Genomic DNA, 144,179 nt, shown 5'->3' with positions numbered 1-144,179 from the left:
CTCTGGCTTCTATTTCATACCTACTTACTTGCGTAAAGTGATAGAAATATCAGTATAATTTATTTAATTGTTCCTTTTTTTTTTCTTTTTCTCAAAGTTGTGATTGCAGGCACATACGATCATCTCTCTCTGAACTTCTGCCATGGCCTACTCAGATCTAGGACGCAACCCCACAGTCATCTCGCACAATGTTAGGGGTTTGAACATCCCTGAGAAACGAACTACTCTTCTCAGAGAATTAAAAAAAGGTAGGTTTTTATTAAAAAAGAAAAACTAAAATATCACATGGTCCTAAGTATTCAGATCCTTTGCTCAGTATTTAGTAGAAACACCCTTTTGATCTAATACAGCCATGAGTCTTTTTGGGAAAGATGCAACAAGTTTTTCACACCTGGATTTAGGGATCCTCTGCCATTCCTCCTTGCAGATTTTTTTTTTCACAAAGAGTGAAAAATTTAAGGGGGTCTGAATACTTTCCGTTCCCACTGTATATATACAACACCTGGGATGCATATATATACTAAATACACTGACTGCAGCTAACTGACTCACCTGCCTGCTCTATCTAACTCAGATGAAATGACACTGTCTCTCTCTATCTCTCAGCACACCAGGACACACTACACAAGACAAACTTCCAGGTGGCCTTATATAGTGTGGGGCGTGTACTAAATCCCCTGAGGCATAATTGGCCAAAGCCACCCTGCTTTTGCCAATTATGGCTCTCCGTTCTTACCGCGCTGTGATTGGCCAAATCATGCGGGTCATAGTGCATGCTTGGCCAATCATCAGCCAGCAATGCACTGCGATCCCGCAGTGAATTATGGGCCATGACGCGCCACTCGAATTTGGCGTGAATGGCCCATAATGTTCGTAATTCGACGAACAATCGAATGGCCGATGTTCAAGTTGAACTTACATTAGACTCAAACTCGAAGCTCATCCCTAATAGTGATATAAAGTCCATAAAATGATTCCACAGAATAAAGTGACTAGAGCAAAGTAAATCCTTGTAAACAGGTTATCTGTAGATAATCCGCCACCAATGAAGAGAGAGGCTTACCAGATGGGTTGAACCCAACTAGGCATATGCCTAATGAGTCAACTGAGCTTTTGTGTAACACACCCAGGGGAAATGTCAGCATACACGGCTTCCAATGTAGACTGATCAAAGGTATAAGGTATAATGACCAAGGATCAAAAACGGTTCATTTGAGGTGTAAAAAGGAGTTGAGTAAAATCAAATAGTGCAGAGGCATCAGCAGAGCCCGTGTTGACGCATTTCGTCTTAATAAGACATCATCTGGGGTGCTGGTGCTGGTCCACTGCGGCCACTGCGTATTTATAGAGTAAGAGGGTCACCCCTAATTAGAGCCAGCTCCATGGCCGCCGAAAATCAAAAACCCATAACTTACGGTTTCAAAGATGGCGCCTTGGCTTGCGGTGCAAGCCTCACTTTGATGTCAGAATCTGGCCTCAATTTGGATATAGCTGGAAGTACTAACTCCTACTTATTCTCAATTGGACATAAATAAATACGAAATGTCCACAATTACAAAAATGTACCATCTAGAGAAGGGAGAGAAACAATGGGGTGAAAAAATGGGGCCGTTCGCTTGCAACGTCGGGCGTCGACAAAATGGCACTCAAAACGGGAAGCTTAATCCTCTATTGACCGTCACAGCAAATATGGCGCCTGAACAAAAAATGCTATTCAAATCTAATTCTGAAAAGTGTGGCTGAGTTCCGGGAATGAGAATTTACCCAGAAATACCAGTGCACAAGGATCACCATACTTGAACGGTGTCACAAGCATAGAAAACTGTAATGAAGCCGAAAAAAACGGCTGAAAAATAAAATAGGATAAAAACATGTAAAAGGGGGGCGTGGCTTGGCGCGCGATGAGGATGACAGCTTAGCTGAAGAGCTCCGTCAGACACACGGCCCGAGCACGTCTTTACTGCACCTATTTTCAGAGGATGAGTAGACAAAACAGACACCCTCATCATACTCACTCTCGTCGCTCTATGGCTGCTAGCGCTGGGAGAAATATCTCTGACATATTCAGGAATCAAGCTGCTGTTTTGAGAGACACGGCGGGAGGCAAGATGGCAAGAAATATCAGTATAATTTATTTAATTGTTTCTTTTTTTTTTCTTTTTCTCGAAGTTGTGATTGCAGGCACATACGATCATCTCTCTCTGAACTTCTGCCATGGCCTACTCAGATCTAGGACGCAACCCCACAGTCATCTCGCACAATGTTAGGGGTTTGAACATCCCTGAGAAACGAACTACTCTTCTCAGAGAATTAAAAAAAGGTAGGCCAAGCCTTGTTTCCCTTCAGGAAACACACTTTAGGACGAATCATATCCCAAGACTTACTGATCATTACTTCACAGAGGCATATCATGCTACAAATAACACTTCCAAGTCCAAAGGGGTTTCAATTCTGGTCAGTAAAGATGCAAAATTCGAATTAACTGATAAATTAGTAGACCCAGAGCGTAGATTTATCTTCATGAAAGGGTCATGTCACGGGACCACTCTAACTCTGGCCAATGTTTATTTCCCAAATACTGAGCAATTTTCGTTTTGTCAAAAAATGATTACAGAATTACCAAGTTTTCATAAAGGTCGTTTGATCCTAGGAGGGGACTTTAATGTCCCTCTTAACCCCTTGGAGGACACATCCTCAGGAAAAACATACCTTATATACAGAACCCTTAAAAAAATCAAAAATCTTTTACACTCATTATTCCTGATTTACACGTGGCGTTTCCTACACCTGGATGATCGGGATTATACCTTGTACTCGATCCCACATAACCGTCATGCGAGAATAGATTTTTTATTTATCTCACAGAGGTATCTACACACATTATCCGGTGCAAACATAGGACTGCAGACTATCTCAGATCACGCCCCAATCTCCATAGTTCTTAACCTCTTGGAGCCCATAGCTAGATCTAATACCTAGAGATTGAATTCTTCCCTGTTGACAGACCCAATTTTGCTACCCAAACTAACATCAGCACTGACTGAATATTTCACACATAACATTTTCCCTGATGCAGACCCTTTAATGGTATGGGAGGCACACAAGTGCTATATTAGAGGGGAATTGATCCAAATGGGAACACGGAGAAAAAAAGAAATGGATAAAGAAATAGTCAAATTAACCAATAAAATTTGTGAATTAGAGACCCTCCATAAAACATCACTCACAACCCAATCAGCGGTGTTATTATTAGAGTCCAGGAAAACCCTTAAACAAATTCTAGAAACCAAGTCTAGGAGATTTCTCTTCTTTAAAAAGAAGATATATTATGAACACGGGGACAAAACTGGCAAAATTTTGGCAAGGGCATTGAGAGGTCAGGTAGCCCAACACACTATCTTAGGCATCCAAAACAAATCGGGTAAAATTGACAGAGCGATGGACAAAATTGCAAACCACTTCCACGAGTACTATACTGCTCTGTATAATCTCCCGCCCCAACAGAAACCGACAGACATTTCAAAAGACAAGATTTGTGCCATTGAAGATTATCTGAAAGAATCCAAACTCCCATCCCTTACAGCTGACAACGTTTCCCAGTTAGAAAACCACATAGAAGCCTCAGAAATTCAAAGGGCCATTAAATATTTGAAAACTGGCAAGAGCCCAGGCCCAGACGGCTTTAGCATCATCTATTATAAAACATTTACTAACATTTTGACCTCTCCCCTAAAAGATGCACTGAACTCTTTATCTAAACGGAGAAATATACCACCCAATTTCTTGTCAGCACACATAACAGTGCTACCCAAACCAGGCAAGGACCCAACACATTGCGCTAGTTATAGACCGATCTCTCTCTTAAATCTAGATGTAAAACTCATGGCTAAGATCATTGCTAACAGGCTGTGACCCCTACTACATGACTTAATTGGACCAGACCAGGCAGGATTTGTTCCAACTAGGGAAGCCAGAGACAATGTCACGAAATCTTTGGACCTGATTTATGCGGCACGTCAGCGAAAGATCGAGGGCTTTCTCCTGTCCACCGACGCGGAGAAGGCCTTCGATCGAGTATCATGGGACTATATGTTGAAGACCTGTGAACATGTGGGCCTGGGACCACGTATGCTGACCTGGATTTCAGCTTTTTATCAAAACCCCTCAGCTAAGCCTAAAATAAATGGTACGCTGTCAGATAGTGTCAGCATAAAAAATGGGACTAGACAGGGCTGCCCACTATCCCCCTTACTCTTCATTATTTCACTGGAACCGTTTATCAGGCACATCCTCTCGAATGGATCTATAAGTGGATTCCAGATGACTGGAAGGGAATTCAAGGTAGCAGCATACGCGTATGATCTTTTATTTTTTTTTGACAGACCCACATATATCCATTCCCTCGCTCATGAAAGAGTTTTCCCTCTATGGTTACATCTCCAACCTTAAAATAAATTTTTCAAAGTCTGAAGTGATGAACATCACTTCGCCCGATGACAAGTTGACTAAAGCACATAGCAATAGCCCCTTCACTTGGGTAAAATCGGCCATAAAATACCTGGGGACCTGGTTGACCCCTAGAATCTCCTCGATCTTTGAGCGCAATTTCCCCCCACTCCTTATAACTATCGAAAAAGACCTGCAAGACTGGCACACTTCATATTTTTCTTGGTTTGGCAGGGCGGCCATATGCAAGATAACGGTCTTGCCAAAAATGTTATATTTACTGCGTACTCTGCCTATAAAAATACCCCAAAACTTTTTTAAAAAACTGCACACACTGCAAATGAAATTCATTTGGGCCCACAGACCACCCCGTATAAAAGATTCTCTCCTCACTAGACCCAAGGGACTGGGTGGATTGGGTATACCTGATTTCAAAGAATATTATTATGCCACACATATTGCATGTATTGTTGATTGGCATTGCCATTCAAAGATCAAAGATTGGGTTACCATTGAAAACGACATGAGCGCAATCCCACTTCAATTCTCTCCATGGATACCCAAAATGAAATACCTCCTTTCTGTGAAAACACATCATCTCATAGGTACCTCTTTGGACATTTTCCATAATCTCGCAAAACGTTCCAAATTCTCCACACCCCTGAGCCCTCTTGCCGCGCTACAAGATAATCCAGATTTCCCACGGGGTTAGGTAATCACCTATTGGCATCAACCGACACAAAGACGTCTCTCCTTGCATTGCATTGCTTTACGAATAAGACAATGAAAGACTTTTTCCAATTCAAAATGGAGAACAAAACGCCCCACATGCCCATGTGGTCGTACTTCCAAGTATGCAGCTATGTTAAAAGCCGCGCCCGCAGGAATCATTTTACAAGAGATCTCACAGAATTTGAACAGACGTGCTTTAATGGGGAACAAGTAGCGAAATCTACTTCTACTTCCTATGCATGGTTGCAAAATTTGAGGACAAATATCATGGACAGATTCAGAGAGAGATGGTCAAGGGAACTGGGAATACAGTTCACTGATAAACAATGGGAAACAGCCTGTGTATTGTCCCATAAAGGCTCAATCAGCACACGAATGCAGGAAACAGCTTATAAGATCTTGACCCATTGGTACGCCACTCCAGAAAAACTGCATAAGTGGTACCCTCAGACATCTGACTTATGCTGGAGATGTAACAAGGCCAGAGGCACATTGCTTCACATTTGGTGGCACTGTGATTTGATACAAGCATTTTGGTTTGGTGTCAGGGAGGTTATTCAACAAATCACGGAGACCAAACTAAAACTTGATGCTGCCTGTTGTTTGCTTCATGTGACAAATTTCTCTTACAGGAAATATAAAGCTTCTCTCTCCTAGCATTTGATAAATGCAGCCAATTCACTTATTCCGCTTTACTGGAAATCCGCACAAACCCCCACATTAAAAGAATGGCTGCATAAGGTCTCGCACATCTGTGAGATGGAAGACACAGCGGCTCAGTCCTCTGAGATCATTGATCGCTACCACAAAACTTGGTCTCCTTGGTTTGTCTTCAAACACTCCCAGGCTTATGAAAAGTTAATGTCTTAGATAAGATCCCAGAAACTTATGATAGTGTGCTGATCTGCAGGTTCACTGATGTGTCTTTAGTAAATTAGATACTATGAAATATCACTTTGGTTTTTTCCAATTACCTATATATACCAACATGTCATGTTATATACAATAGGTTTAACCTTCAAACCATAGATCAAATTTTCTAAACTTTCCTAGTAATGCAACTTCACTTATCACCTCCTCTTACCTCTTTTTTTTCTCTTTATCTTTCTAATCTTGACCCTTACTTTCCACTTCAATATCTATAATAAATGAAATGCTCAATGGTAATAATGGTGGACCACATCCCCATTTAAAGCATTTCAAAATATTGGTAAGACCCTTTCATTCATGTTATTTCTATGATGGTCCTGCTGTAACCTCCACCATTTACTACACTGGAAGACTTGGATTTAATACATGCTTGTTAGTTTCTTTATACTACATGTCGCATTCCAAATGTACATCATTGTAGTTTTCATTTCATTCTTTTCATGTATGTAACCTATTTTATTCTTTAATAAACTTTAATGATAAAAAAAAACATGTAAAAGTGTATGTGTACATAAACAGCCAAAACCTGCCATGAATGAAAGTGTGCATAAAATATTTGAATGGTAATGCAAAAATCGCATGTATATTAACAACACACAATTGGCCTAGACTTTGCAGGTGACAGGGAGCTGGCCCTCACAAAAGAAGTCATGACACTAAAATTGTCATAAATAAACATATAAAGGCATCAACCCTATCACAAAATTGGTAAAACTAAGAACTGTATATAAAAACATGAGCATTAAAAATTAAAAAATTAGATGCACGAATACATATAATCATAAAATATAGCAAAACCGAGATTGTCATAAACCAAGATCACATAATGCCCCCAATTGTAGTGTAGTGATCATATAGAAAGGGGCTAAGCTTTATCCAAAAATGAATTTATGTCCCACTCAACATTAATGCCCCACAGTTTGTAAGATTGAAGCTCATAAATCCAGTACGTTTCGAGTTGCGAAATGCCTCTAGTCATTGCCCCACCTCTCCATGGAGGAATGTAACTATCGATCACCAAAAAACTAGTACCTTCAGGATTACAATTACGGTGTTCCCTGTAGTGTCTTGGAACCATATATTTGGTATCTCCACTCTTTATTTTGGTAATATGTTCTCCTACTCTGATTGAAAAGGTGCTGTAGTACGTCCAATGTATTGCTTGACACATGGACACGTTATCAAATAGAGGACATATCTTGCGGTGCACATGTGGAACCCTTTTATCAGATATACAGGGTTGGTGACAGTAGAACTGAACTCCAAAGTTTTGGACCTTCCATTTATTTTATGGGAACATACAACACATTTTTTACAAGGATAATATCCCTTCAGGTTATGAAAAAAAGAGGGGCAAACACGTGGATTAATTATGTTTGGAGCGATTTTACTTTGTAATGAAGGTGCTCCCCTTAATGTGACTTTAGCATGTTCCGGTATCAGGGGATGTAAAACCTTATCCATTCGAAGGACATTCCAATGTTTGTTCAATATAGTTTTAATGTCCTTGTGTTGCACTGGGTATGAGGTTAGGATTGCCCACTTGTAAGAGTTATCTTGCACTCTTGGAGGGCGCTCTGACAGCAAGGAACCTCTATCTATCTTCAAAGTCTCTTGATATTGTGAGTGTACAGATATTGGGTCATATCCCTTATCTAAAAATTTTTTTGTCAAGGTGGAGGCCTGTTTTTTAAAAATCTCTGTATCCATACAGTTCCTGCGGAGTCTTAGAAACTGGCTTCGCTTTAAGCCAGGATTGGTGGTGACAGCTGTCTACAGGGATGAAACCATTTCTGTCTGTTGGCTTGAAAAAAGTTTGGCACTTAAATTGCCTTGAGTTAATCTCAATTTCCAAGTCCAGAAAATGTACCTTAGTGAAACTAAACTCATAGGTCAAGGAAATACCTTGGTCATTTGAATTTAGTGTAGATAAAAAGGATCTCAGAGATTCAGGACTACCATCTCAAAAGAGGAGGATGTCATCTATATACCTGGACCATAAGACCAGGGAGGAGCCACCCTCATGATAGACATCCTTCTCCCATTTGGCCATGAACAAATTGGCGAGGCTGAGGGCAAACTTAGCATACAAAAAAACATTCCTGGGAATTAGCACCAGAGTGGGTAACCCAGGGATAGGGATGAGCCAAACACCCCCCGGTTCGGTTTGCACCAGAACCTGCGAACGGACCAAAAATTTGCACGAACGTTAGAACCCCATTGACGTCTATGGGACTTGAACGTTCGAAATCAAAAGTGCTCATTTTAAAGGCTAATTTGCATGGTATTGTCCTAAAAAGGGTTTGGGGACCCGGGTCCTACCCCAGGGGACATGTATCAATGCAAAAAAAACTTTTAAAAACGGCCGTTTTTTCGGGAGCAGTGATTTTAATGATGCTTAAAGTAAAAAAAAAAAAAAGTGAAATATTCCTTTAAATATCATACCTGAGGTGTGTCTATAGTATGCCTGTAAAGTGGCGCGTGTTCCCCATGTTTAGAACAATCCCTGCACCAAATGTCATTTTTAAAGGAAAAAATCTCATTTAAAACTGCTTGCGGGTTTAATGTAATGTCGGGTCCTGGCAATATGGATGAAAATCAGTGAGACAAACGGCATGGGTACCCCCCAGTCCATTACCAGGCCCTTTGGGTCTTGTATGGATATTAAGGGGAACCCCGCACCCAAATTAAGATAAGGAAAGGTGTGGGGCCACCAGGCCCTTTATACTCTGAACAGAAGTATACAGGTGGTGCAAACAAGACAGGGACTGTAGGTTTGTTGTTAAGTAGAATCTGTTTGTAATTTTTAACGGGTACAATTTTAACGTGTTTAGCTCCAGCCAAAAAATCTTTTTTAAGCTTTTTGGAAAACATAGGGAAGGGTTATCACCCCTGTGACATTTGTTTTGCTGTCTTTCCTCCTCTTCAGAAGATTTCACCTCACTTTTTGTCCCAATGACAAATGTTTTTTGAAAATTTGGAGTTTTTTGTGGAACAAGGATTGGAAAGCATCAGTGGAAAGGAGAAATGTTTTTCCCATATTAACTCTTACAGGAGAGAATTTCCCTTCCCAGGGGTAGATTTCATTTCACTTCCTGTTGTCTCCTTCCGTTTGCAAGTAGGAGTCGTTTGTAAGTTAGATGTTTGAAAGTAGGGGCTTGCCCTATATACTCAGCAGAAATTTGGGCCTTAGGTGTTGTTGTGGCCACAAAACTGTAAGCCCTCACAGGGCCCTGCTGTGAAATATTAGATCAAGAATTGTATTTACATGCACCTGTTGAACAAGGGCAGAAAAATTGGGCCTTTAGTGGTGGTGGTGCTGGTGCCACAACACTGTAAGTCCTCACTCGCTCTTGGTGGGTGCAGAAATGGGCCCCGCTGTGAAATATTAGATCAAGAATTGTAATTACATGCCCCTGTTGAACAAGGGCAGAAAAATTGGGCCTTTGGTGGTGGTGGTGGTGGTGCCACAACACTGTAAGTCCTCACTCGCTCTTGGTGGGTGCAGAAATGGGCCCTACTGTGAAATATTAGATCAAGAATTGTAATTACATGCCCCTGTTGAACAAGGGCAGAAAAATTGGGTCTTTGGTGGTGGTGGTGCTGGTGCCACAACACTGTAAGTCCTCACTCGCTCTTGGTGGGTGCAGAAATGGGCCCTGCTGTGAAATATTAGATCAAGAATTGTAATTACATGCCCCTGTTCAACAGGGGCTGAAAAATTAGGCCTTAGGCACTGGTGCTGGTGCCACAACACTGCAACCCCTCACAGATACTCTAGTTGGAATGCAGAAATGAGCCCTGCTGCAAAGTATTGCATCAAAAATTGTAATAACACGTCCCTGTTAAACAGGGGCTGAAAAATTGGGCCTTAGGCACTGGTGCTGGTGCCACAACACTGCAACCCCTCACAGATACTCTAGTTGTAACGCAGAAACGAGCCCTGCTGCAAAGTATTGCATCAAAAATTGTAATTACACGCCCCTGTTAAACAGGGGCTGAAAAATTGGGCCTTAGGCACTGGTGGTGGCGCCCAGAACCAAAAATGTTCTTACAAGCTATCAGCGTGATGATTGAGGAGGAAGAGGATAATTACTCAGGGATAGTCACTCAGCATCAGCATAGGCAGTCTTTGAAGGGATCTGAGATTTCAAAAAAATTATTCGGTTACATCAGCATCAGGTGCTTGGTAGCTGGTGGTGATCCAAGACTGATTCATTTTTATGAAGGTCAGTCGATCGACCGAGTCGGTGGACAGACGCACCCTGTGATCGGTTACAAAGCCTCCAGCAGCACTGAATGTGCGTTCCGAAAGAACGCTGGATGCTGGACAGGCCAGTAGCTCAATTGCATACTGTGCAAGCTCTGGCCAGTGATCCATCCTCAAGACCCAGTAACCCAGAGGATTTTCTGTGGGAAAGGTGTCCAAGTCAGATCTTGCCCCTAGGTATTCCTGCACCATGTAAAACAGACACTGGTGATGGTTGCTGGAACCGATCATACCTTGGGGCTGCGGACCAAAAAATTGTCTGAACGCATCGGTCAGACAGCCACCTTCTCCACCGCTCCTTGTTTGACTGACCGAAGCCTCAGCAACACGTTGTCCAGAAACAGGAGTTTGCAACCTCCCAGGCTCTGGGAACGCGTTGCACAGACCTTTCTGCAAGGCCTCCCGAAGATGTTTCATCCTCTGCTCCCTCTGCGATGGCAAGATAAGGTCCACAACCTTACCCTTGTAACGTGGATCAAGGAGGGTTGCCAGCCAGTATTGGTCCTTCTCCTTGATTCCACGAATACGAGGATCCTTCCGCAGGCTTTGCAGAATCAGGGAGGCCATGCAGCGTAGGTTTGCTGAGGCATTTGGTCCGGTGGCCTCTGGGTCACTAAGGACGACATGGTCCGCAGCCACCTCCTCCCAGCCACGTACAAGTCCATGTGTTTCTTGGGACTGATCCCTTAAAGACTGCTGCTGATGCTGAGTGCCAGACTCCACCTCCATACTGACACAATCTTCCTCCTCCTCCTCCTCCTCTTCCTGTGTGATCGGCGGGCACCCAGGAACACTGTCTGGATAAAGGGGGCCTTGAGAGCTAAGGAAGTCCTCCTCTTCCTGCCTCTGTTCTGCCTCAAGTGCCCTGTCCATTATTCCACGCAGCGTGTGCTCCAACAGGTCACTGATGCATGCACTGTCACTGCTCACCATCCTCGTGGCCTCCTCAAATGGTGACAGAACAGTGCATGCATCCCTGATCATGGCCCACTGGCGTGGGGAAAAAAAAACAAGCTCCCCTGACCCTGTCCTGGTGCCATAGTCGCACAGGTACTCATTGATGGCTCTCTGCTGTGTGTGCAGCCGCTGCAGCATGGCCAACGTTGAGTTCCACCTGGTGGGCATGTCACAGATTAGGCGGTTCTTGGGCAGGTTAAACTCCTTTTGGAGGTCCGTCAGCCGAGCACTGGCATTATATGACCGGCGGAAATGCACACAGACTTTCCTGGTCTGCCTCAGGACATCCTGTAAGCCCGGGTACCTGCCCAAGAACCGCTGCACCACCAAGTTAAGGACGTGAGCCAAACAGGGCACATGGGTCATTTGTCCCTGTCGGAGGGCAGAGTGGAGGTTGGTGCCATTGTCGCAAACCACCATTCTTGCCTTAAGTTGGCGTGGCGTCAACCACCTCTGAACCTGCCCCTGCAGAGCTGACAGAACCTCTGCCTCAGTGTGGCTCCTGTCCCCCAAGCACACCAGCTCAAGCACCGCATGGCATCTTTTGGCCTGCGTACTTGCGTAGCCCCTTGAACGGCTACGGAGCACCGCTGGTTCCGAGGACAAAGCACAGGAAGAGGCCATGGAGGAAGAAGAAGAGGAGGGGGTGGAGGAGAGAGGTGTGTCACAATCATTAGTATTTTGGAGGCGTGGTGGCGGAACAACCTCCAACACTACTGCACCTTGTCCTGCATCCTTCCCAGCTGCCAGCAGAGTCACCCAATGCGGGGTGAAACTTAGGTAACGTCCCTGTCCATGCCTGCTGGACCATCAGTCAGCGGTAATATGCACCTTACCGCTGACCGCCCTGTCCAGCGAGGCCAAGACATTGCCTTCCACATGCCGGTAGAGAGCCGGAATCGCTTTCCGTGAGAAAAAGTGGCGTTTGGGTACCTGCCACTGAGGAACCGCACATTCCACAAACTCACGGAAGGGGGCAGAGTCTACCAACTGAAAAGGCAGCAGTTGAAGTGCTAGCAATTTTGCCAAGCTAGCATTCAACCTCTGGGCATGTGGATGGCTGGGAGCAAACTTCTTTCGGTGGTGCAGCAGCTGGGGCAGGGAAATTTGCCTGGTACAATCTGACATCGGTGTACCAAAAGCAGATTGCCCACAAGTACTTGGCTGTGACACACCTAATTCTACACCTTCATTCCTCTCAGTGCAGGTCTCAGAGAGGACTGAAGGTATAGTGGGGTTGGAGATCTCAGCTGATGAGGAGCAAGGAGAGGTCCTCTTTGTTCTTTGGTGTGGGTCTTTTAGATACGCTTGCCAACGAACTGCATGGCAGGTCAACATATGTCTGGTCAAGCATGTGGTACCCAAGCGGGAGATGTTTTGGCCACGCGAGATACGCTTGAGACATATGTTGCAAATAGCAGCGGTGCGATCTGATGCACTCGTCTCAAAAAATGCCCACACCAAAGAACTTTTTGAATAACGCGCAGAGACTGCAGCGCCCTGCACATGTGGAGCTTTGGGATGTGATGCAGTCAAGGTGCTGCCCTTAGGCTGGCCCCTGGAGGGCATCCTGCCTCGTTGGTGATGTGCCGCCTCCTCCTCCTCCTCTCTCCTATCAGGCACCCACATTGAGTCAGTGACCTCATCATCCCCTCCCTCCTCATCACTGGAGCAAACCTGGCAGTATGCTGCAGCAGAGGAAGCATGACTGCCAGATTGCTGTCCTTCGTGGGCACTCCCTCTGTCCGTACCCAACACTGTGGTCAAATAGTACGAGGGACTCCTCAGGAGGACATGGTGGGGCTAGGGAAGGAGTCACTGATGACATTGAGCCAAGGGAAGAGACCGCTGCTTTGCCAGACAAAGTACCCTGGGCATGGGTGAGAGAGGATGAGGAGGATGAGGATGGCTTGGTCATCCACTCGACCAAGTCTTCCGCATGTTGCGGCTCAACACGGCCAGCTGCCGAAAAAAAGGCCACGTGCTGATGAGGATGCACTGTCTCCACGACCAGCACTAAACACAGAGCCTGCTTGCCCTCTCTTATTGGCTTGTGACTGTCTGCCTCTCCTTCTTGGCCTTCCAGACATACTAATGGCCTGTAGCTGAACTAAGCTGGGATATATATATATATATATATATATATATATATATATATATATATACATACTGATACTGCAGCTAGCAAAATCAACTGCCTGCCTGTAGTATGAAAACACCACCAACCTTCTACAGGTAGCTTTAGCTGAACACTGTGCAGAGCTCGCAAAAAACTAACTTGTAGCTTTTTTTAGCTGCCTGCAGTAGTGATAGGATCAGGAAAACACCACCAACCTTCTACAGGTAGCTTTAGCTGAACACTGTGCAGAGCTCACAAAAAAATAACTTGTAGTTTTAGCTGGACACTGTGAGGAGGACGCACCACACTAACTTGTAGTTTTAGCTGAACACTATGAGCAGGACGCACCGCACTAACTTGTAGTTTTAGCTGAACACTGTGAGCAGGACGCACAGCACTAACTTGTAGTTTTAGCTGAACACTGTGAGGAGGACGCACTGCACTATCTGTAAATAGTCTAGCTGCCTGACTGTGGTACTAATAGGATCAAAAAGAACACCAGCAATTTTCTTCCGGTAGCTGTAAATACTGTAACAAGACAAGCCTGCCTGTCAGTAAGAAGATAACAAGAATGGATCTAGCTGAACATTGTGAGCAGGACGCACTGCACTAACTTGTAGCTTTAGATGAACACTGTGCAGAGGTCTCACCCCACTAACTTGTAGTTTTAGCTGAACACTGTGAGCAGGACGCACCGCACTAACTTCTAGGTTTAGCTGAACACTGTGAGGTGGACGCACCACACTAACTTGTAGTTTTAGCTGAACACTGTGAGCAGGACGCACTGCACTAACTTGTAGCTTTAGATGAACACTGTGCAGAGGTCTCACTACACTAACTTGTAGGTTTAGCCGAACACTGTGAGCAGGACACACAGCACTAACTTGTAGTTTTAGCTGAACACTGTGAGCAGGACGCACCGCACTAACTTCTAGGTTTAGCTGAACACTGTGAGGTGGACGCACCACACTAACTTGTAGTTTTAGCTGAACACTGTGAGTAGGATGCACCGCACTAACTTGTAGGTTTAGCCGAACACTGTGAGGTGGACGCACCACACAGACTTGTAGGTTTAGCTGAACACTGTGAGCAGGACGCACCACACTAACTTGTAGGTTTAGCTGAACACTGTGAGCAGGGCGCACCCCACTAACTTGTAGTTTTAGCTGAACACTGTGAGCAGGACACACCGCACTAACTTCTAGGTTTAGCTGAACACTGTGAGGTGGACGCACCGCACTAACTTGTAGTTTTAGCTGAACACTGTGAGCAGGACACACCGCACTAACTTGTAGGTTTAGCTGAACACTGTGAGGTGGACGCACCCCACTAACTTGTAGGTTTAGCTGAACACTGTGAGGAGGACGCACTGCACTAACTGTAAATAGTCTAGCTGCCTGACTGTGGTACTAATAGGATCAAAAAGAACACCAGCAATTTTCTTCAGGTAGCTGTAAATACTGTAACAAGACAAGCCTGCCTGTCAGTAAGAAGATAACAGGAACGGATCTAGCTGAACACTGTGAGCAGGACGCACTGCACTAACTTGTAGCTTTAGATGAACACTGTGCAGAGGTCTCACTACACTAACTTGTAGGTTTAGCTGAACACTGTGAGCAGGACACACAGCACTAACTTGTAGTTTTAGCTGAACACTGTGAGCAGGACGCACCGCACTAACTTCTAGGTTTAGCTGAACACTGTGAGGTGGACGCACCGCACTAACTTGTAGTTTTAGCTGAACACTGTGAGTAGAACGCACCGCACTAACTTGTAAGTTTAGCTGAACACTGTGAGGTGGACGCACTGCACTAACTTGTAGTTTTAGCTGAACACTGTGAGCAGGACGCACCGCACTAACTTCTAGGTTTAGCTGAACACTGTGAGGTGGACGCACCACACTAACTTGTAGTTTTAGCTGAACACTGTGAGCAGGACGCGTTCCACTAACTTGTAGCTTTAGATGAACACTGTGAGCAGGACGCACCGCACTAACTTCTAGGTTTAGCTGAACACTGTGAGGTGGACGCACCGCACTAACTTGTAGTTTTAGCTGAACACTGTGAGCAGGACGCACCGCACTAACTTCTAGGTTTAGCTGAACACTGTGAGGTGGACGCACCACACTAACTTGTAGTTTTAGCTGAACACTGTGAGCAGGACGCACCGCACTAACTTCTAGGTTTAGCTGAACACTGTGAGGTGGACGCACCGCACTAACTTGTAGTTTTAGCTGAACACTGTGAGCAGGACGCACTGCACTAACTTGTAGGTTTAGCTGAACACTGTGAGGTGGACGCACCACACAGACTTGTAGGTTTAGCTGAACACTGTGAGCAGAACGCACCCCACTAACTTGTAATTTTAGCTGAACACTGTGAGCAGGACACACTGCACTAACTGTAAATAGTCTAGCTGCCTGACTGTGGTACTAATAGGATCAAAAAGAACACCAGCAATTTTCTTCAGGTAGCTGTAAATACTGTAACAAGACAAGCCTGCCTGTCAGTAAGAAGATAACAAGAATGGATCTAGCTGAACACTGTGAGCAGGATGCACTGCACTAACTTGTAGCTTTAGATGAACACTGTGCAGAGGTCTCACTACGCTAACTTGTAGGTTTAGCTGAACACTGTGAGGAGGACGCACAGCACTAACTTGTAGTTTTAGCTGAACACTGTGAGCAGGACGCACCGCACTAACTTGTAGGTTTAGCTGAGCACTGTGAGGTGGACGCACCGCACTAACTTGTAGTTTTAGCTGAACACTGTGAGCAGGATACACCGCACTAACTTGTAGGTTTAGCTGAACACTGTGAGGTGGACGCACCGCACTAACTTGTAGTTTTAGCTGAACACTGTGAGCAGGACGCACCGCACTAACTTCTAGGTTTAGCTGAACACTGTGAGGTGGACGCACCACACTAACTTGTAGTTTTAGCTGAACACTGTGAGCAGGACGCGCTCCACTAACTTGTAGCTTTAGATGAACACTGTGAGCAGGACGCACCGCACTAACTTCTAGGTTTAGCTGAACACTGTGAGGTGGACGCACCGCACTAATTTGTAGTTTTAACTGAACACTGTGAGCAGGACGCACCGCACTAACTTCTAGGTTTAGCTGAACACTGTGAGGTGGACGCACCACACTAACTTGTAGTTTTAGCTGAACACTGTGAGCAGGACGCACTCCACTAACTTCTAGGTTTAGCTGAACACTGTGAGGTGGACGCACCACACTAACTTGTAGTTTTAGCTGAACACTGTGAGCAGGACGCACCGCACTAACTTCTAGGTTTAGCTGAACACTGTGAGGTGGACGCACCGCACTAACTTGTAGTTTTAGCTGAACACTGTGAGCAGGACGCACCGCACTAACTTCTAGGTTTAGCTGAACACTGTGAGGTGGACGCACCACACTAACTTGTAGTTTTAGCTGAACACTGTGAGCAGGACGCGTTCCACTAACTTGTAGCTTTAGATGAACACTGTGAGCAGGACGCACCGCACTAACTTCTAGGTTTAGCTGAACACTGTGAGGTGGACGCACCGCACTAACTTGTAGTTTTAGCTGAACACTGTGAGCAGGACGCACCACACTAACTTCTAGGTTTAGCTGAACACTGTGAGGTGGACGCACCACACTAACTTGTAGTTTTAGCTGAACACTGTGAGCAGGACGCGCTCCACTAACTTGTAGCTTTAGATGAACACTGTGAGCAGGACGCACCGCACTAACTTCTAGGTTTAGCTGAACACTGTGAGGTGGACGCACCGCACTAATTTGTAGTTTTAACTGAACACTGTGAGCAGGACGCACCGCACTAACTTCTAGGTTTAGCTGAACACTGTGAGGTGGACGCACCACACTAACTTGTAGTTTTAGCTGAACACTGTGAGCAGGACGCACTCCACTAACTTCTAGGTTTAGCTGAACACTGTGAGGTGGACGCACCACACTAACTTGTAGTTTTAGCTGAACACTGTGAGCAGGACGCACCGCACTAACTTCTAGGTTTAGCTGAACACTGTGAGGTGGACGCACCGCACTAACTTGTAGTTTTAGCTGAACACTGTGAGCAGGACGCACCGCACTAACTTCTAGGTTTAGCTGAACACTGTGAGGTGGACGCACCACACTAACTTGTAGTTTTAGCTGAACACTGTGAGCAGGACGCGTTCCACTAACTTGTAGCTTTAGATGAACACTGTGAGCAGGACGCACCGCACTAACTTCTAGGTTTAGCTGAACACTGTGAGGTGGACGCACCGCACTAACTTGTAGTTTTAGCTGAACACTGTGAGCAGGACGCACCACACTAACTTCTAGGTTTAGCTGAACACTGTGAGGTGGACGCACCACACTAACTTGTAGTTTTAGCTGAACACTGTGAGCAGGACGCGCTCCACTAACTTGTAGCTTTAGATGAACACTGTGAGCAGGACGCACCGCACTAACTTCTGGGTTTAGCTGAACACTGTGAGGTGGACGCACCGCACTAATTTGTAGTTTTAACTGAACACTGTGAGCAGGACGCACCGCACTAACTTCTAGGTTTAGCTGAACACTGTGAGGTGGACGCACCACACTAACTTGTAGTTTTAGCTGAACACTGTGAGCAGGACGCACTCCACTAACTTCTAGGTTTAGCTGAACACTGTGAGGTGGACGCACCACACTAACTTGTAGTTTTAGCTGAACACTGTGAGCAGGACGCACCGCACTAACTTCTAGGTTTAGCTGAACACTGTGAGGTGGACGCACCGCACTAACTTGTAGTTTTAGCTGAACACTGTGAGCAGGACGCACCGCACTAACTTCTAGGTTTAGCTGAACACTGTGAGGTGGACGCACCACACTAACTTGTAGTTTTAGCTGAACACTGTGAGCAGGACGCGTTCCACTAACTTGTAGCTTTAGATGAACACTGTGAGCAGGACGCACCGCACTAACTTCTAGGTTTAGCTGAACACTGTGAGGTGGACGCACCGCACTAACTTGTAGTTTTAGCTGAACACTGTGAGCAGGACGCACCACACTAACTTCTAGGTTTAGCTGAACACTGTGAGGTGGACGCACCACACTAACTTGTAGTTTTAGCTGAACACTGTGAGCAGGATGCACTGCACTAACTTGTAGTTTTAGCTGAACACTGTAAGCAGGACGCACCGCACTAACTTCTAGGTTTAGCTGAACACTGTGAGGTGGACGCACCGCACTAACTTGTAGTTTTAGCTGAACACTGTGAGCAGGACGCACCGCACTAACTTGTAGGTTTAGCTGAACACTGTGAGGTGGACGCACCACACAGACTTGTAGGTTTAGCTGAACACTGTGAGCAGGACGCACCCCACTAACTTGTAGGTTTAGCTGAACACTGTGAGCAGGACGCACCCCACTAACTTGTAATTTTAGCTGAACACTGTGAGCAGGACACACTGCACTATCTGTAAATAGTCTAGCTGCCTGACTGTGGTACTAATAGGATCAAAAAGAACACCAGCAATTTTCTTCAGGTAGCTGTAAATACTGTAACAAGACAAGCCTGCCTGTCAGTAAGAAGATAACAAGAATGGATCTAGCTGAACACTGTGAGCAGGATGCACTGCACTAACTTGTAGCTTTAGATGAACACTGTGCAGAGGTCTCACTACGCTAACTTGTAGGTTTAGCTGAACACTGTGAGAAGGACGCACAGCACTAACTTGTAGTTTTAGCTGAACACTGTGATCAGGACGCACCGCACTAACTTGTAGGTTTAGCTGAACACTGTGAGGTGGACGCACCGCACTAACTTGTAGTTTTAGCTGAACACTGTGAGCAGGACGCACCGCACTAACTTGTAGGTTTAGCTGAACACTGTGAGGTGGACGCACCGCACTAACTTGTAGTTTTAGCTGAACACTGTGAGCAGGACGCACCGCACTAACTTCTAGGTTTAGCTGAACACTGTGAGGTGGACGCACCACACTAACTTGTAGTTTTAGCTGAACACTGTGAGCAGGACGCGCTCCACTAACTTGTAGCTTTAGATGAACACTGTGAGCAGGACGCACCGCACTAACTTCTAGGTTTAGCTGAACACTGTGAGGTGGACGCACCGCACTAACTTGTAGTTTTAGCTGAACACTGTGAGCAGAACGCACCGCACTAACTTCTAGGTTTAGCTGAACATTGTGAGGTGGACGCACCACACTAACTTGTAGTTTTAGCTGAACACTGTGAGCAGGATGCACTGCACTAACTTGTAGTTTTAGCTGAACACTGTGAGCAGGACGCACCGCACTAACTTCTAGGTTTAGCTGAACACTGTGAGGTGGACGCACCGCACTAACTTGTAGTTTTAGCTGAACACTGTGAGCAGGACGCACCGCACTAACTTGTAGATTTAGCTGAACACTGTGAGCAGGACGCACCCCACTAACTTGTAGGTTTAGCTGAACACTGTGAGCAGGACGCACTGCACTAACTGTAAATAGTCTAGCTGCCTGACTGTGGTACTAATAGGATCAAAAAGAACACCAGCAATTTTCTTCAGGTAGCTGTAAATACTGTAACAAGACAAGCCTGCCTGTCAGTAAGAAGATAACAAGAATTGATCTAGCTGAACACTGTGAGCAGGACGCACTGCACTAACTTGTAGCTTTAGATGAACACTGTGCAGAGGTCTCACTACACTAACTTGTAGGTTTAGCTGAACACTGTGAGCAGGACACACAGCACTAACTTGTAGTTTTAGCTGAACACTGTGAGCAGGACGCACCGCACTAACTTGTAGGTTTAGCTGAACACTGTGAGGTGGACGCACCACACTAACTTGTAGTTTTAGCTGAACACTGTGAGCAGGACGCACTGCACTAACTTCTAGGTTTAGCTGAACACTGTGAGGTGGACGCACCACACTAACTTGTAGTTTTAGCTGAACACTGTGAGCAGGACGCACTGCACTAACTTGTAGCTTTAGATGAACACTGTGCAGAGGTCTCACTACACTAACTTGTAGGTTTAGCCGAACACTGTGAGCAGGATGCACAGCACTACTTGTAGTTTTAGCTGAACACTGTGAGCAGGACGCACCGCACTAACTTCTAGGTTTAGCTGAACACTGTGAGGTGGACGCACCACACTAACTTGTAGTTTTAGCTGAACACTGTGAGCAGGACGCACCGCACTAACTTCTAGGTTTAGCTGAACACTGTGAGGTGGACGCACCACACTAACTTGTAGTTTTAGCTGAACACTGTGAGCAGGATGCACTGCACTAACTTGTAGGTTTAGCTGAACACTGTGAGCAGGACGCACCGCACTAACTTCTAGGTTTAGCTGAACACTGTGAGGTGGACGCACCGCACTAACTTGTAGTTTTAGCTGAACACTGTGAGCAGGACGCACCGCACTAACTTGTAGGTTTAGCTGAACACTGTGAGGTGGACGCACCACACAGACTTGTAGGTTTAGCTGAACACTGTGAGCAGGACGCACCCCACTAACTTGTAGGTTTAGCTGAACACTGTGAGCAGGACGCACTCCACTAACTTGTAATTTTAGCTGAACACTGTGAGCAGGACACACTGCACTAACTGTAAATAGTCTAGCTGCCTGACTGTGGTACTAATAGGATCAAAAGAACACCAGCAATTTTCTTCAGGTAGCTGTAAATACTGTAACAAGACAAGCCTGCCTGTCAGTAAGAAGATAACAGGAACGGATCTAGCTGAACACTGTGAGCAGGACGCACTGCACTAACTTGTAGCTTTAGATGAACACTGTGCAGAGGTCTCACTACACTAACTTGTAGGTTTAGCTGAACACTGTGAGCAGGACGCACAGCACTAACTTGTAGTTTTAACTGAACACTGTGAGCAGGACACACTGCACTAACTTCTAGGTTTAGCTGAACACTGTGAGGTGGACGCACCGCACTAACTTGTAGTTTTAGCTGAACATTGTGAGCAGGACGCACCACACTAACTTGTAGGTTTAGCTGAACACTGTGAGGTGGACGCACCACACTAACTTCTAGGTTTAGCTGAACACTGTGAGCAGGACGCACTGCACTAACTTGTAGGTTTAGCTGAACACTGTGAGCAGGACGCACCCCACTAACTTGTAGTTTTAGCTGAACACTGTGAGCAGGACACACTGCACTAACTGTAAATAGTCTAGCTGCCTGACTGTGGTACTAATAGGATCAAAAGAACACCAGCAATTTTCTTCAGGTAGCTGTAAATACTGTAACAAGACAAGCCTGCCTGTCAGTAAGAAGATAACAGGAACGGATCTAGCTAAACTGAATACAGTGTATATATATATATATATATATATATATATATATATATATATGCAACACCTGGGATGCATATATATACAAAATACACTGTAAGTGCAGCTAACTGACTGACTGTTCTGCCTAATCTATCTAACTCAAATCAAATGACACTGTCTGTCTCTCTCTCTTTCTATCTATGAACGCCGGAACACACACTACACAGGGCCGCCGTGCAGGCGGCCTTATATAGTGTGGGGCGTGTACTAATTCCCCTGAGCCATAATTGGCCAAAGCCTCCTTGGCTTTGGCCAATTACGGCTCTCTGTTCAGACGGCGCTGTGATTGGCCAAGCATGCGGGTCATAGTGCATGCTTGGCCAATCATCAGCCAGCAATGCACTGCGATGCCGCAGTGAATTATGGGCCGTGACGCGCCACATGAATTTGGCGCGAATGGCCCATATCGTTCGCAGTTCAGCGAACGGGCGAACAGACGATGTTCGAGTCGAACATGGGTTCGACTCGAACACGAAGCTCATCCCTACCCAGGGATACAGATAGCTACTGTTGGTCAGAGAGGGCAATAAAAGAAGATTGGGTAAAAAACAATACCAAATTTTATTTATTTACCAAAACCACATGTTAAGTAAAAGCGTGTTGCTTCTCAATGGAAGCCAAAAACATCAACGGTCCCCCATCACCAACCATGCGGTGGTACACCAGAAGGGAAAAAAAAAACCCACAGGTGGTGCACCGATAAAACAGACAGACTAACAAGGACTAACAAGCAGACCAAACACAGTGAATGACACAAGATAAACATACAGTGCAGGTGCCTGCAGTGATCCACATACACATGGTGACCCCTACGGCAAAATGCCAAATAGTCACAGTAAAACAATAAAAGTACAAACATATACAAGGGTGACCATGTGTGTGTGGTCCCCGGGGGGATGGGAAGGGGGTGAGCAATGAAGCTGAATCTGACTAGTGTAATAACATCATGTGAGATAGGGTCAGATGGATTAAATAATAATGAAATAACTACTATGACTATCTGCAGGTCTATTCAATATGTGCTCTGGTTATAGAAAGTCATCAAAATTGTATGTTGGAAATGCACATCCTAGGAATAGAAAGTTCAAACATAGGCTCCTATTTGCTGTGATGTCCATATAACCATTGTCATGGGTCTAGTCAGTAATTAAGCAGGCTGTGCCAGGATGACAGTGATTGTTGGACTGGTTAATTATACCACAAAGGGTAAAAATGGTATCATGCCGTGTCACTTTTCAGCCATCATCACCATCAAATGTACCCTAATTGCATGGCCAACAGAACAAACTGTCACAGGACCTACTTCGATCCCCGAGGCATTCAGTTATTTGCTAGTAACCTTCCTATGTGAGAATGCAGAGAAGTATACATCAGTGCTGCCATATAACGTTACCGCCTTCCTTGCAGGTATACGAGCTGGCTTTTCGGGATTGTAACAGGCTTCTCACACTCCCGTCCGTCTGTTGGAAGTGGATGGGTTGATGCCAATGGATGTTAAGGTCCTAGATATCTACCCGCTGCCTATACGAGAGTCAGCCATGCCGTAGTAAAGTCCAGCGGCTGCTGGTAGCTTTGCTCGTAGCAGCTTCATCGGTGTGGGTGGAGACTTTAATGGAAGGTTCTCCGCTTCGCTGCTTCCTAGATTGTATGGGGAATCACTGAGACGGCGTCCAAGCACCGCAGTTACGTCGACGCGTTTCGCAATGTACCGTCACATAGCTTCAACTGGACGTTTAAGAGGTGAGCATACACCTCTCCCTTATAGTGCCTCGTGGTGTGCTCGCCCCTCCTCTTGTTTGAGGGCAAACTTGGCCCCCATAGCCACGCCCTTCTGTTGAATAAAAAATTTACGGTCAAACCAAAAAATGTTCTGTTGCAAATTCAAACAATTCGATAATGTAATTGTATTGTATTTGTGTAATGGAGACATCTTTGTTCAGGAAATATTTGATAGCTGAGGAATACAGGTGTATAATAAGGCCACGTCGACCGTGGCCAGTATGTAATCACCCTGTAAGTCAATATTTTCTAGTAATTTAATAGTGTTGCCAGTGTCTCTAAGGTACGAAGGAACACGTTTCACTAGCGGCTATAAAAAGAAGTCAATATAGCGGCCTATTTTTGACGTGACCGAATCTATACCGCTTATAATGGGGAGGCCCGGGGGATGAATGGGGTCTTTGTTTATCTTGGGTAAAAAGTACATGGTGGGAATTCGCGGTGCTAAAGGTACTAGGTACTGCGCTATTTGATTTTACTCTACGGTTTTTTATACCCTCTTAAGTCAACCGTTTTTGATCCTTGGTCATTATACCTTTGGTGGATACTCATTGATGCTAAAACATTGTGACGGACCTCCGCTTGATCGGTTTAGATTGGAAGCCGTGTATGCTGACATTTCCCCTGGGTGTGTTACACCAAAAGCTCAGTTGACTCATTAGGCGTATGCCTAGTTGGGCTCAACCCATCTGGCAAGCCTCTCTCTTCATTGGTGGTGGATTATCTACAGACAACCTGTTCACAAGGATTTACTTTGCACTAGTCACTTTATTCATTGGAATCACCTTATGGACTTTATATCACTATGCACTTGCACTGTTGTTTTATGCAAATGTATTAATATTCCTCACATATTGGTTATATATTGAATGTATTCATTTACATTTTATACACACAAGTAACTCTTTGCTATCAGCTTAGGTCTGGGTAGTAGGAGTGACTTGTATCACTATATTCAGGGCTGCACTATACCATTTTTTTCACTTTTATGCAGATTTTTTGTTGTGCTGGAAGCTATTATTTACCACTTTAAGACAGCAAATTTTTTTCTTTTTTCCCATATACTGTTTTGACTTTTAAAACGGCAGCAGTCTTTTTTCTATACTCAAGAGCCGCATCTTTGATATGGATGTTTTTGAGAATAGAGCTACCCGCACGGTCAATACCGATGGTATTTGCACGGTCATTAATAGTGACTAGGGATGAGCCGAACACCCCCCTGTTCGGTTTGCACCAGAACTTGCGAACAGGCAAAAAAAATGTTTGAACACATGAACACCGTTAAAGTCTATGGGACACAAACATGAATAATCAAAAGTGCAAATTTTAAAGGCTTATATGCAAGTTATTGTCATAAAAAGTGTTTGGAGACCTGGGTCCTGCCCCAGGGGACATGGATCAATGCAAAAAAAGTTTTAAAAACGGATGTTTTTTCGGGAGCAGTGATTTTAATAATGCTTAAAGTGAAACAATAAAAGTGTAATATCCCTTTAAATTTTGTACCTGGGGGGTGTCTATAGTATGCCTGTAAAGAGGCGCATGTTTCCGGTGTTTAGAACAGTCTGACAGCAAAATGACTACTTGCGGCTATTAATGAATTGCCGGTCCGACAATACACATAAAAGTTCATTGATAAAAACGGAATGGGAATTCCCTACAGGGGAACCCTGAACCAAAATTAAAAAAAAAATGACCTGGGAGTCCCCCTGAATTCCATACCAGGCCCTACAGGTCTGGTATGGAAATTAAGGGGAACCCTGGCCAAAATTTTTTTTAAAAATGGCGTGGGGTCCCCCTCAAAATCTATACCAGACCCTTCAGGTCTGGTATGAATTTTAGGGGAACCCCGTTCCAAAATAAAAAAAAATGGCGTGGGGTCCCCCCAAAAATCAATTCCAGACCCTTATCTGAGCACCAACCTGGCAGGTCACAGGAAAAGAGGGGGGATGAGAGAGCGCCCCCCCCTCCTGAACCATACCAGGCCACATGCCCTCAACATTGGGAGGGTGCTTTGGGGTAGCCCCCCAAAACACCTTGTCCCCATGTTGATGAGGACAAGGGCCTCATCCCCACAACCCTTTCCCGGTGGTTGGGGGGGTCTGCGGGTGGGGGGCTTATCGGAATCTGGAAGCCCCCTTTAACAAGGGGACTCCCAGATCCCGGCCCTCCCCCTGTGTGAAATGGTAAGGGGATACAAAAGTACACCTACCATTTCACAAAAAAACTGTCAAAAAAATAAAAATGACAAGAGACAGTTTTTGACAATTTCTTTATTTAAATGCTTCTTCTTTCTTCTATCTTCTGTCTTCTTTCTTCTATCTTCTATCTTCTATCTTCCTTCGGTTTCTTCCTCCATCTTCTTCTTCTTCTGGTTCTTCTGGTTCTTCCTCCGGTGTCCTCGTCCAGCATCTTCCTCCGCGGCGGGGTCTTCTTCCCTTCTTCTCCTTGGGCCGCTCCACATACATGATGGCATGATGGGAGGCTCCCGCTGTGTGACGCTTCTCCTCTTCTGATGGTTCTTAAATAACGGATGACTCGAAATCGAAGCTCATCCCTATAGCTCTGATGTCATGAAATTCTTTTTTTTTTTTTTTTTGATTTTTAAAATGTTTATTGAGGCAAAATGTTAAACATCAACAGTTCTTTTCCCACGCAGGGGAGAAAAGCAGGTATAAAATTTTGAACATGTTGATACATTTATAAGCGTATTTCACAATCTCTGCACAGTAGTGATTGACATCTGGAATTTCAATGTAGAAATAATAAAATAAAGATTTTAAATGATCCAGTTGAGTATTAGTAGCAAGAAGCCGACTGCCCCAGTGACCAGACACCCCGAAACGGGATCATGCTGTGTCTGGGCACCACGGGCCCCAGTCCTCTGCTAAAAGGTAGTTTCTCAACGGTTAGTGAACAATGGTGCAATGTCAAATGTTTAAGTTCTTGAAAATTATACTATAGTTTAAGATTCGAGATCTCAGCGTTAGTATCTTATTCTGATATATATTTTTTTTTTTTTTTTTAAACTTATACAAGCTTGTGTGAAAACTAACATCTTTAAAGTAATAACCTAAAAGAACATAATCGACGTATGTATAGTCTTATATCTTCAATTTCACGTCCCACCATTCTGATTCGGTGGGAGAGAAAGCACCAAGAAAAATTTTATTTTACTAATAAAAAAAATAAAAAGTAAAAGGGAAAAAGAGAAAAGAGAGATATAGTATGAAAGAGAGAGAGAGAGAGATGAGAGGATTGAGTGGGGGGGTTGCCAGGTCCTTCGAGGAGAGCCGTATTAGAGTATCAGGTAGCCGGGCAGGGAAACTTATTTAGCATACTGAGAAACGGGTTTAGGGATCAGAGGGTCACTCCTATATGATGAGCCCATGGGTCCCATATACGTTTGAATTTCTCAGTCTTGTCAAGAATGATGTTGGAGATTTTCTCCTGGTACATGATCCAGGAGATTTTCTGTTTGGCTATAGGGAACGAAACTTTAGGAAGTTTCCATGCTCGGGCTATTGTAATTTTGGCCCCGATAAGAATATAGTGGATTAGGATCTGGTCATATTTAGGAATTTTAGGAATTTTTTGATTTAATAGGGCTACAGTTGGAGTTTGCGGGATCGCCAAGTCAGTGACTTTGCGAATTAGGTTGAATATTTTGTTCCAGTATCCTCTGATACGTGGGCATTCCCAAAAAATATGTAAGAGGGTGCCCAAGTGTCCACATCCCCTAAAACATGTAGGGGAGGATTGTGGGTAGAACTTAGCTAGCCTAGTGGGGACTAGGTACCATCGCGTTATGATTTTGAGATCTGCTTCAGTAAGAGAGACATTTAGGATCCCCTTAAACGCAGACGCTACATTGGAATGCCATGTATCGAGATCCCATTCAAATCCGATATCACGTTCCCAGGTTATCATATAGGCAGCTTTCTCTTGAGGATCAGCTAGTGCTGAGTATATGAGCAAAATTCCTCCTTTCATGTCCATGGCTGAGGAGCACCACTGTTCATAGGGAGTGGTATGAAGTGGAAGCTGTTCCTGGGATAGGGTGGAGAGTAGGAAATGTCTCAGTTGGTGTAAGCGAAATTTTTCTGATTGGGGCATTTTGAGTTTCGATGTGCATTGTGCCAAGGTGAGGGGACCACCAGAGTTACAGAAATGACCTATTCTGTACATTCCCTTATCAAGCCACCATTGGAACGCTCTTGTGTTTGTGCCTGGAGGGAAGAGGGGATTATTAAAGATATGTGCTAAGGGTTTCCATGAAGATGTTAGATTGTGTAGTTTGTGCATTTTGTCACATAATGTGAATGAATGTGAGAGGGAGGGGGAGAGGATCGACGGTCTAGTCTTATGGGGGCGCCATAAAAGGTAATCTATAGTGAATTTGGGTATAGCTTGCCTTTCCATCTCTATCCATTCAGGTTTGGGGCCTCTGTAGTAGATGGCTGAAATCTGACTAAGATGTGCTGCCTGGTAGTACCACCAGAGATTGGGCAGTCCAAGGCCTCCCTTTTTCCTTGGTCTATAAAGAGTTTTTTTAGGGAGCCTGTGGTTTGATTTATTCCAAATAAATTGGATGATCGAGGATTGTAATTTGGAGATATGAAATTTGGGGACAGGGATGGGGAGGGAGCGGAACAAATATAAGATTTGCGGCAGTAGCGTCATTTTGACCGCATTTAATCTTCCTAGCCATGATAATTTGTGTAGTGACCATTGATCAAGATCAGAGTTAAGTTTTTTGAATATAGGGGGATAGTTAAAGCGATATAGTTGCTCTATTAGGGGGGTTAACTGAATACCTAAGTATGTGATGGAGTTTGAGCTCCAAACAAAAGGGAAGTGTTCCTTTAGGCTTTCCACAGTGCGTGATGGAGTGGATATGTTAAGTGCTATGGATTTGGACATATTCACTTGTAGACCCGAGATCCGTCCGAATTTGTTTAGAAGGGAGAAGATATTGGGGGTAGAGACGAGGGGGGAAGTGATGAAGAGTAGGACATCGTCCGCGAAAAGGGCGCATTTGTGAGTTGACTGGCCACAGTTAACGCCATGTATGTCCGGATGGTTCCTTATTGCAATAGCTAAATTTTCTATGCCAATGGCAAAGAGTAGGGGTGATAAAGGGCACCCTTGTCTAGTTCCTTTGGTTATGGGGAAGGGTTCAGATAAATGGCCTTGGATCCTAATCTGGGCTCTGGGGTGGGAATAGAGAGCTGCAAGGAGATTTAAGAAGTGGGAGCCAAAACCCCATCGCTCTAATGTTCCGAAAAGGTAAGGCCATGTAATGGAGTCAAAGGCTTTTTGGAGGTCTATAGACAGGAGGTACCCCTCCTGGGATGGATTACCATCCCATTTTGACTGCAGTATAGATATGACATCTATAGCTCTCCTTATCTGGTCCGGGCCCTGCCTCCCTGGTATAAAACCCACTTGATCCCTATGAACATATGCTCCTATAAAGGAGCCTAGTCTGTTGGAAAGGATTTTGGTCATTATTTTAAGGTCATTGTTCATGAGGGATATAGGTCTGTAGTTGCTGACCAAGCTTTGATCTTTTCCCGGTTTGGGTATGACTGAGATATAGGCTAGATTTGTCGCTGGGTCTACGGGTGAATCTCTGTTAAGAGAATTAAGGAACCGGACCAGATAAGGAGCCAAGGGAGTTCCAAATTTTTTATAGTACAGTGACGAGAACCCGTCAGGGCCAGGGGCTGAGCCCGTTTTAGTTTCTTTTATGACTTCCAAGACCTCCTCTATAGAAATAGGGGCTTCCATTAGGGAGCGATGCAAATCAGATATTTTGGGGAGGGGGATACTATCAAAAAATTTGTTGAGTTTCTGGTCCTTCTCTTGTCTAGGGTAGGAGTATAGCTTGGAATAAAATGAGTGGAATGTTTCTAGTATTTTTTGGGGGTTTTGTGTTAATGAACCCGAAATAGATTTAATTTTGGGTAGAGCTTGGTATCTATGTCTGGGGGAAAGTTTTGAGGCCAAATGGGGGCCAAACTTATCCGTATTAAGATAAAATCTTCCACTGACCCAATTGAGGTGTTTTTCTGCAGAAGATGTTAGAGTGGTGTTTAATGCAATCTTAGAGGCATCCATTTTAGCCAATGACGTGGGAGTGGGGTTTTGCTTGTGCTGTTTACAAATGAGTTGGAATTCTTTTTGCAATTTTTTAATGTCAATTTGTTTTTCTCTTTTTAGTTTCGCTGCAAGTTGTATAAGGTTACCCCTTATTACTGTTTTATGAGCTCCCCATAAAGATCCTGGGGAAATCTCCGGTGTGTCATTAAGGCGGAAGTATTCTAGGATGTCTTTTTCTATCATGGTGCAGTGTACAGGGTTGGATAGGAGAGCTTCATTGAGGCGCCATTGTGGTGGGCTTCTGGTGTGTAGGAACCCGCTTAGCTTGGTGGACACCAATGAATGGTCGGACCAGGGGACTTCGTTAATTATTGCCCGAGATGCTAGGTGAATGTCAGTAGTGTGTATAAAAATATGATCTATACGAGCATATGTTCTGTGGGGGGCTGAGTAGTGAGTATAGTCTTTGGCGCTAGGGTTCAACTCTCTCCATACATCAATCAGACCCAAAGAGTGTAGAAGTTGAGCAATACGAAGGCTCTGATTGGGGGGCCTTTTGAGCCTTGAATGGCTTTTTGTTGATTTGTCAAGCATATGATCGAAAGCAATATTAGAGTCCCCTCCCATGATCACCTTGCCCTCCAAATGTGGGGAGAGCGAATTGAGCATAGAAGAGAAGAAAGAGGCCTGTCCCCTGTTAGGGGCATAGTACGATACTATGGAGAGAGTTGCGCCGTTTATTTGACCCTTCACAAGTATGTATCTCCCCTCCTCGTCCTTAATGGTTTTGGTCAAAGAGAATGGTGTGCGTTTGGAAATAAGTACAGCTACTCCTCTTTTTTTGTCATCTGCATTGGCCAAATAAAAGGTGGGATAGTTACGGTGTAGGAAAGATGGATTGAAAGATTTCGGGAAGTGGGTTTCTTGGATGAGTATAACGTCTAACCCTCTGGAGTGGTAGTTATGAAAAGCTTTGCGCCTTTTTACTGGGGAGTTTAGTCCCTGAGCGTTGTGGGTTGCTATTTTAAGAGATGACAGTGGGGTAGGTTCGTCAGCCATGGACATTGTGTGAGGTATTCGACATTAAAATAGGGGTTCTTACCCAATCCAGGGTTGGGGCACCATCTGTCTCTGGATCGTGATCTTGGCTGTAGAATTTCGGATAGTTTGCTTGTTCCGCTCCCCTCAAAGGCGCCTGGGTGGGAGGAAGAAAGGGTGGGAAAAAGAGCAGGACAGAAAATAACGGAAGAAAAGAATAGAACCAACTGAAAGAGAAGGAATCCAGTGTGTAAAAAGGGCACTAGATCCTTTAGTTGCAGGGTCAGAAACCTGCACTGAGTCCCTAAAATAGAGGGCTCAGTAAAACATGGACGACCAAAAATAGGGTCGTACGTCTATTGTGACCAAGGGGTAAAATTTCCTCTCGGTTACAATAGGTGGGGTGGCATGTGGAGCCGCTCCGGCCGCAGAGCATTTGCTATAAACCATGAAAAAGATATACATAAAAAGAAAAAATTAAAATAAAAAAGCTAATGGAGAAATCTCCTTATAGCAGGGGCTAATATTAACTAAACCTGAGCGCACTAGTGTGTTTTCCAATTACTGTCTCTAAATAAAAGGGGCAAGCTCGCCCTTTTAGACTGGACAAAGAAGAACTAGCACAATCTGTGTAAACTGTAAACAAGAGAATGACCTGCGTCATAACATATTGGATAAGTCTGTTACGCAAAATAAAACAATACGGGGGGTGTAGGGGAGAGGGTTGGGGGGGAAGGGAAGGATGGGTGGGGAAGGGATAAGGGAAGGGATAAGGAAGTGAGGGGGTGAGGCTTATGTGGGTTCGGGATGTTCCCAGATAGGGCCCAGGCCTGAGACCTAAAGGGAAGGAATAAAGGTTAGTAAGTCTTTGGCAGTCTTCTTAAGATGAAAAGATATTCTGCATCTCGTGCTTCAGAGGGGAATGGCGAAAAGCAGCCAAAGTAGGTCAGGTCCAGAAAAAGACCATGGGTGTGTAGGAGAAGCTTCTACACATTTCCTGTAGGATGAATTGAGCAACGTGGGAAAATGATAGCAGAGTTCATCTGGGAGGCATGGATTCCCGGTGTTTCTTTGTTTGTTGTTTCACCCACAATGGAGTAAGGGGGCTGCTTGGAGGGGGTCTTTTGGACGAGGCTGGTCGATTTTCCACATTGTGCTGGGGAATATCTTGAGAGATTAGCCCAAGGCGAAGAAGTAGTTGCTCACCCATGTGGAAATTTGAAAAGCCGTAGGATTTTTCTTTGTAGTTGAATTGTAGTCGGAAGGGAAATGTCCATCTATACTTGATCATTTTCTGTGTGAGCACTTCTAAGAGTGGTTTAAGTGATCTTCTTTTTTGAATCGTGGTTGGTGAGATATCGGCGAAAATCCGGATTTTATTGCCAAACAGGGTGATGTCATCCTTGTAGCGGGATCTTTTCATGACCTCTTCTTTTGTCCCGTAGAAGTGTGTCTTGACCACTATGTCCCTGGGGAGTCCATCTTGGCGGGGGGGTTGAAGCACCCTGTGGGCCCTATCCAATTCGAGTTTTTCGTCTGGAATGTCAGGGATGATTTCTTTGATTAGGGCTTTGACTGTGTTAGGGATATCCATGTTGGTTTCAGGGATACCTCGCACTCTAAAGTTATAGCGTCTGCTTCTGTTCTCCAGGTCTTCAGTTTTGGCCAGAGCAATCTCTAGTTGATCCTGAAGAGAATGGATACAGGTGGCATGTTGGTTGGTGCGTGCTGCGGAATCGTCTACTGCCTGTTCAATAGCGTCTATTCTTGCACCTAAACTCTGGAGATCTGCTTTAATTGATGTGGTGATTTGTATGGTGTTTTGTGCAAGCCCTGTAGCAAGCATGTCTGAGAAGCAGTTAAGCAGTTGTGCCATCTCTGGGGGATGATTATTGATGATGGGGGAGGCCTGTGGGGAGTCTGCAATGGTGTCAGGGGAATTAAGAAGGGGGGAGTAAGGGTTGCCGTTCTGCATTCTGCTGAGGAGCGATTCAGTGGATGCAGGTGACGCCAAGAGACTTTGAGCTCCCATAATATTACTCACTTGAGCCATGGTTGGTGTAGATAACGCTGGAGGATATACTGGGCCTTGTGTGTTTGCAGTGTCTCCGCATGGAGCAGTTGCGGCCGCCATCTTGGAAGGTCCCGGGGGAGCTAGGCCAAAGTTCAGCTGCCTATTAACGTCCTTCTTCTGCTGAGATCCGGACATGTAGGCTGGTGCCCTGATGAAAGAGGGTCTGATACCTGGTCCCCCTGCCGAAATCCGCTAATTATAGCGTCTGTGCTGAGCTCTGGAGGGCCGGAGCAGGGCGGAGCTCTCGGTCAGCGTGTCGCTCCAGAGGTCCCGCGCATGCGCACTGACTGTCATGAAATTCTTAAGTCTCATAAAGTGACCGCCTATTTCACTGTCACTATTAGGGATGAGCTTCGAGTTCGAGTCGAACTCATGTTCAACTCGAACATCGGCTGTTCGCTAGTTTGCCGAACAGCAAACAATTTGGGGTGTTCGTGGCAAATTCGAAAGCCGCGGAACACCCTTTAAAAGTCTATGGGAAAAATGAAAAGTGCTATTTTTAAAGGCTTATATGCATGGTATTGTCATAAAAAGTGTTTGGGGACCTGGGTCCTGCCCCAGGGGACATGGATCAATGCAAAAAAAAGTTTTAAAAACTGCCGTTTTTTTTGGGAGCGGTGATTTTAATAATGCTTAAAATGAAACAATGAAAGTGTAATATTCCTTTAAATTTCGTACCTGGGGGTGTCTATAGTATGCCTGTAAAGGGGCGCATGTTTCCTGTGTTTAGAACAGTCTGACAGCAAAATGACATTTCAAAGGAGAAAAGTCATTTAAAACTACTTGCGGCTATTAATGAATTGCCGGTCCGACAATACACATAAAAGTTCATTGATAAAAACGGCATGGAAATTCCCCACAGGGGAACCCCGAACCAAAGTTTAAAAAAAAAATGGGGTGGCGGTCCCCCTAAATTCCATACCAGGCCCTTCAGGTCTGGTATGGATATTAAGGGGAACCCCGGCCAAATTTTTTTTTTTAAATGGCGTGGGGTCACCTCAAAATCTATACCAGACCCTGCAGGTCTGGTATGGATTTTAAGGGGAACCCCGCACCATAATAAAAAAAATGGAATGGGGTCCTTCCAAAAATCCATACCAGACCCTTATCCGAGCACGAAACCTGGCAGACCACAGGAAAAGAGGGGGGATGAGAGAGCGCCCCCCTCCTGAACCATACCAGGCCACATGCCCTCAACATTGGGAGGGTGCTTTGGGGTAGCCCCCAAAACACCTTGTCCCCATGTTGATGGGGAGAAGGGCCTCATCCCCACAACCCTTGTGGTGGTTGTGGGGATCTGCAGGCGGGGGGCTTATCGGAATCTGGAAGCCCCCTTTAACAAGTGGACCCCCAGATCCTGCCCCCCCTGTGTGAAATGGTAAGGGGTTACAAAAGTACCCCTACCATTTCACAAAAAAGTGTCACAAATTTTAAAAATGACAAGAGACAGTTTTTGACAATTCCTTTATTTAAATGCTTCTTCTTTCTTATATCTTCTATCTTCTATCTTCCTTTGGGTTCTTCCTCCATCTTCTTCTTCTTCTGGTTCTTCTGGTTCTTCCTTCGGTGCTCTCGTCTGGCATTTTCCTCCGCTGCATCTTTTTCCCTTCTTCTCGGGCCGCTCCGCATCCATGATGGGAGGCTCCCGCTGTGTGACGCTTCTCGTCTTCTGACGGTTCTTAAATAACGGAGGGCAGGGCCACCTGGTGACCCCACCCCCCTCTGAGGCATGGGGACTTCCCTGTGGCATTCCCTGTGACATCAGAGGGGGTGGGGTCACCCATTACATTTGTTGTTTTTTAACAAAATAGACTATGAACGAGAGATGTATAGGATTCTTGGTGATACAGAAACATATAAGGAAATACCTATCAACCCTACAAATAGTTTTAGAAACAAATTAGAGGAATTAATTAAGAAAGGATACGATCTGAATATTTGAAATAAGAAAGAGTGATCTTACCTAGTACCTTTAGCACCGAGAATTCCCACCATGTACTTTTTACCCAAGATACACAAAGACCCCATTCATCCCCCGGGCCGCCCCATTATAAGCGGTATAAATTTGGTCATGTTAAGAATAGGCCTCTATGTTGACTTCTTTTTACAGCCGCTAGTGAAATGTGTTCCTTCGTACCTTAGGGACACTATTAAAATATTGACTTACAGGGTGATTACATAGAGTACTCTCCACAGCCGACGTGGCCTCGTTATACACCTGTATTCCTCATACTTTAGGTTTTGAAGCTGTCAAATATTTTCTGAACAAAGATGTCTCCATTACGCAAATACAATGCAATTACATTATCGAATTGCTTGAATTTGCGATGGAACATAACTATTTCCGGTTTGACTGTAAATTTTTTATTCAACAGAAGAGCGTGGCTATGGGGGCCAAGTTTGCCCCCAGCCTCACCAATTTGTTCATGGCCAAATGGGAGGAGGATGTTGTCTATCATGAGGGTGGCACCTCCCTGGTCTTATAGGCCAGGTATATAGACAACATCCTCCTCCTTTGGGATGGTAGCCCTGAATCTCTGAGATCCTTTTTTTCTATACTAAATTCAAATGACCGAGGTATTTCCTTGACCTATGAGTTTAGTTTCACTAAGGTACATTTTCTGGACTTGGAAATTGAGATTAACTCAAGGCAATTTAAGTTCCAAACTTTTTCCAAGCCAACAGACAGAAATGGTTTCATCCCTGTAGACAGCTGTCACCATCAATCCTGGCTTAAAGCGGTTCCACAAAGCCAGTTTTAAAGACTCCGTAGGAACTGTACGGACACAGAGTTTTTTAAAAAACAGGCCTCCACCTTAACAAAAAAAAATTTAGATAAGGGATATGACCCAATATCTGTACACTCACAATATCAAGATACTTTGAAGATAGATAGAGGTTCCTTGTTGTCAGATCACCCTCCAAGAGTACAAGATAACTCTTATGCCCCGTACACACGGTCGGACATTGATCGGACATTCCGACAACAAAATCCTAGGATTTTTTCCGACGGATGTTGACTCAAACTTGTTTTGCCTACACACGGTCGCACAAAGTTGTCGGAATTTCCGATCGACAACCACGCGGTCACGTACACCACGTAGGACGAGACTAAAAAAAGGCCGGTTCAGAACCAAGCGTGGCACCCTTTGGGCTCCTTTTGCTAATCTCGTGTTAGTAAAAGTTTGGTGAGAGACGATTCGCGCTTTTTCAGACTCGTGGCTTTCAGATCGTTTTCTGCCGTTCAGTTTGTGCTTGTGGGTTTGTATCTGCTCTTCAGTGCGTGCAAGCAAGTTCCGCGTGACTTTAAGGAGTCATTGTATTCTTGTTCATTCGTTACTGGTTTTCAGGTCGCTCTTCACAGGCCTTGCTGTTCTTCAGTGCGTTCTGTTACTTCGTTCTGAGCAGCCGACCGTTTTCTAGCCATGTTTCGTATACGTACTCCTCGTAGAGTTCGTGCTGTGTGGGTGCTTGGTGTTGGGGTTCTGACCTTGACACAAGTCCAGTCCATGAACAGGGTGGGGAGGAGTTCATGGACCAAGAATTGGTTGCTTCAGCGTGACCAGTTCTCTCATATGCCTTTGCTCCGTGAGATCCGTGAGAATAATCCTGATGATTTCAGGAACTTTCTCAGGATGACGGACCCCGTGTTTCACCGTTTGTTGGCTTCGCTGACCCCCTATATCAGCAGGCAGGATACCTGCATGAGGCAAGACATCACTCCGGAGCAGAGGTTGGTCGCTACCTTGCGGTATTTGGCCACAGGGAGAAGCCTGCAGGACCTCAAGTTCTCGACAGGCATCTCCTCCAAGGCTCTTCTTTGTGGACATTTACTGCTTGTGTTTGTTTTAGCTGACCCTGACAGAAATGTGTGGAGTGCAGAAAATGTCGTGATTGTGTAACCTTACAAAGCACTGTTGGCTGTTATTTACTAAATGCAAAGACACTTTTCACTACAAGTGCTCTTGCAACTGCACTGAAACTGCACTTGTAGGGCAAAGTGGATTTGCCCTTAGGAAATAACCCCCATTTTCTCATAAAACAACAATTACATCACCCCAAAAGTGTTGTAGCGTTGAGACAATAATCCACACATTCTTGATGAACAATCTTTTTAATACCTGCACAATCACATGTGCATTTACCAAAGGTTTTTCTGACAAACCAACATGTTTGTTGTATATCAATTTTTGTGGTGTCATTATCCAAAATCAAAATGTGCATTTTATAGAAAACAGGCCTATGTAAAACCAACAAGAAAGACACAAATCTTGATCTTACAAAGTTCACATTTGGTAGAACTGGAAGGCTATATCAGACATGAGTATTTAGAAACTGTGTTTGATATTGCGTTCAGATGGGGGGAAATCACCCCAGGAAAATTTGGAAGATGCACACAAATTTCCCAATGTCAACATGTGATATCTGCCATCACGGGGGATGAAGGGACGTGTTTTGGGGGAGAAAGCCCTTCCTCACCGCTACTTTATTATTGAGGAAGGGGTTGCACCCCCAAAACGCGTCCATTGATCTCCCGTGATGGCAGATAGCACATGTTGACACACTGTGTGCATCCTCCAAATTTGGCTTTGGGAAAAATCACAAAAACATTTCGCACATTGTAGCACACAAAAGAAGAAAGTGATTTGGAGGGGTTTTAAACTCGCCCCAAAACATCAATGATGTTTTTATATTTTGGAATAACATCATTGATGTTTTGCTTGATGTTTTCCAATTGTAAATTACACCCCATGATCTCCCCGATCACGATCTGGGCACTTTCGGATGTGAAAGGATCTTCATCCACAACCTCACGATCACCTAAAAAGAGACGAACCCCAAAATAAATTAGGTTTCCCAAAAAATGCCGCCATCCATCTCTTATCTGAGCCTGTGGTCGCAGACACTCACCTGTTGTGGTGACTAGTTCCACCACGTCTTCATCCTCCTGCTCTTCTTGTGTTGGTGGGATTTCCCCTTCTTCCAAAGGGGGGGGCTCTGGTCTCCTCAGATGAGGGGTGTCCTCCGAGTCTTTTCTCCCCTATGTAAAACAAAAATAGTATAATTACCACACAGATATTTGATGGCAGAACTATAAAGATGAAACATTGCTTGGAAGTGGGGTACAATTGTCTATTTTAGCAGAGTTCCAAGATGTAGCTTTTTTAGTGTCCTTTGTCAAGCTGCAATACTTTACCTGTTTAGTACAAGCTTCACAGATGTAGCCCCCCCTATAGTATACACTGGAGCACCTGTGTGGCCCCCATAATAAAAAGGGTGTTCTTGTGTCCCACACTAGTGCTCCAGTGTCCAGATGTGAAAACAGCTGCTGAGTGTCCTCTCCTTACACACAATCTAGTTTGCATTTCATTCTAGTAACAAACCCATCTACACAACCCAATTCTTTGAAGCCAAGTATAGGGCGTCAAAATGGTGGCCAAATGCATATGGGCTAAACAATGGTATTTTATAGTCCGAAATAAAAATGTGTGATCCAAACGAATAATGTGCCCATGAACATGAAAGTTGCCATTTTAAACTGTACAACAGTTCCTAAAAGCACATGGAGCAGCACGAACGTCATAAACATAAAGAATAGGAACACAGCACAACTACTTACTTTTTTGCAGCACTCTCCGGATCTTTCTATACTGCTCATGTTCTCGTAATTTCAGGTCTGACCACCGCTTCCTGAGCTGATCTTTCGATCGTCGTACCCCGAATTTCCGGTGCAGATTCCTGACCACTTTCGCCATGATCTTGGCCTTTCGGACATTGGGGTTGGGGTAAGGCCCATACTTTCCATCATAGTCGGCCTTCTTCAGGATGTCCACCATCTCCAACATCTCCCCAAAGGACATATATGAGTCCTTTAATCTCCTTCTGGATTGGGACGTTTCAGGCTCCGGCCTTTCCTCCTCCTCCTCCTCGTTGCTGTAATTAGCACGATCCTGCTGTCTATCCGCCATGTGCTCTTCCTCCACTGCGCCAAACGAAAAGGGGCGGGGAATAGAATAGAAAGAACGTCAGGGGCGGGCGGAGTTATACGCATGCGCAGTGTGTATAAATCGTAACGCGCGCGTCTTACGTACGATCTGTGAGCGGAGGAAGGAGCATCGGAGACGCCGATCGTGCTAACGAAGGTAGGATCTAAACTTGGGCCTATACTGCTTCGAAATTGAAGCCTATATTGTAACAAGATTAGGGGAGTTTGGCCTGACATTAGGGTTTGTCTTGTGTTGTGTCTTGCAGAGAAAATGGATGGGTTCAACGACCACAATTTCCTGCCCCTGTTCATTGACAAATACAGGGAGCTGCCCTGTCTGTGGCAAGTCAGACACCCCCACTATAACCACAAACAGAAGAGGCAGGCAGCGCTGGAGAAACTGCAGGAGTTGGTGAAGCCGGTGGTCCCCACAGCAACCATCCCTTATTTAAAAGCCAAAATTGGTGGCCTGAGGAGCACTTATCTCAGGGAGCGCAAGAAGGTCACAGATTCCCAGAGGTCCGGAGCTGCAGCAGATGACATTTATGTCCCCAGGCTGTGGTACTATGAGAGACTGCGATTTCTGTCAGACCACACTGAAGTCAGGGAATCCCTCTCTACTCTTCCTTCCACTCTTCCTTCCATCCCAGCTGAGGCTTCCGATGTCCAACCTGGGCCTTCCAGCCAGGAAGAAGTGGAGGAGCCCAGCTGGAGCCAGGTATAGCATTCTTCTACAGATTTCTGGGCAATAAATAAATGATGTTTACTAGATGTTATTATTGACCACTAATTGCTGATAAAAAAAGTGTTTTACATATCAATAGACAGTAGTGGGCACCCAAAATTGGGACAAGAATGAAAACTGCTGGGCTCAGAAGGATAGTCTGTTATATTTGTTAACATTCAATTTGCAGCAGTCAGGAGGTGAAAATTGTGTGTGATTGATGTAAAAAATACTAAAACTATGTCCCTTTTTCATACACAGGAAGACCTCAGCCAGGAGGAGGTTGTGGAATGTGGCAGTCAGGAGGAGGCGGGGATTAGTGGCAGCCAGGAGGAGGCGGGGCTAAGTGTCAGCCAAGAGAAGCCTGGGACAAGTCGCAGCCTGACTGAGTCTCAGGTTCCTCCCCTCCGCCTGCCATACAAAAGGGCCAGGAAGGCCACTCCCAGTCCTGTGCAGGATTCAGCATACAGGCTGATCCAGGAGGCTTCTGCGTCCCTCAGAGCCTTCCCCAGTCCTGAAGAGGCCTTTGCCTGCATGGCTGTCACCGAATTGCAGGGCATGCAGGAGGGCCAACGCAAGATCTCTGAGGACCTGATTTATAAAGTCCTACGTAAGGGGGAGAGTGGGGAACTGACACACAAGACGGATGTCATTGAGAGGGACGATCCTCCTCCTCCTCCTCCTGCTGCCACAACTCCACCACCACAGCCAAAGGCTGGAAGGAAGCGTGGAAAGAAGACCAAAGAGTGATGGCCCTGGGTTCAGTCTGGTCTGACAGAAGATGCAGTCTCTCGTATGACCACAGCCTGGGGACACAGATGTCATCTGCTGCTTTCCAGATCTCTGGGACTTCTGGACCAGACTGCCCTCCCTTAGATAAGGACTCCTCAGGCCACCAATTTTGCTTTTAAATAATTGATGTCTGCCCTGGGGGTGCAAGGCTTCACCCACTTCTGCAGTTTCTCCAGCGTTGCCTCCCTCTTTGTTTATAGTTGTGACCCCTTAATAAAATTTAGTTAGGTAAATTCTACTCTTCTGTGTGTGTTTTCATCCAAAAAGGACAGTTTGTTGGTGACGATTCAGGTACATTTCTAACATAAAATGTGAAATTAACAAGGGACAACAACACCATACAATCTCCTACAGATTAAATAGAACAACATATTAGTGGTGTTGTGGGAACTTGTCACAAAAAACACACAAACATTTCACCCAAAAAAAAAAAAAATATGTTGTCAGATGTGAGAAATCAAAATATATTGAGGGAATCCCGAGAAATAATAACGAAATAAGTTTGTGAGAAGTGTGTGTGAATATGAGCAGCAAAACGACTTAATTTTTGTCACATTATAAAGAAGAAGAGAGTGCGCTGTATTAAACCACACACGGTCGGAATTGACGCGATCGGATTTTGTTGTCGGAAAATTTTATCTCCTGCTGTCCAACTTTGTGTGTCGGAAAATCCGATGGAAAATGTCCGATGGAGCCCACACACGGTCGGAATTTCCGACAACACGCTCCGATCGGACATTGTCCATCGGAAAATCCGACCGTGTGTACGGGGCATTACAAGTTGGCAATTCTAACCTCATAATCAGTGCAAAACAAGGACATTAAAACTATATTGAACAAACATTGGAATGTCTTTCGAACGGATAAGGTTTTATGTCCCCTGATACCGGAACATGCTAAAGTCACATTCAGGGGAGCACCTTCATTACAAAGTAAAATCGCTCCAAACATAATTAATCTATCTGTTCGCCCCTCTTTTTTTCATAATCTGAAGGGATATTACCCTTGTAAAAAATGTGTTGTATGTTCCCATAACATAAATGGAAGGTCCAAAACTTCGGAGTTCAGTTCTACTGTCACCAACCCTGTATATCCAATAAAAGGGTTCCACACGTGTGCCACAAGATATGTCGTCTATTTGATAACGTGTCCATGTGGCAAGCAATACATTGGACATACTACCAGCACCTTTTCAATTAGAGTAGGAGAACATATTACCAAAATAAAGAGTGGAGATACCAAACATACGGTTCCAAGACACTACAGGGAACACCATAATTGTAATCCTAAAGGTATTAGTTTTTTGGTGATCGATAGTAACATTCCTCCATGGAGAGGCGGGGCAATGACTAGAGGCATTTCGCAACTCCAAACGTACTGGATTTATGAGCTTCAATCTTACCAACCATGGGGAATTAATGTTGAGTGGGACATAAATTCATTTTTGGATAAAGCTTAGTCCCTATGTATATGATCACTACACTACAATTGGGGGCATTATGTGATCTTGGTTTATGACAGTCTCGGTTTTGCTATATTTTATGATTATATGTATTTGTGCATCTAATTTTTTAATTTTTAATGTTCATGTTTTTATATAAAGTTCTTTGGTAGTTTTACTCCTTTAGCTATAGGGTTGATGCCTTTATATGTTTATTTATGACAATTTTAGTGTCATGACTCCCTGTCACCCGCGAAGTCTAGGCCAATTGTGTGTTGTTAATATACATGCGATTTTTGCAATACCATTCAAATATTTTATTCTTCCGTGGCAGGTTTTGGATGTTTGTGTATACATACACTTTTACAAGTTTTTACTCTATTTTATCTTCCAGCCTTTTTTGGCTTCATTACAGTTTTTTATGCTTGTGACACTGTTCAAATATGGCGATCCTTTTGCACTGGTATTTCCTGGTAAATTCTCATTCCCGGAACTCAGCCGCACTTTTCAGAACGAGGCTTAAATAGCATTTTTTGTTCAGGTGCCATATTTGCTGTGACGGTCAATAGAATTACGCTTCCCGTTTTGGGCGCCATTTTGTCGACGCCCGACGTTGCAAGCACTCGGGCTCGTTTTTTCGCCGCATCACCTCTCCTTAGTTATTTAAACATTCATTTTTATTTAGACCATTTCTCTCCCTTCTCTAGATGGTATATTTTTATAATTGTGGACATTTTGTATTTATGTATTTATTTTTGTCCAATCGAGAATATGTAGGAGCTAGTACTCCAAATTGAGGCCAGATTCTGACATCAAAGTGAGGCTTGCACCGCAAGCCAAGGTGCCATCTTTGAAAACGAAAGTGATGGGTTTTTGATTTTTGGCGGCCATGGAGCTGGCTCTCATTAGGGGTGACCCTCTTACTCTGTAAATACGCAGTGGCTGCAGTGGACCAGCACCCCAGATGATGTGTTATTAAGATGAGACGCATCGGGACGGGCTCTGCTGATACCACTGCGCTATTTGATTTTACTCAATGCCTTTATATACCTTCTCAAATGAACCATTTTTGATCCTTGGTCATTATACCTTTGGTGGATACCCATTGATGCTAAAACATTGTGACGGACCTCCGCTTGATCGGTCTACATTGGAAGCCGTGTATGCTGACATTTCCCCTGGGTGTGTTATACCAAAAGCTCAGTTGACTCATTAGGCGTATGCCTAGTTGGGTTCAACCTGTCTGGTAAGCCTCTAACTTCATTGGTGGCGGATTATCTACAGACAACCTGTTCACAAGGATTTACTTTGCACTAGTCACTTTATTCATTGGAATCACTTTATGGACTTTATATCACTATGCACTTGCACTGTTGTTTTATGTAAATGTATTAATATTCCTCACATATTGGTTATATATTGAATGTATTCATTTACATAGTATATATAATACAGTGGGTAGTACAAAGTGCAGTCAGTGTAGTATATATAATACAGTGCAGAGTTATAATGAAGTCAGTGTAGTATGTATAATATAGTGGAGATTATATAGTTCAGTCAGTGTAGTATATAATACAGTGCAGAGTATATAATGCAGTCAGTGTAGTATATATAATACAGTGGGTAGTATATAGTGCAGTCAGTGTAGTATATATACTACACTGACTGCACTATATACACTACACTGTATTATATATACTACTCTGAGTGCACTATATAGTCTCCACTGTATTATAAATGCTACCCTGACTGTACTATATACTCTCCACTGTATTATATATATACTACACTGACTGCACTATATACTCTGCACTGTAGTATATATACTACACTGACTGCACTATATACTCTCCACTGTAGTATATATACTACACTGACTGCACTATATACTCTCCACTGTATTATTTATACTACAATGACTACACGATATACTCTCCACTGTATTATATATATTACATTGACTGCATTATATACTCTGCACTGTATTATATATACTACACTGACTTCATTATATACTCTCCACTGTATTATATATACTACACTGACTGCATTATATACTCTCCACTGTATTATATATACTACACTGACTGCATTACATACTCTCCACTGTATTATATATACTACACTGACTGCATTATATACTCTCCATTGTATTATATATACTACACTGACTGCATTACATACTCTCCACTGTATTATATATACTACACTGACTGCATTATATACTCTGCACTGTTATATATATATAGATCTATATATATATAGATCTATATATATAGATCTATATATAGATCTATATATATAGATATATATCTATATATATCTATATATATATATATATATATATATCGATAGATAGATAGATAGATAGATAGATAGATAGATAGATAGATAGATAGATAGATAGATAGATAGATAGATAGATAGATAGATAGATATAGATATAGATATATATCTCACAAAAGTGAGTACACCCCTGACATTTTTGTAAATATTTTATTATATCTTTTCATGTGACAGCACTGAAGAAATTACACTTTGCTACAATGTAAAGTAGTGAGTGTACAGCTTGTATAACAGTGTAAATTTGCTGTCCCCTCAAAATAACGCAACACACAGCCATTATTGTCTAAACAGCTGGCAACAAAAGTGGATATACCCCTAAGTGAAAATATCCAAATTTGGCCCAAAGTGTCAATATTTTGTGTGGCCACCATTATTTTCCAGTATTGCCTTAACCCTCTTGGGCATAGATTTCACCAAAGCTTCACAGTTTGCCCCTGGAGTCCTCTTACACTCCATGATGACATGACAGAGCTGGTGGATGTTAGAGACCTTGCGCTCCTCCACCTTCCATTTGAGGATGCACCACAGATGCTCGATATCACTTTTACCCTCAGCTTCTTTAGCAAGGCAGTGGTTTTGGAGGTGTGTTTGGGATCATTATCATGTTGGAATACTGCCCTGCAGCCCAGTCTCTGAAGGGAGGGGATCATGCTCTGCTTCAGTATGTCTCAGTACATGTTGGCATTCATGGTTCCCTCAGTGAACTGTAGCTCCCCAGTGCTGGCAGCACTTATGCAGCCCCAGACCATGACACTCCCATGCTTGACTGTAGGCAAGACACACTTGTCTTTATACTCCTCACCTGGTTGACACCATCTGAACCAAATAAGTTTATCTTGGACTTATCAGACCACAGGACATGGTTCCAGTAATCCATGCCCTTAGTCTGCTTGTCTTCAGTTTGCAGGCTTTCTTGTGCATCATCTTTAAAAGAGGCTTCCTTCTGGTACAACAGCCATGCAGACCAATTTGATGCAGTGTGTGGCATATGATCTGAGCACTGACTGGCTGACAAACCCACCCCTTAAACCTCTGCAGCAGTGCTGGCAGCACGCATACATCTATTTCCCAAAGACAATCTCTGGATATGAAGGTGAGCATGTGCGCTCAACCCCTTTGGTCGACCATGGCGAGGCCTGTTCTAAGTGGAACCTGTCCTGTAAAACCGCTGTGTGGTATTGGCCACTGTGCTGAGGGTTTGGTAATCTTCTTATAGCCTAGGCCATCTTTATGTAGAGCAACAAATCTTTTTCTCAGATCCCCAGAGTTCTTTGCCATGGTAAACTTCCAGTGGCCAGTATGAGGGCAATAACACCAAATGTAACACACCTGCTCCCCATTCACACCTGAGACCTTGTAACACTAACGAGTCACATGACACCGGGGAGTGAAAATGGCTATCTGGGCCCAATATGGACATTTTCACTTAGGGGTGTACTCAATTTTCTTGCCAGCGCTTTAGACATTAATGGCTGTGTGTTGAGTTATTTTGAGGGGACAGCACATTTACACTGTTACACAAGCTGTACACTCACTACTTTACATTGTAGCAAAGTGTCATTTCTTCAGTGTTGTCACATTAAAAGATATAATAAAATATTTACAAAAATGTGAGGGGTGTACTCACTTTTGTGAGATACTGTATATATATATATATATATATATATATATATATATAACAGTGCAGAGTATATAATGCAGTCAGTGTAGTATATATAATACAGTGGAGAGTATGTAATGCAGTCAGTGTAGTATATATAATACAGTGGAGAGTATATAATGCAGTCAGTGTAGTATATATAATACAGTGGAGAGTATGTAATGCAGTCAGTGTAGTATATATAATACAGTGGAGAGTATATAATGCAGTCAGTGTAGTATATATAACACAGTGGAGAGTATATAATGCAGTCAGTGTAGTATATATAATACAGTGCAGAGTATATAATGCAGTCAATGTGGTATATATAATACAGTGGAGAGTATATAGTGTAGTCATTGTAGTATATATAATACAGTGGAGAGTATATAGTGCAGTCAGTGTAGTATATATACTACAGTGGAGAGTAAATAGTACAGTCAGGGTAGCATTTATAATACAGTGGAGACTATAGAGTGCAGTCAGAGTAGTATATATAATACAGTGTAGAGTATATAGTGCAGTCAGTGTAGTATATATAATACAGTGTAGAGTATATAGTGTAGTCCATGTAGTATATACAATACAGTGGAGAGTATATAGTGCAGTCAGTGTAGTATATATAATACAATGTAGAGTATATAGTGCAGTCCGTGTAGTATATATAATACAGTGGAGAGTATATAGTGCATTCAGTGTAGTATATATAATACAGTGGAGAATATATAGTGCAGTCAGTGTAGTATATATAATACAGTGTGGAGTATATAGTGCAGTCAGTGTAGTATAAATAATACATTGTAGAGTATATAGTGCAGTCAGTGTAGTATAAATAATACAGTGGAGAGTATATAGTACAGTCAGTGTAGTATATATAATACAGTTCAGAGTATATAGTGCAGTCAGTGTAGTATATATAATACTGTGCAGAGTATATAGTGCCATCAGTGTAGTATATATAATACATTGAGCAGTATATAGTACGATCAGTGTAATATATATAATACAGTGCAGTGTATATAGTGTAGTTAGTGTAGTATATATAATACAGTGCAGCGTATATAGTGCAGTGCAGAGTAATACATATAGTAATAACAGTAATACAATGTATTGATGTGGTTAAGGGGAACCCTATGACAGAATTAAGAAAAAAACGGCATCCCCCCAAATCCATAGCAGGCCCTTTGGGTCTGGCATAGATTTTAAGGGGAACTCCATGCCAAAATGTAAAAAAATGGCGTGGGGTCCCCCCCCTAAATCCATATCAGGCCCTCTGGGTCCTATATAGATTTTAACGGGAACTTGACGCCAAAATTAAAAAAAAATGTCAGGAGGTCCCCCCAAAATCCATACCAGGCCCTTATCCGAGCATGCAGCCTGGCAGGCCAGGAAAGGGAGGGGATAAGCGAGCGCCCCCCCCTCCTGAACCATACCAGGCCGCTTGCCCTCAACATGGGGAGGGTGCTTTGGGGTGCTCCCCAAAGCACCTTGTCCCCATGTTGATGGGGAAAAGGGCATCTTCCCAACAACCTTATCAGAATCTGGAAGATCCCGCTCCCCCCCATGTGAATGGTTATTGGGTACATTGTACCCCTACCCATTCACTAAAAAAAGGGTCAAAAAGTAAAAACCACAAGAGAGAGTTTTTGACAATTCCTTTATTAAAAAAGAAAAAAAAAGAAAGTGCCCTGCGATGTACATCCATCGTCAATCACAGCCAAAAAATAGAAGATACTACAAAAGCTCCACCTCTAAGGGAGGCCTCCCGGTGACTGCTGTCTCTTTGCTTTGACAGCTGTTATATAGGCAAGGGTGGGGCCGCCCGCTGACATTATCTAGTGACCCCGCCCCTATTGACATCATGTGACATCAGAGGGGGTGGGGTCATCCGGTTACATCAGCAGGTGGCCCTGCCCTTGTGTATATAAGAGCTGTCAAAGCCAAGAGACAGCAGTGGCCAGGAGGCCTCCCATGATGGCGGAGTTTTTTTTTATTCTTTCTATTTTTCTGGTCCGTCCGTGTGATTGATGATGGGACACTTTTTCCTCTTTTAAAAAGGAATTGTCAAAAACTCTCTCTTGTGGTTTTTACTTTTTGACACTTTTTTGGTGAATGGGTAGGGGTACAATGTACCTGATACCCATTCACTTGGGGGACAGGATCTGGGGCCCCCTTGTTAAAGGGCCTAGTATGGACTGGGGGGCCCCCTACACCATTTTTTTTTCTTCTTTTTTTTCATCTATATTCCCAGGAGCAGGGAGCTGCAAGCAAGTTTAAATTACTTTTTTCCTTTAGAAATGTCATTATTGCTGCGGCATGTTCTACACATCGCACAGATGTGTCACTTTACAGACAGACTAAGGGGACCCCCAGACACGATATTTTAAGAAATATAAAATTTTTATTGTTTCACTTTAAGCATCATCAACCGCTGGCTTACCAGCCACCGTTATTATACTGCGACAGGCCGGCACGATCCCGTGAGCCATCGTAGTTGTATGTTGGCCCTTTAAATGCCTATAACAGGTGTGTGTGTGCACCCGCTGTGGCCGTGATGACCGCTGGCCACGCACAATCATGGGCACGAAAGCCAGAATAGGGATGTGTGTGTGTAAACACACAAATCCCTGTTCTGTGAGGAGAGGAGACAGATTGTCTGTTCATATTAGCTAGGAACAAGTATATGTCTCCTCCGCTAGTCAGTCCCATCCCCACAGTTAGAAACACAAATGAGAGAACACATTTAGCCCCTTGATCGCCCCCTAGTGTCAACCCCTTCCCTGCCAATAACATTTATACATTAATCAATTTTTCTAGCAATGATCGCTGTATAATTGTCAGCGGCTCCAAAAATGTGTCAAAAATGTCTGATCTGTCCGCCGCAAGGTCATAGTATCGCTAAAAATAGCTGATCAACGCCATTACTAGTTAAAAAAAAAAATAATAAAAATGCCATAAATCTATCCCATAGTATGTAGATGCTATAACTTTTGCACAAACCAATCAATATACACTTATTGCGATTTTTTTTACCAAAAAATATGTAGAAGATTATATATTGACCAAAACTTTGTTTTTTAAAAACATTTTTGGGGATATTTATTACAGCAAAAAGTAAAAAATATTGTTATTTTTTCAAAATTGTCGCTCTTTTTTTTGTTTATAGTGCAAAAAATTAAAACCGCAGAGGTGATCAAATACCACCAAAAGAAAGCTCTATTTGTGGGAAAAAAAAGGTTGTTACTTTTTGTTTGAGTACAGCATTGCAGGACCGCGCAATTGTCAGTTAAAGCGACACAGTGCAGTAGCGCAAAAAATGGCCTGGTCATTAGGCGGGCAAATCTTCCAGTCTGTAAGTGGTTAAAATCACTGCTCCTTTAAAAATGATTGTTTTAATTTTTTTTTTTTTTTGCATTGATACATGTCCCCTAAGGCAGTACCCAGGTCCCCATACACTTCTTATGGCAATAACTTGCATATAAGCTTTTAAAATGAGGACTTGATTTTTCTTGTTTGTGTCCCATAGACTTTAACTGCTTCAGATCTGCGCTATAGCTGAATGACAGCTACAGCATGGATCTACATTGCCGGGAGCACGTCTATTGACATCCTCCCCTTTCCTTGCTCCCCGCATGCTCTCATGAGTGTGCATCGGGGAAAATCTGTGTTGGCCATGTCCCTTGGACACAGCCAATCTCAGATCACAGTAAATGGCCAATCACAGCGGCTGTTTACAGCGCGATCGCAATGGCCAATGAGAGATGTAAACATATGAGATCATTTCTCATTGCTGGCTCTCCCTCCTCACACAGAGTGTGAGGAGGGAGAGATTCTGTGCTGAATCGTGAGTCATTTTACAGTAAAAACACACACAGTCTGCCCAAACAGTGCTCAATCAGTACCACAGTGAAAATTAGCATCTATAGCTAGTGCCCATCTGTGCCATCAGTGCCCATCTGTGCCCACCTCTGCTGCCTCAGTGCACATCTGTGCAATCAGTGCCCATCTATGCCACCTCATCAGTGCCCAGCTGTGCCACCTCATCAGTGCCCATCTGTGCCGCCTCATCAGTGCACATCTGTGCAATCAATCAGTACACATCTGTGCTGCCTCATCAGTGCCCATCTGTGCCACCTCATCAGTGCCCACCTGTGCCACCTAAACAGTGCACATCTGTGCAATCAGTGAACATCTGTGCCGCCTCATCGGTGCACATCTGTGCCACCTCATCAGTGCCCATCTGTGCCACCTCATTAGTACCACCTCATCAGTGCATATCTGTGCCCATCTGTGCCACCTCATTAGTGCACATCTGTGCAATTAATCAGTGCACATCTGTGCTGCTTCATCAGTGCCCATCTGTGCCGCCTCATCAGTGCCCATCTGTGCCACCTCATCAGTGCATATATGTGCCAATTAGTGCCCATCTGTGCCAATCAGTGCACATCTGTGCCTTCTCATCAGTGCACATCTGTGCCGCCTCATCAGTGCCCATCTGTGCCACCTCATCAGTGCCCATCTGTGCCACCTCAACAGTGCACATCTGTGCAATCAATCAGTGCAGATCTGTGCTGCCTCATCAGTGTACATCTCTGTCACCTCATCAGCAACCATCTGTACCACCTCATTAGTGCCACCTCATCAGTGCATATCTGTGCCCATCTGTGTTGCCTCATTAGTGCACATCTGTGCAATTAATCAGTGCACATCTGTGCTGCTTCATCAGTGCCCATCTGTACAGCCTCTCCAGTGCCCATCTGTGCTGCCTCATCAGTGCCTGTCTGTGCCACCTCATCAGTGCATATCTGTGCCACCTCATCAGTGCCCATCTGTACCACCTCATTAGTGCACATCTGTGCAATCAAACAGTGCACATCTGTGCCGCCTCATCAGTGCACATCTGTGCTGCCTCATCAGTGCACATCTGTGCCATCAATCAGTGCACATCAGTGCACATCCGTGCTCATCAGTGCCACCTCATCACTGCCCATCAGTGCATGCTTAGCACACACCTGTGCAGTCTTATCACCACCAGCAACCTTGTCCAAAAGATGCTTTTCCACCGAGGAGGCATACCAAATACTTTCCAGTGGCCGACGAGAGCAATAAGGAGCTCTATTTTTCTAATTCCCTTTCAAATTCGGATTCTGAGTCTGACGTAAATTATGAGCCAGTACTCAGTAGTGGAACACTGACAGACTCAGAGGAGGAAGATATTTTGCCCGCCAAACGAAGGCGTTCTGGTGAGGAGGCAGTGGCATCCACCAGCACCACAGTGCCATCCACCAGCACCGCAGTACTTTGGTAAGAAAGGCCAAGTACCAGTGGGGTGTCACCTCAGCCCCAAAGGGTTAGGACCCATGCCAGCCTTCCCTATGCCCTTCAGAACCCCTTGTGGCTTCCTCCTAATTCAGGAGAAGCTAACGTTCCCCCTTTCATTGCCCAGCCAGGAGTCCAGGTGGACACGGAGAATTGTTCCCCAATCAATTTTTTTTTATTTAATTTTTACGGAGGACATGCTATGTGTATGTGTATGCACAGCAATTTATTTGAACAATCCAATATCCTATTATGCCCGTCCCTACAAGTGGAGAGACCTAACAGTGGAGGAGTTTTTTTGGGCCTCGCATTTTGTATGGGACTCACCAAAAAAAATTAATTGCGTTCCTATTGGTCAACCCACCCCATCCACCACATGCCAATCTTCTCCACGGTAATGTCCAGAACCAGATATCTGATGATCATGAGGTTCCTACATTTCAGTGATAATACCCAGTGCCCTCACCAAAATGACCCAAATTATGACAGGCTTTACAAAATTCGGCCAATACTAAATTATTTTTCAGAAATATTCCCCCAGTTGTTTACCCCGGACCAACATACATGTGTGGATGAGTCTCTTGTTAAATTTAGCGGCAGTCTTAAAATTAAGCAATTTACCCCCAGCAAAAGGGCCCGCTATGGGGTGAAGGTGTACAAATTATGTGACCGAGCCACAGTGTACACATATGCCTTCATAGTGTATGAAGGGAAGGACACCCATCTGCAGCCCCCTAATTGCCCGGACTACTTGGGATCCAGCGGGAAAGTTGTTTGGGACCTTATATACCCCCTACTCGACAAAGGATACCACTTGTATGAAGACAACTTCTACACAAGTCTGCCCCTGTTCCACAACCTTCACCCAAAGAAGACGCCAGCATGTGGTGCTGTAAGAAAGAACCGGAAGGGCTTTCCTCAAAGACCTGTCAATATGAAGTTGAGAAAAGGAGAGATGGCAAGTCTGCGAAACAAGGATATTCTGGCAGTGAAGTGAAGGGACAGAAGGGATGTCTACATGTTGTCTTTGATCCACAATAACACCTACGTGGAAATCCCCAGAAGGAATGGTCCCATCCAAAAAACCAACATGCATCCATGAATACAATTTGTTTATGGGGGGAAACGACCAAATGCTCGAACCATACCTTGCCACAAGACGGACATACCATTGGTATAAAAAAGTAGCACTTAATTTTTTTCAATTGGCCATTTACAATTCCTATATCATTTGCCGCAAGTCCACCCAAAACCCCCAACCCTTCGTTGGCTATGTATCGATAGGTGTTTATGTATACACTGTTATTAATTGCTTTATTGGTTAATGTTAATTTTGTACTTCAATGGACTTATATTATATTCTACATTTCAGAGGTGATAACTGTCACTGATGAAGAGTATATTGTATGCACTTTCTCGAAACGCATTGGACCTTTCTACTACTTACCTTCTAGGCTATCTGTTTGTGTGGTTCATGCCTATGTAGTAGGACTTCACCACCTTTGTTTTCAACTGTATTATAATATAATATTTCCATGTATGCATCTGTGCTTTTCTTGTGGTTTGTCTCTACAAGAATTCTGCTTTTATGTGTTGTATTTTGTAACAATTAATTTTTGTATATTTTTGATATATATAATTTCTTTATTATAATATTTTTCTTCCTTTTTTGAATTGCCTTTAAAATCCAATTTTTGAGGTTTGGTACTTTTCAAAGGCCAAAGGCACCCATGGCTCAGGGGGACTAAGTTTACGCCCCACACTATATAAGGCTGTTTACACTGTGCCCATATAGTATATATATGGCGTTATAGTGGACGGAGATAGAGACATTGAGCTAGATTAGGCAGGTAGGTTAGTTAGTTAGTGGCAGTGTATTTGATATATTTATATATATATATATATATATATATTTAGACTAGTAAATATATACAGTATCTCACAAAAGTGAGTACACCCCTCATATTTTTGTAAATATTTTATTATATCTTTTCATGTGACAACACTGAAGAAATGACACTTTGCTACAATGTAAAGTAGTGAGTGTACAGCTTGTTTAACAGTGTAAATTTGCTGTCCCCTCAAAATAACTCAACACGCAGCCATTAATGTCTAAACCGCTGGCAACAAAAGTGACTATACCCCTAAGTGAAAATATCCAAATTGGGCCCAAAGTGTCAATATTTTGTGTGGCCACCATTATTTTCCAGCACTGCCTTAACCCTCTTGGGCATGGAGTTCACCAAAGCTTCACAGGTTGCCACTGGAGTCCACTTCCACTCCTCCATGATGACATCACGGAGCTAGTGGATGTTAGAGACCTTGCGCTCCTGTACCTTCCATTTGAGGATGACCCACAGATGCTCAATAGGGTTTAGGTCTGGGGACATGTTTGGGCAGTCCATCACCATTACCCTCACCTTCTTTAGGAAGGCAGTGGCCATCTTAGAGGTGTGCTTGGGGTCGTTATCATGTTGGAATACTGCTCGGCGACCCAGTCTCCAAAGGGAGGGGATCATGCTCTGCTTCAGTATGTGACAGTACATGTTGTCATTCATGGTTCCCTCAATGAACTGTAGCTCCCCAGTGCCGGCAGCACTCATGCAGCCCCAGATAATGACACTCTCACAACCATGCTTGACTTTGAGCAAAACACACTTGTCTTTATACTCCTCACCTGGTTGCCGCCACACACGCTTGACACTATCTGAAACAAATAAGTTTATCTTGGTCTCATCAGGCCATAGGACATGGTTCCAGTAATCCATGTCCTTAGTCTGCTTGTCTTCAGCAAACTGTGGGCTTTCTTGTGCATCATCTTTAGAAGAGGCTTCCTTCTGAGATGACAGCCATACAGACTAATTTGATGCAGTGTGGGGCATATGGTCTGAGCACTGACAGGCTGACCCCCCACCCCTTCAGCCTCTGCAGCAATGCTGGTAGCACTCATATGTCTATTTTCCAAAGACAACCTCTGGATATGACACTGAGCACGTGCACTCAACTTCTTTGGTCGACCATGGCGAGGCCTATTCTGAGCGGAACCTGTGCTGTTAAATCGCTGTATGGTCTTGGCCACCATGCTGCAGCTCAGTTTCAGGGTCTTGGCAATCTTCTTATAGCCTAGGTCATCTTTATGTATAGCAACAATTCTTTTTTTCAGATCCTCAGGGAGTTCTTTGCCATGAGGTGCCATGTTGAACTTCCAGTGACCAGTATGAGAGCTTAAGAACAATCACACCAAATTTAACACACCTGCTCCCCATTCACACCTGAGAACTTGTAACACTAATAAGTCACATGACACTGGGGAGAGAAAATGGCTAATTGTACCCAATTCGGACATTTTCACTTAGGGGTGTACTCAATTTTGTTGCCAGCGGTTTAGACATCAATGGCTGTGCGTTGAGTTATTTTGAGGGGACACCAAACTTACACTGTTATACAAGTTGTACACACACTACTTTACATTGTAGAAAAGTGTAATTTCTTTGGTGTTGTCACATGAAAAGATATAATAAAATATTTACAAAAATGTGAGGGGTGTACTCACTTTTGTGAGATACTGTGTATATATATATATATATATATATATATATATATATATATATATATATATATATATATATATATATATATATATATACTATGCATTCAGTGTAGCCTATATATACAGTGCATTCGGCGGTATACAGTTTCTAATACAGTGCAGGCAGTGTACACAGTATATAATAGTGCGGTGTTAAAACATCATGTCCAGAAGGCTTCCAAGGAGAGGCAGACGCTCACAGGCCACTTAAAGAGGGCAAGCAGCCTCTGAAATAATATTTAACATTAGAGCCCGTTCCTGCACCCAACAAGAATCACTGTGAGGGGTTTCAGTGTTCTGACACCACCAACACCTAAGGCCCAATGTTTCTGCCCCAGTTTAAAAGAGGCATGTAATTACAATTTTTAAAATAATATTTAACAGCAGGGGCCATTCCTGCGCCAAAAAAAGAGTAACTGTGAGGGATTACCGTGTTCTGCCACCACCAACACCTAAGGCCCAATTTTTCAGCAGAGTATATAGTGCAGTCCGTATAGTACATATTCTGCAGTTCAGAGTATATAGTGCACTCAGCTTAGTATAAATAATACAGTTCAGGGTATATAGTGCAGTGTGCAATATATAATATAGTGTATTGAAGTGGTTAAGGGGAGCCCTATGACAGAATTAAGAAAAAAATGTCATGTATTCCCCCTGTCCATACCAGGCCCTTTGGGTCTGGTATGGATTTTGGGGGGGACCTCCACGCCATTTAATAGAAAAAAAATTGGCGTGGGGGGGGGGACCCATGCTGATTTTTTAAATTATTTTTTATGTATGAAACAATAAAAGAATTTCAGATCCAATAAAAACTCTGACCCTAGCGCTCTAAAATGGAAAGAAATATTTTCGGTGCATTTTAGCTGCTGTTATAACTAAGAACAATGTTATAAAAAATATACCTTCTTAGAAGAAGAAAATATTAACAATACAAATTTTCATTCATAAATATGATATCTTATAAAGTGCTATAACCAGCCGTTAGCTTACAATCATAATTGATCATGCAATTTCTAGTACCCAAATGTGCCTCAATAATGAGGTTCTAATGATAATAGAGAAATATATATATTAAATAATTCAAATAATATATCAGAAAAAAATACATAAAAGTTGTTCCAAACCAAAGAAATAACAAGTCATAAACAGCTCAGTGATAATTAAAATCCCAAGGGGTTTCTAGAACTCTGAAAAAGTGTTCAATAAGTGCAAACTATGGCATAACACTGTGAGGTAGCCCTTCTATAATAAATCCCATGCATGCAGGTGACAACAGTTGCAGAAACACTGCTTCTTATGTGGGATATGATGATGCTTTGCGCAGGATGGTAGACCTTCACCAGAACACCTCGTGACAAGCCCCTTATGTATATATGCTTACCAAAGGTAAGAATTAAAATTGCCTGCAATCTGCTTCACCGCACTGATCAGCTCCTGGACCGTCATCCAGCATAATCCTCCAAGATACCGGTGCTATCCTGTCATAGGGATGTCATATAAGGGTATAAGGGGAGGCTCTTAATAGTGTTAAACCGTTTATTAAATATTACAAAATCCCCCTTGATACAAATTGTGCTTACAATGTTAAAAAAAATACAACAGCCTGTCTGAACAACAGCGCCAGCTCACCACTGGTTGGAGTTTGAAATGTCCTGCCCGGGAGCGCATGCGTGGCAGCGTCCAAGATGGCCGCTTAGCCTGGGAGCTCCGCGCCACCCCGATCTAACGCCGTCCATAGTGGCGGTGCAAGCCCTCGTTCCAGCCCGGCTCTTGTCCCCGCAGCTTAGGGACACCTCCAGCCACACCTGGATGTCCTTTTCTGCCCCTAGGCGGAACCTCATTGACGCCCTGAAAGGATCCCAGGAGCGGCCCGGCCATCCCAAAATGGCGGCCGTCTCCTCACAAGGCCTGCCCTGCCTGTCAGAATCCATCGCAGATCAGGATCAAGGGGCCCTCCCGTCCTCACAAGCATCGGATGCCACAGTGAGTACTCTCCCGGGGTTCCCCTCTCCAGCATCCACTGACTCTCTATTAAGGAGGACATTTGGAGAGGCAGCTCTCACCCCTCAGCAGGATCTGCCTCACAGTCCGGACTCCTGGGACATACAGGCCAGGGATCTCCCTCCCTCCCCTACTGATTTCCCCTCCATGATAGCTGCTTTTCCCCAGATGCTATCAAAAGGCCTATCCCACACAGCTACACAGATCACTGCTTCCATACATGCAGATTTGCAGCAGATTGGTGCCAGAATTGAAGTGATCGAACAAAAATCTGATCAGGCCATCCTGAGAATTAACCAAAATACTTCCAGAATCCAGGATCTTCAGGACCAACTGGAATCCGCCACCTCTAAAATAGATGACCTCGAGAACAGGTCGAGACGTTACAACTTTCGTCTCAGGGGGCTCCCCGAATCCGTTAAAGACACCCACATGGCAGTCCAGGACTCCATCAAGAGTTTAATCCCCAATATTCCGGCTCACCGCTTAGAGCTTGACAGAGCCCACAGGGCGCTACAACCACCTCGTTCCGATGGTCTGCCACGAGACATCATCATGAAACCGCATTTCTATGCAGTCAAGGAAGAAGTGATGAAGCTCTCCAGGTCAGCAGAGAAACTGATGTTCCAAGGCCATCAGGTCCAAATTTTCGCTGATATATCCCCATATACCGCACAAAAAAGAAGAGCCCTGAAACCGTTACTACAAGTCCTGGCGAGCAAAGAGATTACCTACAGATGGGCCTTCCCGCTGAGATTGAACTTCTCATACCGCAACAAACCATACAATTTTTCAACATTCCAAGACGGGGAACGACTTCTCCTTCATCTGGGTCTGATTACTCAGGACGTCCCACAGTCTTCTGCCTCTCGAGGAGCATCGTCTGTCAAGAGAACATCCCCCACCAGCCCAGTGTCGCCAGTGTGGCAGAAACAGCTTTCCAAGCGATCGAAAGAGTCCATTCCCCCATGATTGGACCTGCAGCATCATCAGTCTCTGTTTTTGATCCTCCCCTGGGTCTGTGTCGACGACCGACCTGATGTCAGTTTTTTGGTGACTTTCCTCTTCTGAGTTCTCCCCAGGACTTCCTTTCGGATCCCTACGGGTGCAGATTTTCCAGGGAAAGTGTTGTACTGTTCCGTTTTTAATAATGTTTTTTTTTTCTTCTCTCCCAAATATTCAAAGCTTTTTGATCACTACTACTATGTGATAGCAGGGCTTGCATTGCATTGTTTATGTACTGCCACGATTTCAATCAGAGGCGACGTTGACCGGAGTGGTCGTAGTGCGCCTCTCTCTGGCTCCGATAGCTGAACCCATGTTCACTCACCTATCGGACCCAGACTCTCTCGACCCTTGGGTCGCAGAATTTTTGCTTTGTTTTGGGTTCCGGTCCAGGCAGGAGGGGGTCCCTCGCTGGTCCGTGGGGATTTGGGTAAAAATTTTCTGATGCAATATCTAATGGTTCGTTTTTTCACTCCTCTCTACCTCTTTTCTCTGCTCTTCTTTCCTTTCTCCTTTCCTCCCCCCCTCCCCCCTCCTCCTCTTCAGCTACAGGTTCTCGCTGGATCTCCCGTTTGCAGTAACACAGATCGAGCCCATCATGTTGCTGGGGATGTCTCCTATCTGCCAGGGACAATTAGGACATTAGGTGAGAATTAGAAATACTTAGCACCACACTCATTGCTTCCCCATGACTGACTCCATGCCACTGAATGGGACACTTAAGATTCTCTCCCACAATGTACAGGGCCTTAATTCCCCTGTGAAGAGATGCAAAATACTGCAACAGCTTCACACTCTGAAGGCTGATGTAGTACTGCTCCAGGAAACTCATTTCCCCACCTCCTATCAGCCCAAATTCCTTCACAAAAGCTTCATGAACTTCCACCTAGCTAATGCTGACAACAAAACGAGAGGAGTGGCAGTCTGCTTCTCCAACAGAACTCAATTCGTGCACGCGAACACCATCAAAGATCCAGAGGGACGTTACATACTAGTGTCAGGTATGATTAATGGTGAGGCCTACACGTTTGTCTCATATTATACCCCTAACACACGCCAGGACCTCTTTTTTGACACCACACTCAAGATACTTAAGCCGCATTTCGTTGGCACAGTAATATTGGGGGGAGACTCCAATACCCCATTTGACTACTCCTCTGACAAATCAAACCCCCTGCGGCCCAAATCAAAACGGCCCCCTAAACGTAGCCTTCGGGTGGCGCAAATAGTACAATCTTTTGGCCTGATTGATATCTGGAGGGAAATGAACCCCCAAACTAGAGACTACACACACTACTCGGTCCCCCACCACACCTTCTCTAGGATTGATCACATATTTGTCCCACCACACGTAATCCCAAGAGTAACCTCCTCCAAAATATATGACACTCCACTATCCGACCACTCGATAATGTCTATGTCGCTCAGGGGCGGGTCGGGGGTGAAGGGTCCCTTTCAATGGCGCCTTAATAAAACTCTCCTAAGCAACCCAACCCACTGCACGCTCTTGGACAAAGCTCTTTCCGACTACTTTATTGAGAATGACATGGGGTCAGTCTCCCCAGGATGTCTTTGGGCAGCACACAAGGCGGTGTTGAGGGGCAGGCTCTTACAACTCTCCTCTCAACTTAAAAAGGAAAGCAGGGCAGAAGTTTCGTGACTCACAGCAGACTTCCGCTTGCTGAGCAAAGCCCACAAACAACACCCTACACCGGATAACCTGGCCAAACTTGACTCAGCTCGAGTGAAACTCAACCTCTCTCTTACTACCTCCACTTACGGTGGTCCGGCGCGCGTTTCTATTACCAATCGGATAGGATAGGCGCTAAGTTAGCTGCCAAACTTAGCCCGAGGATCCGTACCTTGGCATTTCCCAAAATTCGTGCCTCGTCGGGCAATCTGACGCAAAATCCAACCATCATTATGAAATCATTCCATGATTTTTACTCACATCTTTATGAGAAAGTACCCCACACACATTCCAAGACCAGAGATCGGTTTTTCCAAGACATTAACCTGCCTCACCTACAGCAAACACACCGCGATCTGCTAGACGCCCCCTTCTCCTCCGAGGAAATCTTAGATATCATTAAATCCTTGAAAATTAATTCTGCCCCGGGTCCAGACGGTTTTTCGGTATGTTATTATAAGAAGTTTGGCCCTCGTCTGGCTCCTTACATGGCCCGGTTCTTCAACTCCCTCCGGGATGGAGCCCCTCTCCCTAGCGATTTAAACTCGGCTTTTATCTCGGTCATACCTAAACAGGGTAAAGACCCAAGCGAGGTGGGCAGCTACCGCCCTATTTTGTTAATCAATAACGATCTCAAAATAATGACTAAAATACTGGCAAACAGGATGTCTAACTTTATTGCTAATTATATACATAGGGACCAAGTGGGCTTCATCCCGGGGAGACAGGGACCGGACCAGGTTCGCAGAGCTATTGATTTGATTTCCCTTCTGCAGTCCCAGTGGGACGGAGGCCCTGCTCAAGAGGGCTTCTTGCTGTCGCTGGATCTGCAGAAGGCCTTTGATTCCGTGTCGTGGCCCTACATTTTTGACATTCTAGAACGCTGAGGGTTTGGCGACGGTTTTCGCACGATAATTCACACACTATATTCCTCACCCTCAGCACAGGTGCAACTAATGGGCCATTACTCAGAAACCTTCAATATGCGTAGGGGAACTAGACAGGGTTGTCCCCTTTCACCCTTGATTTTCGCTATTGCGATTGAGACACTGGCTATAGCCATCAGATCGAACGAGAACATCAAGGGAGTGAAATGTGGTCCTGACATTCACAAATGCGCCCTATTTGCTGACGACATGCTCCTCTCACATCCACACCAAATGTCCTCAGACTTCTGAGAGACTTCGGTCTCATCTCTATATTTTATATATGTATATATGAGGGTAGGGTGTCACTGTGTATATATATATATATGTATATATATATTTTTCACTTATGAATAGTCGGGTTTCCTGACATATTACATTATTTATGGTCAATTAATTTTTATAAACACAAATTTTTTATAGATAAACTAGAGCACGCATATAAATATGTGTTGGTAATATGGTAGATGTTGGGGATATACCTGTATCTTAGGACCTATGTTCAAGCCGGTTGCTAAAATATTCTGTATGTGATATTGTTCAGAAACCTTTCTCCAAAGGTATTGTACACTAAATCAACACACTTGCTGTTTTACTTTGAACCAGCAGGGGGAGTTCCGTTTAGTATTAATGAAATGAGTGAATTGTCTCTGTGTTAATGGAGAGCGCTTTCATGAATTTTCATAATCAATTGGATATGCAAATTGAACATCCAATTTTCACTATGTAACTAATAGGAGAATTTCCTTATTACATACATCTCAAATTGAGTCCATAGGAAATATATTGAAAACGAGCCCCGGAATATTGAGGGGTAGGCTAAAGATGAACGTGCTCTCCTCCTATAAAACTTAGCAGAGGGAAGAGTGTGACACCGTTGCTGAGGACGTCATGTGACGAAGCGCGCACAACGGCATCACGCTCTGTCAGTCTGCTCCACGGCATAGGAGAGAGGAGGACGCTGCTTAGCAGCTGGTAGCCTTACACCTTCATTGCGCTCCATATGCCTGTTTGGAGGGACCTTTTCTTATACATTCAATTGTAATTTGGACTCTGCCTGGCAATCATTGCTGTCCTAATCCATCTGGACAGAAATACATAACTAGTGCCTGGACTTGGTAGATTTACTTATTTTCTCTTTCAATTTTTGTTTGATTGGGACTTTTTATTATTTTTATTTTTATTTGTATTTTTATTTTAATTTAGTATATTTTTTGTCATTTTTAATTTTGGAAATGTTCCTTCATAAGATCAGCGTTGCTGGTTTAGATGTGTTTTTTAAATAAAGTGGCCATACGTTATTACGCTATGGAAGCTCTCTTTTTTCCTAAATATATGAGTGGAAGCAATATCTTCAAGGATTCAAAAGCACAGGAGACATCCAGCATAATACCTGGCAGCAAGGCGATCCATCTCCCAACACAGGTGGATTACCCCGCTGGGGGGCTTGGGGAGCTGATTACAACATAAGGATCTATCAGATGGAAGTAACCCAGCGTATCACACCATAAGCGTTATACCCCTGTTGGGGTTTTGGGAGCTGGTGAGTAAGCAACCAAAGGGGGAGCACGAGAGTCACCTGACAAATTATTGCAGCACCAAGTCACCTGTGGGAATCTGCATGAGTCATTTAACATCAATATATGGGACTGTTACAATATTTGTTGAAAATCTAATTGCTGTTGCTGCCCGGGCTATTGAGTAGTTTTTGGTCTATGCAATTGTAATCTATGATGATTATATGTAACGTATCAGATTAGGATAGTAGTATATATACATACATCACCGTATTGGTATATGGTTCTTAGTAAATGCACTATATGGAATTCAGTTTCTGGTCCCTTTTCCAGATACAGTAGGATCCAGTAAGCTGTGCGACACTTGTTGCCTATCATAATCTTTTGAGCATATGAGCATTGGAAACGAACCTACTTAGCGGTTGTGGCACTACCCATATTGTAAATAAGGGGGGCTTGTATATACTGCATACCTCTTAGATTTACAACTATAAGTAGGGGGTGCCAAATTATAGGCTATCCCAGTATTTAAATATATTGATTAATATATGATATCTTTTTAGGTAGCGCCAATATACCCAATCCTTTATTCTCATCGGTCTCATCTCTAGTCTTCAGGTGAACATGACTAAATCTGTGGCCCTCAATGTTTCGGTCCCGGTACCTCTCATAGATCAACTCCGACCACACTTTCCCTTCACGTGGGCTAGCGACTCAATCCCCTATTTGGGCATCAAGCTGACGAAAAACATTGGTGACTTATATGCCACTAACTACCCCCCCATGCTCCACTCTCTAGAGCTGGACCTACAGAAATGGTCTAGGGAGGGCCTGTCATGGTTAGGTAGACTCAACGCAATCAAAATGACTCTCCTGCCACGCCTTTTATACCTGTTTCGCTCACTTCCTATACCGATTAAAAAATCAGTCTTGACCAAATTTCAGTCCGGGGTGATTAGGTTTGTCTGGGGGGACAGAGGTCATCGCTTTGCTAAAGAAATTTTGTTTAGGCTTCGGTCGCAAGGGGGCCTGGGTCTACCAAACTTGTGGCTATATTACCAGGCAGCACAGCTAGCACAGTTCTCAGCCATCTACACTAAAATCTGCAGGCCAGATTGGATCTCCATTGAGAGACAAGCAGTACCACATTTCCCACTCGACTTCTTAACATGGAGACCTCCCAAACATAGACCGGCCATCTTAGCCCCCACATTGTCTCACTCCCTAGCCCTCTGCGACCAATTGCATATCCACGCCAACTTGATTTCCCCCTTAAGGCCTCTCACACACCTGTTTCACAATTCTGATTTTCCGGATAGGCCATTTCCTTACACCCAATGGCCCCATTTCATTAGGCCATTGTTTGAGTACATTGGAAATGCCTTCCGTGGAAAAGTTTCAACTTTCGCAAATACGACACTTTCTCCACTCACTTTGAACTGATAAGATGAACACTCCAGAGGCCACGATGTATGAGCTATGGTGCTCTTCGTTAGCCCCCCAAAAAGGTGGGATATCCATTATCTACACGCCCCTGGCAGATAGGACGGACACCCCGGCATACGCTCGATCCTGGGAATCGGACCTGGACATTCAGTGGGAAGCTGCTAAGTGGTTCCAAGCATTCAGCAGTTCATCGAAAGGTATCCTAAATATGGCCTTGATTGAGGCTAACATTAAAGTCTTTACTAAATGGTATTATGTCCCGGCCAGGCTCTCCAGGATATTCCCGGACTCCTCTCCCCTCTGCTACAGAGGTTGCGGTCATATTGGCATGATGCACCATATCTGGTGGACATGCCCCCGCATACGGAGTTACTGGAATAAATTCCTCCATATTCTAAGGAGAATATCTGGGGCAGAGGTTCCACAGGACCCCACATACATTCTACTGAATTGCACAATGCACAACACTCCTAAAAATACACAACAACTTATATTCTTTATGTGTTTGGGAGCCAAAGTTACTCTAGCGAAAGCATGGAAAACTCCTTCGGTGTCCATATCGGCCACCAAACGGAAGATTTCCTGGATAATGTCACAGGAACAAATAGTGGCTAAACTGCGTGACACGGTTCCACACTTTGAAGGGATTTGGGAACCTTGGGCTAGGTATGTCGGTATCTCACTTTACCCAGGCCACCTACTAACGTAGGAGAGAGTCCGGCGAGATTACCACCTCTTTCCGTATACCCCACCCCCCCTCCCTCCCTCTGTCCTCTTCTAGCTCCCTCTCTCCTCTTCATCTTTCTTCTCTGCTCTTTCTTTTTATGTTCTATCCTCATCTTTCTTACGCCCGCTAACGGCTAATAACGGTTTTACTAGGCCAAAGCATACTCAATTGTTCTCTTAGGCTGTCCTAAACTATTTACTTGGCGTCCCTGCCTAGATGGCAGCCAGTTTCTCTCAGGTTTCTATCCTGGACGATGTGTCTGTCAGCTCCGTCCGGGTGGCTGCCTCGCCTGGGTATCTTCCCGGCGTGAGCACTTCCCCAGGGGAGCTGACAGGAGATTGGGAGGCACCTCCTTTGGTGGGAACCCTGAAGCTCTCGCACTTCACAGTGTGTTCCCATTGGGGTGAAGTGATGATCTCAGGGGCCTTCCTGTGGGGGTTCCCAGTTTGTAATTCTTCTCAGGTTGTCCGTTCTCCTAGCGGAAGTTAACAATTCATTACTAAGACAGTAAACATGCCAGGAACTTTGCTCTACCTTTTATACATCATCTGTGTAAGTGCTATGTTGTTCCTTCCATGTACTTCCCTCTTTTGGCTGCCTTGGTCATTGAGGAGTATTATGTTGTATGTTTTGTTCATATTACATTTTCATTGCAAAAATTTCAATAAAAACATTGAAACGGAAATGTCCCGCCCACCTCGATGAGTCCCGGGATGACGCTGTGTGACTGATGCTGTGGGTCGCGTGGTCATGTCCTGAAACGTTTCGTCATTACGTCTTCAGAGGGTGTGACCATGCAATACGACTCTGCATCTTAAATAGCTTGGTGGTATTTGTTGGTCTTTTATTACAAACAAGCAAACGTAGCTGCTTACCAGCAAAGATACTATATTTATATCTTTTCACCATGTCTGACCACTGCATGGTAAGCTGAACTTTTTGGTTTCTTTCAGTATTTACTACTTCCGGTATTTAGGTAATATAACAGGCCCCTCCCATTCTTACTATTTCCAATTCAACACACTTTTTGTGTAGCCATAATTAGTTTTTGCTAATACAATGAATGTTTCTGGAATCTTTTCCTAGGATAATTTGGTCCCCTTTTTTGTCACCTTGGGAGGTCTACGGTCTACCTTATATTAGGTCATATCTACCAATATGCATTTCAACATCCCTACTACGACACATTAGGTCCCCCAGCTACCTGGCTTTGCCGTTCCGCCCCCAAGTGACCAGTCTCCTTTATGGGGATTGTATGTGGCCATTTAGCCTGGTTGGAGCAAATGTATTTATCATTAAAGTGTTTTTGTACTTATTATTAATTATGATATGTGTTTATATACTGTTATACAATATATTTATCAGTGTATGTTTCTTATGTATATCCAACAGAAATTTTCCAAGCTCCTGAAGAAGCGTTTTTATATGCGCAACATGTCGAGCTACTAAGAATACATATACCTGGACTTACAACCGGACCCATAATTTGCCTATTCACATCCACAATCGGAACAGCTGTATGGGAATTGTTCCCCATCCGTTTTTGGATGCGCCACTCTGTATACGTATCGCACAAAGTGGTGTCTTGGTTGTATGTGGGGTAGAAAATATATTAAAGATATGGAAATATTTTTTAATTTATGTATCTATATGTATTAGCTGTTCCTATTTTATGAAAGCTATATCGAAATAAAATAAATTTTTTACTTTTTATAGATAACTTACCCGTGTGCCTTCAAAGTCCACTTTTTAGTCGTTTTGGTTTCATATTTAATATTTATTGTTTCACTTTAAGCATTCTTGAAATCACTGCTCTTGACAAAATGGCAGTTTTAAAAACGTTTCTTTGCATTGATACATGTCCCCTGGGGCAGTACCCGGGTCCCCAAACACTTTTTATGGCAATAACATGCATATAAGCCTTTAAAATTAGCACTTATGATTTTTCACATTCGTGTCTCATAGACTTTAACGGTGTTTGCATATTCGCACAATTTTTTTTGTCTGTTCGCAAGTTCTGGTGAAAACCAAAACGGGGGGGTGTCCGGTTCATCCCTAGTCATCAGCATAAGCAGCATATTTATATTCGTAGGTCCCAACTTTGATTCCATGGATACTGGTGTTGTGTCGTACTGTCGCAAGGAAGGGTTCTAAGGAAAGGGCAAATAAAATTGGTGTCTAGTACCATCGTATAAAGTAAAGGTATTGCTTAGAGTACCGTTGATGAGAAGTTGGGCGGTGGGGGGGTTATAAAGTTCTGAGATCCTGCTTATCATGTAAGAGCCTATACCTAGGAAAGATAAGGTCCACATCAGATATTCCCAGTCCGCCCTATTAAAGGATTTTTCAGCATTAGTGGACAGTAGAAGAGAGAGCTGGGAAGATCTACATATGTGTGATATTAGGGATAGGGTACTTTAAGAGTTATCACAAGCTTCTCTACCAAGTATAAAACCTGTCTGGTCTCGAGAGACCCATTGCGGTATTAGGTGAAGAAGTATGGTTGCAAGGACCTTTGCATCTATATTTAAAAGGGCGATCGGTCTATAACTCCCACAAAGACTGGGATCTTGCCAGGGTTTGGGAAGTATGGTAATGTGTTCATATAGTGTTTCTGGTCTTAAGGCACCACCTTCAGAAATAATATTAGCATATGCCATTGGAACGCACGGTAATACGCTACTTTTAGGCCATCTGAACCCAGGCCTTACCGTTGGCCATGGATTTGAGTGCTGAACGTAATTCAGAGGTGGTAATCTCATATTCTAGTGCCTGTTAGATAATCTTGAATCATAGCATGACGGGAATTTATATGCTCAGTTTTGTGAACATGATAGAGCTGATAAAAAGAGCAAAATTTGTTCCCAATGGCTTTGGTTTCATATACGTGAGAATCGGAGGATGTCTTAATTTTAGCTATGAATGATGAAGATTTTCTCTGTTGTAGTGATCATGCTAAAAAAAGATTAGGTTTGTCACCCCACTCATAGATGCTTAGAGAAATAAAACAGAATTGTTTTTTCTGTGGTAAAGGGCTTTTAACTCTTCTCGTTTTTGAGATAGAAGATAAAGAATATAATAGTGTCAGGGATAGTGTATAGTGTATAATAGTGTTAGGGATTGTAGGGAAACCTCTGGGTCTTCATTTTCTTTTCACAACATCTGAAATAAGTGAAGATAGATCGGTGGATGGTCTGAAATTGTTGAGACCTCAGTTTTGGACTAAAGAATAAGTTCTAAATGATGGTGGTCGATGAATATGTAGTCAATCCTGGAGTAGGATTGGTGTAGATGTGAGTAATATGAATAATCTCTTTCCATCAAATGCATCATATGCCATGTATCCATGAGTTGTGTGTCATGGAGGCATTTGCGGATAAATGCTAGGCATTTATGAGAGAAGTGTGATGTGCCTTGGGATCTGTCAATTTTAGGTTCCAGAGTGGTATTGAAATTTCCTGCAAGAATAATACATCCATGCGCAAAGTCTTTCAATTTGGATAGAATTGAAGATAGGAATCCTGCCTGATCATAGTTGGGAGCATAGATATTTTCTAGCGTACACGGTAAATTACCCAGAGTGCCTTTTAGGAATATATATCTTCCAGTGTCATCTACCAAAAACGTCTCATATGTAAAAAAGGTTCCTTTGTGAAAGCCAATGGCAACACCTTTCACTTTACTCACATCCAATGAACTATAATGCCAAGACGGGAAAGTAAGTGAAAAAAGCTTTACTGAAGTGGTGTGAGTGAGGTGGGTTTCCTGTAAAAAGACTATGTCCCCTTGGAGACGTTTAAGTTTCCTGAATAAGTTGTGTCTTTTTCGGGAGCATGTAAACCCCTAACATTTAAGAGATTAGATTAACCCGCGCCATTGGGATCACAGAGAGATATCTTAAACCTCAAAAAGCCCAAACATTTACTTATGAGGCAGGGAAAGGGCAGAGGGGAGAGGGTCAAAGAAAGGGAGTTAAGGGGGGAAGAGAGAGGAGAGAGAGAAATGAAAAAGAAAAAGACCTGAGAAATGTACATATCTTGCACAAATATCCTATATACAGCCTTGAAAAAGTATTCATACCCCTTGAAATTTTCCAAAATTTGTCAGGTTACAACCAAAAGCGTAAATGTATTTTATTGGGATTTTATTTGATAGACCAACACAAAGTGGCACATAATTGTGAAGTGGAAGAAAAATGATAAATGGTTTTCCAAATTTTTTACAAATGGGGGGTCGTGGCGCCTGGCGTAGAAAATGGCCACATGAGACAACTGCTCTGCTTGGCCACCCAGGACATCAGTGTCTAGAGGGCACCTCCACCAGCCATAATTGTGAAGTGTAAGGAAAATGATAAGAGGTTTTCAAAATTTTTACAAACAAATATATGAAAAGTGTGGCATGCATTTGTATTCAGCCCCCCTGAGTCAATACTTTGTAGAACTACCTTACGCTGCAATTACAGCTGCAAGTCTTTTTGGGTATTTCTCTACCAGCTTTGCACATCTAGAGAGTGACATTTTTGCCCATTCTTCTTTGCAAAATAGTTCAAGCTCTGTCAGATTGGATGGAGAGTGTCTGTGAACAGAAATTTTCAAGTCTTTCCACAGATTTTCAATTGGATTTAGGTCTGGACTTTGACTGGGCCATTCCAGCACATGGATATGCTTTGATCTAATTCCATTGTAGCTCTGGCTGTATGTTTAGTGCTGTTGTCCTGCTGGAAGGTGAACCTGAGCTCCAGTCTCAAGTCTTTTGCAGACTCTAACAGGTTTTCTTCTAAGATTGCCCTGTATTTGGCTCCATCCATTTTTTCATCAACTCTGACCAGCTTCCCTGTCCCTGCTAAAGAAAAGCAACCCCACAACATGATGCTGCCACCACCATGTTACAAATCAAAGGGAGAACGAGGATTCGCAGTCCAAGGACCACGGCTATGGAACACTCTACCGACCAACATCCGTATGGAAGAAAACCATCAGGCCTTCAGGAAGAAACTCAAGACCTACCTCTTCTATCAAGCTGGACCCACAGGATGGACCAAGCGCCTTGAGGCAATTCAGTTCACATTTGCAGCGATATAAAAGTCATTCATTCATTCATAAAATTCTCCACAACTTTATCCCTGACCTGTCTGGGGTGTTCCTTGGCCTTCATGATGCTGTCTATTCACTAAAGTCCTCTAACAAACCCCCGAGGGCTTCACAGAACAGCTGTATTTACACTGAGATTAAATTGCACACAGGTGGACTATATTTACTAATTAGGTGACTTCTAAGGGAATTGGTTCCCCTAGATTTTAGTTAGGGGTATCAGAATACATTGAATACAAATGCACGCAACACTTTTCAGATATTTATTTGTAAACATTTTTAAAAAAACATTTATTATTTTCCCACCTAGATTTTGTAAAACATCACGTGAAAGTACCATAACAGGGAACGTGTTCAAATGGTCACGTAGTCCAACTGGTAGGCTTAAATGTTCAAAACTGTGAAAATAAAACTAGGGCATAGAAACTGTCATATGCAACAACAAATTTTGTTAATAAAATGACTGGAAAATAGTGTAGAAATATTGCCTCCCTTGTATATCACTATAGCCCCTAAGTGCTCAGGATGTATGTAAAACCATAAATAATTAAATAAATAATTATTTTCAAATGTAAATCTATATACCTCAGAAATTCAACAATAGTAGATGAAAAAATTGCAGAATAAAACAAATAAAGGCAGGTTACATCTATATTAAACCTGCATGTTCATAAAAATACAACAAAGGTGTAGAGTTAGTAGACTAAATCCAATTACAGCTCTACAATAAATAGATCAGTAATCGTAAGCTGCTGCTGAGAAACTCTTACTAAAGGTAAGTGAAAAAATAAATCAATTAATAAAATCACACATTAAACAACGTGTCAACAGCGCTATCAATGTCCTTTCTGTGGATGGTTAAAGACCGTCAATTAGTGTCCATCTGTTAAGCAGATCATTCAGATTGTCTTATAAGTTTAAACAAACTGAGAAGATGTCTTCCACACTAAGGATATGTGACCGGTAAATTACTGGAACATACTTTTTAAGATTCGAACCTTACCAGACATTAGTAGATCAAACAGCATGAAATCAGGACTAGGTAATAGCAGTTATCTAGGACGGGATCCCACTGGTATTCAACAGCTGATGTAGACCGATCTTTCTCTCTAGGTCACTCATTCATATATGGAAAACAAAAGGGGCCCAATAGCGTGATACCTTTGATACAAAAAGTTTTATTATTTAAAAAACTTCCCCCCCTGTAGCAAGTATACTTACATCAGATCAAAAGATAATACATCATGTGTTTCACAGCCGCTGTCACGTTGTTTAATGTGTGATTTTATTCAACAAATTTTGTTAGCAAAGAATTTTAGGAGGTAATAAGCCATGTTAAAGAAAATGCATACCCAAATGTGAGATAGGCAAAGAAGGTAGATCACCCCAGCTGTGTAGTTGAGCCCGATGTAGCAGAGCACTGCTTTTAAGAAACCTTCTGCCATTGCGTGCCAGGCGAGGGCACTAGGGCTGGAGTATCTTTCTGCCAGCCTGGGAGCTCCAGTGGGGTGATATTAGGCTTGAGGGAAAACTTCTCTAGATCTTCTGGAAAATGGAGAGTTGTGATTCTGCTATCTTTGTTAGCTATTAGGCAGGCTGGAAATCCCCATCTATAGTTGATAGCATTGTTGCATAGATTATCAATGAGAGGCCTTGGTGCACGGTGGCAGTCCAGAGTCTCTTTCACAAGATCAGGAAAGAAGGATGAAGTAGCCCCGTCAAAATCCAGTGTGGTCACCTCCCTGGCCTTTGGCATGATAAGCTCCTTTTCCTCATAATAATGGACCCAACAGATGACATCCCGTGGGGTCTCAGAAGCCAGATTGCAAGGACAGACAGCACGTTGCACGTGGTCTAGCTTCAGAGGATGGTCTGCTGGGTTATCAAGCAAGCTGTTAAAGATCCCTCAGATTGTGGCAGGGAGATCCCCATCCCTGGTTGCTTCTCGAAGACCCCGGATTCAGATGTTCCTCCGATTGCAGTTTTCTTGGTCTTCTATCTTATATAGGGCCATTCTGTGAGCAATAGTTAAACTGTGTGCGCGGGCATGAAGGTCTAGAATGGCCGCTGCGTGGTGATCTAGGCATTGTTCTGACTCCTCTACTCAGATTAAAACTTGTGATAGATCCGAGCGGGCAGCCGATACCTCTTTCTTGATCACCCTCTCTAGGCTATGAAGCATAGAGGCCAGCTCCGATTTTGTAGGGAGATCACTGACCAGAACTGTCACCTCAGAATGGCATGGAGAGATCCCAGCCCCATCTGAGCAGTTGGAGGAGGCCGGAGAGCTGTGTCTAGACACAGGCCTATGTCGGGAGGCAAAGCCAATGCCATACGGAGAGTGGCCTAGTTCTCCCGACTTGAGATGATCTTCAGGTTCTGTGGCCAGGAACTGCTTAATCGACCCCAAAGGGACATTTTTAGCAGGAAGGGACCTTCCTGTCTGCTTACCCATGGTTATTGGTGTTCAGTATGTTTTAAAAAAAGGTGCTAATGGAGCAAAAATAAAGTACTGTCTACGGAGTTCTCTAAAGCCACGTCCTCACAGCTTCATGCAAAAAAACACACCCCTGAACATACATGTTAACAGGCTAGTGGTTTTGCTGGCTAGTGGAAGGAATATGCAGAAAAAAGTGAAGTTATCACTATACACGCTTTACAATTTTTATTGTGTTATACTGTTCCTTTCAATAGTTTCTTCCTTTCTTACCTTTCTTCTGAGGGAATACCTTGTGTCTAATTGGGCAGATATCCATCTCATAGTCTATGGGTATTACAGCTGGATTTACTCTCAATTGCTGAGAACAACTGTTTGGGGGCTACATTACTATATCCTTTTTTTTACAAGTGGTGTGCATGTACACTCATGGAATGTTAAGGGTTTACAATCCTCTGCCAAAAGGATGAAGATACAAAGACACTTGAAGTGACTTAAAACTGATCACATCTTTATCTGCCGTGCACTCGGTTCTGGAGCGGCGCGGACTGACACTCGGGGAGCAGGAGTTATGTGAGGAGGCTGTATGTGAGGGCTGCATTCTGCCTCTAGGCTGGGAACGGAAGATCTCCGGAATCTGCCTGCTAAGCTGTGTGTCAAGGCTCCATGGGGAGCGGGACCTAGTAGCTGAGGCGCTGCATGAAGTTCTCACCAGGTTGTAAAAGAGCAGGAAAGCTGAAGAAGCAGGACCTTGTGGAACGGAGCTCTGGTGTTACACGTCCATCTTGGAACGGTCCCAAGCCACGCCCCCACAGTATATATATATATATATATATATATATATATATATATATATATATATATATATATATATATATACTCTGCATCCAGTGTAGCCTATATCTACAGTGCATTCGGTGGTGTACTGTTTCTAATACACTTCAGGTGGTGTGTACAGTTTCTACTACACTTCTGGTGGTGTACACAGTATACAATACAGTGCAGCCGTAGTACAGTTTATAATACAGAACAGGTGGTCTACACAGTATCTAATACAGTGTGTACAGTTTCTAATACACTTCAGGTGATGTACACAGTATCTAATACAGTGTGTACAGTTTCTAATACACTTCAGGCGGTGTACACAACATCTAATACAGTGTAGTGTGGTGTTGTAAAACAAAAAATACATCATGCCCGGAAGAACACCAAAGAGAGACAGACGCTCACAGGCCACTAAAAGAGAGCAAGCAGCCTCTGTGTCTACAGTCAACAGTGGTGGTCGTGGACATGGTGCATCCTCTGCAGGTGGCCGTGGGGCAGGCTTGTCCTTTTTTTGCTGCTGCTGGCCGTGTTATTGAGCCACAACATGCAGAAGAGTTGATGGAGTGGATAATGAAGCCGTCCTCATCCTCCTCATCCTCTGTCACCCAGGCTCAGACAAGTTTGCTTTCCAACGCAGCTGCCAAAGCGGCCTATTCCACTGGCTCCTTGTCCACAGTCATTCCTTCCATAGCCCCACCATCATGCACAGAGGAGTCCCCAGAATTATTCAACCACAGTGTCGGGAACATGCTGCTGGAGGATGCGTAGCAATTTGAAGGCTCTGATGTTGGTTCCCAAGTTGAGGAAGAGAGTAACGTGAGCCTATAAAGAGGGGGTGCCACAGAAAGACAAGAAACTGACAATCATGTTCCCCCACCTGCAGCATACAGGTGGGAGGCAGGATGTCCTCTAGGGGCAGCTTAAGGGCAGCCACCCTATTGCATCACACCACAGAGCTCTGCAGGTGCAGGGCGCTGCTCACTCCCCGCTGACTTTTAAAAGTTCCTTGGTGTGGGCCTTGCAGCAGATTGCACTGTTGCTGTTTGCAACCTATGTCTGAAGCGGATCAAGTGTGGCCAGAACAGCAGCCACTTGGGCACTACTTGCTTGACCAGACATATGACGACCTGCGATGCAGTCCATTGGCAACAGCACTTGAAAGACCCACATCAAAGAAAAAGGCGGACTTCTCCTTCTCCTCATCTGGGATCTCCAACTCTACTATACCTCCAGTCCTCCTAAAAACCTGCACTGAGAGGAATGAAGGTATAGCAACAGGTGTCCCAAGTACTTGCAGCCAATCTGCTAGAAGTACACCACCAATTGATTTTAGCAGGCAAATTTCCCTACCCAAGTTGCCGAACTGTAAAAATAAATTTGGTTCCAGCCATGCACATGCTCAGCGTCTAAATGCTAGCTTGGCCAAATTGCTAGCACTGCAGTTGCTGCCTTTTTCAGCTGGTAGACTCTGCCCCCTTTCATGAATTTGTGGAATGTACAGTACCTCAATGGGAGGTTCCAAAATGCCATTTTTTTTCACGGAGGCCATTCCGGCTCTCTACCGGCATGTGGAAGGCAATGTTTTGGCCTTGTTAGACAGGGCGGTCAGCAGTAAGGTTCATATTACCACTGACTCATGGTCCAGCAGACATGGACAGGGGCATTAACTTTCCTTCACGGCACACTGGGTAACTCTGCTGGCAGCTGGGAAGAATGCAGGACAGGGTTCTGTGTTGTTGGAGCTTGTTCCACCACCACGCCTCAAAAATGCTAGTAGTGATTCTGCCACAGCTCTCTCCTCCACCCTCTCCTCTTCTTCTTCCTCTATGAGCTCTTCTGCAAATTTTTTCTCTGAACCAGTGGTGCTCCGTAAGCATTCAAGGGGCTATGCAAGCAGTCAGGCTAAAAGATGCCATGCAGTGCTTGAGTTGGTCTGCCTAGGGGACAGGAGCCACACTAGGGCAGATATTCTGTCAGCTCTGCAGGGGCAGGCTCAGAGGTGGTTGATGCCATGCCAACTTGCCATGGATGGTTGTATGTGACAATGGTACCAACCTTCTCTCCGCCCTCCGACAGGGACACTTGACCCATGTTCCACGTTTGGCTCACATCCTGAATTTGGTGGTGCAGCGGTTCTTGAGCAGGTACCCAGGCTTACAAGATCTCCTGAGGCAGGCCAGAAAAGTCTGTGGTCATTTCTGCCAGTCATACAATGCCAGTGCTTGGCTGGCTGACATTCAAAGGGAATGCAAGCTGCCCACCAACTGCCTCATTTGTGACATGCCAACCAGGTGGAACTCAACATTGGCAATGCTGCAGTGGCTGTACACACAGCAGAGGGCCATCAATGACTACCTGTGCGAGTATGACACCAGGACAGGGTCAGGGGAGCTTGGCTTCTTTTCGCCATGCCAATGGCTACTGATCAAGGATGCATGCACTGTCCTGTCACCATTTGAGGAGGCCACAAGGATGGTGAGCAGCGACAATGCATGCTTCAATGACATTGTCCCTCTAGTCTTCCTGCTGGAGCACAGGCTTCGTGGAATCATGGACAGGGCACTTGAGGCAGAACAGTGGGAGGAAGAGGAGGAATTCCTTTCCTCTCAAGGCCCCCTTTATCCAGATAGCATTTCTGTGGACCTGCCAAACACACAGGAAGAAGAGGAAGAGGAGGATTGTGTCAGCATGGATGAAGAGGATAGCACTCAGCAGCAGTCTTCAAGGGATGGTTTTCAGTCCCCAGAAACCCAAGGAGTTGTATGTGGCTAGGAGGAGATAGTTAGAGATCATGTGATCCTTAGTGACCCAGAGGACTTAGAATCGAATGCCTCTGCAAACTTACGCTGCATGTCCTCCCTGATTCTGCAAAGCCTGTGAAAGGACCCTAGGATTCGTGGTATCGAGGAGAAGGATCATTACTGGCTGGCAACCTTTCTTGATCCACGTTACAAGGGTAAAGTTGCAAAACTCATCCTGCCTTTGCAGAGGGAGCAGAGGATGAAACATCTTCAGGAGGCCTTAAAGAAAGGTTTGTGTAACGCATTTCCAGACCCTGGGAAGTTACCATTTCTTGGTGCTGGGCAACATGTTGCTGAGGCTTTGTTCAGTCAGAGGAAGAGCAGTGGTGAAGGTGGCCGGCTGACCAATGCCTTTAAACAATTTTTCAGTCCTCAGCGCCAAGGTCTGATTGGTTCAAGCAACCATCGCCAGCGTCTGCATTATTCTGGTGTCACCAAAGGATAAGGCACAATTTTTCTGCCCCTGTTTAACAGGGGCATGTAATTACAATTTGTGATAAAAGATTTCACAGCAGGGCCCGTTCCTGCACCCAACAAGAGTATCTGTGTGGGGTAACAGTGTTGCGGCACCACCACCGCCCAAGGCCCAATTTTTCTGCCCCTGTTTAACAGGGGCATGTAATTACAATTTTTGATATAAGATTTCACAGCAAGGCCGATTCCTGCACCCAACAAGAGTAACTGTGAGGGCTTACAGTGTTCTGGCGCTACCAGAACTAAAGGCCCAATTTTTCTGCCCCTGTTTAATAGGGGCATGTAATTACTATTTTTTAAATAATAGTTAAGCAGGGCCCGTTCTTGACCCCCAACAAGAGCAACTGTGAGGGGTTACAGTGCTCTGGTACCACCAACACCTAAGGCCCAGTTTTTCTGCAGAGTATATAGGGCAGGCTGTATAGTATATGTACTGCTGTTCAGAGTATATAGTTACAAAACAACAAAGTGTAGCGCTAAAATGTGATGTGTCAAAGACAATATAGACTTTAGGTAACAATGACACTGAGAATTAAACACATGAAATAAATAAATTAAACATGTATATATATAAATAGATCAATTGAAGACCTTGTGAAAATCGTGCAAGGAAAAAATATTATATATAATAAATAGCCCCAGTCTATATAATTGATGGTGTAAAGTTTATCAGTGGAAACCTCTAGTGTGAGGAATTGTACCAAGAACTGGGATATGTGATTGTGGAAAGACACCACCACCGTGTGGAAAGGAGGTTTACTGAATCGTTTGGACACATCAGAGCATACGCTCTGCGTGCCAAACAGGCTCTTAGTGAGGTGGATGGACTCTGGATCAGTATTCTAGGGCTGGGATTCACAATTCTCAGCCGGATGGAAGTGTAAGGACCATAGCCTCTTGTACGGACTGATGCTCAGAATTCCACAGATATATAAAAGATACCAAGGGAGGAAGGGGACCACATAGTGTAATTCCATTAAACAAAAGTAAAATTTATTACAGTAAGAACACTCACATGATTGAGAATGAAACAGCGCTTGTATAAAATCAATTGGCAGCAGTGGAGACCTTTCCGACGCGTTTCACCCCCTGCACGTCATTTAAAAAAAATGGTGGGGGTTCCCCTTAATATCCATACCAGACCTGAAGGGCATTTTTTTTATATTTCTATCTATATTGCCGGGATCTGACAATACAATATTGCAGTTTTAAATTACATTTTTTCCTTTAGAAATGTCATTTTGCTGTGGTATTGTTATAAACATGGTAAAGATGCGCTACTTTACAGGCATACCAAGGACACCCCCCAGGCACGGTATATAAAGGAATATTTCATTCTTATTGTTTCACTTTAAGCATTATTAAAATCACTGCTCCCGAAAAAACAGCCATTTTTAAAACTTTTTTTTGCATTGATACATGTCCCCTGGGACTGGACCCCAAACACTTTTTATTGCAATAACTTGCATGTAAGCCTTAAAAATTATCACTTTTTTTTTTTTTAAGTTCGTGTCCCATAGACTTTAACAGTGTTTGCATATTCGCACAAATTTTTTGCCTCTTCGCATGTTCTGCTGCGAACCGAACTGGGGGGTGTTCAGCTCATACCTAATTTAAAGCCACATACAATATTTAGTATCAGTGCTGCCAGTTTTCAAAATACCTGAACAGTGGCTGCATCTGATTTGATGTAGGTTCTGTTCAACGGTACATTTCTGGTCAGTTTCTCAGATTTTCATTTAAGGGAGGGAGATGACAGGGCCGCCCATGGAGTGAATTTCAGCTGGTTCATCAGAAAGCAACCAACATTTTCTCTGCTGTATGGCCAGATTTAGGACGTGGAGGTGAGTTCTAATAACAATGTACTAAGGCAATGGTATGCAGCAGCAGCCATAATTTTTTTTTTGTACAGGGTCACTTTAAATACAGTTAGGTCCATAAATATTGGGACATCGACACAATTCTAATCTTTTTGGCTATAGACCACTACATTGGATTTGAAATGAAATGAACAAGATGTCCTTTAACTGCAGACTTTCAGCTTTAATTTGAAAGTATTTACATCCAAATCAGGTGAACGATGTAGGAATTACAACAGTTTGTATGTGTGCCTCCCACTTTTTAATGGACCAAAAGTAATGGGACAGATTAACAATCATCCATCAAACTTTTACTTTTTAATACTTGGTTGCAAATTCTTTGCAGTCAATTAAAGCCTGAAGTCTGGAACGCATAGACATCACCAGATGTTGGGTTTCATCCCTGGTGATGCTCTGCCAGGCCTCTACTGCAACTGTCTTCAGTTCCTGCTTGTTCTTGAGGCATTTTCCTTTCAGTTTTGTCTTCAGCAAGTGAAATGCATGCTCAATCAGATTCAGGTCAGGTGATTGATTTGGCCATTGCATAACATTCCACTTCTTTCCCTTAAAAAATTCTTTGGTTGCTTTCGCAGTATGCTTCGGGTCATTGTCCATCTGCACTGTGAAGCGCCGTCCAATGAGTTCTGAAGCATTTTGCTGAATATGAGCAGATAATATTGCCCAAAACACTTCAGAATTCATCCTGCTGCTTTTGTCAGCAGTCACATCATCAATAAATACAAGAGAACCAGTTCCATTGGCAGCCATTCATGCCTACGCCATGACACTACCACCACCATGCTTCACTGATTAGGTGGTATGCTTTGGATCATGAGCAGTTCCTTTCCTTCTCCATGCTCTTCTCTTCCCATCACTCTGGTACAAGTTGATCTTGATCTCATCTGTCCATAGGATGTTGTTCCAGAACTGTGAAGGCTTTTTTAGATGTTGTTTGGCAAACTCTAATCTGGCCTTCCTGTTTTTGAGGCTCACCAATGGTTTACATCTTGTGATGAACCCTTGGTATTTACTCTGGTGAAGTCTTCTCTTGATTGTTGACTTTGACACACATACACCTACCTCCTGGAGAGTGTTCTTGATCTGGCCAACTGTTGTGAAGGGTGTTTTCTTCAGTTTTCTTCACCACAGAAAGAATTCTTCGGTCATCCACCACAGTTGTTTTCCGTGGTCTTCCGGGTCTTTTGGTGTTGCTGAGCTCACCGGTGCGTTCTTTCTTTTTAAGGATGTTCCAAACAGTTGATTTGGCCACACCTAATGTTTTTTGCTATCTCTCTGATGGGTTTGTTTTGTTTTTTCAGGCTAATGATGACTTGGTTCACTGATAGTGACAGCTCTTTGGATCTCATATTGAGAGTTGACAGCAATAGATTCCAAATGCAAATAGCACACTTGGAATTAACTCTGGACCTTTTTATCTGCTCCTTGTAAATGAGATAATGAGGGAATAACACACACTTGGCCATGGAACAGCTGAGCAGCCAATTGTCTCATTACTTTTGGTCCCTTAAAAAGTGTGAGGCACATATACAAACTGTTGTAATTCCTACACCGTTCACCTGATTTGGATGTAAATACCCTCAAATTAAACCTGAAAGTCTACAGTTTAAGCAAATCTTGTTCGTTTCATTTCAAATCCATTGTGATGGTGTATAGAGCCAAAAAGATTGGAATTGTGTTGATGTCCCAATATTTATGGACCTGACTGTAATGTATTTAAAGTTGCTACCAACAATTTTAAGGACTTCTGTATGTAAAACAAATATTGTCCTTATAAACAGACAGCTTTCCATTTTCTGTAATTAAGTAATTTACTTGCACCTACAATATTCTCTACTCTAAAATGTATATAGATAAAAAAAAAGAATAGCCTCATGGTTTATGCACATGTATTCTCTTATATCAGATACAATTAACATGTTTACCTTTAATGATGTTTAAACAGTAACGCTGTTGATATTTTCCTTTAAAGCAGGCATGCAGCTGTGCCAGTTATATTTTCTAGATAACTGCAAAGGAAATAGGAAGAACAATAGAAATCTGATAAGTGTAAACAATGAATCTGTGTTATAATGATAAGGAAAAAGTATGTCAAAAGGTTCTCTCTGTTTGGCATGTACAAAACTAGATTGAACTTTCATTGCCCTCATGGATCCAAGTAATCCAAGTAATCTAACTACTCTACACTTTACAACACTGGAAGATGTCACAAAAAATAAAAATGAATAAATTATATATAAAGTATATATACACTCTATTGTCAAAAGTATTGGGACACCTACCTTTACATGCACACGACCTTTAATGGCATCCCCGTCTTAGTCCATATGGTTCAATATTAACTTGGCCCACCCTTTGCAGCTGTATCAGCTTCATCTCTTCTGCGAAGGCTCTCCACAAGGTTTAGGAGTGTGTCTATTGGAATGTTTGACATTCTTCCAGAAGCCACTGATATTGGATGAGAAGGCCCGGCTTGGAGTCTCCACTCTAAATCATCCCAAAAGTGTTCTGTCAGGTTGAGGTCAGGACTCTGTGCAGGCCAGTCAATTTCCTCCACCCCAAACTCTCTCATCCATGTCTTTATGAACCTTGCTTTGTGCACTGGTACAAATAATTTGATGGAGGGGGGATTATGGTGAGGGGTTGTTTTTCAGGGGTTGGCTTGTCCCCTTAGTTCCAGTGAAGGGAACTCCTAAGGGATCAGCATATCAAGACAATTTTATGCTCCCAACTTTGTGGGAACAGTTCAGGGATGGCCCCTTCCTGTTCCAACATGACTGCGCATTAGTGCACAAAGCAAGGTCCATAAAGCCATGGATGAGCGAGTTTGGGGTGGAGGAACTTGACTGGCCTGCAGAGAGTCCTGACCTCAACCTAATAGAACACCTTTAGGATGAATTAGAGCAAAGACTGCAAGCCAGGCCTTCTCATCCAACATGAATGAGTAAGTGTAAAGAGTAACCCTTATTTATTCACAAAAAAGTAATTGATAAATAAATACACACATATTTTGACAAGTCTTTAAATGTAAAAAAAAGTCCCACAATGTGAATTCACTGTGAATCACATCATCCAGAAATGCAGATCCATGTTAATCATGATTCCCAATAGCCGCCAATCTTGATTAATTCACAATGTAAGAGGGAGCGATAAGGCAGATTTTATTCTGAAAAAAATATATATTTTTTATTTCAGAGACAAAAGCCACACATATTGTACAGTGGCTGGACAGTATGTAAGCAGCTTTTGTATGCCACAATGAGATGAGTTAGGTTTTATCCCAAAATAAATATTATACTGTACTGTAAATGGGGTGGATACTATGAAAGCAGCTTGGTTATGCTGCGTTATAAGAGAGAGAGAAAAGTCAGTATTTATCTTGAAATTTTAAATTAGAGTGCATTATTTCAGAGACAAAATTCAGATTCACAATGTTATACAGTTACTGGACAGTATGTAAACTGCTTTCTTTGACTACAAAGTAAGAAGGAAAGGCAAAACTGGTATTTTTAAATAAACAAAATGTATTATTTCAGTGACAAAACTACATAAACTGCACATATTGTGGAGTGGCTGGACAGTTTGCAAGTAGATTTTTAGGGTGCAATGTAAGAGGAGAAAAGTGTCAGGTTTTAGTTTACAATAAATTTTGCAGTGTTTATGTCAGTGGCAATAGCCAAACATATTGTACAGTGGCTGGGCAGTATTTAAGCACTTTGGTTAGGCTGCAATGTAAAAGGGAGTATTAAGGCAGATTCTACTCTGAAATAAAAATGTATGGGTAATGTTTCAGAGAAATAACCAGACAGATTGTACAGTAGCTAGACAGTATGTAATCACCTTGGTTAGCTGCAATGTAAGAGGGAGAGACAAGGCAGATTTTCTCCCAAAATAAAATTAGAGAGTATAATTTCTGAGAAAATAGCTACACATATTGTACAGTGGCTAAAATGAAGGAAGCACCTTGGCGTAGGGCGTGGCCAGCAGCCGAGGTGATGGCAGTGTGAGAAGAGAGCTCCGTGTATATCCAGTGCTATCCAGCGACTAGGAGCGACACCAGAAGGCATTGTGAGGAGGTTTTGACTGCCCAACCACACAGTCATCACCCGATACTGAGATGTACAAGAGGAAGCCTGAGCAGGGCTCAAAAAAGCTGACTGATCTTTTTGGCATAGCGGACGCGTGCAGGCCCCAAAATGGCACTGAGGCTTATGAGTCGTAGCGCGGCTGAGATGGCGGAGGACCCTCCAGGAACGATCGCCAGTATCAGGCATCATCCCCAGGGCACAGCAGCAGATCCTCCCCAGGAGCATCCCCTGTACAGAGCCCACAGAAGACATCTCAGAAACAGTTGGTGGAGCATAGATATCCAGGTGAGCTGGGGGGACATGACACATCACAGGACAGCACCAAAGAGTTTATAGAACAGATGCATGACTTCCCCACCCTGGATCAGCCACTAACCAACAACATGATGTAAGACATGCTGGTGACTTTAAGGGGCTCATTACACAGGGACTTAATGGAATGCACAACCCAGTTGAAAGCTGAAGTTACTGCTATAGGAGACAGAGTTTCTCACACTTAGGATAAAATGGGGGAATTCGCTGTGGCCCACAATGAGCTTGTAGATGCTTATAATGGAGCGGAGGATGAGATACAGGCGATTAAAAGCAAAATGGCAGATTTAGAAGACCGCTCGAGGAGAAATAATGTGAAGTTGAGAGGGGTGGCTGAATCTATTGCACCAGCAGACCTTAGGAAATTCATCCAACAATTAATTTCTGCACTCCTGCCAGATACACCAGAGGGGGAGGTGATTGTAGATCGAGCACATCTCCTGCCTAAACCCAAACACTTGCCAGATAAGGTGCCACGAGATGTCATAGCGTGCACTCACTTCTTTCATGTAAAAGAAGAATTGATGAGATACGCCAGAAAGAATTTGCCTCTACCTGACCCCTATGTGGACATTTCTGTGTACTCTGACATCTCGCAACACACCATGCAGGCCCGCCGAAACCTGGCCACATTGACAAAGTTTTTCCAAAACCATAAAATACCCTACACCTGGGGATTTCCAACAAAGATCATCATGACAAGGGAAAACAAAATGTATGCCATTACCAATTTGGAAAATGGATTGAAACTGGCCAGACAATGGAAGTTTATCCCAGATGAAGAAGAAGTCCCCATTGCTTCTCCCTCTCATAAGATTTCCTCTGAGTGGCAAAAAGTCAAACCAGGGTGATAGCAAAGGTACTATTCATTTGAGATGTGCAACACCTCACACCCTTCTTTAACCTAAGCAGAATTAGGCACTGGATCTCAGGGAGAACAGACTCCCCCACTGTGCTGGAGCGAAAGTTTTCACACATGGTTTCACTCTTTTTATATGTTCTCTTGTTTCTCTTCCTTAATTTTTTTATGTTTTATACGTACTAGCAAGCTATAATGAACTTCTCCACTGGAATTTGCCTATGACTTCAGGATGGTCAGACCTGTACAGAATCTCCAGTCTCCAGCAACACATCTCTTATTCTTTGCTGCCATCTTCAGGTAAAAGCAGGGAACTGCACTTGTTTATCAAATGTACTGAATCATATTTAGCACTGCCTCCACATATTAACCATGACCATTAAAGTAATCTCTCTTAATGTGCATGGCTTAAATAGCCCATTTAAAAGAAGGGTCATGTGGCAAGAGACAGAAAAACTCAAAAGAGACATTCTTTGTATAAAAGAGACCCATTTCTCCCGGGACAAACAGCCCAAATGCCCAGATAAATCATTCCCTCATATTTTTAAAGCTTGTGCCTCAATTAAAAAACAAGGAAGGATGATTGCAATTAACAGATCAGTGGCATTCAAACTCCATGCAGCCATTACCGATTCCAGAGGAAGATACATCATTCTGGTCTGCAAACTGAACAATCTGATGTACACCTTAGTCAATCTGTATACCAAATACAGGCCTCACCAAAAAATATATAAGCACAAAAAAGGATATTTACTCATCTGTGGAGACTTTAATTGCATAGTGGACAAAGCTATGGACTGCTCTTCCTCGCAGAGTGCGCACAGGTATGAGATGAAACCATTTATTACAGAGGCCAGCCTGTATGATACATGGAAATGTACCAACTCCTTCGAACGGGATTATACATACTTTTCAGCTCCTCATAATTCCTACTCGAGGATTGACTTAATTCTATCTGGCCGCACCCTTCTACAAAGAGCTAAAGAAGTGAAGATACATGCAATCACTTGGTCAGATCATGCCCCAGTGACTATTACAATACAGGAACAACACTCATGTAACCCTACCTATCTATGGAGGAACAATGTATCTATACTCTCTAACCCGCTCCATCAGGGACAAATATCTAAGCTACTTAAGGAGTATTTTAAATTTAATGATAATGTGGAAATGAATGTGATGTCACTGTGGTGTGCACATAAGGCTTACAGCAGAGGCCTGTTAATTCAAGCTGCAGCAAGGGAAAAGAGGCAGAAGGCTAAAAATATTACCACTCTCTTAACAAATGTAAGTACCCTAGAGTCAAAAAAATAAACAAAATCCCTCCCCTACCACCCAAACGTAGGGATGAGCCAAACACCCCCCCTGTTCGGTTTGCACCAGAACTTGCGAACAGACAAAAAATTTGTTTAAACACGCGAACACCGTTAAAGTCTATGGGACACGAACATGAATAATCAAAAGTGCTAATTTTAAAGGCTTATATGCAAGTTATTGTCATAAAAAGTGTTTGGAGACCTGGGTCCTGCCCCAGGGGACATGGATCAATGCAAAAAAAAATTTTTAAAACTGCCATTTTTTTGGGAGCAGTGATTTTAATAATACTTAAAGTGAAACAATAAAAGTGTAATATTCATTTAAATTTCGTACCTGCGGGGTATCTATAGTATGCTGGCTATTAATGAATTGCCGGTCCGACAATACACATAAAGGTTCATTGATAAAAACGGCATGAGAATTCCCCACAGGGGAACCCCGAACCAAAATTTGAAAAAAAAAATGACGTGGGGGGTCCCCCTAAATTCCATACCAGGCCCTTCAGGTCTGGTATGGATATTAAGGGGAACCCCGAACCAAAATTTAAAAAAAATATGACGTGGGGGGTCCCCCTAAATTTCATACCAGGCCCTTCAGGTCTGCTTCTTCTTTCTTCTATCTCTTTTCTTCTATCTTCTATCTTCTATCTTCCTTCGGTTTCTTCCTCCATCTTCTTCTTCTTCTGGTTCTTCCTCTGGTGTTCTCATCCTGCATCTTCATCCGCAGCGTCTTCTTCTCTTCTTCTCCTCGGGCCGCTCCGCATCCATGATGACATAGAGGGAGGCTCCTGCTGTGTGACGCTTCTCCTCTTCTGACAGTTCTTAAATAATGGGGGACGGAGCCACCCAGTGACCCCCGCCCCCTCTGATGCACGGGGACTTGATAGGACTTCCCTGTGGCATTCCCCGTGAAGTCAGAAGGGGGCGGGGTTACGTAATGGGTGACCCCGCCCCCTCTGATGTCACGGGGAATGCCACAGGGAAGTCCCTGTGCGTCAGAGGGGGCGGGGTCACTGGGTGGTCCCCCGTTATTTAAGAACTGTCAGAAGAGGAGAAGCGTCACACAGCGGGAGCCTCCCTCCATGCCATCATGGATGCGGAGCGGCCGGAGGAGAAGAAGGGAAGAAGACGCCGCGGATGAAGATGCAGGACGAGAACACCGGAGGAAGAACCAGAAGAACCAGAAGAAGAAGAAGATGGAGGAAAAAACCGAAGGAAGATAGAAGAAAGAAGATAGAAGATAGAAGAAAGAAGAAGCATTTAAATAAAGGAATTGTCAAAAACTGTCTCTTGTCATTTTTAACATTTTTCACAGTTTTTTTTGTGAAATGGTAGGGGTACTTTTGTATCCCCTTACCATTTCACACAGGGGGGAGGGCCGGGATCTGGGGGTCCCCTTGTTAAAGGGGGCTTCCAGATTCCGATAAGCCCCCTGCCCGCAGACCCCCACAACCACCGGCCAGGGTTGTGGGGATGAGGCCCTTGTCCCCATCAACATGGGGACAAGGTGTTTTGGAGGGCTAGCCCAAATTTTGGTTCGGGGTTCCCCTGTGGGGAATTCCCATGCCCTTTTTACCAATGAACTTTTATGTGTATTGTCAGACCGGCAATTTATTAATAGCCGCGGGTAGTTTTAAATGACTTTTTTTTCTTTGAAATGTCATTTTGCTGTCAGACTGTTCTAAACACGGGAAACATGCGCCCCTTTACAGGCATACTATAGACACCCCCAGGTACGAAATTTAAAGGGATATTACACTTTTATTGTTTCACTTTAAGCATTATTAAAATCACTGCTCCTGAAAAAACGGCAGTTTTTAAAACTTTTTTTGCATTGATCCTTGTCCCCTGGGGCAGGACCCAGGTCCCCAAACACTTTTTATGACAATAACTTGCATATAAGCCTTTAAAATTAGCACTTTTGATTTCTCCCATAGACTTTTAAAGGGTGTTCCGCGGCTTTCGAATTTGCCGCAAACACCCCAAATTGTTCGCTGTTCGGCGAACGGGCGAACAGCCAATGTTCAAGTCGAACATGAGTTCGACTCAAACTCGAAGCTCATCCCTACCCAAACGGCACTTTTAGAATGCAGACATTGGCTCCGACTAGCTTTTTGGCAGACCACACTACGTCTCTAAAATGCTTCAAGGCCACTTACTATGCACATGATAATAAAGCAGGTAAACTGTTAGCTAACTACATATGTAAGAGACAACAAAACTCTGAACTTAATTCTATCAATGACCCACATATGGGACAGACAGTTTATCATCCAAATAAAATCGCCAACGCATTCCAAAAATATTATAGTGCTTTATATAATCTAGCAAACGACCCCAAGACCGCTCAACCCACTGACCTTACTATAAACTCTTGCTTGAATTCAGTAATCCTGTCCCAAACTAGGTGAGGAAACATTAGATGCTCTTAATTCACGGATCCTAGAAAAAGAAATCTTAGACAAAATCAAATTGCTTCCAGCTCATAAATCCCCTGGAAGTGATGTTTTTTCTGCAGAATACTATCAGACCTTCACAACAATTCTCTCACCACACTTACAAAAATTGTTCAATTATGCTGTCTCAACTGCCTCTTTTCCCGAAGAGATGCTACAAGCCACTATTGTAGCCTTAATCAAGCCGGGGAAGAAGCCAGACTGCCCTCAAAATTTTAGACCAATTTCGTTGCTTAACACTGACTTCAAAATTTTTGCAAGAATTATTGCGAATTCCCTAGCTATAGTTACCCTGCAACTAGTCAAAGCTGATCAGGCGGGCTTTGTGAAGGGCCGACAGGCTCCTGACGGCACACGTCAGCTCTATAACCTTGTACATATAGCAGAAACTTGCGAGACCCCCACTCATCCTGACACTTGACACCAAAAAGGTATTTGATAGGGTGCATTGGGGGTTCTTGAGTAGGACTTTGAAGAAGTTCGGCCTTAACGGCCCTATTTATTCAGCAATAATGGCCTTAAACACGAAACCTTCGGCTAGAGTATTTACTTCAAATGTTCTCTCAGACATATTCCGCATCACCAATGGTACCCACCAGGGTTGTCCTCTTCCGCCTTTGATCCTCTTTTTAATAATGGAACCCCTGGTGGAGGCCATCAGGTTCTAATTTCTGGTATTGACATAGGAAGATGCTCCCACAAAATTGGGTTGTTCGCAGACGACGTTGTCTTGACACTAACCAGTCTGGCTTCCTCACTAGAAAGGGTATAAAAGATCTTAAACGACTTTAGGTTGGCTTCTTACTATAAACTTAATTCAAATAAATCCTCCATCCTGCCTATAGGGTTGACAAGGATACTAAAAAAACAACTAAAGGCAAAATTTCCTTTTCAGTGGGTTTCTAACAACTTAACATACTTAGGGGTTACACTGACATCTACGACAAACCTCATGTACAAAGCAAACTTTCCCAAACTGATTGGAACAATTAAACAAGACCTGCAACATATATCCAAATATGATACAGAAACATAGGTCTAGTTCACGGCACAACACCCAATTAAAAGGCACCTCATCCCTAAGTAGTAATAAAGCAAAAAAGGGAAAAGTTGAGGGGATTTTTACGGTACCAAACAAAATGATGGAGAGAGATATATAATGACTTAAAATTAGCAGAATAGATTTTATTATTACAAAGGTTTTTTATAAAATTACAAAATACAAGAAAAAAAATTATTCACAATAATAACAATAATGTAGTGGTTATATAATAGGTAGGTTCAAGCCAAAATGAATGAAAGTTGCACACTAGCCCAACATGTTTCGCTGATTGCTTCTTCAGGGGATGTGCAATTCAGAGAAAGATTGGCATAAGAAACTAAACAAATACAGAAACAAAAATTTGTTATGACAAACATCGTAATTATTGCAGTATCATGAAACAATACTTATAAGTGAGCAGAATCTCCACTATAAACTACACATACAAAGCCACTCACCCTACAAAAATCACCACCAAAAACAAACAACAGCCGGGTTCAAACAATCCCTCTTAGACCCCCCATTGCATGGGAGATGGTCAAATTTGTGGTCATAGAGGACAGAAGGACGAGACTATAGAACAAAAAATCATAATGTCAATGAATGATCTAAGAAATATATCTGATTGCAGTGAGTAATGAGTAGAAAGAAGGGACAAGTGTCTCATATAATAAATACTTACTTAAGGTAATAAATTTTTTAAGGTACATGGAGTATAGAGCGATTTTAAAGCAACTTTGAACTATCCGCACAATGTTAAATGCAGGGAATAGTGCTAAAAACAAAGAGAAAAAATAGAATAAAGTAGATGAATAAAACCTAGGTTTTGGTAAGAAAGAACTGCAACTTTAAAGTATCTGTTTGAATAGACAAGATTTTTTTATAGAAAAAGGGGGAATGTTATTGAAAAAGGTGAAGGTAAGATAGGCAGTTAATTTTGAGGTTTAATACATAAGACTGTGTCTCCAATGCACCTGGTTTATAGAGAGAAGGACGCCACTTGTTAAGGAGCCTTAGCTTGTGAAAGTAGGAACTCCTCATATATGTTATAGTAAGACTTAAGAAAGAAAACCTGATAGATACTAAGTTGCATAAAGGAAGTAAAATAGAAAAGGCCATTAGTTGAGAAGCTTACCAATGTCACAGACGCCGCTCAATGAAGTCTTACCCTCCGGCTCTGGCTGAATGAACAGCCAGACAAGCCGGTCTTATCTGTCCTCCATCGAGCCGGCGTCTGACGTCACTGGCTTGATGTGGATGAAAAACGCCAGCGCACATACACAAAGCGCCGAGGAGTCCCTGTAACTACAATACCCAAAAGGCCCTGCGGGTGAGGGAGGAGTCGAGTCCGTCCATAGTTAACATGGAACGGACGTAACGCCAACCCACCACCAGAGTGGGAGCCCATGGGGATGTAGTGTAGATGGAAAACGGCAGTGGTGGGAGTGCAGTAAGGGCAACAATAACTGTCGCCCAAAAAACAGGAAAGGCCAGTAGCACTGCTAGGAGTGAAGCTGGCATTGCATTGATAATTCAATTACAAGCCCTGGGTGTCCGTACGACCACTAAGTACAAGTCCCTACGACAGGGGAAAAAAGAGAACCGAGAACCGGCGCAAATGGATTGGAGGAAAATGAGAGAGGGGGGGCCCAGAGGGTAAAAAGGCTGGACCACTGGACAGCTCTCTAGCCCGTCTGTGAGTCTAAGTGTAAATCACTTTCAATACAAATTTGAAATAAAGTCATTCTATAAATGATACAGATAGAAAAAACATGAATAGAGTTATAATTTGAATTGGATAGAAAAACATGATAAATATTTAATAGAACAAATCTATATAAAAAATACATACAAAATAGTAAATAATATTGTTAGAACTAAAACCCATTGGCTTGTAGGAGCGGAAAAAAAGAGAAGAGGGAGAGGAAGGGAGAAAAAAAAAAAAAGGGAGTGGGAACATGGAAACCAAACCAGGGAGAGTACGATATGAAAGGCAAACATTAGGTGGAATTAAAGAAAGGGCTTAAAACTTAGGCTCTCATTGAATCCAGGAAATACTGTCACTTTGAGATCATAGATTGAGCGAGCCTCAAGCTGTAACAGAGTACGATCAACACTACCCCCTCTGGAATGCAGGGGGACATGTTCAAGTGCCAAAAATTTGATAAAATAGGGATTAAATTCATGATGTATGCCAACATGTCGGCTAATGGCGGTCTCCATCTTACTTTTGTTAATTGGTTTGATATGATCTCTGATTCTTTTGAAGAATTGTCGCTTCGTCTTACCAATGTAGAAGCCACCACACAGACAATGGGCTTTGTAGATAACCCCTGGTGTCTGACAGATGACCCTACATTGGATGGAATGCCATTTACCATTTGGAAGTCTAAATTTCATTTTTCAGTCGACAAATTCACAAACATCACAAGTCCCACAGGGAAAGGTGCCCCAATTAGTTTGGGTTGTTGATACAGGGGGAAATTTCAAAATGACTATGGACCAAACGGTCCTTTAAGGACGGAGTTCGTCTAAACGTTATCTCAGGAAAGTCCTTGATATATTTCCTTGCAATAGGGTCTGCTGACAAAAGTGGCCAGTATTTAGTCAGCATTTGTCTAATTTCTTTGTGTTGGCTTGAGTAACGAGTAATGACCCTTACTGTGTCAGATTTAGCAGCCTGTTTGTTGGAAAAAATCAATGTACTTCTATTCTTTGCATTAACCCGATTATACGCTTTTTTGAGACAGGCATGACTATAACCTCTAATTTTTAGTCTATCATAGAGATCCCTTGCAGCCATTTGGAACTCAGAGTCCTTGCTGCAGTTTCGTTTCAGCCATAAGTACTGGCTGTAAGGAATGCTTTTGACTAGAGAGACAGGATGAGAGCTTTGAGCGTGGAGAATAGTGTTACCAGCTGAAGGTTTCCTATATAATGATGAATCTAATATGCCTTGTGCATCAATTGAGATGACCAATCCAAAAAGCTAATATTACTATGACTACAGTGCATGGTAAACTTCAAATTAAAATCATTGATTGAAATTATTCATAGGAATTCATTCAATTTGGGTTGGGTTCCAGACCAGAAAATGAGGACATCGTCTATACACCAATGCCAGGCAATGAACTTATCAGGAAGATTATTCAAATCCTCTCTAGAGAAAACTTCCTTTTCCCACCCCCCCAGGTACAGGTTTGCATACAATGGGGCACATTTAGTCCCCATCACAACTCCATGTACCTGGAAGTAGTGGGAAGAGTCAAATTGGAATACATTATGTTTCAAAATGTAGTCAAGCAATTCCAATACAAATTCATTATATTCAGCAAAGGAGGGACCCCTTTCATCTAAGTGATGTTTTATCACCTCAATTCCCTTGTCATGGGGAATAGCATTGTAGAGGCTTTCTACATCAAGGGCTACAAGCCAGGTGTTAGGGTAAAGGGAATTACCTTCGATAGTCCTAAGAAGATCAATCATATCTTTGATATACGAGAAAAGTGAAGTAACATGGGGTTGGAGATAGCTGTCTATTAGAGAGCTAGCATTTTCTGTAAGGCTGGAACAACCTGAAATTATGGGATGCCCTGGAGGTTCAATTAGAGATTTGTGCACCTTAGGTAGTGCGTAGAAAGTAGGGATCTTGGGGTTATAAGTGTTTTGATCAATGACCCCTTGACGGTAAGCCTTGAAAATAATAGCACGATATTGTGTGTTGAAGTTGTCAATAACTGGTTTTGAAATAGGGCGATATCAATTACGATTCATTAGGATTTTTTTACACATGATTACATATTGGGAATTCCCCATAATAACCAGGTTCCCGCCTTTGTTGGAAGGCTTGATTATTATTTCTGAATTAGATTGTAGAGATTTAATAGTGCCTTTCTGTTGTGGGGTCAAGTTAGAGGACACGGTAGAAGAAGCCTTAAATTCTTCAATCCCTCTAGAGGTTTGTTGAATGAATGCCCAAATGTTGGGATTCGTATTCAAAAGTGGGAAAAGCCTAGATTTAGGTCTGAAGGATTGAGGAGGGGGGAAGGACATGCCAGCGATCAACAGCGCCGGTGAAGGAGTCAATCTGGCGTCGTCCTCAGTGACGTGTCCCTCCTCCCAAAGTTCCATCAAATCCTCCAAGGCCTGATGTTCCTCAACATTTTCCTGAAGATTTAAGCTGGGATCTGATGAATGTTTTTCTAACGGAAGCTTGTCAAAAATAATCCTATATAGGAGCCTACGTGCCAATAAATGCAGATCTTTGATGAGTGAAAATTTGTCAAGTTGAGAATCAGGACAAAAAGTTAGTCCTACTTGTTATGCCCGGTTGGATTTTCCGATGGAAAATGTGTGATAGGACCTTGTTGTCGAAAATTCTGACCGTGTGTAGGCTCCATCACACATTTTCCATCGGATTTTCCGACACACAAAGTTTGAGAGCAGGATATAAAATTTTCCGACAACAAAATCCGTTGTCGGAAATTCCAATCGTGTGTACACAAATCCGACGGACAAAGTGCCACGCATGCTCAGAATAAATAAAGAGATGAAAGCTATTGGCCACTTCCCCGTTTATAGTCCCGACGTACGTGTTTTACGTCACCGCGTTTAGAACGATCAGATTTTCCAACAACTTTGTGTGACCGTGTGTATGCAAGACAAGTTTGAGCCAACATCCGTCTGAAAAAATCCTAGGATTTCATTGTCGGAATGTTCGAACAAAGTCCGACCGTGTGTACGGGGCATAAGACTTGTGTTTCAACATCTGTTAAAGCATAAGCAGACAGATTAATAATGGATATTTGTTGGTCATTAGACATGACGTTGGACTGTGTGGCTGATAAATCAAAAAGGGGCCAATGTGTTATTCCTTCCCTAAAAAAATAGGTGCTAATTTAATGTCTGATGGTAAAGGTGTTCCTGAGGGGGAGATAATTACCTCCACAGTGCTTACATTATTGGTAGTATTTGAGTGCATAGGAGACACAGTGATCGAAGTGGAAGGTGCCATAGAAACAATTGTATGCGAGGCCGATACTTGAGGGCCACGAGTGACTGGCAGTGAAGGGTGAGATAGTGAACCTGAATGTGCAGGTGCTTGTTTCAAGTGAACCTGTTTTGAACGACGTGAAGATGAATTACCAAGTTGGTGTGTTAGTGATTCGGTGGAAGCTGCATCAGAATTGCCCTAGCGTTTCTTGGACAGTCTATCATCCAAAAGATCGCGGTAGATGGTGGATTGACTAGAAGAAAGAGATGAAGATGAGGAAGACAAGTTAGTAACATTATCATTAGGGATGAGCAGAACACCCCCCGGTTCGGTTCGCACCAGAACCTGCGAACGGACCGAAAATTCGCACGAACGTTAGAACCCCATTGACGTCTATGGGACTCGAACGTTCGAAATCAAAAGTGCTCATTTTAAAGGCTAATTTGCATGGTATTGTCCTAAAAAGGGTTTGGGGACCCGGGTCCTACCCCAGGGGACTTGTATCGATGCAAAAAAAACTTTTAAAAACGGCCGTTTTTTCGGGAGCAGTGATTTTAATGATGCTTAAAGTAAAAAAAAAAAAAGTGAAATATTCCTTTAAATATCATGGGGTGTGTCTATAGTATGCCTGTAAAGTGGCGCGTGTTTCCCTTGTTGAGAACAGTCCCTGCACAAAATGTCATTTTTAAAGGAAAAAATCTTGTTTAAAACTGCTTGCGGGTTTAATGTAATGTCGGGTCCTGGCAATATGGATTAAAATCAGTGAGACAAACGGCATGGGTACCCCCCAGACCATTACCAGGCCCTTTGGGTCTTGTATGGATATTAAGGGGAACTCCGCACCCAAATTAAAATAAGGAAAGGTGTGGGGCCACCAGGCCCTATATACTCTGAACAGCAGTATACAGGCGGTGCAAACAAGACAGGGACTGTAGGTTTGTTGTTAAGTAGAATCTGTTTGTAATTTTTAACGGGTACATTTTTAACGTGTTTAGCTCCAGCCAAAAAATCTTTTTTAAGCTTTTTGGAAAACATAGGGAAGGGTTATCACCCCTGTGACATTTGTTTTGCTGTCTTTCCTCTTCTTCAGAAGATTTCACCTCACTTTTTGTCCCAATGACAAATGTTTTTTGAAAATTTGGGGTTTTTTGTGGAACAAGGATTGGAAAGCATCAGTGGAAAGGAGAAATGTTTTTCCCATATTAACTCTTACAGGAGAGAATTTCCCTTCCTAGGGGTAGATTTCATCTCACTTCCTGTTATCTCCTTCCGTTTGCAAGTAGGAGTCGTTTGTAAGTTAGATGTTTGAAAGTAGGGACCTGCCCTATATACTCAGCAGAAATTTGGGCCTTAGGTGTTGTTGTGGCCACAACACTGTAAGCCCTCACAAGGCCCTGCTGTGTAATATTAGATCAAGAATTGTAATTACATGCCCCTGTTGAACAAGGGCAGAAAAATTGGGCCTTTGGTGGTGGTGGTGCCACAACACTGTAAGTCCTCACTCGCTCTTTGTGGGTGCAGAAATGGGCCCTGCTGTGAAATATTAGATCAAGAATTGTAATTACATGCCCCTGTTGAACAGGGGCTGAAAAATTAGGCCTTAGGCACTGGTGCTGGTGCCACAACACTGCAACCCCTCACAGATACTCTAGTTGGAATGCAGAAATGAGCCCTGCTGCAAAGTATTGCATCAAAAATTGTAATAACACGCCCCTGTTAAACAGGGGCTGAAAAATTGGGCCTTAGGTACTGGTGCTGGTGCCACAACACTGCAACCCCTCACAGATACTCTAGTTGGAACACAGAAATGAGCCCTGCTGCAAAGTATTGCATCAAAAATTTTAATTACAGGCCCCTGTTAAACAGGGGCTGAAAAATTGGGCCTTAGGCACTGGTGCTGGTGCCACAACACTGCAACATCTCACAGATACTCTAGTTGGAACGCAGAAATGAGCCCTGCTGCAAAGTATTGCATCAAAAATTGTAATTACATGCCCCTGTTAAACAGGGGCTGAAAAATTGGGCCTTAGGCACTGGTGGTGGCGCCCAGAACCAAAAATGTTCTTACAAGCTATCAGCGTGATGATTGAGGAGGAAGAGGATAATTACTCATTGATAGTCACTCAGCATCAGCATAGGCAGTCTTTGAAGGGATCTGAAATTTCAAAAAAAATTATTCGGTTACATCAGCATCAGGTGCTTGGTAGCTGGTGGTGATCCAAGACTGATTCATTTTTATGAAGGTCAGTCGATCGACCGAGTCGGTGGACAGACGCACCCTGTGATCGGTTACAAAGCCTCCAGTAGCACTGAATGTGCGTTCCCGAAAGAACGCTGGATGCAGGATAGGCCAGTAGCTCCATTGCATACTGTGCAATAGGGATGAGCTTCGAGTTCGAGTCGAACTCATGTTCGACTCGAACATTGGCTGTTCGCAAGTTCACCGAACAGCGAACAATTTGGGGTGTTCGCGGCAAATTCGAATGCCGCGGAACACCCTTTAAAAGTCTATGGGAGAAATCAAAAGTGCTAATTTTAAAGGCTAATATGCAAGTTATTGTCATAAAAAGTGTTTGGGGACCTGGGTCCTGCCCCAGGGGACATGGATCAATGCAAAAAAAAGTTTTAAAAACGGACGTTTTTTCAGGAGCAGTGATTTTAATAATGCTTAAAGTCAATCAATAAAAGTGTAATATCCCTTTAAATTTCGTACCTGGGGGGTGTCTATAGTGTGCCTGTAAAGGGGCGCATGTTTCCTGTGTTTAGAACAGTCTGACAGCAAAATGACATTTTGAAGGAAAAAACTCATTTAAAACTACTCGCGGCTATTGCATTGCCGACAATACACATAGAAGTTCATTGATAAAAACGGCATGGGAATTCCCCAAAGGGGAACCCCGAACCAAAATTTAAAAAAAAAATGACGTGGGAGTCCCCCTAAATTCCATACCAGGCCCTTCAGGTCTGGTATGGATATTAAGGGGAACCCCGGCCAAAATAAAAAAAAAAAATGACGTGGGGTTCCCCCTAAATTCCATACCAGACCCTTCAGGTCTGGTATGGATTTTAAGGGGAACCCCGCGCCAAAAAAAAAAAAAAAAACGGCGTGGGGTCCCCCCAAAAATCCATACCAGACCCTTATCCGAGCATGCAACCTGGCAGGCTGCAGGAAAAGAGGGGGGGACGAGAGTGCGGCCCCCCTCCCTCCTGAACCGTACCAGGCCACATGCCCTCAACATTGGGAGGGTGCTTTGGGGTAGCCCCCCAAAACACCTTGTCCCCATGTTGATGAGGACAAGGGCCTCATCCCCACAACCCTGGCCGGTGGTTGTGGGGGTCTGCGGGCGGAGGGCTTATTGGAATCTGGAAGCCCCCTTTAACAAGGTGACCCCCAGATCCCGGCCCCCCCCCTGTGTGAAATGGTAAGGGGGTACATAAGTACCCCTACCATTTCACGAAAAAAGTGTCAAAAATGTTAAAAATGACAAGAGACAGTTTTTGACAATTCCTTTATTTAAATGCTTCTTCTTTCTTCTATCTTCCTTCATCTTCTGGTTCTTCTGGTTCTTCCTCCGGCGTTCTCGTCCAGCATCTCCTCCGCGGCGTCTTCTATCTTCTTCTCCTCGGGCCGCTCCGCACCCATGGCATGGGGGGAGGCTCCCGCTCTTCTCTTCTTCTTTTCTTCTCTTCTTCTCTTCTTCTTTTCTTCTTTTCTTCTCCGGGTCGCTCCGCAATCCATGCTGGCATGGAGGGAGGCTCCCGCTGTGTGACGGCGCTCCTCGTCTGACAGTTCTTAAATAACGGGGGGGCGGGGCCACCCGGTGACCCCGCCCCCCTCTGACGCACGGTGACTTGACGGGACTTCCCTGTGACGTCACGGGGAATGCCACAGGGAAGTCCCGTCAAGTCACCGTGCGTCAGAGGGGGGCGGGGTCACCGGGTGGCCCCGCCCCCCCGTTATTTAAGAACTGTCAGACGAGGAGCGCCGTCACACAGCGGGAGCCTCCCTCCATGTCAGCATGGATTGCGGAGCGGCCCGGAGAAGAAAATGAAGAAGAGAAGAAGAGAAGAAAAGAAGAAGAGAAGAGCGGGAGCCTCCCCCCCATGCCATGGGTGCGGAGCGGCCCGAGGAGAAGAAGACAGAAGACGCCGCGGAGGAGATGCTGGACGAGAACGCCGGAGGAAGAACCAGAAGAGCCAGAAGAACCAGAAGAACCAGAAGATGAAGGAAGATAGAAGAAAGAAGAAGCATTTAAATAAAGGAATTGTCAAAAACTGTCTCTTGTCATTTTTAACATTTTTGACACTTTCTTCGTGAAATGGTAGGGGTACTTATGTACCCCCTTACCATTTCACACAGGGGGGGGGCTGGGATCTGGGGGTCACCTTGTTAAATGGGGCTTCCAGATTCCGATAAGCCCCCCGCCCGCAGACTCCCACAACCACCGGCCAGGGTTGTGGGGATGAGGCCCTTGTCCTCATCAACATGGGGACAAGGTGTTTTGGGGGGCTACCCCAAAGCACCCTCCCAATGTTGAGGGCATGTGGCCTGGTACGGTTCAGGAGGGAGGGGGGCCGCACTCTCGTCCCCCCCTCTTTTCCTGCGGCCTGCCAGGTTGCGTACTCGGATAAGGGTCTGGTATGGATTTTTGGGGGGACCCCATGCCGTTTTTTTTTTTTTTTTTGGCGCGGGGTTCCCCTTAAAATCCATACCAGACCTGAAGGGTCTGGTATGGAATTTAGGGGGAACCCCACGTCATTTTTTTTTTAAATTTTGGCCGGGGTTCCCCTTAATATCCATACCAGACCTGAAGGGCCTGGTATGGAATTTAGGAGGACTCCCACGTCATTTTTTTTTTTTAAATTTTGGTTCGGGGTTCCCCTTTGGGGAATTCCCATGCCGTTTTTATCAATGAACTTCTATGTGTATTGTCGGCAATGCAATAGCCGCGAGTAGTTTTAAATGAGTTTTTTCCTTCAAAATGTAATTTTGCTGTCAGACTGTTCTAAACACAGGAAACATGCGCCCCTTTACAGGCATACTATAGACAACCCCCAGGTACGAAATTTAAAGGGATATTACACTTTTATTGTTTGACTTTAAGCATTATTAAAATCACTGCTCCTGAAAAAACGGCCGTTTTTAAAACTTTTTTTTGCATTGATCCATGTCCCCTGGGGCAGGACCCAGGTCCCCAAACACTTTTTATGACAATAACTTTCATATAAGCCTTTAAAATTAGCACTTTTGATTATTCATGTTCGTGTCCCATAGACTTTAACGGTGTTCGCATGTTCGAACGAACTTTTTTCCTGTTCGCATGTTCTGGTGCGAACCGAACAGGGGGGTGTTCGGCTCATCCCTACTGTGCAAGCTCTGGCCAGTGATCCATCCTCAAGACCCAGTAACCCAGAGGATTTTCAGTGGGAAAGGTGTACAAGTCAGATCTTGCCCCTAGGTATTCCTGCACCATGTAAAACAGCCGCTGGCGATGGTTGCTGGAACCGATCATACCTTGGGGCTGCGGACCAAAAAATTGTCTGAACGCATCGGTCAGACGGCCACCTTATCCACCGCTCCTTCTTTGACTTACCGAAGCCTCAGCAACACGTTGTCCAGAAACAGGAGTTTGTAACCTCCCAGTCTCTGGGAACGCATTGCACAGACCTTTCTGCAAGGCCTCCCGAAGATGTTTCATCCTCTGCTCCCTCTGCGATGGCAAGATAAGGTCCGCAACCTTACCCTTGTAACGTGGATCAAGGAGGGTTGCCAGCCAGTATTGGTCCTTCTCCTTGATACCACGAATACGAGGATCCTTCCGCAGGCTTTGCAGGATCAGGGAGGCCATGCAGCGTAGGTTTGCTGAGGCATTCGGTCCGGAGTCCTCTGGGTCACTAAGGAAGACATGGTCCGCAGCCACCTCCTCCCAGCCATGTACAAGTCCATGTGTTTCTTGGGACTGATCCCTTAAAGACTGCTGCTGATGCTGAGTGCCAGGCTCCACCTCCATGCTGACACAATCTTCCTCCTCCTCCTCCTCCTACTCCTCCTCCTCCTCTTGCTGTGTGATCGGCGGGCACGCAGGAACACTGTCTGTATAAAGGGGGCCTTGAGAGCTAAGGAAGTCCTCCTCTTCCTGCCTCTGTTCTGCCTCAAGTGCCCTGTCCATTATTCCACGCAGCGTGTGCTCCAACAGGTGGACAAGGGGGACAGTGTCACTGATGCATGCACTGTCACTGCTCACCATCCTCGTGGCCTCCTCAAATGGTGACAGGACAGTGCATGCATCCCTGATCATGGCCCACTGGCGTGGGGAAAAAAAAACAAGCTCCCCTGACCCTGTCCTGGTGCCATAGTCGCACAGGTACTCATTGATGGCCCTCTGCTGTGTGTGCAGCTGCTGCAGCATGGCCAACGTTGAGTTCCACCTGGTGGGCATGTCACAGATTAGGCGGTTCTTGGGCAGGTTAAACTCCTTTTGGAGGTCCGTCAGCCGAGCACTGGCATTATATGACCGGCGGAAATGCACACAGACTTTCCTGGCCTGCCTCAGGACATCCTGTAAGCCCGGGTACCTGCCCAAGAACCGCTGCACCACCAAGTTAAGGACGTGAGCCAAACAAGGCACATGGGTCATTTGTCCCTGTCGGAGGGCAAAGAGGAGGTTGGTGCCATTGTCACAAACCACCATTCCTGCCTTAAGTTGGCGTGGCGTCAACCACCTCTGAACCTGCCCCTGCAGAGCTGACAGAACCTCTGCCCCAGTGTGGCTCCTGTCCCCCAAGCACACCAGCTCAAGCTGGGCATGGCATCTTTTGGCCTGTGTAATTGCGTAGCCCCTTGAACGGCTACGGAGCACCGCTGGTTCCGAGGACAAAGCACAGGAAGAGGCCATGGAGGAAGAAGAAGAGGAGGGGGTGGAGGAGAGAGGTGTGTCACAATCATTAGCATTTTGGAGGCGTGGTGGCGGAACAACCTCCAACACTACTGCACCTTGTCCTGCATCCTTCCCAGCTGCCAGCAGAGTCAACCAATGCGCCGTGAAATTTAGATAACGTCCCTGTCCATGCCTGCTGGACCATGAGTCAGCGGTAATATGCACCTTACCACTGACCGCCCTGTCCAGCGAGGCATGAGAGCCGGAATCACCTTCCGTGAGAAAAAGTGGCGTTTGAGTGGCGTTTGAGTACCTGCCACTGAGGAACCGCACATTCCACAAACTCACGGAAGGGGGCAGAGTCTACCAACTGAAAAGGCAGCAGTTGAAGTGCTAGCAATTTTGCCAAGCTAGCATTCAACCGCTGGGCATGTGGATGGCTGGGAGCAAACTTCTTTCGGCGGTGCAGCAGCTGGGGCAGGGAAATTTGCCTGGTATAATCTGACGTCGGTGTACCAAAAGCAGATTGCCCACAAGTACTTGGCTGTGACACACCTAATTCTACACCTTCATTCCTCTCAGTGCAGGTCTCAGAGAAGACTGAAGGTGTAGTGGGGTTGGAGATCTCAGCTGATGAGGAGCAAGGAGAGGTCCTCTTTGTTCTTTGGTGTGGGTCTTTTAGATATGCTTGCCAACGAACTGCATGGCAGGTCAACATATGTCTGGTCAAGCATGTGGTACCCAAGCGGGAGATGTTTTGGCCACGCGAGATACGCTTGAGACATATGTTGCAAATAGCAGCGGTGCGATCTGATGCACTCATCTCAAAAAAGGCCCACACCAAAGAACTTTTTGAATAACGAGCAGAGACTGCAGCGCCCTGCACATGTGGAGCTTTGGGGTGTGATGCAGTCAAGGTGCTGCCCTTAGGCTGGCCCCTGGAGGGCATCCTGCCTTGTTGGTGATGTGCCGCCTCCTCCTCCTCCTCTCTCCTATCAGGCACCCACGTTGAGTCAGTAACCTCATCATCCCCTCCCTCCTCATCACTGGAGCAAACCTGGCAGTATGCTGCAGCAGGGGGAGCATGACTGCCAGATTGCTGTCCTTCTTGGACACCCCCTCTGTCCGTGCTCACATTACTGCCTTCATCGAGCTCGGTATCATCATCAGAGCCTTCCAAACGCTGGGCATCCTCCTGGAGCATGTACCCAACACTGTGGACAGTTCGAGGGACTCCTCAGGAGGACATGGTGGGGCTAGGGAAGGAGTCACTGATGACATTGAGCCAAGGGAAGAGGCCGCTGCTTTGCCAGACAAAGTACCCTGGGCATGGGTGAGAGAGGATGAGGAGGATGAGGACGACTTGGTCATCCACTCGACCAAGTCTTTCGCATGTTGCGGCTCAACAAGGCCAGCTGCCAAAAAAAAGGCCAAGCGTGTCCCATGGCCACGTGCTGATTAGGATTCACCGTCTCCACGACCAGCACTAGACACAGAGCCTGCTTGCCCTCTCTTATTGGCTTGTGACTGTCTGCCTCTCCTTCTTGGCCTTCCAGACATACTAATGGCCCGTAGCTGCACTAAGCTGGGATATATATATATATATATATATATATGTACTGATACTGCAGCTAGCAAAATCAACTGCCTGCCTGTAGAATGAGAACACCACCAACCTTCTACGGGTAGCTTTAGCTGAACACTGTGCAGAGCTCGCAAAAAAATAACTTGTAGCTTTTTTAGCTGCCTGCGGTAGTGATAGGATCAGGAAAACACCACTAGGGATGAGCTTCGAGTTCGAGTCGAACTCATGTTCGACTCGAACATTGGCTGTTCGCAAGTTCGCCGAACAGCGAACAATTTGGGGTGTTCGCGGCAAATTCGAATGCCGCGGAACACCCTTTAAAAGTCTATGGGAGAAATCAAAAGTGCTAATTTTAAAGGCTAATATGCAAGTTATTGTCATAAAAAATGTTTGGGCACCCAGGTCCTGCCCCAGGGGACATGGATCAATGCAAAAAAAAGTTTTAAAAATGGCCGTTTTTTCAGGAGCAGTGATTTTAATAATGCTTAAAGTCAAACAATAAAAGTGTAATATCCCTTTAAATTTCGTACCTGGGGGGTGTCTATAGTATGCCTGTAAAGGGGCGCATGTTTCCTGTGTTTAGAACAGTCTGACAGCAAAATGACATTTTGAAGGAAAAAACTCATTTAAAACTACCCGCGGCTATTGCCTTGCCGACAATACACATAGAAGTTCATTGATAAAAACGGCATGGGAATTCCCCAAAGGGGAACCCCGAACCAAAATAAAAAAAAAAAAATGACGTGGGAGTCCCCCTAAATTCCATACCAGACCCTTCAGGTCTGGTATGGATTTTAAGGGGAACCCCGCGCCAAAAAAAAAAAAAAAACGGCGTGGGGTCCTCCCAAAAATCCATACCAGACCCTTATCCGAGCACGCAACCTGGCAGGCCGCAGGAAAAGAGGGGGGGATGAGAGTGCGCCCCCCTCCTGAACCGTACCAGGCCACATGCCCTCAACATTGGGAGGGTGCTTTGGGGTAGCCCCCAAAGCACCTTGTCCCCATGTTGATGAGGACAAGGGCCTCATCCCCACAACCCTGGCCGGTGGTTGTGGGGGTCTGCGGGCGGGGGGCTTATCGGAATCTGGAAGCCCCCTTTAACAAGGGGACCCCCAGATCCCGGCCCCCCCTCCTACCATTTCACTAAAAAACTGTCAAAAATGTTAAAAATGACAAGAGACAGTTTTTGACAATTCCTTTATTTAAATACTTCTTTCTTCTTTCTTCCTTCATCTTCTGGTTCTTCTGGTTCTTCTGGCTCTTCTGGTTCTTCCTCCGGCGTTCTTGTCCAGCATCTCCTCCGCGGCGTCTTCTATCTTCTTCTCCTCGGGCCGCTCCGCACCCATGGCATGGGGGGAGGCTCCCGCTCTTCTCTTCTTCTTCATCTTCTTCTCTTCTTCTCTTCTTCTTTTCTTCTCTTCTTCATTTTCTTCTCCGGGCCGCTCCGCACCCATGCTGGCATGGAGGGAGGCTCCCGCTGTGTGACGGCGCTCCTCGTCTGACAGTTCTTAAATAACGGGGGGCAGGGCCACCCGCCCCCCTCTGACGCACAGTGACTTGATGGGACTTCCCTGTGACGTCACGGGGAATGCCACAGGGAAGTCCCGTCATGTCCCGTGCGTCAGAGGGGGGCGGGGTCACCGGGTGGCCCCGCCCCCCGTTATTTAGGAACTGTCAGACGAGGAGCGCCGTCACACAGCGGGAGCCTCCCTCCATGCCAGCATGGCAGCGGAGCGGCCCGGAGAAGAAAATGAAGAAGAGAAGAAGAGAAGAAGAGAAGAAAAGAAGAAGAGAAGAAGATGAAGAAGATGAAGAGAAGAGCGGGAGCCTCCCCCCATGCCATGGGTGCGGAGCGGCCTGAGGAGAAGAAGATAGAAGACGCCGCGGAGGAGATGCTGGACGAGAACGCCGGAGGAAGAACCAGAAGAGCCAGAAGAACCAGAAGATGAAGGAAGATAGAAGAAAGAAGAAGTATTTAAAAAAGGAATTGTCAAAAACTGTCTCTTGTCATTTTTAACATTTTTGACAGTTTTTTAGTGAAATGGTAGGGGTACTTTTGTACCAAGTACCCCCTTACCATTTCACACAGGGGGGGCCGGGATCTGGGGGTCCCCTTGTTAAAGGGGGCTTCCAGATTCCGATAAGCCCCCGGCCCGCAGACCCCCACAACCACCGGCCAGGGTTGTGGGGATGAGGCCCTTGTCCTCATCAACATGGGGACAAGGTGTTTTGGGGGCTACCCCAAAGCACCCTCCCAATGTTGAGGGCATGTGGCCTGGTACGGTTCAGGAGGGGGGGCGCACTCTCATCCCCCCCTCTTTTCCTGCGGCCTGCCAGGTTGCGTGCTTGGATAAGGGTCTGGTATGGATTTTTGGGGGGACCCCACGCCGTTTTTTTTTTTTTTTTTTGGCGCGGGGTTCCCCTTAAAATCCATACCAGACCTGAAGGGTCTGGTATGGAATTTAGGGGGAACCCCACGTCATTTTTTTTTTTTATTTTGGCCGGGGTTCCCCTTAATATCAACACCAGACCTGAAGGGCCTGGTATGGAATTTAGGGGGACTCCCACGTCATTTTTTTTTTTTAATTTTGGTTCGGGGTTCCCCTTTGGGGAATTCCCATGCCGTTTTTATCAATGAACTTCTATGTGTATTGTCGGCAATGCAATAGCCGCGGGTAGTTTTAAATGAGTTTTTTCCTTCAAAATGTCATTTTGCTGTCAGACTGTTCTAAACACAGGAAACATGCGCCCCTTTACAGGCATACTATAGACACCCCCCAGCTACGAAATTTAAAGGGATATTACACTTTTATTGTTTGACTTTAAGCATTATTAAAATCACTGCTCCTGAAAAAAACGGCCGTTTTTAAAACTTTTTTTTGCATTGATCCATGTCCCCTGGGGCAGGACCCAGGTCCCCAAACACTTTTTATGACAATAACTTGCATATTAGCCTTTAAAATTAGCACTTTTGATTATTCATGTTCGTGTCCCATAGACTTTAACGGTGTTCGCGTGTTCGAACGAACTTTTTTCCTGTTCGCATGTTCTGGTGCGAACCGAACAGGGGGGTGTTCGGCTCATTCCTAAACACCACCAACCTTCTACAGGTAGCTTTAACTGAACACTGTGCAGAGCTCGCAAAAAAATAACTTGTAGGTTTAGCTGGACACTGTGAGGAGGACGCACCACACTAACTTGTAGTTTTAGCTGAATACTGTGAGCAGGACGCACCGCACTAACTTGTAGGTTTAGCTGAACACTGTGAGGTGGAAGCACCGCACTAACTTGTAGTTTTAGCTGAACACTGTGAGGTGGATGCACCACACTAACTTGTAGTTTTAGCTGAACACTGTGAGCAGGACGCACAGCACTAACTTGTAGTTTTAGCTGTACACTGTGAGCAGGACGCACCGTACTAACTTGTAGGTTTAGCTGAACACTGTGAGGTGGACTCACCACACTAACTTGTAGGTTTAGCTGAACACTGTGAGCAGAACGCACAGCACTAACTGTAAATAGTCTAGCTGCCTGACTGTGGTACTAATAGGATCAAAAGAACACCAGCAATTTTCTTCAGGTAGCTGTAAATACTGTAACAAGACAAGCCTGCCTGTCAGTAAGAAGATAACAGGAACGGATCTAGCTGAACACTGTGAGCAGGACGCACTGCACTAACTTGTAGCTTTAGATGAACACTGTGCAGAGGTCTCACTACACTAACTTGTAGGTTTAGCTGAACACTGTGAGCAGGACGCACAGCACTAACTTGTAGTTTTAGCTGAACACTGTGAGCAGGATGCACCGCACTAACTTCTAGGTTTAGCTGAACACTGTGAGGTAGACGTACCCCACTAACTTTTAGTTTTAGCTGAACACTGTGAGCAGGACGCACTGCACTAACTGTAAATAGTCTAGCTGCCTGACTGTGGTACTAATAGGATCAAAAGAACACCAGCAATTTTCTTCAGGTAGCTGTAAATACTGTAACAAGACAAGCCTGCCTGTCAGTAAGAAGATAACAGGAACGGATCTAGCTGAACACTGTGAGCAGGACGCACCCCACTAGCTTGTAGGTTTAGCTGAACACTGTGAGGTGGACGCACCGCACTAACTTGTAGGTTTAGCTGAACACTGTGAGGTGGACGCACCACACTAATTTGTAGTTTTAGCTGAACACTGTGAGCAGGATGCACTGCACTAACTGTAAATAGTCTAGCTGCCTGACTGTGGTACTAATAGGATCAAAAGAACACCAGCAATTTTCTTCAGGTAGCTGTAAATACTGTAACAAGACAAGCCTGCCTGTCAGTAAGAAGATAACAGGAACGGATCTAGCTGAACACTGTGAGCAGGACGCACTGCACTAACTTGTAGTTTTAGCTGAACACTGTGAGCAGGATGCACAGCACTAACTTGTAGTTTTAGCTGAACACTGTGAGCAGGACGCACCACACTAACTTCTAGGTTTAGCTGAACACTGTGAGGTGGACGTACCCCACTAGCTTGTAGTTTTAGCTGAACACTGTGAGCAGGACGCACTGCACTAACTGTAAATAGTCTAGCTGCCTGACTGTGGTACTAATAGGATCAAAATAACACCAGCAATTTTCTTCAGGTAGCTGTAAATACTGTAACAAGACAAGCCTGCCTGTCAGTAAGAAGATAACAGGAACGGATCTAGCTGAACACTGTGAGCAGGACGCACTGCACTAACTTGTAGGTTTAGCTGAACACTGTGAGGTGGATGCACCACACTAACATGTAGTTTTAGCTGAACACTGTGAGCAGGACGCACTGCACTACCTGTAAATAGTCCAGCTGCCTGACTGTGGTACTAATAGGATCAAAAGAACACCAGCAATTTTCTTCAGGTAGCTGTAAATACTGTAACAAGACAAGCATGCCTGTCAGTAAGAAGATAACAGGAACGGATCTAGCTGAACACTGTGAGCAGGACGCACTGCACTAACTTGTAGCTTTAGATGAACACTGTGCAGAGGTCTCACTACGCTAACTTGTAGGTTTAGCTGAACACTGTGAGGAGGACGCACAGCACTAACTTGTAGTTTTAGCTGAACACTGTGAGCAGGGCGCACCACACTAACTTCTAGGTTTAGCTGAACACTGTGAGGTGGACGCACCGCACTAACTTGTAGTTTTAGCTGAACACTGTGAGGTGGACGCACCGCACTAACTTGTAGGTTTAGCTGAACACTGTGAGGTGGACGCACCACACTAACTTGTAGGTTTAGCTGAACACTGTGAGCAGGACGCACCCCACTAACTTGTAGGTTTAGCTGAACACTGTGAGCAGGACGCACCCCACTAACTTGTAGTTTTAGTTGAACACTGTGAGCAGGACGCACTGCACTAACTGTAAATAGTCTAGCTGCCTGACTGTGGTACTAATAGGATCAAAATAACACCAGCAATTTCCTTCAGGTAGCTGTAAATACTGTAACAATACAAGCCTGCCTGTCAGTAAGAAGATAACAGGAAGGGATCTAGCTAAACTGAATACAGTGTATATATATATATATATATATATATATATATATATATATATGCAACACCTGGGATGCATATATATACACAATACACTGTAAGTGCAGCTAACTGACTGACTGTTCTGCCTAATCTATCTAACTCAAATCAAACGACACTGTCTGTCTCTCTCTCTCTATCTATGAATGCCGGAACACACACTACACAGGGCCGCCGTGCAGGCGGCCTTATATAGTGTGGGGCGTGTGCTAAATCCCCTGAGCCATAATTGGCCAAAGGCTCCTTGGCTTTGGCCAATTACGGCTCTCTGTTCAGATGGCGCTGTGATTGGCCAAGCATGCGGGTCATAGTGCATGCTTGGCCAATCATCAGCCAGCAATGCACTGCGATGCCGCAGTGAATTATGGGCCATGACGCGCCACACGAATTTGGCGCGAACGGCCCATATCATTCGCAATTCGGCGAACGGGCGAACAGACGATGTTCGAGTCGAACATGGGTTCGACTCGAACACGAAGCTCATCCCTAATTATCATCCTTTTTTGTGTTACGTGCATTCGTTGAATAAGGAGGTCTTCTCTTCATATTTGTGTTTTTAGCCCATTTATATGCAAATCCATTAGTGTGTGCACTCATATCTCGTATTAATTTATTCTCTTTTGTTCGGATGATATCCAAATATATAATCTATATGTGTTTAAAGCTCTTGCTCATTTTTCTTAAATCTAGTGCTTGTAACTATGAGTTCATAGTCCTCATACCACTTGAAGATAGAGTCATCAAGTGATTTTAACTCTGTATCATATTGCGTGCAAAGTAAAGACATCATACCAAATGAGCAGGATTGTAGATTTGTCTCCCAACTAAATTTTAAAGGTTCCTTTATCTTTTTCAGATTGGGGAATATCTGTATTCTAAGTCCCCAAGGGACTATGTTATTGTCTGTGTATTTCTGAAAATACTTCTTATGCCAAAATGTCATTACTTTACGTTCTAAGAGGCGTTGCAATCTAAGGAAGGCCTTGTCCAAGTCCTTATCAGAAATCTCCCCTGAATGTTGGGACGGCTGGATTTTGTCCATAAGGCCTTCCCAGGCCTCCCCACTGAAGGTGGCCATATTCAAGAAATAGAAATGAAAAGAAACAAAATAAAGGTTATGAACAGAAAAAACAAAAAAGGAACTAATGGAAAATCAGTGACAATAAAAAGTATATTACAGAACAAAACCCCCCATGAAGCCAAAAAACAGAAATTTATACGATTATGACAATGAAAAAGTTTACTCATCAGCAAACAAAACAATTAGTATTTATTTAAACATTTTAGATATTTGTTGTGTTGCCGTAAAGCAGACCTAGAAAGGAGTGTATTTAAACACTAACCAAAACAAGATACAGAAACATAGGTCTAGTTCACGGTACAACACCCAATTAAAAGGCACCTCATCCCTAAGTAGTAATAAAGCAAAAAAGGGAAAAGTTGAGGGGATTTTTACGGTGCCAAACAAAATGATGGAGAGAGATATATAATGACTTAAAATTAGCAGAATAGATTTTATTATTACAAACTTTTTTATAAAATTACAAAATACAAGAAAAAAAAATATTCACAATAATCACAATAATGTAGTGGTTATATAGTAGGTAGGTTCAAGCCAAAATGAATGAAAGTTGCACACTAGCCCAACATGTTTCGCTGATTGCTTCTTCAGGGGATGTGCAATTCAGAGAAAGATTGGCATAAGAAACGAAACAAATACAGAAACAAAAAATTGTTATGACAAACATCGTAATTATTGCACTGAGTATCATGAAACAATACTTATAAGTACTGGCTTGAACCTACCTATTATATAACCACTACATTATTGTTATTGTGAATAATTTTTTTCTTGTATTTTGTAATTTTATAAAAGACCTTTAAAATAATAAAATCTATTCTGCTCATTTTAAGTCATTATATATCTCTCTCCATCATTTTGTTTGGCACCGTAAAAATCCACTCAACTTTTCCCTTTTTTGCTATATATCCAAATATGAATTGTCCTGGATAGGGAGGATTGCAGCTATGAAAATGATTCTACCTAAGATCATTTACCACTTTAGAACTATACCAATAATTATACCTGACCACTTCTTTAAAGAGGTGGATAAACTATTCAGACAATTCATATGGGGGAAGAAAAGGGCCAAAATTTGATTCCCCATACTATCAAATCATAAGATGAGTGGTGGAGTGAACTTTCCCAATCTTAAAAACTGCTATCTAGCAGCCCACCTAGACCAGGCTAAAGCATGGTTTCACCCACACTCAGACAAACTATGGGTCCAGTTTGAGAAGTGCATGGAACAAACTACACGCTATAGAACCCCAGGACACAATAGACAGATGCACTGATTTCCCATTGCAAGTTTATGAATACATCATTCCCAATTTAAATATCCTACCATGGTTGAGAGAAGGAATACTGACCTACAGAGAGTTGTTATCTAAACAACCTAGTCCCTCATCATTCTCTTAAATCCAACTTACCTACTTTCACAATAAAAATCTGAATATATATTATAACATTCATAGGGAAACCTGGTCATACCTGATGTCTAGCCATGACAAGCCTAAAGGACTGTCATGGTTCTACAATCAACTACAATTTTGGGGAGTTTTTCAAAAATCTTCCAACGTGCACAACTGGGAAAAGGAACTGGAAACCTCCTACACACAGAGGGAATGGCAAACGGCCATCCAGTCTCACTTTCACTTTTCCCATTGTGTGAATCACTGGGAGTTGATGTTAAAAATGCTGTACAGGACCTATTTAACCCCAGTCAGACTGGCGCAAATTTACCCAGACTCATTTCCCAATTGTTGGAGGGAGTGTGGGGAAAAAGGCGACATCTTGCATTTACTTTGAAATGTAAGGGAGTGAGGAGCTTTGGAAAACAGTATTCTCCCTAATTACTAGTTCCCTAGTTACAGGTCTGATTATCCCATCGACACCACAGATGGCTATACTCAGTATAGGAATACACTCAGTACCTATACAATTTAGGCCCTTGGTTACCCATGGTTTAATAGCAGCAAAGTTAACCATTACCTCTAAATGGAAGTCCACAACACCTAATGTTTCTGAAGTAATTTACAGAGTTAAATTACAATATACATATGACAAATATTTTGCTATAAGGAATCATAACCAACCCAAATTTAAATCCTGCTGGGATTCATGGGCAACGTGCTATCCTAGCGATGATTGATGGTAGACTGACCACTTGCATATCTGTCTGGTACATAATACAATTTGTTATTTTTTTTGTTTGTTTTCTGTTATAATTTTGGATATGCCATACGAAAAAATTGAACATGTCATTTTAAATAGTCCTGTGGCAGAGCTTAGAGGTGGGTGTGGCTCTGTACTCTGTGGCACAGTTAGCTCCCTTTAGGGGTGCCGTGAGTGCAGTAGCAGCACCATTACCACTTGACTTACTGTATTGATGAATCCTCTATGTTATATATCTACCTAATGGTACTATGCCCTTTATTAATGGCTATCCAGATGCTCATTATGTTTATGTTCTGTAACCTTTGTTGATTTACTGTTGAAAACTCAATAAAAACAATTTGAAAAGAAGGAAGCACCTTGGTAAAGTCACAAAGTAAGAAGGAAAAATGAGGCAGGTGTTATCTTGAAATAAGAATTCGAATGTATTATTGCAGTGACACATGTTGTGCAGTTGCTGGATAGCAGATTTTAGGCTGCAGTGTAAGAGAGAGAGAGAGAGAGAGAGAGAAAAAGAGAGAGAGAGGGTAGGTTTTATCCTGAAATTAAAATTAGAGTGAATTATTTCTTAGATAGTAGCCTCATATATTGTACAGTCAATGAAAAATATGTAAGCAGCTTCTTTGGGCCACAATGTAAAAGGGAGAGATTACAATTTAGAGTGTATTATTTCAGAAACATTAGCCACACACATTGTACAGTGGCTGTACAGTATGTAAACCAATAATTAAAGTGATTGTAAAGAAAAAAATATATTAAAAAAAAACAAATATATTATACTTGCCTGCTCTTTGCAGTGGATTCGTACAGAGCAACCCTGATCCTTTTTTTCTTGGGTCCCCCTCTGGCACTCTGTGCTCCTTCCCCTTCTCGAGCACCCCCATAGCAAGTCACTTGCTGTGGGGGCACTTGTGCATGCTCACTCCCGAGCCGGCTCTCTACAGCCATACGATGCCCCCATTCCATTGTCACTGGCTGTGATTGACAGCAGTGGGAGCCAATGGTTTCTGCTGTTGCATCTCAGCCAATCAGGAGGGAGAGATCGGGGAGAGCCTTGGGTCTTCTGCACATCGCTGGATCAAGACCGGGATTTGGCAGAAAATGCATGAAGTTAAAAAACCTTCAGCCTTTACAGCCACTTTAAGCCACAATGTGAGAAAGGTATATTAAGGAGTTTTTATCCTGAAATACACAAAAGAGTGTATTATTTTGGAATAAATAGCCACATATATCGTTCAGTGGATAGATAGTATGTAAAAAGCTCCTTTATGCTGCACGGTAACAGGGAGAGATGAGGTGGGTTTTATCTTGAAGACAAATTGGAGTGTATAATTTTAGAGACAAGAGATGCAAATATTGTACAGTTCCTGAACTGTATGTCAGCAACTTGGTTAGGCATTGTAACGAGCCCCTGCTCGCTCGATTCCACTCTCCCGACACTCCTCTGTGGCTATAGAATCAGATTGCAGATCGCAACATCTGATGGTTCGGTCATCTGATGCTCCGGGACTAGAACTACAGCTATGTGCCATTCTTTTTTTTTTTTTTTTTTTTAAATAGATTTTATTGAAAGATGTTACATACAGGGAATGACATAAAAAAAAATAGCATCATTATATTTTGTATTCTTTTTTTACAAAAAAAATAACAGAAGAAACATCAGCCTGGTATGAAGTAGAAATACAGAAACAGCTGATAAAGATAAGTAGCCTGAGGTATGGGGTCAAAGGGAACCTTCTACGTGGAGAAGAGGACATAAACTGGATGGATCTTGGTGGGGGGGGGGAGGGATCCCTGAGATTGACAGAAGGATGTTACTGGAAGTACCCCAGCTAAGGTGTGGGGTGGGGAGGGAGGTGAGTGGGGGAAAGCCAGAAAGAGAACAAAATATATATCAGGGGGGGTGTAGACACAAAGAGCACCAAGTTCAAGTTTCGGATGAATAATGTAGCTTGTGGGTAGAAGGTACAGGTAAAAAGAAAACTATGGTTTCTATGGTAATAACATTAAAGTCATTTGTAACAATTGTAGTCACCACCTTCCTATGTGGGGGCAAGATGGAGTTTTAAAGAGCGCGACAATGTCTTGTACTATGTTGTAGTATTTGATAAGAGTTGAAAACCTTTCATTGTAGATCCTTGGTTTGGAGGAAGTATTCCATCTAAGGTGGAGGGGGGGGATCATGATATAGGAAGGAGAAAGTCTCGAGACTAACTATATCCGTGGGGGAGAGTGTTGAGGTCATAAAAGCTCCCCATTTATGGTGGAAGCGTGTCTTTATCCTTTCGTGCGTTAAGTCCATGTTGATCCTGTCTTTGTAGAGCAGTTGTAGGAGATCCCTTTTGATTTGAGAGGTGTTGGGACATGCTTTGGAGATCCAGTTTTTTTAGGATGGCTCTTCTAGCGAATAGGAGGCATATCAGGATCCAATCCTTGCATGAGAGGGTAGAGTTCGGTGACCAGGGTAACAGCTGGGGGTCCCAATGTCCAAAAATGAGAAGTAGGGGGTCTTTAGGTAGTTTTAGCAGGGTCACCTCGAATATGTACTGTAGGACTTGGTCCCAGAAGGCGGATATGAAAGTACATGACCAGAAGCAATGGGTCAAAGAAGGTCTGGGGTGTAGACATAAGGGGCATGTGTGGGCGGTTTGCACTTGTTTGTTCGAGAGGAAAGGTATGTGAGCTCGATGAACGATCTTAAGTTGGGTTTCCCTCCAAGATTCGTTAGGCACCAGTTTATGAATAGTGTTGAGGCCTTGAAGTAATTTGTTGACTAAGTCGGCATCTGGGAAGTCTTTTGCTCAGTTAGCTGCTGATGAGGACTCTAGTGAGGGAATGACTTTTAGGAGGAGAGGCTTATATATGTCTGATATTTTGTAGGAGCCCTTTAAAAGAAGAGAGTCCGAGAGGGACGTTTTAAATCTTTTGCCATCTTCTCTGCATGCGTTTTTGAGAAAGCTGATGCATTGACCATATTGGAAGATGTGTGACTGGGGGAGTTGGAATTTCTCCGCTAATGACTTGAAAGGGATGGGGCGGCCAGAGTTTAAATCACAAAGCGAGGAAAAGTCGGAGAGGCCTTTCTGTTGCCAGGTGATATATGGCTGGTGTTCCAGACCAGGGGGAAAGCACGGGTTTCCTTGTATTGGAAGGTGTCTAGAAATAAAAGGTGAAAGTTTGAGGCTTTTCTGGATCTCCCTCCAGGCAATTGCTGTGTCCCGAAGTAATAGGTTATGTTGAAGGGGTGGAGGAATGGATTTCCACTTGCAGTGAAGGAGAGCTACCAGGGAGTATGGGTGAACCATTTCAGTTTCCAGGTAAAAATTGGAGTAGCGAGATGTTTGAGCTACCCAATCTAAACTTATCCTCATGAGGCAGGCTAAATTGTAAATCCTGACATTAGGGAGACTAATACCCCCTTCGCACCTGGGAAGATAAAGCTTAGTGAGTGCAATTCGTGGTCGCCTATTTCGCCATAAAAATTTGGAGATTGCATCATTGAGAATTTTTGTGTCTTTATGTTGCAAGAGTAAGGGAATGGTTTGTAGTGGGTAGAGTAAGCGGGCGAAGCTGACCATTTTCACTAGATGACATCTTCCCAGTAGCGAAAGAGGTAGATCCATCCAGTTTACTAGTTCCTGAGAGATCTTTTTGAGTAATGGGGGGTAGTTAAGGTGATAGAGAGAGGAGGGTAGTTTTCCTATTTTTATGCCTAAGTAAGTGATGTGGGATTGAGCTACCGAGAATATGGAGTTCTGTGTCCAAGAAGGGTTGGACACGGTGCCTAGGGGGAGGATTTCACTTTTATTATAGTTTATGCGAAGGCCCGAGCATAGTCTAAATTGGTCAAAGATTGATTTAATCGTAAGCATGTCAGAGGAGGGGTTTGCTGAGAATATAAGGACATCGTCCGCGAAGAGTGAGGTGCGAAGCTCCTGTTTGCCAATGGGAATGCCATTTAGTGGGGCTAGGTGGGATAAATATCTAGATAATGGTTCTAATGCAATGTTAAAAAGGAGTGGTGAAGGGGGCCGCCCTGCCGAGTTCCTTTATGGAGGCGGAATTCTTCTGATAGGAGGCCTGCCGCCACCAGTCTAGCAGCCGGGGCGGTGTAGCCGGGGCGGTGTACATTGATTTTTACATTTATACAGTGTTTAAAAGATGGGCAAAAGAACCGGACAATCCCATTTTAGTCATGACCAAAGAGAGCCATTCGAAACTGACGTTATCGAACGCTTTCTCCGCGTCTAGGGTGATGATGGCATAGTTTCCTTCTGAGTTGCATTTGGCATGTTCCAGGGCCATCATTACCTTCCTGATGTTCATGGTGGCAGGCCTTTCACAAACCCTGATTGAGCAGGGTGTATCAGAGAGGGTATGATGTCGGCTAATCTTGTGGCAATAATTTTGGAGAGGATTTTGACATTCAGATTTAGAAGTGAAATAGGCCTGTATGAGCCTGGTTCTTGGGGGTCTTTACCTTTCTTGGCTAGTAATTTGATAATGGCTTGGTTGCCCGTGGGTAGGTATGCGCCCCCCGACCATATGTATTGATATACTTTGTGGAGTGTGGGTTCTAAGATTGGTTGTAAGGACTTGTAGAATTCTCCCATGAAGCCATCAAGGCCTGGGGCTTTAGAAGGAGCTAGGTTTTTAATTGCGGTAGAAATTTCAGGGAGGGAGATAGGGGCGTTTAGAGCATCTAACTGTGAAGGTGATACTTGAGAGAGGGTTACCTTTTCAAGAAAAGATTGTGCTGTCGGAGCATTTATGGGGTCTGGTGCATAAAGGGAGAAATAGTATTGTAGCATGGTTTCATTTATGTCTTTTTGGATGGTTTTTATGTTACCTAAAGAGTCACGGAGAGATGTGATATGTGTCGGACGATAGGGTCCCCTACATAAATTGGCCAGGAGTTTACCTGCCTTATTGCCGAATTTATGGAGGGTGACATCCATGTAGGCTTTTTTTGTTTGTTCTAGGGTTTCGGCCCAAGAGTCAAAAGATTGTTTTGCTGCCTGCCATGCCTTCCTATTTTCAATGGAGTTGTTAATGAATAGTGATCGTTGGGCTAGGTGCAGTTGGGAGCTGGCTTGTTTGTATTTTTTGAGTGTATTTCTCTTAAAGGATGCAGCATAAGAGATTACACGGCCTCTGAGAAATGCTTTACCTGCTTCCCAGAATAGATTGGGATTGTCAGAATGTCCAGCATTGGTCGAGGTGTATTCTGACCAGGCGTTTTCCATATAATGTTGGAAGTCAGAATTGTTATTGAGATAGGATGGAAAACGCCATATTTTAGGATTCGGGTGTAGATCAGGGTTGTCTATCGTAGTTGAGATTGGTGCGTGGTCGGATATGGCAATATCGTGGATGTCCGCGTCGGATATCAGTGGTAAAAGGTCGTCTGAGCAGAAGAGATAGTCAATTCTGGTGAAGATGTTGTGGGGATTGGAGTAGAAAGTAAATTCTTTGTCAGCTGGGTGCCGGAGTCGCCAAATGTTGTGTAAGTGTAGGGATTCCATCGTGGAGGCTAGTAAAGTTTGTGAATCGTGATCTGGGGGGAGACATGTGCCCTTAGGAATGGATCTGTCATCTATCAGGTGAAACGTGGAGTTAAAGTCTCCGCCGACTATATGTGGGAGAGTAGGGTCACTAAGGAGCCATGTTGAAAGTTCACTATAAAATTGCTTTGTGGGGTTGTTGGGCGCATAGATGTTTGAGACTATCATATCCTTAGTTCCTAGTTTAATGTGGGCTGAGATAAGGCGTCCCTGTGAATCTGATTTAACAGATATGACTTCACATGGGAGGTTTTTGTGTATTAGTATCAAGGCTCCTGCTTTGCGTCCATTGGAATCTGAGCCTAGAACCGTGCCTACCCATAATTTTTTCATGCGGTGGAAATCAGCAGTGGAAAGGTGGGTTTCTTGGAGCAAGGCAATGCCGGTTTTGAGTCTTTTAAGGTGGCGTAGGATTTTCATTCTCTTATTAGGTGAACAAAGCCCTTTAACATTCCAGGAGACCAGTTTCATATAGGGGGGGTCACTGGGGGGGTATGTGCAGCTATTTCATGGTCTTCATAGGTTAATATGTGGTGGTGTAATGTGAGAGTAGGATGGATTTTGGATGGGTTTAGTCTGTTTGAACGAGGGTTTGTATGACCACTGAGGGTGTATGTACTATAAGAAGGGGGTGCGTAATATAGGGAGGGGTCTAGAAGGAGGGGGGGTAGAGAAGAGAAACAACAAAACATATTCCATAAACTTCGCTTTTTTCCGCATGGAGTCAACCGTGTATGCCAGCTCCCATCGCAAGACCCAGAGACTGCTGTATTTAAAACCCATAATTAAGGGGGTGGTGTGTATTGGCAGCTTGGGTTGTGCAATATTAAAGGGGGAGTTGGTTACATAGGAGAGCCAGGGGAGAAAAAAATCAACACCTGAGGTATAACAGAATCAAGTTAAACAGTTAACAATATGTGAACAATATGTAAAAAATAAAAAGAGAAACATTATGGTACTGCTTTGGCCTACCAGTAACTGCTTTTCCTGGGGAGGAAGAGAGAACAAGCTTGAGGAAAAAAAAAGAAGAAATAAAAAATTTAACTTCTTCTCTTGAATAAGACATCTCGTTGAAAAGTTGAACTGCCATAGCCGTTAGAGGCGAGGCGGTGAGGTAAAACAATGTGGGACCGTGGTAATGGTCTTCAGCGATGTGTGGAGCGGTGGTGGTCCGGTGCAGCGGCTCTAAACCGTTTTGGAGAGTCTTTGCGTGGGCTCCTTTGGTCTAGAGCACGGTTGACAGGAGCCGCTCTAGGAGAGGGGCTGAGGTTGGGGCCCGAGTGTATTGATCGTAGGAAAGCCTCAGCTTCTTTTGGGTCATGGAAGGAGAGTTGGTCGCCATTCGGGGCTTTAAATCAGAGGGTAGCTGGAAACGCCAAAGTAAATTTGAGTTGTTGATGATGTAGCTCCGAGCAAACCTGTTGAAAGGCTTTCCTCTTCTGGGACACTTCAATGGAGTAATCCGCGAAAATCAGGATTTTCATGCCGTCTATTTGAAGAGATCTAGATTGCCTGAATTTTTGCAGGATGAAAGCTTTATCCGAGTAATTGAGGTATTTTGCGATTATGGGACGGGGCGATTTGCGATCTGAGTTGAAGGTTCCCATGCGATGTGCACGTTCTACTGTGCAGGGGCCTGGCAGGCCTAGAGCTTCGGGAATGCATCTGGTGCATAAGTCTGTGAGAGCTGAAGGCTGCAGCGATTCTGGGATGCCCACAAATCGCAGATTGCTCCTTCTGGATCTATTTTCCAAATCGTCCAGCTTTTCAAGAATGTATTAGTTAGTTTATCTTGGGCTTGCTCTGTGGATTGAGAGTGGTATAGTTCTTCCTCAATGTTAGCTATGCGGTGCTCAGCTTCATTCAGCCTGGAGGTATGTTCCCCTAGCTGGGCCTGGAGCTTCTGCATGCCTGCGCTGACAGCCTTCTCCACAGAGCCTGTTATCATTGGAGAGAGAAGAGCTGCCACAGCCTGTGCTATCCTCTCAGTGCTAGATGTGAAATGTGGATTGGGTGGGTACCTCCATGCCAGGCTCTGTGAGAGGCTCCGTGTAGGCCGAAGCCGGGGTCTCGATTTGCGGCTGTGGTGTCCGCGCTGTCGCGGCCGCATACGATCGCGGGCCATTTTTTTCCACAAATCGGTCCATCCTGTGACCGGGGAGAGCGTGGGGCAAGTGCCCGTGTATGTGGCGGGTTTGCCGGCTTTATATGCTGATTTTGGAGTCGGGCTGCGGGAGCTGATGAGAAGAGCAGCTACTCCATGCGGCGCCGAAACCAGAAGTTCCTATGTGCCATTCTAATCCAGTTGTGTAGCTCAGAACAAACACCAGGCAGGCTGTATGTAAGTTCAACCAGGAATCTCTTTTATTGAAAGGAATACAGGCTCGTTTATACAGTAAAAGAGGGGGTGCATACCTCCTGCTCATATTACTCTGAACATACACCTGTGACCAGAAACCTAATTAACGTGGGCTAATTAACTAATCCCTTTAGACAGCCTAGATGACTCAGTCATGACCTTTAGGCCAGACTGACCGTCTTGTAGCTCAGAAAACACAATCAACATTATCACAAATCAACACAATAGCAGAGTTAATTAACACAAACAACAATGGGGATCTAATGACTCTTAGATCCCATACGAGACTTATTTACAATAAACACATTCTAGCAGGCAACAGACAGACAGGTGGCTGGAATTGACATCAGCATCTCCTAACAATATTTGTCCCAGCATTATGAATCAGTCTTATCAGCAGGGGGGCTGCTGGAGGAATCCCCCCTCCCTCTACAGGGACACACATCCCAAATGACCACAGCAAAGAGTCCACAACAGAATGAGACAACATACAATATATACATATATACACGATTGAGTCTGATTAGTACAGATCAGACTGGGTTTCTAATTCACCTTGCAGAGTATTGTTCCCTTAAAATCCAGGGCCCATAATCTGTTGGCAAGAGGCTCACATTCAGTCCCCTCCATTATCCTCTGTCCCGGGTGAGTCTGTCACATTTCTCCCCCATCAAAGGTTGACTAACAAGGTCCCAGACCTCCACGTGGTCTGGACATGCGTTAGTCAGGCAGTGTGAACTCACATAGTCTTCCCACATGATCTCCTTTCTTGGCTGCAAGGAATAGTTGACCTCAGTAGGTGTGGGGCAGAGGTCATTTACTCTCTGTCTGGCTGCCCGTGCTTCAGCTGGGTGGTTTTTAACATTCTATGGCTTGGCCTGTTGCTGGACAGAGGGGCCCACTGTCCCAAGTCCTTGAAGCTGAGAAGAAACTGTAGGTGCGAGGCAGAGGCCAGCAGCGATCTGCCCTGTTGCCAGCGATTCAGCTGGAAGTAGCAGCTTTACTACATCAGCTTGTCGCTGGAGAGAGGGGCCGACTGCCCCAGCTCCCTGGAACTCCACAGTTGTTGCCGGTGCTGGGCAGAGGTTGGTAGCACTCTGCCCTGTTGCCAGCACTTCTGCTGGGGACCCCGCATCCTCCGCTCCAGCTAACCGTTGAGGCAGGAGGCTGGCTTTCTCCACTCCCAAACTGTGTAGCTGCCATTGGGGAGGTGAGCCGGCTGCTTCCTTTTCCATTCCCTCATCTGGCTGCTGGGACGACGTGTCTATGGTACTGTCTCCCGGGTGCACGGATCTTTGCTGGGGAGAAAAGGCCGCTTCCTCCAGCCTGGCCAACTGTTGGGGAGGGACAACACACACCTCCTCTCCCTTCTCCCCCTGTATCTGCTGCTGGGAAGTGATTGCCACCTTCTCACCCTGAGCCTCCGAAACTGCCACAGGTGTGGGGCACAGGTCTTAGACCCTCTGTTCAGTTACCAGATGTTCAGCTGGAGAAGTTTGTTGTAACTCCATAGATGCTGCTGGCAGAAAATCACATGTCCCTGTCAGTGTTGTGGGAGAAAGGCCAACTACCTCTTCTCTCAAGAAGGCCGAAGCCACTGTTGGTGCTGGGCAGAGCACAGTGAATTTTGGCCCTTATAGCAGCTCTTCTGTTGGAGGCTCATCAGGTTGTTCTTCCTCAGCAGAAAAGTCTATCAAATCCCCTGTCTCTGCAACTGATGTCTGGGGATAGAGGTTGACCATCTCCTGCCCATGGAACCCAGAAGATGCTATCAGTGCTGGGCAGAGCACAGTGAAGTTTGGCCCTAATAACAGCTCTTCTTCTGCTGGAGGCTCACCAGGTTGTCCTTCCTCAGCAGAAAAGTCTATCAAATCCCCTGTCTCTGCAACTGGTGTCTGGGGGTAAAGGCTCACCATCTCCTGTCCGTCTGTCCGTGGAACCCAGAAGATGCTATCAGTGCTGGGCAGAGGTTAGCAGAGCTCTGCCCTTTGGGGATAGCGATCTCCACATTTTCCACTGCCGATTCTCTGGCATTCTGCTGGACAGGCACATTCCTCCATCCAAGATCATCTAAAGCAGAAACAGGGTTATCAAGGTCAGTCAGCACTTGCTGCATCCGCCATAAGACCTCCGCTTCCATAGCTGCGGGGGCAGGTTGGCAAAGCACACTGTTACTCTGCCACATTGTCGACTCTTCAGCCAGGATTTTAGAGTTGTCAACTGGCATTTCCTGATAGTCCCAGGCAAAGGGAGCCCCACTCTGCTGCTGAGCAGAGTCTAGCAGCTGTCTGTAGGCCATCTCAAGCTCCCATTCCTGAACGGCCAGAAACTCCAAATCTTCCTGTGCCCAGTGCACTTCTGAGACATTCAGTCTTCGCTCTCTGTGCTCCATTATTTCCTCCAAACACCACTCCCGATCACTCCCAAAGTCAGGGTCCCTGGACAGCCTCCAGTACAACAATCCCAGGCCATCATAGTCAAAGTCTTCCGTGGGGCTGTCAACCGCTGTCCACGGGCACACATGGGCTACATACCACTGGAGGGCTCTGTAGCTCTCGTCCAACCGCATTTCTGCCTGGATCAGCCTGCTTAACTCAGCTGTCCACTCCTGGTTCGGCTGTTCCCCCAATAACAGCATTCGCACTTCATACTGCGACCAGTACCTTACATGGATGGAGGGGAGAACTTTTCCCTGGTTTTTCTGCTCACGGGTTAGCGCTTCCTTCCAGGAGATAGTATCAAACCATCCTAGCAGGACCTGCTCTGATACTGGTCCTCTGTGCTGTATCGGCATCTCTCGCAACCTCCTTCTGAATTCCTCTTCCATGATGGCTGGTATCTGTACCTCTCTTCTCCTGCTATCTGGACCTTGGATCCAGGTGATGGTTTGGATGTGTTCAAGGCAAGGAAGCACAATCCCACCCGTCCCTCCCGGCTCTCAAGTAAGTCTTTCAGAGTGGCTCTCCTGCAGGCTGGTTTGGAGTGTCCCAGTAACTGGAGAGCAAATCCCACCACTGCCAACCAATGTAACGAGCCCCTGCTCGCTCGATTCCACTCTCCCGACACTCCTCTGTGGCTATAGAATCAGATTGCAGATCGCAACATCTGATGGTTCGGTCATCTGATGCTCCGGGACTAGGACTACAGCTATGTGCCATTCTAATCCAGTTGTGTAGCTCAAAACAAACCCCAGGCAGGCTGTATGTAAGTTCAACCAGGGATCTCTTTTATTGAAAGGAATACAGGCTCTTTTATACAGTAAAAGAGGGGGTGCATACCTCCTGCTCATATTACTCTGAACATACACCTGTGACCAGAAACCTAATTAACATGGGCTAATTAACTAATCCCTTTAGACAGCCAGATGACTCAGTCATGACCTTTAGGCCAGACTGACCGTCTTGTAGCTCAGAAAACACAATCAACATTATCACAAATCAACACAACAGCAGAGTTAATTAACACAAACAACAATGGGGATCTAATGAATCTTAGATCCCATACTAGACTTATTTACAATAAACACATTCTAGCAGGCAACAGACAGACAGGTGGCTGGAATTGACATCAGCATCTCCTAACAATATTTGTCCCAGCATTATGAATCAGTCTTATCAGCAGGGGGGCTGCTGGAGGAATCCCCCCTCCCTCTACAGGGACACACATCCCAAATGACCACAGCAAAGAGTCCACAACAGAATGAGACAACATATAATATATACATATATACACGATTGAGTCTGATTAGTACAGATCAGACTGGGTTTCTAATTCACCTTGCAGAGTATTGTTCCCTTAAAATCCAGGGCCCATAATCTGTTGGCAAGAGGTTCACATTCAGTCCCCTCCAATAGCCTCTGTCCTGGGTGAGTCTGTCACAGGCATCAATATACGTAAGAGGGAAAGATGAGGCAGGTTCTATATTAAAATAAACTTGAGAGTTTATCATCTGAGGGACAAAAGCCACAAATATATTTGAGTCCTGTAACATCAGAAAAGGCCACAAACTTGGATGCCAAAAGCATGGTTCACTTTATAACAAAAAGGTGATATTTTAAAGCTGAGGTAATGCTGCAGAAACATTGTGTGGCACCTTTGCAATGCCAGAACACTGAATCAGGTCACAAATTTGAATACACAAAGCATGATTTACCTCTCATCAAGCATTAGAAATTTGTCAATTGAGGCTTAGCTGTGGAAACAGCATGTGGCACATTTGCAGTTCTGGAGCGCTGGAATAACCCACAAACTTTGAGGCACAGCACACAAATGACCCTAACAGAACTTAGTACAATTTTTGCAGCTTAATTCCAAATGCAGAAACATTATGTGTGGAGACTTTTTCAGTACTGTAGCCTTGGAAAAGGCCACAAACTTCGAGACAAAATGCACTGGTTTAGCCTAGGTTCACATTGGAGAAATTTGTCATGTGATTTGAGAGATCAAATTGCATGACAAGTCACAGCCTATTGGAAGCAATGGAACTGTTCTAATCGGTGTGACACCAATTTTGCGGGTGCCGCACCGATTTGCAAAAGTAGTTCCTGCACTACTTTTGCCAATTTCAGGTGCGACTTGAAGCACAGATGTCTATCAAAGTAGCACCTGAAATTGCGCTGACCTTGCTTTTTTGAAATTGCGCTACTTAAAGAGAAGTAGCACGATTTCAAAGTAGCATCAATGTGAACCAGGGTTTACCCTGAATTACAAATTTTGCCCCTGAAGCCCAGCTATGAAAACATAATTTGTGGCACCTTTACAGCCCTGGAGGCCAGACTAGGTGGCAGGAGCTGATAATAGTGGAAGGCCATGAGACATGGCAAAAGCCAGTAATGATGGCAGGCAAAGAGAGGTAGGATGAGCTGATAATGGTAGCAGGCTAGAAAAGGTGACAGGAGCTGGTAATGGTGGCATGCCAAAATAGATGGTAGGAGCTGGTAATGGTGGCAGACAAGGGTGAGTTTGAGCCAACCATGATTTAAAATTCAACCCAGGCAATTCACTTAAAGGATAAGTTCACCTTTGGAGCATGCTCCAGCTCCTGCCTCCTCCTCTCCTCCTGCCCCCCTCCGTTCCCTGTGACAGTGAGTTGGGGATTCTCTTCCTGCACCTACTCTCAGAATATAAAAACAGTGTTGTGTGACTGAATGAACCACAAATACAATGGCTTGTAGTTCTCAATGAATTACAAGGGCACTGGTGAGTGCTCTCATAGTCCATTGATGGTTCCTGCCCACCAGTAGGGATGAGCCGAACACCCCCCTGTTCGGTTCGCACCAGAACATGCGAACAGGAAAAAAGTTCGTTCGAACATGCGAACACCGTTAAAGTCTATGGGACACGAACATGAATAATCAAAAGTGCTAATTTTAAAGGCTTATATGCAAGTTATTGTCATAAAAAGTGTTTGGGGACCTGGGTCCTGCCCCAGGGGACATGGATCAATGCAAAAAAAAGTTTTAAAAACGGCCGTTTTTTCAGGAGCAGTGATTTTAATAATGCTTAAAGTCAAACAATAAAAGTGTAATATCCCTTTAAATTTCGTACCTGGGGGGTGTCTATAGTATGCCTGTAAAGGGGCGCATGTTTCCTGTGTTTAGAACAGTCTGACAGCAAAATGACATTTTGAAGGAAAAAACTCATTTAAAACTACCCGCGGCTATTGCATTGCCGACAATACACATAGAAGTTCATTGATAAAAACGGCATGGGAATTCCCCAAAGGGGAACCCCGAACCAAAATTAAAAAATAAAAATGACGTGGGAGTCCTCCTAAATTCCATACCAGGCCCTTCAGGTCTGGTATGGATATTAAGGGGAACCCCGGCCAAAATTTAAAAAAAAAAATGACGCGGGGTTCCCCCTAAATTCCATACCAGACCCTTCAGGTCTGGTATGGATTTTAAGGGGAACCCCGCGCCAAAAAAAAAAAAAAAAACGGCGTGGGGTCCCCCCAAAAATCCATACCAGACCCTTATCCGAGCACGCAACCTGGCAGGCCGCAGGAAAAGAGGGGGGGACGAGAGTGCGGCCCCCCCTCCCTCCTGAACCGTACCAGGCCACATGCCCTCAACATTGGGAGGGTGCTTTGGGGTAGCCCCCCAAAACACCTTGTCCCCATGTTGATGAGGACAAGGGCCTCATCCCCACAACCCTGGCCGGTGGTTGTGGGGGTCTGCGGGCGGGGGGCTTATCGGAATCTGGAAGCCCCCTTTAACAAGGTGACCCCCAGATCCCGGCCCCCCCCTGTGTGAAATGGTAAGGGGGTACATAAGTACCCCTACCATTTCACGAAAAAAGTGTCAAAAATCTTAAAAATGACAAGAGACAGTTTTTGACAATTCCTTTATTTAAATGCTTCTTCTTTCTTCTATCTTCCTTCATCTTCTGGTTCTTCTGGCTCTTCTGGTTCTTCTGGTTCTTCCTCCGGCGTTCTCGTCCAGCATCTCCTCCGCTGCGTCTTCTGTCTTCTTCTCCTCGGGCCGCTCCGCACCCATGGCATGGGGGGGAGGCTCCCGCTCTTCTCTTCTTCTCTTCTTCTTTTCTTCTTTTCTTCTCTTCTTCTCTTCTTCTCTTCTTCATTTTCTTCTCCGGGCCGCTCCACAATCCATGCTGGCATGGAGGGAGGCTCCCGCTGTGTGACGGCGCTCCTCGTCTGACAGTTCTTAAATAACGGGGGGGCGGGGCCACCCGGTGACCCCGCCCCCCTCTGACGCACGGTGACTTGACGGGACTTCCCTGTGGCATTCCCCGTGATGTCACAGGGAAGTCCCGTCAAGTCACCGTGCGTCAGAGGGGGGCGGGGTCACCGGGTGGCCCCGCCCCCCCGTTATTTAAGAACTGTCAGACGAGGAGCGCCGTCACATAGCGGGAGCCTCCCTCCATGCCAGCATGGATTGCGGAGCGGCCCGGAGAAGAAAATGAAGAAGAGAAGAAGAGAAGAAAAGAAGAAGAGAAGAAGAGAAGAGCGGGAGCCTCCCCCCATGCCATGGGTGCGGAGCGGCCCGAGGAGAAGAAGATAGAAGACACCCCGCGGAGGAGATGCTGGACGAGAATGCCGGAGGAAGAACCAGAAGAGCCAGAAGAGCCAGAAGAGCCAGAAGAACCAGAAGATGAAGGAAGATAGAAGAAGCATTTAAATAAAGGAATTGTCAAAAACTGTCTCTTGTCATTTTTAACATTTTTGACACTTTTTTCGTGAAATGGTAGGGGTACTTATGTACCCCCTTACCATTTCACACAGGGGGGGGCCGGGATCTGGGGGTCACCTTGTTAAAGGGGGCTTCCAGATTCCGATAAGCCCCCCGCCCGCAGACCCCCACAACCACCGGCCAGGGTTGTGGGGATGAGGCCCTTGTCCTCATCAACATGGGGACAAGGTGTTTTGGGGGGCTACCCCAAAGCACCCTCCCAATGTTGAGGGCATGTGGCCTGGTACGGTTCAGGAGGGAGGGGGGGCCGCACTCTCGTCCCCCCCTCTTTTCCTGCGGCCTGCCAGGTTGCGTGCTCGGATAAGGGTCTGGTATGGATTTTTGGGGGGACCCCACGCCATTTTTTTTTTTTTTTTTGGCGCGGGGTTCCCCTTAAAATCCATACCAGACCTGAAGGGTCTGGTATGGAATTTAGGGGGAACCCCACGTCATTTTTTTTTTTTAATTTTGGTTCGGGGTTCCCCTTTGGGGAATTCCCATGCCGTTTTTATCAATGAACTTCTATGTGTATTGTCGGCAATGCAATAGCCGCGGGTAGTTTTAAATGAGTTTTTTCCTTCAAAATGTCATTTTGCTGTCAGACTGTTCTAAACACAGGAAACATGCGCCCCTTTACAGGCACACTATAGACACCCCCCAGGTACGAAATTTAAAGGGATATTACACTTTTATTGATTGACTTTAAGCATTATTAAAATCACTGCTCCTGAAAAAACGGCCGTTTTTAAAACTTTTTTTTGCATTGATCCATGTCCCCTGGGGCAGGACCCAGGTCCCCAAACACTTTTTATGACAATAACTTGCATATTAGCCTTTAAAATTAGCACTTTTGATTTCTCCCATAGACTTTTAAAGGGTGTTCCGCGGCATTCGAATTTGCCGCGAACACCCCAAATTGTTCGCTGTTCGGTGAACTTGCGAACAGCCAATGTTCGAGTCGAACATGAGTTCGACTCGAACTCGAAGCTCATCCCTACCCACCAGTAACTCTGCCCATACGAGGTACAGATAGACAGCTGTACTGAGTGTCTGCAGGATCCTGGCATCTCCTGGGTGCAATGCCTTACAGGCTGCAGGTAAAAAATAATACATGTATGTTTTTTACCTTCAAAAAGAAGTGCATTTATTATTTATTTATCATTTTTTTTATAAAAGGTAAACTTAAATGGGAGAACTAAATGGCCAGCCTGACTGCAGCCAGAAGTCCTTTATTAGTGGTATCACTGCCACCACTAAATGACAGCTTGCCACCTTCCAGTTTGTTTAATTTTGTAAACAAGCCAGGGAACATCAGTGTTCGTATATAGTCAATGATGTCGGCCAGCATCCCTGGCTGGTTTGTTGACATTCTGAGGTTGATTTACTAAAGACACATAGACTGTGCACTTTGCATAGTGCAGTTGTTCCAGAGCATAGTGAATGAGGTGAAGCATTACTTTGCAAAGCGTACCCAATTACTTGCAAGGAATAGAAAAAAAAATAGAATTTTTACTTGCACATGATTGGATGATGGAAGTCAGCTGAGTTTCTGCTCATTTACTAATTTCTGAAACAACTGCTCGTGCAGAGTGCAACTGCACTTTGTAAAGTGTATCAGGCCAGGGAGTGGTCATTTGCGATCAAAGTACAATGGGAGATGATCATTATAGTGTGTATTTTCGTGTAGTATGGTGTGTCATTTATCATTTCTGATTTTTTTTTAAGCAAAGAACATTTACTGTAGTATGTGTTTTTTGTTTTTTTACTAATGACATTCTTTTCTGTTAATGAGTAGCAGGGAATAAAATGTCCGCTGCAGTTATTCACAGAGGGGATGAAAATCAGCTGCCTCCCTATTTTAAAGGGGTTTCAAAATACTGATAACTACCCTCACAGACCCCAACATCAATTGGTCAAGGGAAGGGGGGATGCCTGGGTTGGATTTTGAGAAGCACATCATTGCTTTTCTTGTTTTTGCACAGAATCCCCCATTAAAATGTATACCTTTGAGGGATGTAATGGGTTTTGAGGGGGGCATATTCTTTTTTTTCTGTTTTCTTATGTGGGGTACCCCTCAGAATCCATACCAGACCCTTATCCAGACATGCAACTTAGATGGCCAGGAAATAGGAAGACAACTCCTGACAACTGTTATATATAAATTAAAATGTTCCTATGCGCTACCACTTTGTTAATTGGAAAGGGAGAGGGGATACTCATGGGATAGAGCAGTGATACAATAGAGTGAGGAGTGGCTGCTTACATTAACTATGTATCCCCACCTAAGTTAGACATTAATATAAAAAATAATGAAGCTCTAACTCCAACACAGACTAAAAGTAATAAATATTATGTGCTAGCTACAATTACATATCCATTGTGTTAACAATTAAATCATATATAATATACTGATTAGTGAATCCATATTTATAATACTCTAAATACTATAAACAAGTGCAAAGTACAATGAAAATGCAAAGTACCATATGACAATACAATAAGTGCATTAAAAAAAAATCCCATATAACTTACTGGGAATTGATCCCAGTATTGTAGTACTGTAAATTTTAAACCGCGTTTACATAAATATGCATAACTTTCACTGTACTTTGTACTTGCTTATAGCATTAGAGCATTATGAATATGGATTTAATTGTTGACGATTTTATGTACACATCTTTACAGGGAATGTATACAATGGATGTGTAGTTGTAGCACATAATATTTATTGATTTTGGTCTGTATTGGAGTTAACGCTACATTATTATTTGTACTAGGAGTCAATCTGTGGATAGTGTAGGAAAGGAACAAAGAGCAACAGAACATAGACCTGAGGTGTGCCTGGGTCACGTGGTCAGTATGCCTAAAAGGGGGCATACCCAAGTATGAAATGAAATAAAATGAAAAAGAAAAAGGGAATGGGTGGGTGGGACACGAGATCCTACGACCACAAGGAAGGAGGAAAAGGAGGGCAGGCTTTATGCAGCCTGACTCCTCCTACAATTACAGGCTGACCTGCGGTCAGCCTTACACTTGTACTCGGAGTCAATCTGTGGATAGTGTAGGAAAGGAACAAAGAGCAACAGAACATAGACCTGAGGTGTGCCTGGGTCACGTGGTCAGTATGCCTAAAAGGGGGCAAAAATAAAGCCAGTAGGATGAAAGCTTTGACAGCCAGATTTATTACCCACTGAAATTAACGTACAATCTGCCAAATTGACAATCGCTTGTGGCATCTCAAAAGTGGCTCTGGGACATGCCCAGAGAAACAAGACAACCTCCACCTACCTAAATACCAAATAAGGGCTGGGGCCCCCTGGCACGAATTCACAGAAGCTGCTCCTATCTCTCATGAATGCCAAAGTATGCCTTAGGGTCCAGACCACGATTGGCCAAAAAAAAGGGGGCGGCAATGAAGTATGCATAGAGCTACAGAGAGGGGAGCGCTAGGAAAAGGCAACCGAGGACCATCCCTGGGTTTATCAGATGTGGCACTGCCGAGCTAGTTTAACCCAACACCGGGCACCACGCCTTGCCAGGCTCCAAAAACCTGATGACAGTGCCGCCACCCGATTATTGCATCTTGCGAGCATGCAGATGTAAACAGAAAAGGTCGGGGTGCAAAACCCATTGCTTCGGCTAAAAGCAACTCCCCTGGCCTCAGGACCCCCAAAAGTCTGGGTATAGCACTGCCTTGAGCACCGAGCTGGTACCCAACACAAAGGAGACCTTGAGAGCATGACAGATACGACACGGCAAAATGACCCATGATGAGAAGTCTGCTGAGCACAGCAGGAGAGCTACTTTCCAGGATCCCTGAGGATGCTAAAATAGAGTGCACAGAAAATAAAGAAAGACCTGTCGGGGTCTACCAACAACATGAAAAGCTAAGTCCCAACCAGATACGCCCCAACAGTGCTGTGGCCGATATAAGTTAAAAGAGGCAAAAAACAAAAACCAAGTAGGAACTGTATGTTAACCGTCAGGCCTGGGGAAAAAATTTTTGACTGGAAACATCCCAAGCAGTTCCATGAACCTTCCTGGTATTCAAAATAAAGACTTAACGATCAAGGATGCTGCATCAGCCAAACAGAAACCCAATCCATCACAAATACTGGAAACCAAAGAGAAGGCGTGATGCCAGCATCAGCAGCCGAAACCTGAGCCTACTGATACTGGCCTAGGGACTGAGAAGGTTCGGAATCCACTAAAGCCCCTGAGCCCGTAAAGGCTGCTGGAGCTGCCATAGCTGACTTACCAATAGTTCCATACTTTTGCCAATCCTGGCCAGACGTAGCTAAGAAATAAAAGGTCGTGTGCATTTGGACAGGGAAGAAACCGCAGTCCGCTGGGTAACCTACTCCGCACTTGCGCTCGACGAGCAAGGGAACAGTAACTAAAAACTGGGCCTTCCGAGCCGAAGCCAGGAAAGCAATCCACTGCGTAGGAATACTGCCCTCGGGTCAAGAATTGAAGCTAGCTGAGTGTGAAAAATTAAGCCTTGGGACGGACCAGGTTCTGAGCGAGGGTGAGCTACTGTGCTCCGACCCAACCAGCTGGAGAAGGAGGGAAAGAAGCGAAGACCCCAAAATCCGCTGCTTGAGACATGTCCTGCAAAACCGGATATTTGCAACCTGAAAATGTATTCAGGTGCGGAAATAAGTGGTAAGATGTAATTAATAAAACAGAACCGAGATAAGACTGTAACCTGGATGAGAATAATTGCTGCTGCCCACGCCAATTAAAACCGACCAAATCAACCGAGAGGACAAAACATATGAACGGTACCCCGCAAAATGATAAAAATAGTAACCATGCACTGAGTGGAAGTGACACACCACTGGGACAGCAACATGAACTACGAGAGAAACGTGAGCAGACTGAGAAACCTGTGCCAGGAACGTAAGCTGCGTGAAGGAACAAAACACATGTATAGTGCGAGCTGACGAAAATGTGAGCAGCCTGAGAACCGAGGCTGCAAGAAAACCGCAAACTTCATGAGAAACACCAGTAGCACGAGAACGTGAATTGATGAACAGCATGAGAAACATGGGAACGAGAGTAACCTTGGGAAAACATGAGAAACCTGGGAAAACGAGAGAAACATAAAAATGTGAGTTTATCATAGAAACAACAAATTACATTAAAAACGTAAATTGCATGAGAAACGTAAATTGCATGAGAAACGTAAATTGCATGAGAAAACGTAAATTGCATGAGAAACGTAAATTGCATGAGAAAACGTAAATTGCATGAGAAAACGTAAATTACATGAGAAACGTAAATTGCATGAGAAAACGTAAATTGCATGAGAAACGTGAGTTTGTACGAAATACATAAGCAGCGTAAGAACAGATGAGGAGACTTGCCACCGAACAAGCCAATTAAAAACGATCACCACAATCTGTTAACCCATAGACGTGACGGGTAATCTGCAGTGGCTGAACATGAACAACCCAGCTGTGAAAGCAACCAGATAACATTACAGACAACCAGCCCAAGACATAACGCCCCTGGTACCTAACAAGTATGATGATGTGGGTGCAGAAATGACAGGACCAAGAGCGCAAGAATGTGAACCTAATGACGACCCCCCTACTGTATGCAGTGAGCGACCCAGAGCAACCTGCAGCGCCAGGACAGGAAATTAAAATGAACACTCAGGGCTAAGGTACCCACAGACCGTGGTGGGTAGTAATAAGGGTGTAATGGTGAACGTGCACGTATGACGTATGGAAAACAGGCAGGAAGATTGTGGGACAACAATCAATTAAAACGAAACCTCAGCTTGTACAGATCTGTAAACGTGACAGACCCTGAATGTGAGCATTAACTAACGGAAATGCAGCGAATGAAAGCCATGACATAAAAGCATATGATATGAAACGTGAGAAACGTGAGAACATGGGAAACGTGAGAACATGGGAAGTGTGCGAACTGTGAGAACATGGGAAACGTGCGAAACGTGAGAACATGGGAAGTGTGCGAAATGTGAGAACATGGGAAACGTGCGAAATGTGAAAACATGTGAGAACATGGGAAACGTGAGAAACGTGAGAAACGTGAGAACATGGGAAACGTGAGAACATGGGAAACGTGAGAACATGGGAAACGTGAGAAACGTGAGAACACGGGAAACGTGAAAACACGGGAAACGTCAGAACAAGGGAACACTTGAATTTGCATGAGAACCGTAAATTACATGAAAAAAATAAATAAATAAATAAATTGCATGAGAAAAGCTACAAATTGCATAAGAAAGCGTAAATTGCATGAACAACTGTAACCTACATGAGAAAAACGTAAAACTGCATGGAAAAAAACCTTAAAACTGTGTGGGAAAACCTTAAAGCTGCATGGAAAAAACCCTAAAACTGCATGAGAAAATCGTAAACAATACGAGAAATCGTAACTGACATGAGAACGTAAATTGCATGAGAAATCCTACATTGCCTGAGAAATCGTACCTAGCATGAGAACAAATATAGCATGAGAAAACAGCATGAGAACGTAACAGTATGAGAACGTAAATAGCATGAGAACGTAAATAGCATGAAAAACCATAAAATTTGCACGAGAAATCGTAAAATTGCACGAGAAATCGTAATTGACATGAGAAACGTAACTGACCTAAGAAACTGTAAAATTGTATGAGAAATAGTAACCTGCGTGAAGAATCGTAAATAGCCTGAGAACATAAATTGCATGAGAAAAAACATAAATTGCATACATAAATTTTACACTTACTTATGACTTTCTAATAAATGCATGAGAAACCGTAGATCACATGAAAAACGTAAAAATGCACGAGAAACCGTAAACTACATGTGAAACCGTAAACTGCATTCGAAACCGTAAACTGCATGAGAAACCGTAAATTGCATGAGAAACAGTAAATTACATGAGAAACTGTAAAATGCATGAGAAACCAAAAATCGCATGAAAACTGTAAAAAGCACGAGAAACTGTAAAAAGCATGAGAACTGTAAACTACTTGAGAAATCGTAAACTACATGCAAAACCGTAAATTGCATGAGAAACTGTAAAATGCATGAGAAACCATAAATCACATGAAAACTGTAAAATGCACGAGAAACCGTAAAATGCACGAGAAATCGTAAATCGCATGAAAATCGTAATATGCATGAGAAACCGTAAAAATGCATGAGAACGTAAGTTGCATGAGAACGTTTTACTAACTTATTTATTCTTTTTTTTTTTCGGAGTATAGGCAAATTGCCATCATAAACACTGATGCAGCAGACTTTGTGAAAATAAAGTTTTGTGTCATTCTCAAAGCATTTGGCAAAAGCTGTACCTGGCACTGGAACAAACAATACACTGACAGGAAAGGATGGCATAGTAAAGGTAGGATTTTACCAGACATTGCATCGATTGACCCAATTTAAATATATCACACATTTCTACTTCATATTAATATTTAGTGGCTTGCCATACAATTTATTGTCTTTTTTACTCTCCCTAACAGCATAAGGGGGAGCGATTGGGGGCAGTAAAAAAGATAAGGAAACCTCCAGTACGGCCCCCCCCCTGAGCCGACATTCCCCCGTGATTAGGCTGAACCCCCCCCGAGCTCGGGCCAGCTCCTGAGCGGGACGGGTGGCATTCGATGCGGGTCCTCCGTTGATGCCACCTGCCCACACCTACCGGAACTGCGACCACCGGAGATACTTGCAGCCACCCGTGCTGCTGCTCTGCTAGCCAGAACCGGAAGTGGCATGACCTGCCCTGAACCCGGAAAGGACGTGTCTGCTCACACGAGATCCTACGACCACAGGGAAGGAGGAAAAGGAGGGCAGGGTTTATGCAGCCTGACTTCTCCTACAATTACAGGCTGACCTGCGGTCAGCCTTACACTTATATTACCTGACAACCTGACAACTCTCCCCAACTCCTGAACCAAACCAGGCCACATACCTGAAAATAAAACAATCAAAAAAATGGCATGGATTTCTCCTTTTTTCCACATGGACATAACATTGACTGGGATATCAATTGTTTTATTGATACCAGTTGAATGTATTATCATGTTGTGCATCTGAGTCATTTTTACTGATATTTTTAAAAATTATTATATACGGTACTTTCCCTCCTTGCTTCCAGGGTGTAAAACTTTTCCCTTATATGCTTTGTATACACTAAAGATAATAAGGATAGAGGTGTTCAAATATTTTTTAGTTTTCATGTACTTTTTACACATAATATATTCAATATATGTAAGATAAGTAATATCACTTTTAATGTTTCTTGAGATTTTGTAGCCTGCCCCTGATCACGACTTTGGAGGAGGATGGATAGCTTAAATATTAGAGTCTGATATTATTGATACATTGATGGCACTTAGTAAGTTCATGATTAATGCATTAGTTTATTTGGGTGGACCACAATAAGATAGAGGCCACTTAATACCCTTAAAAGAGAAATAAGGGTTTATCTTTTCCCTGTTTATACTTACCTAGGTGGATGCAGCATGGGACTGATGCTGCATCTGTCCCCTGGCCTCTCTATGCTGAAAACTGAGCCATCGAACATCCCAGATGGCTCGGTTCTCACAGATCCCAGAGAGGAGAGCCGCTGACTGTCAGTCAGCAGCTCTCCTCTCTGTTCCTACACACTCACTGGAGCGCTGAGCTGTGGTGGGGCAGGGAGTGGCTGTCTCAGTCTCTCAGCGGCTCGCTGAGAGGCTGAGACAGGCATCAGTCCAGGCACCTGGCGGATCCAGACTTTATTGTCATGATGAAGCGGTGCCTGGACTGATTCCAGTGATGTCAGCAGAGAGCGGACTTCAGACCACTCTCTGCTGAAAATGGGTCACAGGAGTACAAAACGGGTTGCACTCCTGTGACCAATAGGAGAAGCCCAGCCAAACAAGCTCAGGCTGGATTTCTCCTTTGAGGATATGTATACAAATATCGGATAGGTCCAGGCCCCCTTTTCTGTTTAATTTTTTCAATTTTTCCTTTTTTTCCTATTTTGGTCTGGCCATTTTATTGCCTGGCCACAATAAAATGGCGCCAGGCAGGAAGTATCACAATGAAAATGGTGCCAGACAGGAAGTCATGTCAACACCATTTTATCAGTGGCAGGCTACATAATCATGGCCACTAGTACATCCACTAGAGGCCCCTGAAGATGCACTCTAGTGTGAAATGAGCATAGGGCAGCTAGAAATGCTTGCTGTATGTCTCGGTGGCCTTATTGCTGCTTAACATTTGGGCAGCATATGTGATGGTAAGTGCACACGATGAGGTGATGCCTCAATGATCCACATGCAGGATGAACTGTGCCATGATGATTCACTCCTGATGATACTCAGTCACAAATTAAAGTTTTGTCAACTGGTTTGTTGACATTAAGCAACTGGACAGGGATACTGGCTGAGGTCATTGACCATATAGTATATGGTGCAAAAGAATGAATGTAATTATTTATGATAAGTAAATGCTATCACATCAGGGTTTAGATCTACTTCAAAGAGACACAGTCACCAACCTAAAATATTACAAGTTAAAGCACAGGAAAAAATAATATGTAGCCACCCAGCGGTATGATTATGTTAGATTTTTGCGTCTCAAAGTGGTACAATTGTTTTGCATAGAAATTTGGTGTTTTATATTGTAGGCCTGTAATTCTTAGCAATAACACGCTTAAATCTGTCCAAACAAGAGCCTAGTAGATATCCCGGGTATGATAAAGTTTGAAATACAAAATCATAAATTATAATATAATAAATAATTATAAATAATTATAAAAAAATAATATAATATAATAATAATAATAAAATAAATTTCCCCACAATTCACTATCGCTCAAATCTGCAAGTGTTCTAATTTACTATCGCTGTTTTCTAGCTGGTCTAAAACCACTTTTGACGTAAAGGGACACTTTTTAGTTGCTATGGACAATCTCAAGTTTCCAGGCAGAAAGAACAGTATATATAATATAAAACTGGATGCAGGGCATTGGACAAAGCACTAGGGACAAAAGGGATGTGAAATGATTTCATACAGTAATACTGTATGTGTTATGAATTTTGTACTTTTTGCCGCCGGTAAGCTTTGATCCATTTTGCTGTGTACCTGTATTTTGGGTGACATCTTATTAAATAAAGGCAAATTCTTTTTTTTTTTTTCAATAGATTTTATTGAAAGAAAAGTGTAAATACAAGGTATCACAGTAGTTGGTATACAAAATTTTGAACATTTCATAAATCTATATATGTAAATACCAGTAGTCTATGCACTTATATATATGGATGAAATAACAGCATCAACCAGGGTAGTATAGTAAATATAGTGTGAGTTTAGACATACCATGACAATATAACTGGATGGATCAACAGGGTGGGTCCCTATGGAGCTACTGGTATCCAAACAAAGAGGGGAGGGAGGTGGGTAGAGTGAGGGGGGGCATACACCAGTCGGTTGAGGTATTAAGTAGCGAGAGAGTTACAGGAAAAAGAAATGGGAGAATCTCCTTCCTCAGGAGTGGTAATGGGAGTGTCATAGTACGCGAAAGATGTATTTTCGAAGTTCTGTAATTCCTCTTGGGACAGAGTTGATTGCATGAATGCCCACCATCTTGAGTAGAAACGTGTGTTGGAGAGTTCTTTTTTGAAGTCGGTGTTGAGCTTGTCTCTGTGAAGCAAGGTTAGAAGCTCTCTTTTAAGCTGCGAGATCTGTGGGCAGGGAGAGGAGGTCCAGTGTTGTAAGATTAGTCTTCTGGCTAGTAAGAGACTGATCAAGATCCAGTCCCTATAGGGAGGGTGGGTGGTTTGGGACCATGGGAGCAGTTGGTCATCCCAGTATCCAAAGATGAGGAGTAGGGGGTCTTTAGGTATTTTTAGCAGCGTTATGTCGAAGATGTAGGAGATGACTTGGTTCCAGAAGGTGGAGATGGAGGGGCATGTCCAGAAATGGTGCGAAAGAGATGGTTTTGGCTGGCGGCACATGGGACAGCTGTCTGCACCCTGGGCAGTCTTGACTGAGAGGAAAGGAATGTAAGCACGGTGTAGAATCTTCAATTGAGTTTCTCTCCATACCTCATTGGGGGTCAGCTGGAGGGTTTTCTTGTACCCTTGAAGAATCTTTTCCACAATATCTGAGTCAGGAAAGTCTTTGCCCCAGTTTGCTACCGACGAGGAAGCAAGTGAGGGAGTGGTCTTTATCAAGAACAGTTTGTATATATCTGAGATTTTATAAGAGTCACCGTGTAGAAACTGATCCATGATGGTTGTCTGAAATCTCTTTCGTTCCTCTCTGCATTGGTCTTTTATAAAACCGACGCATTGAGCGTAGTGTAGAGCATGGGATTAAGGGAGAGAGATGGTTTCTGCAATGACAGAGAAGTTATGAGGGTGACCTGAGTCCAAGTCACATAGGGTGGAATAATTTGTGAGGCCTTTTTGTTGCCAAACACAGAAAGATTTGTATTCCAATCCTGGTGAGAAACTGGGATTTCCTTGAATCGGGAGGTGTCTGGACATAAAGGGCGCACAGTTTCGGTGCTTTCCATACTTCCCTCCAAGCTATGGCTGTGTCTCTGAGGAGAAGATTGTGTTGTAGGGGAGGGGGAATAGATTTCCACCTGCAATGGAGTAATGCTACCAGGGAGTAAGGTTGGACCATCGAAGATTCCATGGAATAATTTGAGCAGCGAGAAAGTTGCGATATCCAGTCTAGGCCTATCCTGAGTAGGCAGGAGAGGTTGTATGCTCTGAGGTTTGGGAGACTAATCCCTCCTTCGCATCTGGGAAGATACAATTTAGCAATGGCTATATGTGGTCTTTTATTTCGCCAGAGAAATTGGGAGATGGCTTTGTTTAGATTGGTGATATCTGCTTGTTTGAGAAGTAGGGGTATTGTTTGGAGAGGGTACAGTAATCGGGCGAAGCTGACCATTTTTACTAGGTGACATCTTCCCAGGAGCGAAAGGGGTAGATCCATCCAGTTACCCAATTCTTGAGAGATTTTTTTTAACAGTGGGGGGTAATTGAGATGGTATATAGAAGAGGGTAGTCTTCCTATCTTAATGCCTAGATATGTTATGCATGAATTGGCCACTAGAAAGGGTGAGTGTTGCGCCCACGAAGGGGCAGATAAAGTGCCTACGGGGAGGATTTCGCTCTTGCTGTAGTTTATGCAAAGACCTGAGCAGATTTTAAATTCATCAAAGATTGTTTTGATGGTGGTCATGTCAGAAGAGAGGTTGGTCGAGAAAATGAGGACATCATCGGCGAAGAGTGATGTGCGGAGTTCTTGGGAGCCTATTTTGATGCTGTGTAGTGGGGCTTCTAGGGTAAGGTATCGAGAGAGGGGTTCTAAGGCGATGTTAAAGAGGAGAGGGGATAGGGGGCAGCCTTGTCTCGTGCCTTTGTATAGGCGGAATTCATCCGAAAAAAGGCCCACCGCCACCACTCTGGCCGCGGGGGAGGCGTACATGGCCTGTATGAGATGTTGGAAGGGGCCCGTGAAGCCCATTTTCAACAGGGTCAGTGTTAGCCATTCGAAACTGTCATTATCGAAAGCTTTTTCCACGTCCAGAGTGATGATGGCATGATCCCCCCCGGATTGAGTTTGGCTTGTTCCAGAGCCATCATCACCTTATGGATGTTCATGGTGGTCATACTCCCCTTCACAAAACCTGATTGGGCTGGGTGGATCAGGGAGGGAATAATTTTAGCAAGTCTGGAAGCTATGGGGCGGTATGAACCTGGTTCTTGGGGGTCTTTGCTTTTTTTAGAAAGTAGTTTGACGATGGCCTGATTCCCAGTTGGTAAGTAGGAGCCGCCAGTCCATATAGCATTATAGACTGCGAGGAGAGGGGGCTCGGTAATAATCGATAGGGCCTTATAGAATTCTCCTGTAAATCCATCTGGGCCTGGGGCTTTAAAATGAGCTAGGTTCCGGATGACATAAAATATTTCTTGTAATGAGATAGGTGCATTAAGGACTTCAAGTTGGGAGGGAGAAACCGTGTTTGGCCGCTTTTATGTCTATGGGTCGGTGGCGTATAGCGAGTAATAGTATTGCAGCATAATTTTGTTAATGTCTTTTTGTGAGGTTTTTATGTTGCCTGCGGTGTCCCGTAGGGAGGTGATGTGTGTCGGGCGGAAAGGGCCTTTGCATAATCTTGCTAACAGTCTGCCAGCTTTGTTGCCAAATTTATGAAGGGTGGCCACCATATGTGCCCTATATGTCCTTTCAAGGGTATCTGCCCAAGTATCAAATGCCCTTTTTGCTATCTGCCATTGTAGCCTATTGTCAGGGGAGTCCTTAGTATAAAGAGAGCGTTGTGCCAAACGCAGATTGGCACTGGCCAACTTATAATTTGCCAAAGTGTTTCTCTTGTGAGAGGCAGCATAGGAGATGATGCGGCCTCTGAGGAAGGCTTTTCCAGCTTCCCAGAAAAGGTTCGGGTTGTCCGCATGGAGAGAGTTGGCCTCAGATAATTCAGACCAAGCTTTCTCCAGGTAGCCATGAAAGTCTGAGTTATTTTGGAGATAAGCGGGGAAACGCCAAAGTTTGGGAGTAGGATGTATGTCAGGGGTATCTAGCGAGAACGAGATGGGGGCATGGTCAGATATGACTATGTCGTGGATATCAGAATTAGAGATCATAGGGATAAGGTTGTCAGTACAAAAGAGGTAATCGATTCTAGTGAAAATGTTGTGAGGGTTGGAGTAAAAGGTGTAATCTCTATCTACTGGGTGGTAAAGCCGCCAGATGTCATGCAAGCGGAGAGACTCCATAGTGGATGCGAAGTGTGTTGGTTCAGATGAAATGGGTGATGGACGCGATCGTTTGGAAGAGGATCTGTCCTCTATCGGGTGCAGGGTGGCGTTAAAATCTCCCCCAACTATTTGTGGTAGGTGCGGAGCGCGTAGTAACCATGAGGATAGCTGATTAAGAATTTTTTTGCCGGGATTATTTGGGGCATATATGTTAGAGATCACGAGATTGCTGTTACCCAGTTTTATGTGTGTGGAGAGGAAACGTCCCTGGCTATCTGTTTCTACGGACAGTACCTCACAGGGAAGGTTTTTGTGGATTAATATGATAACCCCAGCTTTGCAGTTGAGTGCACTTGAGCCTAGAACAGTACCCACCCAGAGTTTTTTCATGCGGTGAAGGTCAGAGGAAGTTAGGTGGGTTTCCTGGAGCAGGGCAATATCGGTTTTTAGTCTCTTGAGGTGGCGAAGAATTTTAAGTCTCTTGACGGGGGACCTAAGCCCTTACACGTTCCAAGAGGTAATTTTCATGTGAGTAGTGATGTAGGTAGTTTATGGGCCGGTAAATTGTTTACATCATATGGGGACCTGAGGAGAGGAGTTGAACTGGCATTGCAAACCAGGGTGGGCTGGCTATGAGAAGGTAGTGATGGCTGAAGTTTTGGAGTCTGATGGATGTTGCTGGGGACCAATAAAAGGGAGGGATAAGGAGGGGTAGGAGCAAGAAATAAAAACATCACAAAACAGTAGAGGAACTTCTCTTTTTTCCGCATAGAGTCACTGTGCAGGCCAGCTCCCCCTAACAATCCAGTCGCTGTGGTGGATGTGCGCCCTGGATGGTTCGGTGTCAACGGCCGTGACGGAGGATCTCTCATGGGTGCAGGATCAGGAGGAGGCCATACAAAGTGAGGCTATATGAGGTGATGCAATATAACAGGAAAAAAAAAAAAGTGTTATAATAAAAGGAAACATTCAAATGTAAACAAGCCAGGTACCTGAGTAGACAGATATTGGAGGCAGTAAAGGCTTTAAAAGCCTTAAAACCAAGGAGCAAGCAGAACATGTGCCCCTAAGGAAAAACATGGTAAGGCAGTAATGTGCTGATCAGCGGGGGGAGTTGTGGTGGGTGGGTCCAGAGGATCTGAAGAACTTTGGGGAATCTTTTCCTCGGGCTTCGCTGGTCCAGAGGGCGATTACTTGGAGAAGCCCTGAGTGGGGAATCGGAGTGTGATTCAGCGCGGAGTGAACGCAGGAAGGCTTCCGCCTCTGTGGCGTCCTGAAAGGATAGCTGGTCTCCGTTAGAAGCTTTGAGGCAGAGAATTGCGGGGAAAGCCAAGGTGAACTTCATCTGTCGCTGGTGTAATTCTGTGCAGATGTGTTGGAATGCTTTCCTTTTTTTGAGACTTCTATGGAATAGTCCGCAAAGATCAGGAGTTTGATTCCATCAATTTGCAGAGATCTGGTTTGCCGAAACTTTTGCAAGATGAGATTCTTGTCGTTGTAATTTAGGTACTTCGCTATGATCGGGCGAGGGGTCTTACGATCAGGGGTGAATGCTCCCACTCGGTGGGCCCGTTCTACCGTAGAAGGGCCGGGGAGGCCTAATGCCTCTGGGATGTGTCTGGTGCAGAATTCTGCAATAGCTGAGGACTGCAGTGATTCTGGGACCCCCACGAATCGCAGATTGCTCCTTCTGGATCTGTTTTCTAAATCGTCCAGTTTTTGTAGTATGTACTGATTGGTTTTATCCTGTGCTTGTTCAGTAGCTTGTGCCTGATATACTTCTTCCAGGCTTGAAAGGCGGTGTTCTACTTCATGAAGTCTAGTGGAATGTTCACCTAATTGTGCCTTGATTTGCCTCATCCCCGCATTCACAGCCTTTTCCACTGAGGCGGTTATCATGGGGGATAAGAGGGCTGCGACAGCCTGAGCTATACGGTCCATGTTGTTATCCCCCTGCTATGGGGAGGAGGAGGCAGGGTGCAGGGAGAGAGGAGATGAAAGTGAGGAGGGGGGCTGAAGGACCGCTCACCTCCATGTCGGGTTCGTCCGTCGTGGTTTTTCGGAGGGCCGAGACCGGGGCCTCGAGTTGCGCCTGGGCCGATTGAATTGTTGCAGCCGCGTAAGAGCGCGCGCCGGTCTTCTCCACAAATTGGTCCATAGGGTAGCCTGAGGGGGCCCCGATGCGACCTCTGGCAGCAGGAGGGGGACGAGCAATTTGTGCTGAAATCTGTTATTGTGCCTCTATGTCTTTGGAGGCCGAGACCGGGTCTTCAATTTGCAGCTGGGCCAGGTGTGCTTAGGCCGTTCTGTTTTAATTGACAATAGTTGGTTCGTAGGGGGGTGAGGGGTCCCCTATAAGGTTCCAGGCTTCAAAGGGGTTCAGGCGGCTGTTTTTTTTTAATTTTATTTTTTTTTTATTTAGCCTTTCCTGCCGCGTGTGGCCACGTAGGCCAGGACCGGAGCCTCAATTTGAAGTGCGGCCGGGCGGAACGATGTGGCCGTATGCGTACCCGGCCCGTTCCTTTAGATTGCCTTTGCGTAGTCCATAGGGGATTGCGGGGTCCCCGCTAATGTTGTAGGTGGCAAGAGGGAGGTCAGGCATCTATTGCGGAGCCTGTTATGGAGCCTGGACTTGTGCCGTGAGAGCTGCGTAGGCCGAGACCGGGGCCTCGATTTACGGCCGGGCCGGGTGAAGTCATCGCGGCCGTGTAGTAAGCCGAAAACAGACGATCGGTAGGCCCACAGGAGAGCGGGGAGTATCTGAGGAGAGCTGCCGGCATCAAGGGGGGATCGGCCAGGAATTTAAAAGCCGATTAGTGGATCGTGATGCGGGAGCTGAGAGGAGGCTCAGCTACTCCATGCGGCGCCAGAACCGGAAGTGAGAAGGCAAATTCTTTTGGAGTGCGGCTGTCCAGAACTTTTTTTGACGATATCGGCACTCACAGGGAACAGAGCCCAGCACACAGAGGCATCAGGCGGAGGACACAGCCCACAGACACAGCGGGGGGGACATCGCAGGATCCTGGGGACAAAGTAAGTAACCTGCACCAGGATCCTGCAATGAAATCTCGAGTGTGGCTCGGGGTTACTGCTAATGGTACTGAAAGTGCCACACTCACTTTCAATGTTTTTCCTTTTCTTAAATTATTTTATTTACTTACAATATGCCTGTACTTGCACGTCCCACTCTCTCCTTGCACATCATAGCTCTTTCCACTTCTGGGAATGTATATTTGTTCTCTGTGCTGGCCTAGTGCCTCCGTCCCTTCTCTCACCTCCCTATATAATAAAGTAGCTGCTGGGGGAGGAACTATACTACACTATACTATACTATGTCATTTGAGTGTCAGCTCAGGGTAAGCTGGGGCTGCTGACATTGCATCCAAGATGGCAGTATGATTATCCATTACATCCAAGGTGGCAGTGTAATTATAAACCCTCTGTATATTAACCCAGCCGCTGATAGATATAACCAGCTCCAGGTGACTGCTATTTTGTTTTCAGTTGGAGTAAGCATCTGTTGACATATTGTACTGATTGGTTGTTACAGATGACAGGTGGCAGAAAAAAAACTTATAGAATAGCACAAGCTGATGGATGTTCTGCTGTTTTCATTCCAGTCCAGGTCCAATCTCTGTTCAAGCAAATCAATTACTCTAGCATGTGTATCCCTGCTAAGCTATGGTCAAACAAAGTATGCAAAAGTCAAGTTTCTGCAACCGTGTTTGCTTGTGAAACACAAATAGAAAGGAGAAACATAAGTTTGTTTCTCTGTTATGATTACAGATTTGTTTAATGTAGTTTTAGAACCAAACACTTTTTTTAATTAAAATGAACTGTATTTTATGTATAGATGTCAATTTATTGTGTAATACTGTTATGTCTTTCATTTATACAATACCCGGTAATGCTTTTGGGGGTAAATGTTATTTTCCATTTCAGAATTTTATGTAGTCATGAATTCTAACAGAGGTGCTAAAGAGAATATTAAAATGTGAAACATGCAGAACTCTGCAGTCTTTTTCAAAACGACCATCATCAGCAGAAAAATATACAGAACAGAGTCACATAATGTGGAAATTTCAAGTTGTTTAAGATGCAATTGCATATTTTTAAATAAACATTTGTGTAAGATGAAATCACACTCAGTCAACTGTAGTGTATCCTACTAGTAAAAAATCAAGTTTATTTTCAGGTTTGTTGACATACCATAAGTCTTCAGAATCCTCATTCAGCCCACTGCCAGGAAATAAAGCAACTTTTCCCTATTTCAATGTTAAAGTAAACATTCCAGCAGAACAGAATAGATTCACGTGTCATGTCCTAGCCAGTAGAAGTAACCCATAATTATAAGTGACAGAACAAAATAACACATCTAACCATTGCCACAGTGTGTGTCTTGATATCAGCACTGTAATATTCCACACATCAAGTGTGATTAAACTAATATGCTTTCAAAGTCTGGTTATTATACCCATAAAAGACTGTGTAAGAAAAAAATGCATTTTTTAGTCCGGTACTCAGCAAATTGTATAGACTTACAAAAAAGAAAAAAAAAGTATCTTCAAAATGACAACTCTACAATATAAAGTAGAGGCAATCTTCTTTTAGGGGGAATGGGTACAGAAAATAGCTGCTTAGCCAGTGTGACACATTTGTGCATTACTCATAAATGGATGTATTCCACAAGACAGGTCAACCATTATGGTTGCTGCTCATAAACGATTATGTTTGAAGGAAAGGTTTATACAACCAGAGCACTTCCTCTAACATAAAATATACATTTATTTCATCATCTACAACATACCATGCTACATGCAGTATGTCAACATTTTAGAAACCATATCCATGAAAAACAGATTGCGTAATATTTATGTCTTTATTCAAATTTGGTATATTTAAAATAGATGTAAACCATTACTGAATGACAAATTGTTTGCTAAATCATTGTTTTTTTCTTTATTAAGTACTGCTTTCACCTCAGCGGTACTAATTCTCTTTCAACTACTTACTGCCTACATGCTTTCTCTCTCGTGTCACCTACATATCTTTTTTGAGTGGAGGTAAATTGGGTATCTGGCGCTCCAGGAGGCAATGCCCTTAGTTTGTAATAATGTACATTTGATTAGTCAGTCTTTAGGTAAAAACAAAGTTGAACCACAGTAAGGGGGTGATTTAAAAAAAGGCAGCCATCCTCTGAGTGTGTCCAGCAACTTTGCAAAACATGTAAAAGAAACAAGGGGGGGGGGCGTGCCCCCCCCCTGTTTCTTTTATATCTTTTTTGAGGACCATGATTTATGGTTATGGAGGACCATGTCTGTGCAATGTATGACATCATGGCCAATTAAAGCCTCTAGCAGGAACACTGTGTTAAAAAGCGACAATGTAGGGACCCATTTAGGAGAAGGAGTAAAAAGGAACTAGAAAAGCTACAATTTCTGGGGAAATTGTGAAAGTGTTCTTGCCTCTACAACTGGAGTGGGCGGAGTAACTGGGTGGGGTGGAGTGGCTTGAGTAACTGTGAAAAGTGTTAAAAAGCTTAATATTTTAAAAAGTATAAATAGTAGTAAAAAAG

This window comes from Aquarana catesbeiana, linkage group LG11 (genome assembly GCF_042186555.1).
Source record: "Aquarana catesbeiana isolate 2022-GZ linkage group LG11, ASM4218655v1, whole genome shotgun sequence".
Lineage (NCBI taxonomy): Eukaryota > Metazoa > Chordata > Amphibia > Anura > Ranidae > Aquarana > Aquarana catesbeiana.
The sequence above is the reverse complement of the archived record's forward strand: the minus strand, read 5'-3'. Positions refer to the sequence as shown.